This window comes from Malus sylvestris, chromosome 10 (assembly GCF_916048215.2).
Source record: "Malus sylvestris chromosome 10, drMalSylv7.2, whole genome shotgun sequence".
In the NCBI taxonomy this organism is placed as follows: domain Eukaryota; kingdom Viridiplantae; phylum Streptophyta; class Magnoliopsida; order Rosales; family Rosaceae; genus Malus; species Malus sylvestris.
In genome coordinates, this window is record NC_062269.1 from 9,265,449 (window position 1) to 9,409,627 (window position 144,179).

Sequence of the window (144,179 nt, forward strand, 5' to 3'; positions counted from 1 at the left end):
GATGATGCATATCACCCATGGAAGAGTGATCCAAGCCACTAGAAGTCATTTAAGAATCTTTTAGGAACATAGGAAATGTTTACTTGTGCAAGTACTCTAAGCAACCAATACGCTATAGCCCCAAGGCAAGGGATGAGATGATGGAGATGGAAATATTATGGACCTCGTTCTCAATTTTTGAAACGAGATATTCACCATCGAGATGCTAGAAGAATATGCTGCAAGAACCTTACTTGGACAACAAGCTTGCCAGGAGATGGCAACCGTAACTTTGCCTGACCTTCCTAACGTTGAGACCAATGCAGTTGAGTACTACCTTGCCCAAAACCAAGGACCAACCACATCGCAAGTCCTTTAAAGAAACCTGAAGTTCAAATCCCCCTTTGATTAACTCAAATATGGTCCAAGAGAAAAAACAGCCGATGTTGAAGCCATGATGTACGTATTCGAGAATTATGACCCTCAATGCTTCGCCGTCCAGCCACATAGGCCATTGTCTTCACATACGAGGATATGGAAGTTACTTTCCTAGACCATTAGAGACCATTGTATTTGGAAGGCTAAATCAACAACGTTTTCATTCAGTGAGCCCTGGTTGACATAGGCTCTTATGTCATAATACTGCTCTTGGTAGTACTCACACCTACAAGTTTTACATAATTGATATCAACGTAGCCTACCATGCTTTCATTGGAAGGACATGGATCAACAAGCATAAGCTTGTAGTTTCCACTTATAACTAGTGCGTTAAGGGAAAAAGTGGTTTAAAGTCAATATGCATGCTGGAAACCAAATACCGTTCAACCAGAATGAAGCCTACCACTCTGATGTTGAGTTTTATAATGCCTTTACATGCATCAGGAGCGATATATCATAGGCTTTAGGGACACCTCTACCCTTGTGGGAAGAAGAATGGAGTATCATCAACTCTTAGCTGACGTTTTCCTTGGAAAGAGGAATGAGAGTGCATTAAGAAACCAATGCCCTTACCTATGCTCCACCACATGCTCCAAGGTTACATTGCTTGATGAATGCATTGTCTACCGCTTATGATGGGTTTGGGGGCCCAACCATATCATGTGAGAAAGCACCGAGTATAGAGGAACTACAAGCCAAGTAAGCAAAGTCGTGAAGAAAACTGAGAGTATACCTACACCCACTGTTGACACTGAATCCCTCTAGAAGATCATGCCAGCACTAAGATACATGCAAGATGGATCCAATGTAATAATGGAAAAGCTTGAAGAAGTAAATTTGAGTGATGACCTATCCCTGCAAAAAATGGTATCCATCATCATTTATCTAATTGTGGAAGAAAATAAGAAACTAGTTAACTTGCTGAAGCAGTTCAAGGACTTCTTTGCTTGGAGCTACGAAGAAATGTTTGGCCTTAGCCCAAGTCTAATGTGCCACACACTGAATATCCAACCTGGGACCAAGCTCGTTGTACAATAAAGAAGGAATTTCCACTTGGAAATTGAGGCTAAAATCAAAGTAGAGGTGGAAAAACTCCTGGCTTCTAGATTCATCAAGCCCATCAAGCATCCCCTTTGGTTAGCAAACATAGTCCTTGTGAAGAAGAAAAATACCGGCCAAATATGGATTTGTAGATTTGTGTTGATTATCGAGATCTTAACAGAACATACCGAAGAGATGAGTTCCCATTTTCCAACATGGACATTATGGTCGATTTCACTTCTGGGCAAGGATTGATGTCATTCATGGATGACTTCAGTGGCTATAACCAAATCAAAATGTTTGCCAGGGATGCGAAGAAGACAACTTTCCGCACACCATTTGGAAACTTCTACTACATAGTCATGCCATTTAAACTCAAGGATGACGGTGTCAACTAACAACAGGCGATGACGACACTGTTTCATGACATGATGGGAAAGGAAGTGGAAGCTTATGTTGATGGCCTTGTCGTGAAATTCAAAACAAGGGGAGGGCTATAGGAAGTTGTAAGGAAGGTGCTGGCTTTACGAATTGAAGATGAATCACAAGAAGTGCGCCTTCGGTTTTTCCTCCGGCAAGTTCCTGAGTTTCCTAGTGCACTAGAGTGACATTGATGTTAATCCAAACAAGATTCACAGCGCAAGAGCTCTCAACCAACTAACCTAAAAGAGTTAAAAAAGGTTGATGAGAAATTGTCTACGTACGACGCTTCATTCCATTTTTTGAAATGATTTTAATTATGCTTTTATGTGTATAACATAATTTGAGAGGCAAAAGAATGAGAAAAAATGTTACTGGTAGAAAACAAAAGAAGAAATCAGTAGAGAAAGTACACATCTTTACATTTAGAAAGCCAAAATTCCATTATTTTTAAGGGTAATGCTACAGAGACCAAATTCTTAAACCAAATTTTGTAAACCAAATAACATGGTTGTAGATGATTGGATTATTACTTAAGTTTTGATTAACATCTCATTTCCTATTGGTGACACATCATTTGGTTTCGACATTGATTTAATATTTTGGTCTTCTTAACATTATCCCTTTTTCAATTATATTTAACGAGTCAGGGTTTTTGTTCAATTTCCGTGCTCTTTCATCCTTCACCCCTTTTCAACTTTGTTTGTCAATTGCGTAGGAATTGTTTGATTTCACTTGGGTTTCGTGCGGTTCGTCAAAGAAACTACAAACCGAGGAAAAGGAAACCCGATATCAAAGTCAGAACATGCATACAGTTCACTTGTGTCTGGGAGCTCAATGAAGGTTTAAGCAGCTATATTTCTCCTCAACATTAATGGAGGGATTTTCTAAGGTACTTTGAGTATGGGGTATTTCAAGTATTTTAACTATTAGATTTTTGCATAAAAATAAAAAACTAACTTTTAAAACACCTGCAGTATGCTCTGGAACATCCTAAACTTTTGCATTAGTGGATAACGAATATGAACAACTTTTTAAGTATGAGTCTTTTTGGTTTGAGGAACTCCCATATGTCATTGGTAACATTCTCTTAGAAGATTGTAATGTGTTTTTTTTAATAAAAAAACCTACCTACTATCATTTCCACTAAAAAAAAAAAAATTAAATAAATGCAGAAATTTGCATATGTGAAGTTTATTTCTATACATGGCCTTTGTACCCGTCAATAATTAGTGATGTGGTTTGCTTTCTTATTTTGCGTTAAGAGTTGAAATCTAACACGTGCTATATATATAGTACTCGATTCACAGTATATAATAAACTCATCACCGTTCACATGGCCAAAAGCTACCAAATATTGACTTGGACTTGTAACAACAATTCACAAATTTCACATTTTTTTATTAATTGTTCAAGCATAAACGACTTTCATGAATTGAATGCGCTCAAAATATGTTTTATGAGATATTTAAGTAACGCAGGGACTGGAGAAGGTTTGTTGTAAAAACATGACATCTCCACAAACCACATGATATATGGATCATGGACGTGTTGAAAAACAAACTAAAATCAAATCATATTTTTACTTCTTATAAACAAATAGTACTGAATCCAACGATGCCCCAAAATGTACAATGTTGATGCAAATTTTCGCCATCTTCAGTCTTGACAAAAATGCACCTTCAAAACAATCAACACCTTTGATCAAAGACCTAAGCCTCATGCGCCCACGAGGTGGGGTGGGGGGGGGGGGGTTAGGTCAACAGATCTCCGATGCCTAAGTTAGTTTCTCTGAGAGTGTAAAATGTTTAGGCTTTTCTAGGGTTGCAAAAAGCTCTGAAAAATTGGTTGAATATGGGGTATTTATAGGGATAAGGCTGGCCATATAGTGTTTAAGGGAGAGATATTCTCTAAATATTCCCAAGATATTAAATAGGAAATAATATCTTGAGATAATGGTGTAATTATCCCTAATTGATTTAAATTAGGATTACTTACTTGATTGGAGTCAATATTCAATTAGGAATGTATTACAGATAGGATTTGGGTAATTAATCCTTATCTTTAATTCCTTGCCAAGGGCAGGTGAGCTATGGGCAGTCGTGTTCTGCTGCTGAGCCCTCCAAGGATGTGAGCTGTGAGTGGGAGCATCTGAGAAACCTGCCTATTTATTGAGGGCAATTTTTTCCTTTTTGAATAAAAGTCCACGTGTCACCTCTAGAATATTTGGGATTATTTTAGGCTCCACAAATGCCCCCACACCTACTGTGTTGCACGCAGGAAAAAGGATTGTAGATGTAGGAATCCTAAGTTACTTAGGCTTGTGAAGTTGTTTCCCAATTTGAACTTGATCTTCTTTCTTGATTTGGAGATAGACTTCTTCTAAGAAAAGGAAAATAATTTCCTCAAATACCTATTTAATTTTGCCTTAAGCAGGGGATTAAATAAATTTGGAGAATAATCATTATCCCAACAAAGAAGAGAAGCCATAGGATATTTTTTCTTCCCCCTCCCCTAGCATTCTTCTTTAGTTGTCCTTGCAAAGAGTCGTCTCTCATTGTAGTTCTTCTTCTCCATGCCGCACCAAGGTAAGAAAAATTTGAATTTTCTTATTCTTGAATTTTTTGAGAGTCTTGGGACTTGAAAAATTGGCTTGGCAGGGCCCGTGGGTGTGGGTAACACACTATATGGGAGCCTCGAGGCTGCTTGGTGGCGTGGCACGGGTCGGTTGGCGTGGGCCAGGTGGACGACTTGGCTCGGGCCTAGGGGACTGGTGCACTGAGGGGTGGGGATACTAGCTTGGGTCGGGTCTTCAAGGCTGCTGGGCACGGGCTCGTGCAGGTGAAAAGAGAGGGAGAAAGACCGGTGTGGGCCGACTCTCTTGAGTGCGCGACATAAGTCGAGAGGCCTGGGCCTGCCTTGGGGCGCGCTAAGCGCGGAATAAAGAAGGGAAGAAAGCACGGCCATTCCCCACGCCGCGTCTTTTCCAGGAGGTGATCTGTTCCATGAAATGTGCGCCTACTCAGTGTGCCCCAAATGCAGTTCGTGCGATGGTGGGGTTCTCGAACTTGAGCAGGTTCTTTGATCTTGGCTTGACCATAAATGAGTTATGGTACTTCTTTGAGATTGGCCACAAGGAAGGTGTGGGGCAGCCGAGGTCTCGCCATAGGCTGTTCGATGCTTCTAGCAAAGGTGATCATGATGGGGCAAGAGACACCTTGGAGGTGAGCGGAGAGTAGGAGTCTGACTTTTCTCCTAAACTGCGTGTCCCGACTACTTTTATCAGTGGTAAGTGAACTGTTTCATTCTTGTCCTGCTTGAATTTTTGTTGAGTTGCTCCATGACTTTAATTTATTGATCGTCTTTCTTACTTTGCGTAGATTTGGAGTTTGGCTCAACTCCAAGGACCTTGGCAGATATGAAGAATGTGCACGTCTCCTTGGGCATTCCTGCTGAGTACCATGAATAATGCTGACTGCTTAGCCCTCTTCGTCGGGAGAAAGGTGGTATGCCTTCGAAGGAAGAGATAAAGCGGATAAAGGACGAGGCATTGGCTTGCCCGATCGCTGCTGTAGAGCCTACTGCCAACGAGGGTGGAAAGAAAAGATCTTCCTCATCTGTTTGTGAGCCTTCGGCTGAGAACAAGCCAAGGACTTCTTCTGCTGTTCGTGGGAGCTCGTCTGCTGCCGAGAAGCTTGTTATTGATCTAACTTCCCCTAGGAGGGCAAAGAAAACCGTTGAGATTGAGCCTGTGAAACTTGCTGCTCCGAAGTTGACCACATCCATTGTTGAAAGATTTGCCCAGCGAAAGAGTTTGGTGGTGTCTCCGGTGTCTGGGTTTTTATCGAAGCGTCCATCGGGAGCTAAGTCTAGTTCCGCTTCTGAGAGGCTCACCACTATGAAGAGCGGCAAGGTGGATTTTGCTGCTAAAATGGCCCATGGGCTTGCTTCTACTTCTGTCATGACTGACTCGTCTGCTGAGAAAAGGAAATTTGCTGGTTTGGGCAATTATGAGAGATCCACCGAGTCTGAGGCTGGAGAGTTTCCTGAAGTTTGTGCGTTGTTAAAGGCTGACCTGCTTGAGGAAGTTGATGCATGCTCCAAGTTTGTTGACAGTGTTGGGAAAGTTGTCGTTCACTCATACTCTTTTGCGAAGCATCCTGCCTATTTGAGGAGGTCTTCCTTGATTGTTACAATGCATAAGACTTTGATCCTGGCAGCGGAGTCTATAAGTGTTGATCAGGATGCTATCAAGTGTGCTAAGGAATTCGAAGTGGCATTGGTGGCTTAGCTTCGCTCGGGTGCGAAAAAGATTGAGAAACACGAATTTAAACTCGTCATTTTGAAGGGTCTGATGTCTCTGCCCCTACATCTTTACAGTTAGAGATCGCTCGTGAGGAGGCCGTCCATTTGAATGCTAGGCTTAGTATGACTCAGGCGATGTTGAAAGCTGGAGAGAAGGAAGTCAGTCGTGTTTCTATGTTGGTCAAGGGCCTTGAGCGTGTCCATTCGGATCTACAATCTGCTTGTTTTGCCAAAGACGAGGAGCTTATCTTCATGCATGCTGAAGTGTCTCATCTTAAAGAGGTTGCCAGTAAGCTTGAGTCTAAGAAGATAGATCTGCTAGGTGTGTTGTCTACTAGCGAGAACCTAAAAAAGGAGCTGGATGAGTTGCAGGGTGCTTACACTGGGCTTGTTGAGGAGAATGTGTATCTGAAGAATTAGAAAGCAGGTCACGAAGTGGCGCTTGCTTCTTGTCAGGCTGATTTCTACAAGCTTGGCTATGTAGACCATCTTCAGGGTAGACCATTGGATTATGAGTTTTTAAAGAAGGTATTCGAGACTTTTTCCATTTCTCCAATTGATTTGCTTGATTTCTCGTTTGAGGCTGCCTTTGGTAGAGCAGCTGAGGGTCAGGCAGTTCAAGCAGGGGCAGCTGAGGATGAGCTGATAGAAGCTTTGGCTGCTGGGAATGGCACAACTATTAAAGGCATGGCAGTCGAGGAACTAGTGGTTGTGCAAGCTGCTATGGAGTAGTATTTTTGCTCAGACGTAGGAGTTTTCTTCTTTTCCTTTTTGTTCTGCTTTGCTTGAACATTGTTGGGCTATAAGCAGGTTTATCAATTTATTAAAGGACGGGCAGATGGGTGAGCTGTTTCAACGAAGCAGTTGATCCCACGTCGTCACTAGGTTTTAGTTTTGGCTTCAGGGCTTTGGGTGTCTTGCCTGCTTAAGGCATCTTGCAAAACTTTGCTGTAAGATAGGTAGTTGAGTTTGCTATTTTGATGGAGCAGTTGGCTTTGGGTAGCTTCATGAGCTTTAGCCCTCCCGAGGCGTACTGCGAGATTTTTGACTTATAAAGCTGTCAGCCGAACTCGTGCTTCTCGTAGAAAGCAGAAGAGATCCGCGTAGCTGCTATAGTTGTGACACTTGACTTTGTGGCTTCTTGAGCTTTGGCCCTCCTAGGGCCCGTTGCAAGATTTTTGACTTATAGAGCTGTTAGCTTGACTCGTGCTTTTCATAGGAAGTAGAGGAGGTCCGCATAGCAGCTATAGTTGTGACACTCGACTTTGTCCTAGCAAAACTTAAACCATAAATCATCAGCAGGAAGTGCTGGTTGTAAGTAAGTATGCAAGTTCGCGTAGTCATAACAGGTGTAAGTCTTGGCTTACAGGCTACCTTGGGCTTGTAGTCGTAGGGTTATCGGCTAGGCGTCTTACTTATAGAAGTAGACGACCCGCGTGACCACTTCAGGCGTCATCCCTAGCTCTCAGAGTGAGGTGTAGGTGAAGTCACTCCTCCGAGACCATATCCTTCCGAGTTGCAGCTTTGATCCCCCAGGTCGCTTAACTAGTATTGCGACACTTTGAAATCAAGCCACTCATGAAAATTTGCACGTCGAAGGCAGACCATCTTGTCACACGAATTCTTTCATGGGTAGGGGTCCTGCACTTAGTGTCTCTTCTGGTTAGAGACCCGGGATCCTGCGGAATTGAAATTTTTAGTTGGCTAAGTCTATTCCAAGGGAAGGACTATCGTGGCCAATTTTGGAAGTCGTCCGGCGCAGGTAGTCGCTGCATTTAAGGGAAACTGGCAATCTTACCACCCATCCACGTTTGGATATTTCGGAGTAGCTTATCTTCTCGCGTTAGAGAACTTACCCTGAAGGTTGTCAGGGAATTAGTTTACCCTTTCGCGCTGAAGAGCTTACCCTGATGGGTGTCGGGGAATTAGTTTACCCTCTCGCGTTGGATAGCTAACCCTGATAGGTGTCGGGGAATTAGTTTACCCTCTCGTGCTGAGATCTTACACCATGTCTACTGGGAAGCGGGCGTCTTCTGCTTGTCACAGGGTTGGTTAGTTTGTTCATGAATTTAGCCTAGGCTTGTGAATAAATCCTTCAATCTTCATTGAAAATAGAAGCTTTTATTAACTTTGCTCGTATGCAGTAATGGCATAACAACTGACATTTCTCGGCATGCGAGGTCTTGTTCGTCGAACTGCTTGAGACTTCAAACTTATGAGGATGGATATAAATAGTGTTAAGGAGGTGATGGACCAAGAGTGCTTTGACCTGGCAAAAATGCCATTAATTCACATCGTCTTTCATGGGGATTCAATGTCAACTTCTGCTGCTTGCTTAGGCCATGCAGCTGGCTTGTCGAGGTACTCGTTGTACTAGCCTTCCTTAGTCAGCTCCTCGAGGTACTGTTTCCATTTCAAGCAGCCATTGGTAGTGTGACCCGGCCCTCGGTGGAATGCGCAGTACTTTGTCTGATTTAGTTTGGTAAGATCACCCTTCATGGGTGGTGGTAATTCGAACCATGGTTCATTCTTGAGCTGATGGAGAATCTGGCAATCGGAACTGTGAACTTGGTGAATGCCTTAGGCTCTGAGTCATCTTTGTTTGGAGAATGGTTCATTCGCTTATTTTTTTGCTCATTCTCTGTTTGGAGAGTGCTTTTCTGCCAAAACGTAAGAGTTTGTTAGGGTCAGGTTCTCGTCCATGATCAATTTTTCGAAAAGTGAGTGATCTGTTGGGAGCCTTTTCGAAATGCTGAGCATGCGATGCTGTCATTGCATCCAACAATCTTCGCCTTCTCCGCCTTGAATCTTTTGACGTATGTGCGAAGTGACTCATTCGGGTCCTTCTTCATGTTGAAGAGGCGGTCAGACTTCTTTTTGATCGAGCGGTAAGACGAATATTCCTTAGTGAAAACCAAGGAAAGTTCGCTAAGTTCCTGATCGAACGTGGCGGCAGGGTGTGGAACCAATCTTGTGCCTCACCTTGGAGTGTCGCATCAAAGATTTTGCACATGAGCCTGTCGTTGTTGGCGTAGAGGGTCATGGCACTTCGATAGTGCATCAAGTGTTTATCCGGATCTTCATCTTCTTTGAACAAGGTGAAATATGGCGGGTTGAACTTCCGCGGTGGCTCTGCTGCTTGATCTCGTATGTAAATGGTGACCTACTCAGGTTGGCCACGCCTTTACCGAGGGCATCGTCGGTAGTGTTAATACGCTGGAATCCGTACAGCTGCTCTGCTACGAGCCTTTGTACTTCCTCTTAGATTTGAACCTGGTGGGGGTAACGGAGCTTCCAGCAGCCCCAAGTGTTGACCTGCTGGTCCATGTTGCTCTTCAGCTCGTCCTGCTCATCTGTGCCGTGGTTGCGATGCACATGGTTCACCTTGTGCTGCTCATCGTTACTCTGGTTGGGGGCTGCCAGTGGAACTTGAGCTAGATGGCACACGTGCTCTTATCTAGGCGTCATGCAGCTGCCTACTCTGTTGCCTCATAGGAGGACCTCCTTGTAGGCCTAGCCTCGTGTGGACGTTTAGCCTGGAATGGCTTAAGTGCTCATCAGAATGTGGACCCAACCTCGAATGCATAATGACTCGTGAGCTGAGTCGGGAATGTTGCTTCTCTGTGCATTTAGGTAGGAGAAGACGTTTCCCCGAGGGCCCAAATGAGAGTGCACACTACCCGAACGCATGGTTCGTGGTGGGCTAAGCGGCTCTTTACTGGGACGCCGCTGGAATGAGTCACGTTCTTCCGCCCTTGTCATTTTTCAAGACACCTCATCTGGAGTGCGCTGCATCTCGATGCGCTCGAGGGGTTAGGCCCGTCGAGCTGCCTGCCTGGCAGCAGTTGCCAAATTCTAGGCTCGGGTTCGGGCTTGCTATGTAACAAGGCCTACTGCTGCATTGGGCTAGGCCTCTTGCCCAGGGCGTGCTGCGGTAGTTGCAAAGTTCTAAGCCTCCTACCCATGGGCTTGGAAGTGGACCTGGGCCTCTTGCCTAGGGTTTGGTTGCTTAGGGTTTGGTGGGAATGGTGTTGTGGCTTGAGGGCCTTGTCGTGGCTGCTGGGTCATGGTGGTGATGGTGGTGGCGCGGCTCCGCGGCGGTGGGGCCCATCCTGCCATCACGTTGAGCCTTGAGGATCTCCGTCGTGGGGCTATGTCCTCATCTCCACTCTCCGGTCCAAATCTTTCCATGTATGGGGTTCCGTTCGTTGTAGTTTCTGAATTTCCTACCATTGTATCCTTTCTCCAAGGATTGATCAAGAAACTTTTATAGGAAAATTAATTGATACGACGTGTGAGAAATTCAACGTAACAGAAAATTCAATAAACTAATGTGAGATGCTTCTTTGAGTATTTTGAATTAGCTCTCAAATGAAAACACCAATTTGTCGATGAAAATTTTCGCCGTCTTCAGTCTTGACGAAAATGCATCTTCAAAACAATCAACACCTTTGATCAAAGACCTAAGCCTCAAGCGCCCACGAGGTAGGGGGTGTTAGGTCAACGGATCTCCGATGCCTAAGTTAGTTTCTCTTAGAGAGTAAAGTGTTAAGGGCTTTAGGGTTGCAAAAGGCTTTGAAAAATTGGTAGAATATGGGGTATTTATAGGGTTAGGGCTGGCCATATAGTGTTTAAGGGAAAGTTATTCTCTAAATATTCCCAAGATATTAAATAGAAAATAATATCTTGAGATAATTGTGTAATTATCCCTAATTGATTTAAATTAGGATTACTTACTTGATTGGAGTCAATCTTCAATTAGGAATGTATTAAAGATAGGATTTGGGTAATTAATCCTTATCTTTAATTCCTTGCCAATGGTAGGTGAGCTGTGGGCAGTCGTGTTTTGCTGCTGAGCCATCCAGGGATGTGAGCTGCGCATGGGAGTAACCCATTTATTGAGGGCAATCTTGTCTTTCTTGAATAAAAGTCCATGTGTCGCCTCTAGAATATTTGGGATTATTTTAGGCTCCACATACAACGTTCTCTTCTTAAAGTTTTATATCAATGTCAGTGAGAGGCTAAATAGAAGATTCAAGTTAAATGATAGTATGATAAGCGTGTCATTGTTAGATTCTACTAGTGACAGTCTTGTGAGTAAGTTTTCGACTTCTAAGAGATTGTGCATGTCTTGATTCTTTTCTGTGTCTAGTAACTTAGACCATCTCCAATCGAACTGGCCATAGGGCCATAAGCCAAATGATATCTCCTTTCAATACAAAATCCATCTCCAATAGAGGTCTGGGCCAAAATATCTTGGGACCCACCGGGCCAAAATCCAGCTATATGGCCAGGGGGCTGGCCATCTTTAGTCAGCTAACCCTTTCAGTTGTGCCCAACTGCAATTTTTTTTTGGACGAAATTAAAAAATAGAAAACTTCATTTTAACCATTGGCAAAGATGATTTGATTAAAACCATGAGTAAGATTAAAATCTAATTTTAGTCCCTTGATACATTAATAACCTCATTTATTAATTATATTTTGATTTTTTAATTATTTCTCTTTTTCTTCCTAATTTTTAATGTATTAATTTTATTTCATTATAATTATAATTTTCATTTCATTTATCGTAATATATTTTGTTGTAAACATTTAGATAAACTAATTTTTGTTATACAATATATTTCGATGTGTTTTGTCTTCTTCATTTAGGTACATTAAATTCATTATAATGCATTCCGGTGCATAGATTTAGGTGCACACTTTTCGGTATATACATTTTGATACAAACATTTAAGTACATTAATTCAATATAATACATTTCGGTACAGACATTTATGTACATTAATTAAATATAATACATTTCGGTACTAACATTTAGGTACATTAATTTAATATAATACATTTCGGTGCATATATTTCTGTACATACATTTCGGTACTAACATTTAAATACATTAGTTTAATATAATACATTTTTGTACACACATTTAGGTACATTAATTGAGTCTTTCAAGTTTGTTATAATTAATAAATTCAAAAATTCTTTTTTGGTAAAAAAATAAATTAAAATTTGTATATTAATAAATTTAAATATTTAATGGGAGAAAAATTAAATAAAATGTACATTAATTATTTTGAATTAAGGACACATCAAGGGATTATAATCAATATGTAATCTAACACCAGGTTTATTTTAAATTTTAATCTTCTTGAAGGATTAAAGTTAAAAAACCCCAAATCTACAGAGCTTAAGTAAAATAGGAAAGAAACAGAGAAATAGATGGTAACTAACTTTGATGTCGAGAGTTTGTTGCATAGCTTGTCTTCCCAACTCCTCCATTCATGTGAAGCACTTGCTCTACCTCCATTTTAGTTTGTGTTCTCAAATAATGCCTCTCTATACTCTTTGCTCTTGGCGCCTATTCTGCTATAAGAGTTGCATATTTATAGCGAAATACTTACCTCATGCAGCTGACTTGTTATTACCTAGAGAGTAATTTTTGGTGTACTTGAAGCACCGCCACACGATATTGTTGGTATAATCAAATTATTATACGTGTATTTTTTTTTTACCAATATATTCTAAAGATGAAACATTTAATCATGTCGCCACACATTATATATACATAAAATGGTAACACTAAGGATGGTGTTTCTGCTCCGTCGGTAAGTTGTAGCATGTCATAGCCTAAACGAATATGATATGATAATAGATAAATAACTTAAACCTAATTTTTAGTGAATTTAGTTAAATAGTACGGAGCTATTGGAGCCGTCATAAACGTATATAAAACATAGGTATAATCAAAATTCGTCTAACAAACGTATGTTTGGCATCATTAGAGAGTCTACACCAATCAAACTAGGTACGTGATGCTAATTAAATTTGTCGTGTACTCTTGGAAGAACCTAAAACTTGATTCCATGGTGTTCGTCTTGTCGCCTATGAATATGGTTGACTAATTATGGCACAATTCCGAAGAGTTCACTATTTAGTTAACGGCACTAATTATGGCACAATTCCGAAGAGTTCACTATTTAATTAACGGCATGCCATGCAGCATGAAGATAATTCCGAAGAAGGGAATTGCTATTAGCACTCCAAAAATCTCATTCTACACTCTTCACAAGTGTATTTTTCTTTCTAATTATAGAAAGTTTGGAGTTCCAAATGAGATTTTTGAAGTGCTAATAACAATTCCCCCGAAGAATCCACTATTTATGGTGTTGGTCTTCTGGACGATATTGGTCCAACTTAGGGCTTCGCCCTTGTCTGGGAGCTCAATGAAGGGTTAAGTAGTGGCTATATTCTCCCTCAACTTTAAAGGAGGGATTTTTAGCAGTATTCTGGAGTATAGAGTGTTTTAACCATCAAATTTTTATTAAAAAAAAAAAACTAAAATCTAACTGTTAAAAACTAGGAGTATACTCCGGAACATCCTAGAATTTTGCTTTAGTAATAAAAGAATATGTACAACTTCGTTTAAGTATAAGTCTTTCTAATTTGAGGAGCTCCCATATGTCATTGGTAACATTCTCTTAGAAGATTGTAATGTGTTAAAAAAAAAAAAAAAACTAGCTACTATCATTTCCACTAAAAAGAGGTAAAGAAATGGAAAACTAACCAAAATCCCCCCAAAACTTTCCTTTTAATTATCAGGACAATTTTTTTTAATAATACCCAAAATGGGCATGGAAAAGAAGACAATGAAAAAGGCATCTCAGAGATAGCATATGAAAAAGTAAAAATTGCATTTATCAAGACAAGCAAGTTCACATGCAAAGCAGAAAAATAAGTCAGACCATGTTTCAGAAACAATGCTGACAATTTCAGCAACAATAAAAGATGACAAGTACCAAGGAGATGTCCATACCATACCTTTGTAAAGATTTTAATTTTTTAGAGTACTCTCACTTAGTCTATATAAGAGGAGTTCCATTCATTGTAAAAACAGACCTCAACATCTCAATACCTGAATACCCTACTTTCACCATATACTCACACCGTCTTCATACTCTCAAGCATCCGTAGTCTTCTTAGCAGTCTTGTAAACACTTCCTTGTAAACAATTATCTTTGTAAACATTTCTTTGTAAACACTTCTCTTTGTAAACATTCTATATATCAATAAAAGTTCAGGTGTACATATTCAAGCAATCTCCAAGTCTTAAGTAAGTTTTCTTTCCTTTTAGGGTGTTTGTTTAATTAGACTTCTAGTCCAAAACAAGGAAACACTGTTGTAGTTATATTATTAAACTGACGATCATACTTTGTTCGAGCACTCTATTATAGATGAATGCTTGCCATACAAATAACTGGACATTAACCAGGGTACTTTTGAGTTCTTCGTACCTCTGAGTTCAGTCGTTAAGGCCTTATACCTGCATTGTGAGTGGTCGTCATGCTGAAACATGTCGAGTTCCATGTGCAAGGTTTTAAGTCTAGTTGTTATAATGGCCATCCGACTATTTAACTAGGCCTGCTTTGCGAATCTAGTATCAGAGCCAAGTTTAGCAGTTTAATAGTATAATTATAATAGTAAAGTACCTTGAGGATGGAAGTCATTGATACAACTGATATCACACTTGTTATTGTCCTTGTAGACCTTGTCAACCACAACCTCCAGGCATTTATTGTCCTAGACACCCAACTATAATTAGCATATATATCCGAAAGAATTAACAGGATGTTGAAGAAGCAGAAGTTTTATCTTAGTTATCTTGAACATCCTTCATTTATTTGTAAATATAACAACACATAAGTGCAGCATAAAGTTTTAAAAGCAAAAAGAGCAACATATCAAGTTTTAGAGACCTTAAGAGAAGAAAGAGAGTTTCTAAGAAATCAGTTAGTAGTAACTTTAGAGAAAGGTAGACTGTAATTTATGATAGATTATCTTAATTTAGAAATTAGTGAACCACAAAAAAGAAAAATAACCTTAGACCAAAATAGTTTAGTTTGTTATTTTCCATTGAGAAAGCATAATCATATTTTACATAGTGAAAAAAATCCACAAGCCAATAATATTGTAGATCTTATTATTAGTCAAGCATAAAATATAAAATTAGAAAATAATAAATATAATCATTTGTTAAACCAGTTGTTATAGCATTTTCAGAAAAAATCCATAAAAACAATTAGACAAAATTTAGACTATATTACATCTCAGTTAGAAGGTAATAATAAAAATATTAAAAGGTTTCCTAGCAAAAAGGAGATAAAAGAGCTTGTTGACCTCTTAGATAGTAAGCCGAAGCAAGTAGAACTTAGATCATTAGAAGTAGTTGAACATTTAAAATTAGAAGTTCAAAAAATTCAATTAGTGCAAAAAGAGTTGAGTGAACAAGTAGATAAGTTGCATAATAAAATAGATAAATTATTAGTTTAATGACCGATTCTAGAACTCGCAAAAAATATATCCAAGCTTTGAAAGAAATTAGTAAGTTAGATAAAAAACTAGTAGGTTTAACATATTTTTCAACACAAGTAGCCAGTAGTAATATTCCCATTAGGCAGAATAATTTAATTATTCAATTGGTTTTAAGTTTGGCTGAAAAATTAGATCAAGTTGAAGAACAAATAGTAGAAATAAACAAAATTTTACATTATGCATCTTCATCACTTCCATCATCTTTGCTAGATAAATTAGAAAATTTAACTTTAAGTGCAAATAATAATATTAGAAGACCTAAAATAAATCCTTTTGATAATAGAAAAGGGAACTCTTTAGGAAAAAAAGGAAAAGAAGTAGTTAGAGCTGCAGATATTCATCCAAATGAAGAAGAAACACAAGAATTTATTCGAAGAGGTTTTGAAAAAACACAGAAAAATAAATATAACTTGTATCAATTAGGTTTATTTGAAAACAAAAGTAGAATTGTAAGTAGCATTAGTCAACATGAAGTTAGCTATATCGATAAAGAAGTTACACTTAATTTAATTAGTAAGGAAGCAATTACTCATTTGAGAAAATCACATTTTAGTCAGATTCATATAGGAACAATATTAATTGGAATAACAGGATTAACTAGATCACAAGTAGGCACAAAAGCTTTAATATATATATATACGATGATAGATGAGATAATCACCAACAAGCAGCAATAGCAACAGCTGAAGTAGATTTAAATTCAAACTTAACAGTCATAGGATGTATTCCAAATTATGTTATGACAATTAATGAATTTAGTAAATATATTAAAGTAAGCATAAGAACAAAAAATTATAATATGAAAGGAGAGTATAAAAATTTGTGTATTAGCTTAATGTATATTGGTAAAGTGTCTGATAGATATCATATGATCATAAGTTTAATTTAGAATTTCAAAATTTAGTTCAAATATTTGGTAGTAAACATGTAAACGTGATAGAAGGAAAACCGGTAGATAATAGCTTTTTAGAAGGAACTCAGTGGACATTACCTAATTTACAAGTTGCAAGAAATCGACAACCAGATAGAGTACAAATATATAAAACTAGTACAGGTCAAGCAACAATTAGATTTAGTAATTACAAACAATTAGAAAAAAATAGAAGAGGATGACAGTGAGATCGAAAATGAGAGTATACATATGGCTTTTGATAATTTAGATATTAATTTAGTTGAGAAATTTTTTGATCATATTTTAGATAAGCTTATAGAAAATATTGATCATTTAGATGAAGAAGAGTACTTAGAAAAATATAGGACATATGATTTAGAATTACATAGAATTTCAGATGAAGAGATGAAAAAATTAATTTTAGAAATAGGAGTAGAACATATTTTAGGATCAAAAGAATATAATAATTTATTAGAATTGAAAGAAGAATGTAATCCAGCAGAAATATAATGAAAAAGCAAAAGTAGATTACATAGAAGAAAGTATGACAAAACCACCTATAAAAAATAGGATTCCATACTTGAGAGGGTTAGAACAAATTAATATAACCGATAAAATATTAAATTTAGATAATGTAGATCCACAAGATGATTGAGAGATGAGAAAAAGGTTGCATACATGTAGCATTAATGTTAGATTTTAGTAATTCACAAAATATGTTAGATTATTTTGAGCATACTTTGGATGATTTAGTTTTTTATTATTTCCAGTCATGGAAAGTCCAAAATCCAGAACAACATCAGGCAGCTAAAACACATTTTAATATTGATGGTTTCGTTACTTTGATTAAACAAGAATTTTTAGATCATAATAGGTTAGATGGCAGAAGTGAACAAGAACAAATAAGATCAATTACAAATTTAGAACAATTACAAATTTGTGATTTGAAATATATAGCTGAGTATACTACAATTTTCTTTAAATATTTAGGAAGAACATGTAGAATTAGTGATATTAATTTATTAGATACTTATATGACAAAAATAAAGGGACCGATAAGAGAAAAGATTTGGAATGAATGAAAAAAGCATCCAAAGAAAAATGGTATTGCAATAGGACCTAGAATTCAATATGTATATGATATACTTAGACAAGAGTGTAGTCAAATAAAAATTAAGAGACAAATTAGGAAGCAATTTTATATGAGCTGTAAAAATATAGATTCACTACAACAGTATGGTTGTCATAAGAAAAATAAGTATAAGAAAATATACAAAAAGAAATATAAGTCATATAAACCATACAAACAATATAAGAATTTCAGCATAAGACCTTCAAGAACATATAGGAAGAGAAAATATATTCCAAAACAATTTAGGAAAAGAAATAGTAAACCTTGGATTAGAAAATATAAAGCATTAAAAGATAAGAGTAGTTGTAAATGTTATTCATGTGGAGAGACTGGACATATTAGACCCAAGTGTCTAAAATTAGGAAAACAGTCGAGAGAAAAAGCACATTTGATGGAGTTGTTTAAGTTAGAAGAAGATGAAGATATTCAGTCAATATACAGTTTAGATGATTTAAGTGATAATGAGAGTATTTATAGTATAGAAAATATAAATATAATAGATTCAGACTCGGAAGATTCAAGTAGTACAAATAGTGATTTAGAAGAGTATATGTGTGCATTCATAGAAGAACAACATGAAGAAGAATATAAATACATTAATTTAGGTTGGCGAGAAAAATGTCATAAGTGTAGTAAATTAGTTGCAAATAAATATTATAATACATATTCAATAATGTGCGAAAAGTGTTATAATAATAAGTTATTAGAAGTTAATTCAGCAGAATCACAAGCCAATACTGAAATATTAGGAAGTACTGCTTATAGTATAGAAAAGCCAAAAAATAGTTCTTTAATTGTAACATCCCACATCGTCCAGGAGAGTGGATCTTGTAAGGCTTATATGTATATTCTCATCTCTACCTAACACGAGGCATTTTGGGAGCTCACTACTTCGGGTTCCGTAGGAACTCCGAAGTTAAGCGAGAATGAGCTAAAGCATTCCTAGGATGGGTGACCCATTTGGAAGTTCTGCTCGTGTGAGTTCCCAGAAACAAAACCGTGAGGGCATGGTTGGGACCCAAAGCGGACAATATCATGCTACGGTGGAGTTGAGCCCGAGATGTGACATTAATTACCATAAATTGTGAAATAGAATTAGCAAAAGAACATAAGATACAAACAATAGCTATGATAGATACAGGGAGTACAAAGAGTGTCAAAGAGAAGATTTAGTAGCAGAAAAATATAGACAAAAACTAGCAAAACCAGTCAGAATAAAACAATTTGATGAGAGACCACTTAACACATTGCATTAACAATGAGTCTATAAAAGTAGAAAAACAACAATTTAATTTACTATTAACATTTATTTCACTAGTAGGATCATACCCATTCATTTTAGGTTTAAATTTTTTGAAAAGTTTGCAAGGTTTTTTATTTATGAACCCTAACATAACATTTTTCAAAAGAGGTATCACAATAACTGACTAAAGTAATACTGTAGAAGCATACAAAAACATAAGTATAGAAGAATATAGTAGTCAAGATAGTTATTATTTGAAAAACTCAAAAGAAAATGATAAGCACAATAACGTAGAAGAGTTTGATAAAGAAATATTTGAACATGAATATCCGATTTTAGAAGAAGGAACCCGTATAGAAATATTATAGTTAAATAAACCAAAGAGTTTAGAAGAATTATTGCAATTAGCAGAACAAACTAGGATTATAGGAGAAGACCGACAGTTACATAGGAATAAAAATAAAATATTAGCAAAATTAGATATAATTAATCTAGATTTAACCATTAAGACAACTGATATGCCTTGTAATTTAATAGATAAACAAGAGTTTGAATAGCAAATTAAAGAGTTGTTAAATTTAAAAGTAATTAGACCATCTAAGTCTAGACATAGATCAACATCATTTAGTGTGAGAAAACATTCAGTGCTTAAGAGAGGTAAGGCTACAATAGTTTATAATTACAAGAGATTAAATGATAATACATATGAAGACATTTATAAGTTACCAAATAACGATGAGCTCATGAATAAAATTCAAGAGAGTAAATATTTTAGTAAATTTGATTGTAAATTAGGATTTCGGCAAATACGATTAGCAGAAGAATCAATTGAATGGACAACTTTTATTTGTCCAGAAGAACATTTTGAGTGGCTTGTTATGCCATTTGGACTTAAAAATGCTCCATCGATTTTTCAAAGAAAGATGAACCAAATTTTTAAGAAATATGATAATTTTTGTAGTGTTTATGTAGATGATATTTTAGTACATAGTAAAAAATAGAAATGAACATAGAGATAGTTTTACAAGAATTTATCAATAATATAATTGTGATTAGCAAAAGTAAAATAGCATTAGAAAAGTAAGATATAGAATTTTTATGAATGTATATCAAGTCAGGTACAATACAACTACAAGATCATATAGCTAAAAAGGTCTTAGAATATCCAGATAAGTTAGAATATAAAAAAAAGTTACAATCATTTTTAGGATTATTAAATTATGCAAGAAATTTTATCCATGATTTAGGAAGAAAAATAGCAGTATTACACAGTAAAACTAGCAAAACAGGACAAAAATATTTTAATAGTGAAGATATTAAATTAGTTCAAAATATAAAGGAAGAAATTACTAAACTTAAGCCATTAACATTACCATTAGATGATAGTTACAAAATAGTTGAAACAAATGCTTCATCATTAGGATGGGCAGGTATACTATACCAGAAAAACCATAAGGAGTCAGTAAAGTCTGACGAACAAGTTTGTAGGTTTTCATCAGGAATATTTAGTGATGTATAGTCAAGATTACCATCAACAGATTTAGAAATTTTAGGAATAATTAACTCACTTGAGGCATTTTCTTTATTTTTACATAATGAAGTATTTACGATTAGAATAGATTATCAAAATATAGTTTCTCATTACAAAAAAAATACATGCTAATAAACAGGTAGGCCGAAGATGGGTTAATTTTGTTGATTCAATTACAGGAAATGGTTTTAAACCTGTTTTTGAACATATAAAAAGTAATGACTATACATTAGTTGATATCTTATCAAGATTAATTTGTTGAACAAGAATGTAATATCGTGGACCATTATCCTCAAATGGCATAAGACCACAAGGCAGAAGAGCACACTTCAATGGCATAATGATATACTATGGACCTCCACCATTCAATGGATTCCAAATTAGCATAGCTGACCAGCATCACCACCAGTACCCACTTTCAACTTTAATGGCAATATTGTTGAAGGAATCAGAAATCCAACTTTGAGATATAGGCCAAGAGTATAAGGACTTTCTAATAAGCAGCAGATTCTTCTAGATAATTTTTGGAATATCCAAATCAAACAGCCAAGCATGAGGTTAGGTCATGAAAAACTAATTAGAGCCTTAGAACAAGAGTTTGATAGTTATAATTTTAATTTCCATCAAAGCCAGCAACATATTCATTCTCTTGAGCACAACCTTCAAGTCATCTCTAGGGTTCATGAGTCATTACTTAGTAAGTTTACCAAAATGAACCAAGAACTCAAATCTCTTAGAATGCAGCAGAAGACAAGTGACATTCTGAAAAGAGAATTGAAAATAGGTTTGGAAACTGATCAACATAAGAATAAAGGAAAAGAGGTTATTGAACCCATAGAACAAAAGGCTAATGAGCCCATAGAAGAGATTAAGATTGAGCTCTTAGAAGAAGACATTGAAATGGAGCAGCATCAAAATAATGAGCAGCATCAGCATCTGAATGACAAAGAAAAACAAGAAAGATATGAAAGTTTTCTTATGAATATATCTTTAGACTTAATAATAGATGATATCCTATTAGAAGAAATTTCAAAAGCAAAATTAAGGATAATGCCACCATATATGCAAAATGAGATCCTGAGCAGAGCATCACAGTCCATGAAAGAGTTAAAATTACAATTACAATGTGCTTTATATCAGTCTATCTTTGATCCAAAACCAGGGATGGATATGATTACAAACATGTATCCACCATGTCTTTGTAATAGTACAGAGAATTGTATTTGTAAACCAGAGGTTAGCATAGCTGTGGCCATGATTAACATGAGAGATTTTAGACCATGACATTTTAGTTATGAGCATCGGGAAAAACATAATGTGGTAGAAGTTACCCCTACTTTACTATTAGAGTTTGGCTATCTTGATAAAATATTTATTAGCCATATTTCCCAACTAGAATCATTTCCTGAAAAATTTATAAAAGTAGCATAAGATTATCTAGAAATGTGAAAAGAAATTTGCATAAGTTTTATTAGTAGTCATCCAGATTAGTATGTACATATGCATAAGGAGAAAGCTAGACATATAACCATAATTAATGAAGAGTTATTTAGACTATCCCCTATTTCCTCACATAGGTGGACTCCTTCACACAAAAATATTCTAAAATTTTGAGGGATCCAAATGCTAGCCTTAGATGAGTTTGAAGATTTTAGGTATGATATAATATTAGTAGCAGAAGAAGAAGAAATGTATATTTACAGTAAGACAAGGATCAGTCATCAGCCCTATTGGAAGCCTCAAAATTTCAAAGAAGAAATAGCAAAAATGTACTACAAGGTGAAAGAAGATAGAGAAAGAGATGCAGAGCTAGTAGAAAGCGATGAACAGTATTGGAACAATCTGACAGAAGAAGAGATGCATAACATCGACAACATGATGGAAGCATGAAGAGCTGGCAGCAAATTAGCATAAGTTGAATAGTATAATGTAAAATAATGTATTTCCAGGCAGAAATGTCAATATCATTGTGGATCCCGCTACAATAATAAAATAATGGAATAAGAGTAAATAAAGAAAAGAGCTTGATCCATCATGGACTTTTCATACATAAAATGTCCTTTTGACTAAGAATGAATACTGCTAGGCCATTTTCGATAAAACTTCCTTGAAGAAATGCAGAAATTTGCATACGTGAAGTTAATGTATCTCTATAATCGATGATTTTCCCTGCAAGTGTTGGTACTCTTTGTCGTTTAAAAAGGCCTTTGGAAGCCTTGAGTAGGCATCAGATCATGATCAAAGAAGCTTCCCTAGTACCATAAATAGAAACAGATACCTCTAAGATCAGGACTTTTGGCAAGGACGAATGTTTCCTACCTAGCCTAGCCCAGTATCATACATCGCTAGTCCAATACAACATTATCATGCCTCTCATGATTAAAATCTTACCTATGTCACGGTTTTCCTTAAAAATTCAATCAATCATATAATAGACTCCTAGTCTTTGCATTCTCATTCAAGTATTGCACGCTTCTTTCAGTTATGGATTAGTTAAAACAAAGTTCTTCAAAACTGAAACCTTGATGCATAAAGAGACTTTGAAAATGCATCTACAATTTGAAATTTTGAGCCAACAAACCAAACTAGAATGAGAGAAGCAATAACACCTCACGGATGAAGTAATAATATACATGCTTAGTCCTAGCATGAGACACAATATTTGAGGCTAATCGTTGTGCAAACTAGCGGTTATCACACAACAAAATAAGAGAATGGCTAAGAAGTAACCCATGCCTTGAAATAGCTTGCAGATGTAGATTATTAAAGCATCAATGGATGCAAGACTTCTATACTCAACTTCTGTATAGCTCCTAGCAATTGTGTTTTATATGTTAACACACTTGGTTGACATTAAAGTTAATGTCAGTCCTACTCCATGTTGGATGTTGTAGAGCACCAATAGTTGATCTATAAAAGGATGGATAGGCAAGGGAAGTGTCATCGGCTAGCAGTTGGTTTTCTTGAGAAGCTTATGAGCATATTTTGTTTGAGAAAGAAAATGCCCCGAGAAGTCCTATAAACTTCGCGAGCAAGAAAGAAATGCAAGGGTACAAGAATTTTGACTGAAAACAGCTTCATAACTGATATGTAAACTACCGGTGAATTTCCAGTGACTAGTATATCATCCACATGTACTAGTATCCATGTAAGATAAATGTCTGCTTTAATAAACAGAGAGGTGTCAGTAGTAGAAGAAGGAAATCCAAGAGAGATTAGAGTTTGAAACAATTCTTCAAACCAAGCGTTTGGTGCTTTCTTTAAGCCATACAAGGAACTATTCAATTTGCAAACAAAATGAATATGGAAGGATCCACAAAACCTTATGGTTGAACCATATACATATCTTTTTTCAACTTGACATAGAGGAATGCATTGCGTACATCCAATTGATTGAGGAACTAATCATATTGGGTAGCTAAAGCCGGAAGGCTAAAGGTTTCATAATAATCTATTCCTTTTTATTAAAGCAACCTTTTAGCAATTAATCGAGATACAGGGCCATGAATTTTTACTGGCCAGAGTAAAGTGGATCGGAATAAGTGCACCTCCATAATGAGGCCATGGACTAACATTTTGTTAGGCTCGGAAAAGCCGTAAAGGTAGGCAAGGCTCGTAAGCCTTGTTGAGAATGACCTACTTGGGCATTGACTCAATACCATTAAGCTTGTGTCGGTGGGGATTGGAATGGGATAGGAGAGGTGTTGGTGGTCATGGATTAAATGGTGGTGGTAGGAGTGGTGACTGGTGAGTAGGGTTATGAAGTGGCTGGGGTGGTGGGTAACGGCGATTGTAAGACTGTAAGAGAGGATGAGGGGCGGAAAATCTGGGGTTTTTTTTTTTGTTTGGTTCTTTTATTGTCAAGTTTTCCCCTTTAGTTATAAAAAATAAGAAATTCATGTCTACGTGTTGCTTTATAATTGGTTGAGGCAGTTAACAGGTACAAAATGACATTTTCATTTAAACTTAACAGAAGGATAACAAAAATTGCAAAAGTTTTTAATGGCATGCTGGGGCCTAGTGCTTAGGCAGCAAGACGGGGCCTAGGCGGATTAGCTGTATTTAAGTCAATCTATTATATTTCGTGTATATAAGTGTTTGTTTATAATTAAAATATATATAATTTCATCGTAAACTACAAAGTAGAATGTGTTGCAGTCATATTTAGAATAGAAATGTGATTGTGTAAATCCTACTGAATCTGGGAATGTATCTTATATTCCTATTAGGATTAGATTACCTATTAAATGTTGTAATCCTAAAGGGAAAGGTTTTACCCTTCCTACTACTATAAATAAAGGCACAATGGGGGTGAATCAAACACACCTCACAATTAAATCAATCTCTCTTCTCCCTAAAGCTTGCCGCACCCGTCTCTCTCTCTAACCCTTGATCGCTCAATCAAATAGGCATACAACACGTTACAACACACTCTTGCTAGAAGCTAAGGAATTAACGCATCGTTGTAGGAGGCTATCGTCCACCACATTCAAAGGCTTATTCGTTTTCTGCTAATCAGGTACGCTTAAAATAAAAGAAAATATTTGAAACGTCCACGAAGCATGAAAACATTCCCCATGATGCATGAACCCCTCTATGTTTATATTTTCCTTTCGATATATATATATATTGTATATGTTCATATATTTGTCAATATATATATATATATATTTGTTTCATGCATCGCACAATTAAATTGTTATGTGGAATTTGTGAGTCAATGTATCAAAATTAAATTAGAAGCAAATTAGGGTTTTCCTAAACCCTATGGGATTTTTGAAAAAGAAAGGGAACTTGGACATTGACTGGCACCCCCTGTAGCACAACCTTGGCAGCAGCCCTATGGGCTCTTGCTGCACCTAATTGAATCCCCAAGCCTTCGGCCTGCTAGAGTAGAATGGGCCTGTAGCCCTAGTTCTTTCTCTGTGGAAAGCCTGCAGCTTTCCTGGACCCAAACCAAACCCACGAGAAGCTTTGCTTGCTGGGTTCTTGTCCCGCACACACCCAGGCACGCAACCCTGCTCCTTCTTATGCCAGCCCACTTGATTGGGCCTTGGTTCCTTGAGGCTCGCAACAAAGGAAGCCAGCCCATGCGGCTGGGCTTCCATTCGAACCCTCACACCAGCCCACGGTGCCGGACTTTGTCCTCCTGTGCATCACCTAAAAGGCTAGCTTTTGCTGGGCCTTATTTTGTGCACCCCTGCACCCAAATCGAAACCCAGCTGCGACTGGGGTTTCTATCCCCTACCAGTGTGACTTGAAGTCCACTCCGTGACCCTCCTTGGGCCGTGTCTTATGCTTAAGACACCCACCCATGCCCACATATTTTTGGGGCATATTTTTCAATCCAAATGCTATTATTTTAGCATTCTAAAATAATTTAACCCGTATGTTAATATTATTTTGCTTCTACAATCGACCCTGTATGGCCCGATTTATTGAATTAATTAAAAGTGACCTGCAGTCCATTAATCTGATAATAAATCCAAAATTATTGATCTGAAGATTACTTTTGGACATTAATGATTCAATAATTTATTTCTATACTTTGAACCGTCACATACTTTCGTAGTAATGAAGCTCTCACACTTGAGTTCCCGAAGACAACTCAAATCCACTACACTTAGTTAGTATATTGCATTCTGTGTTTCTTGCAGGAACTTCTCATTATGAACTAATTGTTCATAAAACTAAATTGAACCTGTAGTTTCAAATTTAGTGCCTTTGAAACCCGAAGTTTTCATTCAAAACATACCACATAAAACCCGTAGTTTTCATGCATAAATTAAACCAATACATGTCTAAAGAACCTGTATGTTCTACGATATATGTCTATGGCTTACCATATGACTAATCACGTTTTCTCCCTCCGTTTTAGGGACATGTCAAACTTGAACAAGCTCGATTTCTTCGCTCTAGAAGTCTCTGGAAGAAACTATCTAAAGTGGGTTCAAGGCGTGAAGCTCTATCTCACTGCAAAGGGTATTAGATTTACCATCGAGACACCTATCGCCAACAAACCTGTTGACGAAGCTCAGAAGGCTACTACAATGATCTTCATCCGAAGACACATTTATAAGGCACTGCAGACTGAGTATCTCGTTGAGGAGGACCCACGCATTCTCTGGCTTGCTCTGGCCAACCATTTCGATCATTAGAAATACATATACTTGCCTGAAGCAACACACGACTGGCAACATCTTCGCTTCTAGGACTTTAAGTCCGTGAATGAATACAACTCTGAAGTTTGTAGAATCCGTTCTTTGTTGAAATTCTGCAAAGTGGAACTAACCGAATCAAATCTTCTAGAGAATACCTATTCGACCTTCCATGCCACCAATATTGTCCTGCAGCAACAATATAGGGCATATAAATTCACCAAGTTTTCGGATTTGATCTCTGTTTTACTTCTCGCTGAAAAGCAGAACCAGCTTTTGATGAAGAATCTTCAAGCTTGACCTACTGGCTCGAACGCCGCGCCTGAAGCGCATGCGACCTATTCTAGCAGCCATAAACGACGAAAGAACCATCGTGGCCGTGGCAATGGGCGGCAAGCCTAACCACGGGCCCAAGGTCAATAGAGTGCCGCACCTAAGGGAAGAATTGCGACCCAGCAGCGTCCACCACTTGCCCCTAAGGTCCCAAACTTCAAGAACAAGGGTAAAGCTCCTGTTTAGGCTGCTTCTACTGCACTAGACATGTGCTATCACTGTGGATCAAGGGATCATTGGTCACATGTATGCCGAACTTCCCCTGAGGCTATTGCCAAGTATCATTCCCGTCGTGTGTCTAACTTTGTACATGTGGATCATCTGGAAGATGTAACTACATCAATGGAGATATCGGACTTCCAAGAGGTGTCAGCACCTATGGATGAATAAAATAGACATATATTTAGGGTATTTACCCCTAGTAGTGGCCAAACCCACTAGGAGTGGCCGACCCTACCCCCCTATTTTGCTAGGTTTATGGTTTAGTTTTGAACAATTTTTCTAAATATTTGGAATAATTTGTTTGGTTTTGGTTTGTTTTGAATTATGGATTGTTATTTGAATGGATATTATTTTCTCGAATTGCTTAATTGAATGAATTGACTTATATTTATACATGTGACCAATTCAATGAATTTATTTCTAGGTATGTCTAGTGGGGAAGTTAGTTGTCTGACAGATAATGCAACCATGCACACCATCTTGCGTGAACGCCACTATTTTACTAACTGCATACCCAAGAAAGCTTATTTGACAACTTTCTCAGGCTCATCCAACCTGATTGAAGGATACGGAAAGGCACATATCATGTTGTCTAATGGTACAATTCTGACCATTAAGGAGGCACTCTATTCTCCACGTTTCGGAAGAACGTGTTGAGTTTTAGAGACATTCGAGATAATCAATATCATCTTGAAACCACTGAAGATCATGGTTTTGAATTTCTTTGTATCACTTCGTATGAATATGGCTAGAAGCATATTCACTAGAAGTTGGAACGCTTGTCGAGTGGGTTGTACATCACAACCATTCGCGGCATAGAAGCCCACAGTGTGGCCGGCCCTATGCCTGAGTTCTCTTACACTTTGTTGCTTTGGCATGATCGTTTGGGACATCCTGGACATGACATGATGCGTCGTATCCTCAAATCTTCACACGGGCATAAGTTACATCCCTATGTTGGACTCCCACCATGCAAAACGTGTTCTGTAGGGAAGTTGAATACTTAACCCTCATATACAAAGATTCTTCATGATCCCCCTAAATTTCTTCAGAGGATTCAAGGGGACATTTGTGGACTAATCCAACCAACCTGTGGACCATTTAGATACTTTATGGTGTTGGTTGATGCATTGACAAGATGGTCACATGTTTGCTTGTTGTCCACATGCAACGCTGCGTTTGCTAAACTCCTAGCTTAAATCATTAAGCTAAGGGCTCACCACCCTGATTATCCGATCAAGTCGATTCGACTGGGTAATGCTGGAAAGTTTACGTCACAAACTTTTGACAATTATTGCATGTCAGTAGGGATAAATGTGGAACATCATGTACCCCATGTTCACACCAAAAACGGTCTAGCAGAAGCTTTCATAAAGCGCCTTCAATTGATAGCTCGGACTTTGGTTATGCGAACCAAACTGCTGGTACCTGCTTGGGGCTATGCAATATTGCACGCAACTATATTGGTTCGCCTGAGGCCCACCGCTATCCAACCACATTCACCGTTACAGTTGGTCACTGGATACGAGCCTGACGTCTAGCATTTACAAGTGTTTGGGTGCGCCATTTATATGCCAATAACGCCGCCGCTATATACCAAAATGGGTCCTCAAAGAAAAATGGGAATCTATGTCGGTTATGATTCGCCATTAATTGTTCACTACTTAGAACCCTTGACAGGAGATCTCTTTACTGCACGTTTTACGGATTGTCACTTTGATGAGACAGTCTTCCCGTCGTTAGGGGGAGATAAGCATGCTAACGTTCCCGTAGAATGCTGTGAATTGTCGTGGTATGCTCTCACTATGTCTCATTTAGATCCCCGCATTACCTAGTCTGAAACTGAGGTGCGTCAAATTATAGATCTTCAAAGCATTGCTCAAAGCATGTCGGATGCTTTTAATGATCTAGCAAAGGTGACAAGATCACATATACCCGCTGCAAACACACTTGCAAGGATAGATGTACCCCGTGTACGTCAACAACCCGCCTGGGAAGGCTGGTCCGTCCCCAAAGGTGGGGAGGTTGCACCCTCCACACGGCAAGGTACATTGACGGCTAGCCAATCATCTGCTCTGACCCTGAAGCGTGGCAAACCCCTTGGTTCAAAGGATTCACAACCCCGGAAGAGGAAAATGGCACCAACTAGTGACCCTAGTTTGAATCTGATCATCGCTCACTCATCTGTTCCAACGCATGAGGTTATTCTAGATTACGGTGATGCTTCAGATGAAACATGCCAGCCTCCCAAGAATCGTGAGATTTCGGTCCCCTACACAGTATTGGATGAGGTTTGGAATAGGAATGAGATAATCGTCGACGATGCATTCTTGTACTCAGTAGCTACTGACATCATGCTTAGCGATGACATTGAACCACGTTCCGTCGATGAATGCCGGCGTAAAACCGATTGGTCAAACTGGAAACAAGCAATCCAGGTCGAACTCAATTTACTCGCGAAACGTAAGGTATTTGGACCTATCATTCCTACACCACCACGTGTGAAGCCCATTGGCTACAAGTGGGTTTTTGTGAGGAAGTGTAATGAGAATAATGAAATAGTGCGATACAAAGCATGCCTCGTAGCGTAAGGCTTCTCTTAGCGTCAAAGGATTGATTACGAGGAGACATATTCCCCCGTCATGGACGTTATAACATTCTGCTACCTAATCAGTTTGGTAGTTTCCGAAAAACTGAATATGCAGCTTATGGACGTGGTAACCGCGTATCTCTATAGGGATCTAGATACAGAAATTTATATCAAAGTTCTAAAAGGACTTCCATTAACTGGCTCAAATAGTTCTAGACCACAGAACACTCTTTCAATTAGGTTGAGGAGGTCACTCTACGGATTAAAACAATCCAGCGGATGTGGTATAACCGTCTGAGTGAATATTTGACAAGTCAGGGTTATGTGAACAATGAACTATGCCGATGCATGTTCGTAAAGAAGTCACATTTCAGATTTGCAATCGTTGCAGTTTATGTCGATGACATGAACCTCATTGGGACTCCTTCAGAGCTTGAAGAAATTGCTACACACTTGAAATCGGAATTTGAGATGAATGATCTTGGGAAAACTCGATAATGTCTAGGCCTAGAGATCGAGCATTGTTCGGATGGAATCCTAGTACATCAATCGAACTACACCCATGGTCATTCGGACTCTAGATGCTAAACGAGATCCCTTCCGTCCAAAGGAGGATGAGGAAGAGATTTTGGAACCCGAAGTTCCTTACTTATGTGCAATTGGGGCTTTATTGTACTTGGCTCAGTGCACTAGACCCGACATCTCCTTCGTTGTGAATCTATTGGCTAGATACAGCAATGCGCCCACACGCAGGCACTGTAATGATGTTAAAGACATTTTCCGCTACCTCAAAGGTACTACGGATTGATTCTCGCCTTGTTGGTTATGCAGATGCTGGATATCTGTCTGACCCACATAAAGCATGTTCTCAAACGAGTTATGCCTTTACCGTTGGAGACACTGCTATATCTTGGAGGTCTACCAAGCAAACACTAGTTGCGACTTCATCTAACCATGCTGAGATTCTTGCTCTACATGAAGCATCGCGTGAGTGCTCTTGGCTAAGAGAAGTTATGGAACATATTCGAAGCACTAGTTGTCTTACATCAGTCGTTGACCTTCCTACAACGATCTTTGAAGACAATGCAGCATGTATCAAGCAACTGAAGAAGGGAAATATCAAGGGAGACAACACTAAGCACATAGCGCCAAAGTTCTTTTACTCACACCAGCAGCAGCAGCATCAAAACATTAAAGTCAAGCAAATCCGTTCCCAGGACAACCTTGCCGATCTCTTTACCAAGTTATTGCCCAAGTCTACATTGCAGAAGCTCGTCCAAGGAATCGGTATGCGTAAATTATCTGAGTTGAATCGCTTGTAGTTGTCTTATTTAAAAGTTATGTCTAACTTAGGGGGAGTATCTAGAAGCATACTCACATGATCTTAATGTACTCTTTTTCCTACGATTAGGGGCATTTTTCCCACTGAGTTTTTGCTACCTAACGAGGTTTTAATGAGGCACCCATCCTGGGATGATCATACTCCGATGAGTTCACTACCTTCGTCCCGTTTGATGAGTGTTTAGACATTATGCATATTTTCTTACTTTTCTCCTTAGTTTATGGGGTTTACCATAGCAAGGTTTTTGTGAGTTTTTACAAATGCATACTTCACTTAAATTTGAGACTCGCAATCACCCGTTGTGCCGATGACTTCATCAACTATTCTATCATATCTGCTGAAGATCTGATGCGATGGTTTGTTGAGTATTTGCACACTCAAGGGGGAGTGTTGCAGTCATATTTAGAATAGGAATGTGATTGTCTAAATCCTAATCTGGGATTGTATCTTATATTCCTATTAGGATTAGATTACCTATTAAATGTTGTAATCCTAAAGGGAAAAGTTTTACCCTTCCTACTACTATAAATAAAGGCACAATGGGGTGAATCAAACACACCTCACAATTAAATCAGTCTCTCTTCTCCCTAAAGCTTGCCGCACCCGTCTCTCTCTCTAACCCTAGATCGCTCAATCAAATAGGCCTACAACAGAAGGATATATATATATTATGAAGTATTGAAACATAATGAAAATATGGGGAACAATCGCATAACGTGTGTTCATTTAAGTATACAACAAGTCCCTAGTAATTTATTGTAAAAAATAAAATGCAAAATGAAAGTTATCTATTTTCTCTAAGTGAGTCGCAACCTAGACGAGTGCCTAATCGGGTCTAGGATAGGGAGGCAGGTGCCTAGGCTGGCGTCTCAGTAGGTCTAGGTGTCATTTCTTAATTTTCAAACGCTTAAGTATTAATTGGGACAGTGACCAACCGCCTAACGCGAAGACGAAAATTTTTAGAACAGTGAGTTTGATGAATTGCTAATGATCTTCACCGCAGGATCGTGAGTAACAGGTTTTTCAGCCCAGGGGTCAATTCGTATTAGACTTTCGCCACAGTGACTACACACAAAATTTGGCCTTTAATAATCTTAGAATAATATCTCGGAAACTTCAAAAAGTCTCCAATAATTCCAAGCAATCATCCAAACTTATAATAATTTTTCAAAGCAGAAAATGTTGGGTCTCACACTAAAAGTGAAACAAATAATAAAACACTAATAAGGGGCTATTTGGTACCATTTCATTTTCAATTTAATTTTTTTTGAAAAACTAAAAACTAATATTTTGTTTGGTAATTACTTTAAAGAAAATTGAAAACCAAAAAGTGAAAACTCAAGGCAAGATTTTGAAATCTCAAAAAAGTAGTTTTTAGTTTTCATTTTTCTTAAAATAGAAAGTTGTAAGTAGTTATTAAACAAGATTTCAGTTTTTATATTTATAAAAAATAAAAATAAAAATTAAAAACTGAAACGAAATAGTTATCAAATGGCACCTAAGTTGCATGAATAAAGATTGGAGGTCTAGCAGCAACTACAATGATATCCTGAATAGCTGAAACACAAGCTTTAATTTCAATAAGAGGCGGTAGAGGACAAGCAAACAAAGATTGGCCTATTATTTGAGTACTTTCAATGCGTAAAGGCTCCCATTGGCAATAGACAATTAAATCCCCTCCAGTGAATAGTAATTGCCTTTGATGAACATTTTATTTTTAATTTCGGATAGGATTTTTAACTGATCTTGTCACGTCCGTGTGTCATTATCCGAAAGTACATTTTTTGTGGATGGATTTCGATAAGATTTTTAATCAATTCTGTCGCACGACGTGTCCTTCCATGTTTAGAATTGTTGAAATGTAGTGTAAGATGGGAGAAATGGTAAGGTATTTATAGAAAAAAATTATAATTTTTTAAATTTTTTTTGAATTTTTTTTGGATTTTTAATTATTTTTATTAACTTTATTAAGTTGAATAGTCGGATTACAAAAAAATTTGAAATCCAACTGTCCAGATTGTGACACGTGTCCCCCCCCCCAAAACAATTATGTTTTTTTTCTTATTTTTTAATTTTTAAAACAAAAAAAATATGAACCGTTGATTTGGAAATCAAACGGTTTAGATTCAACTGCTACTTAGTGGGCTGCAACGTGGGCCCCACCGCCTGAAACTTGTTTGTAATTCGCCCCCCACGCGCATGTGTTATGCACGTGCCTGATGCAAAAATTATTATAACGTGGCTCACGTCATGTTGATGTCAGCTTTGCATCACTCCCCCTCATGCGCTCGGGCCTTTGACTTGTGCTTGAGCTCTCCCACAGGCTCCCCCTCTGCCCAATTTCCCGAATGGGCTGGCGCCACCTTGGGAGGGGATTGGATTGCAAATGGGGCCTGTACACAGGGCAAAAGAACACGGTGGAAGTGCTCTTAAAAGGTAATCTCTTTGCATAAATGGTTATTTTTGTAGACATTGAAATTTCGGTGGCATAAATGTTAGCCATTGCATTAAGATTACATTTGTAAACATTGAAATTTTGGTGAAATAAATGTTGACCATTGTATTAAAATTACAACCTTCATTCACTTCACCTACATCATACACTAAGTTCACCTACAACATCCACCAAGTTTCACCTACAAACATCCACCAAGTTTCACCTACAACATCCACCAAAACAAATGGATGGTGGTGATTCATTCCCAAAGCCTATAAATAGGCTCCTCCATCAAAGAATCAAGAAACCAATTCACAAATACATTTCTCTACTCCCAAATTGGAAGAGAATTCTCCAAATCTTTGAAGCTTCGAAACTCTAAAGCTCTCAAGGTTCCCGAAGAATCAAGAAAGCTCTCTTCGTTCTTCGTTCTTCGTTCATCGTTCTTCCAAGATCAAGCCCCGACGGCCCTTGGATCAACCATCCACCAATTCAAGATCAAGCCCCAAAGGCCCTTGAAGAACTTCCACCAATTCAAGATCAAGCCCCGACGGCCCTTGAAGAAAGCACCATCGTTCATCATCCATTCATCCAAGATCAAGCCCCTACGGCCCTTAGATCAACAAACATCAACAAATCCACACATCCAACCGTTCTTTAAGATCAAGCCCAAAAGCCCTTGAAGATCCGTTCATCACCGTTATTCAAGATCAAACCTTAACGGCCCTTGAAGAAACGCTCATCCTCAAGATCAAGCCCCAACAGCTCCTTGAAGATCCGCTCAAATCCACCTTCAAGATCAAGCCCACGGCCCTTGAAGAACGTTATTCAAGATCAAACCTTAACGACCCTTAAAGATCCGTTCAAATCCACCTTCAAAGATCAAGCCCACGGCCCCTTGAAGAAACTTCCAACAGTTCATCCAAGATCAAGCCTCGACGGCCCTTGGATCAACGAAACATCCACAAATCAACACCTTACGGAGATCGAATCAGAGGATCAAATTTGAGAGAGATTGTAACCCAAAATCATCAAACACAATATTTTGTGCACGTTGTTCTTGTCTCTTTCGTTTCAGGAATTTTCCGTGTTCACAAATTGGCACACCTAGTGGGACCATCTCTACCTCTCATCTCTTTCTCCATTCAAGAAATTCGAGCACACTTCCAAAATCAATGGCATCAAGGAAGGCTCAAGCTGTTCCCACAACCAACACGAAGAACAAGAGCATCCTTGCCGCAGGCGGTGCCATTTCAGGCATCGTAACTCGAAGCAAGGCAAGAGCTCTTGTTGCCTCATCTTCCACCCCTACATCAACCCTGCCAAAGGAACAAGAGTACCCGAGGTACGAACCTATGATCACCCTGGCCTCGTTAAAGGCACCAAGGGAGGAAAGCCCGAAGAAGTACTCCGAATCTTTGTTTTCCGATGCTGACTCAAGCGACAGCACATCCATGCAAGTTATGGCTACCGGAGCAACTTCAATCGATGAGCAGCTGGCTTAGATGAATGAAGCAATTGCAAGGTTAACCCGAACTGTGGAAGAAAAAGGCTTACAAATTGCAGCACTCGTCAACCGACTGGAGGCGCAGGATGACGAGAAACCCAACCCGAAGATTGATCATCTGAAGAAGGAAGACGACGAAGAAGACGAGCCCCCGACGAAGAAAATCGATGTGAAACCGGAGCCAGACCAAGCAGCGGCACTCATGGGATCTCTTTCTATCCAGCAGCTGCAAGAGATGATCACCAACACCATCAAGGCACAATATGAAGGAAGCTCTCATGCCTCCACGTTGTACTCGAAGCCTTACTCCAGGAAGATTGACGCCTTAAGGATGCCGAAGGGCTATCAACCGCCGAAGTTTATGCAATTTGACGGAAAGGGAAACCCAAAGCAACATGTCGCACATTTCATCGAAACCTGCAACAATGTAGGGACGAAGGGAGATTACCTCGCCAAGCAGTTTGTGCGCTCGTTAAAAGGAAACGCCTTTGAGTGGTACACAGACTTGGAGCCCGATTCCATCAACAGCTGGGAACAGTTGGAAAGGGAATTCCTCAACCGTTTCTACAGTACCCGCCGCACTGTGAGCATGCTGGAGCTGACGAACACGAAACAATGGAGGGAAGAACCAGTCATGGACTACATCAACCGATGGCGTAATCTAAGCCTCGACTGTAAGGACAGGCTCTCCGAGATTTTTTCAATCGAGATGTGCATCCAGGGCATGCAATGGGGTTTACAATACATCCTTCAAGGTATCAAGCCACGGACTTTTGAAGAATTAGCCACCCGTGCCCACGACATGGAACTGAGCATCGTCCACCATGGAAAGAAGGAGCCAATCACCGATTTCAAAAGGGATAAGGTGTTTACTTCAAGAGCAAACAATAATGGGAAAAAGCTCGCCAAGGAAGCTTTTACCACAAAAACCATCCCTATCAAGACCTCGTCCGCACCCGTCAAAATCTCCTTCAATAACAAAGCAAAGGATATAAAAAGAAGTGAGCCTTCCCACACCTAAGATAGGTACAAAAACACTTTGAGGGAACTGGAGCAGAAGGTATACCCTTTTCCGGACTCCGACATGGATGCAATGCTGGACGACTTGCTGGAGAAGAAGGTGATTGAGTTGCCTGAATGCAAACGCCCTGAAGATATGAATCGTACCAACGATCCCAAGTACTGCAAGTACCATCGTATCGTGGGTCATCATGTGGGCAAATGTTTCATCCTAAAAGAACTCATCATGAAGTTGGCACAGCAAGGGCGGATTGAGCTCGACCTAGAAGACACAGCTGCAACGCATACCACTACGATCGTGTTCGGGTCCTTTGATCCCGTGCCTCTTCAAGAAATACCTGACCATTCCTATCAATGTACAAGCTACATGACACCTTCTGCACAACCATCATTGGGGGCAAACGATCAGGATGCACCTATCGACGATGAAGAAGGGTGGACATTGGTGACCTATAAGAAGACGAGGAAGCCAAGACCACAAGCTATAAAGCCAAAAGGGGAGCAAGCGAGAAAGCATCGTCGCCGCAATAATAGGAAGCCTAAAAGAAGTATAAGAGCTGCTAAGTCAACATATGCTGGGGAACCTATGGAGCAAGAGCCACGTATTCCCGTCTCCTTGCACGAATACTTCCCGGAGGACTTCTTCCAACAGTGCACTATCAGTGCATGTCACATGGTCGAAGTAGAAATGGAAGAACCCTCAAAATATCAAAGCTATCACCACTGAGGGGGAAAATACTCTTACAATTGAAGAAGGTCTGCCAACACACCTTAGCATCGAATGAGCGCTCTGGTTGCCAAATGAGATGCGAAGAGAACTGGCAGCGGTCTTGGCAAGTCCCGACAACCAAGAAGTGCAAGAAAGCAAGAACGACAGCTTGAAGCTTCGGCCATATGAATGTGCCACATGCTGTGCCGCCGAGGACTTAATCCACTTCACCGATGAAGACTTGCTGCTAGGATCCAAGCCTCACAACCGACCTCTTTTCGTCTCTGGGTACGTAAAGGAGCATAAAGTCAGCCGCATGCTTGTGGATGGCGGATCAACCATAAATATCATGCCAAAGTCAACAATGACCACAATCGGCATCAAGGTGGATGAATTATCCCTAAACCGTCTACTAATCCAAGGTTTTAACCAAGGAGGACAAAGAGCGATGGGCATGGTCCGAGTGGAGATGACCATTGGTGAACTCAAGTCAAGTACAATATTCCACGTGATTGATGCAAAAACTTCCTACGGTTTGCTCTTAGGAAGGCCTTGGATCCATGCAAATGGAGTAGTACCGTCCACCCTTCACCAATGCTTAAAATTTTACCAAGAAGTAGTGAAGGTGATCTATGGCGACACCAAGCCATTCACTGAAGCCGAATCACATTTCGCAGACGCCAAGTTCTACATGGATGAAGACATGGTGCCTGAAACTCTTCGAAAAAAGATCAAATCCATGGGAAAAGCAACACCTAAAAAGCAGGAGTGGCAAGCCGTGCCAAAAAAGCAAGAAGAAGAAGTTATGCCATCTTCAAGCAAAAACAACGATGAGCTTGCTGAACCTGCAACAACCAAAGGGAGTAGAACGCCCTCAAATGGACCAAACATACCCATTTTTCGATACATCCCGACGTCTAGAAGAAAGAATGGTCAATCCCCGTTTGAAACTGCAGCAAGCAAAGCCGATGCACAGCGGCACATGGATAATGTAAAGTTGCTTAAAACAAATGCAATTCTGCCTTTAACACAGCTAGGCGACACTAAGGTTGCAGGACCATCACAACGCTTCATAAAAGGCCTGCCAAAAGGGGTAGAACCAAGCTTTCTCCCAACCAAGAGGACCGAAGAAGGTTTTGATCCAAATGCCTACAAACTCATGTCTAAAGCTGGGTACAACTTTACCTCCTCTGCAAATTTGGGAAAGAAAGGTTTGAACACCGTCAATGACAACAAACGTGATCTCACTAAAACTCAGAAAAAGTTGGAGGAACATGGTTACGGGGTCAACAACAACAAAGCTGGACTTGGCTTCACACCAAATGCACCGGTGAAGATCTCTAGCAAGACAAAAATGCTAGCGCTCAACACATCAGCGTGAGCATTATACAAAATAAAGAAGAGCCTCAACCTGCCCCCCAGACGTCAGTATTAGATAAAATGAATCGTTCAAGACCCAGAGTTTTGGCAACTAAACTCATTGGCGGTCAAAACAGAACTTCCGTCTTCAAAAGGCTTAACACGTCAGCATCTCGAAGCTCTGTTTTCAAAAGGTTGTTGAAACCTAAGAAGCAAAGCAATACGACTAGCTTTCCTCCATGACAGTCAGTTATGGAAAGACTTAAAGAAGCCAAAAAGCCTTCCAGAAGGAGAAAGACGACACCAGAAGTAGAAAAGATCGATCGTCTGGCAGAAAAAGATAACATTTGAAGTTTCATTCCTTCAAGAATGAAGCGCCAAACAATTTTGGAGGTTAACACAGTTGGATCACTGAAAGTAAAAAGGCGTACCATCATACATACTGGACAATCTTCATGCCAACAAACTCAAGGGGTCAACATCGAAGAAGAGGCCCAAGACGTCTTTCACATCACAATCCAAGAAGGTGAAGAAGATGAAATCCTCGAGGAAGATGTCATTACACAGTCGTCACAACTCGAAGATGGGGGGCAAGCCACAGTTGACGATCTCAAAGAACTCAACTTAGGCATAAGTGAGGAACCAAAGCCTATCTTCGTGAGTGCATTACTAAGTGCAGACGAGATAGAGAAGTATTACCAGCTGCTATTAGAGTACAAGGATGTCTTTGCTTGGACCTACAAGGAAATGCCCCGCCTCGACCCCATCATTGTTGTGCATCATCTTGCAGTCAAGCCTGGAACGCGACCAATAAAGCAAACTCAAAGACGCTATCGATCCGAGCTCATCCCGCAAATCGAGGCTGAGATTGACAAGTTGATCGAAGCAGGCTTCATTCGAGAGATGCAATACCTCAAGTGGATCTCCAATATCGTCATAGTCCTTAAGAAATCTGGACAAATACATGTTTGCGTAGACTTCCGAGACCTCAATGATGCTTGCCCAAAGGATGACTTCCCCTTGCCAATCATTGAAATCATGGTGGACGCAACCACTGGCCATGAGGCACTATCATTCATGGACGGCTCTTCTGGATACAATCAAATTCGTATGGCTCTTGAAGATGAGGAACTAACAGCATTCCGCACTCCAAAAGGTATCTACTGCTACAAGGTGATGCCCTTTGGTCTGAAGAATGCTGGAGCTACATATCAACGCGCAATGCAGAAGATCTTCAATGACATGCTACACAAGAACGTAGAATGCTATGTAGACGATGTGGTGGTCAAGACAAAGAAAAGATTAGATCACTTGAAGGATTTACGAGTAGTGTTCGAAAGGTTGCGAAAATACAACCTCAAGATGAACCCGTTAAAATGTGCATTTGGCGTCACATCTGGAAAGTTCCTTGGCTTCATTGTCAAGCATCGTGGCATTGAAGTGGACCAATCAAAGATCAAGGCCATTCAAAGCATGCCCGAGTCAAGAAACCTGCACGAGTTGAAAAGTCTACAAGGACGGCTAGCCTTCATCAGACGCTTCATCTCCAACCTTGCAGGGCGTTGTCAACCGTTCAGTCGACTCATGAAGAAAGATGTTCTGTTCGTATGGGACAAAGCATGCAACAATGCTTTTGAAAGCATAAAAAAGTATTTATCAAGTCCACCTTTCCTGGGGGCACCTGTACCAGGGAAACCGCTCATATTGTACATCGCTGCTCAGGAAAGTTCAGTCGGAGCACTCTTGGCACAGGAAAATGAATCCCAGAAAGAATGAGCGCTCTACTACCTCAGTCAAACGCTCACCGGCGCTGAGTTGAGCTACTCCCCAATAGAAAAAATGTGCCTTGCCTTGATATTTGCCATCCAGAAGCTCAGACATTACATGCATGCTTACACCATCCACTTGGTTGCTAAAGCTGACCCGGTCAAATACGTCATGTCTAAGCCAGTTTTGACAGGACGACTAGCTAAATGGGCATTGCTTCTCAATCAATACGAGATCATCTACGTCCCAACTAAAGCCGTCAAGGGACAAGCACTAGCAGACTTCCTTGCCGACCATCCAATCCCAGCCGATTGGAAAATCTCAGACGACTTGCCTGACGAGGAGGTGTTCTACATCGACATATTCCCGACATGGACGATGTTCTTCGATGGATCTGCACGAGCAGACGGAGCGGCGGCAGGAGTAGTATTCATGTCGCCACAAAGGCAAATACTACCTTATTCATTCCAACTAAGCGAATTATGCTCCAACAACGTCGCTGAGTACCAAACACTGATCATCGGGCTCCAAATGGCGATCAACATGGAAATTACAGCCCTTGAGATATATGGCGACTCAAAGCTCATAATCAATCAACTCCTGACTGAATATGAGGTGAGGAAAGATGATCTCGTCCCATACTTCCGGCTGGCAACGCAATTGCTGCAAAAGATCGAGGCCGTAACACTAGAACACGTGCCAAGAAAAGAGAATCAAATGGCAGACGCTCTCGCCAACCTAGCCTCGAGCATAACGTTAGGAGAAGACGAAGCCATAAACATGCCAGTCTGCCAAAGATGGGTAATCCCGCCTGTCACTGAAATGGTACTAAGATACAAATGTTATTTCCATACTTTCGGTCAACGTTGAAGAATGGAGACAGCCGCTGATCAACTACTTGGAGCATGGAATACTCCCAGATGATCCAAAACACCGTTCTGAAGTACGTCAACGAGCGCATCGCTTCCTCTATTACAAAGGGACACTCTACCGGCGATCTTTTAAAGGAGTACTTCTGAGATGCTTAGGCGAGGAAGAAGCCAATCAAGCCATGGAAGAAGCACACTTAGGAATATGTGGAGCGCATCAGTCTGGACCAAAGCTTCATTTCCAACTCAAAAGAATGGGTTACTACTGGCCAAGCATGGTAAAAGACTGCCTAGAACACGCCAAAAGGTGCCAAGCCTGCCAATTTCACACCAACTTCATACATCAACCGCCTGAACCATTACACCCTACAGCTATTTCATGGCCATTCGATGCATGGGGATTAGACGTAGTAAGACCAATTGCGCCAAAGTCATCTGCAGGAGAAGCTTACATCCTGGCTGCAACAGATTACTTCTCCAAGTGGGCTGAAGCCATACCCCTGAAGGAAGTCAAGAAGGAAACTGTCGTCCGTTTCATCAAGGAACATATCATCCACCGATATGGCGTGCCTCGCTACATTGTCACTGACAACGGAAAACAGTTCTCCAACCGACTCGTGGACGAGCTCTGCGAGAAATACAAGTTCAAGCAGCACAAATCCTCCATGTATCATGCTCCGGCCAACGGTCTTGCAGAAGCATTTAACAAGACATTGTGCAACCTTCTGAAGAAGGTAATCGGCAGAACAAAGAAAGACTGGCATGAAAGAATAGGCGAAGCACTTTGGGCATACAGGACGACATATAGAACGCCTACCCAAGCTACACCTTATTCTCTCGTATATGGCGTGGAAGCTGTTCTACCGCTCGAAAGTCAAATCCCCTCGCTAAGGATGGCTTTACAAGAAGGCTTGACTGATGAAGAGAATACAAAGTTGCGCCTTCAAGAGCTGGAAGCCCTGGATGAAAAAGACTCGAAGCCCAGCAACACTTAGAGTGTTATCAAGCACGACTCTCCAAAGCCTTCAACAAGAAAGTTTTCCCTCGTTCTTTTCAAATGGGAGATCTCGTCCTTTCATTGCGTAGGCCTATCATCACAACTCACAAGACAAAGAGCAAGTTCACGTCAAAATGGGATGGACCATACGTAATACAAGAAGTCTACACCAATGGCGCCTACTTAATCATGGCGGAAGACGGCTTGAAGATCGGCCCTATCAATGGCAGATTCTTGAAACGCTACTACCCCTGAAATGCGACAACTCATGCTCTTTGTTCGCACGAGCCTAAACTGCATGAACCAAAGCTCTTGGCCCGCAAGAGCATAAACTGTGTACGGTAAAATCATCATCAAAATTACTGTTAAATTCATCACTCATTTGAACTACGTTATGACTTGATCTCTTCTTTGGAAGGGTACGTAAGCGGCTCGAACATTCAATTTCGAGTTCAGTCATATCAAAATAAAAAAAAATATATATGAAAGTTTTATTAAAGAAAGTCAATTTTATTACAAAAGAATAAATAAATAAATAAATACATATGTTATTATGTATGTACAAAAAAAAAAAAAAAAAAAAAAACAAAACAAATGCATTGAGAGAAATAAAGTCCGTTTTTATTTATTTTTTCTGGAAATTTTACATAAATTTGCATTATACATACTTAAAAAAAAAATCAAATCAAATTTACAAGAGGGGATCTTCAAGGACGATCAGGTGCCGCCTTACCACTCGGCAGAGCTCCAGAAATGAGAGGCGCCGGAGGTTGACTGTTTGAAGCCACACCACTCGGCGGAACTCCAGGAAGAAGAGGAGCCAAAGGTTGATCATTTGGAGCTTCATTACGCGGTACAGCCCCAGAAGACGAAGGCAAATGCTGCTGGAACAAACCCACAAACCTCTGATGATCAAGTAAAATCTGACCATCAGATTCCTGCATCAGGTCAATCTTCCTCTTCATGTTTGTCGCATAGCTATGTGCGAGCTTATGCAATTGTTTATTCTCCTGCTTGAGCCCTCTAATCTCCTGTTTGAGACTCGTCACTTCAGCCGCCAATGATTCAACTTGACGGGTTCGAGCAAATAGGCGTTGGGCCATATTAAACACAAAACCTACACACTGCACACTGAGAGCCAGATAATCCTTAACAGCCAACTCATCAGACCGTTTGGAAAGTAGTCTGTTATCTCTGGGAGTGACAAGGTTTCGGGCCACCACCGCAGCGGTCATATCATTCTTCACCACCGAATCCCCAACGGTAAGAGGACCAGTAGGGGATATGAAGGATGGACGCCATATGTTATCTGGAGAAGACGGGATTACCTCTTCACCAAGGTTCAAATCAAAACGACGGTCGGAGGGTCCAGACATTTTCAAAGGTGTTGAAGAAAGAAGAGGTCGGACAAATCAAGATCTTAGAAGTGCAAGAAGGGAGTTTCTACAAGCGAAAATTCAAGTGTGCTTTGAAACGAACTGCGTGCCTCTATAAAGATCAACACTCGACGGGATTTCAAAGATCGAAGAGGCGAGCTCAGAATTCGAAGAGGCCAATTCAAAAATCAAAGAGGCAAGCTCAGAAATCAGAGAAGCATCTTGCTTTTCCAGACGCGTTAGCACCCGTCACGCGCAAACTCAGCTTTGCGGAAATCATGGGCAATTTGTTAAAGCGCCAATCCCAGATATCGAAGAGGCGCCAGTCTTTTTCAGCCTCGTCAGCACCCGTCACGCGCAAACTCAGCTTTGCAGAAATCACGGGCAATTTGTCGAAGCGCCGATCCCAGATATCGAAGAGGCGCCAGTCTTTTTCAGCCTCGTCAACACATGTCACATGCACACTCAGCTTGACGAAAATTACGGACAATTTGTCGAAGATTTCTGATAAAGAAGAAAGCACGTGAAGCCATACTGATCAATCACGCATTGGTTGCCGACACGAGTAAAAGAATAGTACCTCTACAGGTACTAAAGAATTTCCTATAACTGTCCACCTTCACCCTCCATAGCAGGGCAGACATACATAACCTTTCTTCATCTCCGAGAACCTTTCTTCATCTCCGAGAATGCCTTCCCAACGAAGCCTCTCGAGTCACTCAGTGTTTCTTATTCCTTGGGGTACCTCTGCAAACAAATGACACCAAAGCAAAAGTATCTCATATCACCAGGGTAGAAAGCAAGAGTATCTCATATCATGCGTTCTCCCTGTCCTTTCCTTTTTCCTTGTTCTTACCTACAAAGACAAGGATAAAGAAAACAATATGCCGGAACCTCCACTTAAACTCGGATGCCACATTTGCCTGGAGAACAGATAAGGCAAGTGAAAATGATACCTTGCAGCATATGGAGACAATGTGCAGAAGAAACAAGCAGATAAGAATGCAGTCTTCACAGTCAGCTCAGCAGAAGGAGTCCGAGCTGAGGAACTCAAGAAGCTACCACATCTGCCTGAAGAAACAAGCAGAGAAGAATGCAGCCTGCACAGTCAGCTCAGCAGAAGGAGTCTGAGCTGAAGAACTCGAGAAGATGCTACATTCTACCAGAAGAATAGATAAGACAAGGGAAAATGATACATTGAAGCATGTGGAGACAAGCACAACAAAGCACGTGTCGATTCATCCGCTACTTCTTTAAAATCAAAAGTATCTCATATCATCAGGTTTGCAATCACTCTGGGTGGAGGACTCATTTTGACCTTCAAATTCTTGGGTCGACTTGCTAGGCGTTGTAGGCTGCATGTGCCGTTTCACCACCCTTGAATCAAGTCCTTAAAGATCAAGTCACCAACTGGAAGAAGAGCCCATCAATCTTGAAGATCATACCGTTGACCAAACTGCTCAGGTGTGAATTAGAAAGATTGAACAAAGCAACAAGTCGTCACCTTCACCTCATGCCTGCTTGCCATGTGTTCGAGTCAACCTTCAAGAATCAAGCATCAACGGCCCTTGAAGAAGTTTCCGGCCAAATTCAAGATCAAGCCTCGACGGCCCTTGAGGAAATCACAAGTCCGATTCAAGATCAAGCGTCCACCATATTTGAATCAAATCCAGTTCAAGAATAAGCTGTGGAAAATCAACAATTGGAGGAATCCAAAAAAATCCTCCAACCCAGTTCAAGATCAAAGCTGTGGAAAGTCAACAAAGCGCAAAAACAAATACGTGCCGATTCATCCACTACCAAAGCCAAAGATCATCTACCACATAAAGCTCCTTGTGGTCCAATTTCAACCTTCAAGATCAAGCCTCGACGGCCCTTGAAGAAATTTCAAACAAAGTCCAAGAACAAGCCTCAACGGCCCTTGAAGAAATCTCCAACCCAATTCAAGATCAAGCCTCGATGGCCCTTGGATTGACAACTACATTAAGGGACTTTAAAACGCATCTCCTACATGTAACAAGCACATGTATACAACGCGCCTTGAAGTGGGGGCATTTGTAGACATTGAAATTTCGGTGGCATAAATGTTAGCCATTGCATTAAGATTACATTTGTAAACATTGAAATTTTGGTGAAATAAATGTTGACCATTGTATTAAAATTACAACCTTCATTCACTTCACCTACATCATACACTAAGTTCACCTACAACATCCACCAAGTTCACCTACAACATCCACCAAGTTTCACCTACAAACATCCACCAAGTTTCACCTACAACATCCACCAAAACAAATGGATGGTGGTGATTCGTTCCCAAAGCCTATAAATAGGCTCCTCCATCAAAGAATCAAGAAACCAATTCACAAATACATTTTTCTACTCCCAAATTGGAAGAGAATTCTCCAAATCTTTGAAGCTTTGAAACTCTAAAGCTCTCAAGGTTCCCGAAGAATCAAGAAAGCTCTCTTCGTTCTTCGTTCTTCGTTCATCGTTCTTCCAAGATCAAGTCCCGACGGCCCTTGGATCAACCATCCACCAATTCAAGATCAAGCCCCGACGGCCCTTGAAGAAAGCACCATCGTTCATCATCCATTCATCCAAGATCAAGCCCCTACGGCCCTTGGATCAACAAACATCAACAAATCCACACATCCAACCGTTCTTCAAGATCAAGCCCAAAAGCCCTTGAAGATCCGTTCATCACCGTTATTCAAGATCAAACCTTAACGGCCCTTGAAGAAACGCTCATCCTCAAGATCAAGCCCCAACAGCTCCTTGAAGATCCGCTCAAATCCACCTTCAAGATCAAGCCCACGACCCTTGAAGAACGTTATTCAAGATCAAACCTTAACGGCCCTTGAAGATCCGCTCAAATCCACCTTCAAAGATCAAGCCCACGGCCCCTTGAAGAAACTTCCAACAGTTCATCCAAGATCAAGCCTCGACGGCCCTTGGATCAACGAAACATCCACAAATCAACACCTTACGGAGATCGAATCAGATGATCAAATTTGAGAGAGATTGTAACCCAAAATCATCAAACACAAATATTATTTTGTGCACGTTGTTCTTGTCTCTTTCGTTTCAGGAATTTTTCGTGTTCACAATTTTATTATCCAAAAGTATGTTCACACTTTCGATTAGCTAATTAATGTAGTTGCTCGCAGATTGCATGTAGCTCGTCTGGTTAAAAGTATTTGTTTTTGTATTTAAAGTTCCGTGCTTGAATTATTTTCCTTGTAATTAAATGTAGATTATCTTATCGTTTGTTATAAAAAAAATAATTTAGTTGCTCCTTTTATCGCACGCAGAGGGCCTTACACATTTGTTCTGGTTAAAAGAATTATTAGACATTTTTAGGGCATGATTAAATAGGGGCTGTTGTACCTTTCCCAATTTGGTTCAGCATCTGTGAAACTTGTGGAACATATGATAGTATGATGTTACTATTGCAGGACAGGCTCCGGCTAATTAGGAGCCCTAGGCAAAAACTTTGGCCCTTGTCAATATAAAATCTTAGGAAAACTAACGAAAAATCCTCAAAACCTTTAGTTTTAATGAAAAATGACAAATAAAGGTGTAAGTGAATAGCACCAAGAAAGGTAAAAATGTGGTTTTTCGTTAAAAGTAAACAGTAGCAGGAGTGTGTCGTTAATGTAGCGGTTACCATTTTTCATTTGTCTTTTCTTGTTGTATTTTCCCTCACATCCACACCCGAAGATAATTACTTTCCGACCACTAGGCTGGTGCGCAGTCATGAAATAGGAGAAAAAAACAAAGGAGACTATTTTTTATCTAATAAAATTGGATCATTGATCACTCATATTTCTGTATGCACACTTTTCCCCCATTATTTCTAGTACTGATATGGATATGGTGAGATTATTTAGTTTGGGTTGAGACATGAATGTAAGGAAGATGTATACAGCATATTCCAAGGATCACAGTCATGCTACTAAGCCACGAAGCTCATGAACAAAATCCGAAGTACAAAGATAAAGACAAGAGTCATACCTGCAGCACCTAATGAAGATGATCAAGCCATGACAGACTATCAAACAGTTAACCTTCTCCTCTTCGCAATAAAACAAGCGCTCTCAAACAATAGGTCTTTGATACAGAATAAGCAGGGGAATTGCAAGAGCAGTGATCAACGTTTATATACTGAATGCTTTCCTAACTGATCTCCTATTAGAATTAGCTTAGGACAAACAATTCAATCTTATTAAACACGTGAATAAATATAGTCCTAATACTTTCTTAAGTCCTCAAAACTTGGACTGTTATTAGAACTAGTAATCCTCAAAACTTGGACTGCTATTAGAACAGAGCTGGACAAGGCTTCGAAATGGCATCTGTATACATACTCTCAATCATGTTGCTCACCCATATTATAACACATGATATATCAAGTGACAAGTATTCTGGTTACATTAAAAATTTCTCAAGGTGTGTTAACAGTATAGAGACACATGGTTTCCTAAATCAGCTTCAGTTAAGAGTTTGTTAAGTGTTATTGGGATATATACTCAACACTCCTCATAATTATTTATGTTTTCCAAGATACATACAAAGACAGAAGCGCTCTTTCTGTTCAGTTCATCTTCCTCATTTTACTGAAAGATTGTTGATCTTCTGCAATACTTAAAGCGTAATAAGCACATTTATTTCTTATAATGCAGTACAAAACATGAAATGCAGAATGATAAAAAGAACAATATAGCCTAAACCACGTTGTCATTTCTTGCATATTCACCTTGTTCAACGCTTCTTTGTCAACGAGATAACCAGGTTAATGTACTGGCAATTCTCCATTTCCATGTGATCAAGGACATCTTCTTTGAACCGGTGAAACAAATCGTCCATAGCTGCTTCTCCGAATTGGGTTGCCAGAATAGGCTCTCCCACAGCCCTTATATCAGTGGCAAGTACGGCAGCCCTTGCCTTTTTATCAAGGCCACTGTCAGCATGCTTTATATAAGAGTCCCAATCATTTTTGAAAACTTCAAGGCTTTGCAAAGTAAAAGATCCTTCAGCCTCGATTACATCTTCAACCTCCTTTGTTGTTGGTGCAATATGGCAGATTGAAGATCTCCAGTTTTTCTTTCTCAATCAAACCCTGAAATTAATGTAACTAAATAATGTTAGTAATTAGTAAAGTAGTTATTGAAGGAAACAAGTACATTTTAAGACTTTGTTGGGAAATTAGGGTTCCTTGTCGTTAAGATTAGGGTATGCTTTGGGCTGCTTTTTAGTTTTCGTTATATATAGAATGTGTTTTGTAATTTTTTAGAATAACAAGTCAGTTAAAATGTCTCCCTTAGTTTGTAACTCTATCGGCAATTTTGTTTATTTGTATTTGTAAGGTTTAATTTGTGAGTGATCAAACACCAAGTCATACAATAACAAAAGTAATATGAGCTATATATAAAGTAAGACTTAATTAGGGTTGTAACTGGATAACAACCATTTGGAGGGAAATATAAGGAACAAATTTGAATTTAAATGTTGCAGTTAGAGTTCCTTTGATAACTGATTGCGACTGCTCACTTAATGGGAGGAAGCAGTTGCAAGGTATATATAGAAATGCTTGGTCCCTTTTCTCGGTGGTCTGTCCTTGTTCCATATAGTTTGATTTGTCCCATTGAAAACCAGATAACTCTAACGTGATTACAAGAGAAGAGAAGACTAACCATTGCCCTAAGAACTGATTCATCCACTGCAGAACATGGCTGCAAATTCAGGTTAGTGCTTCTGCCACTCAAGCAATGATATAACTGAGTTCTGCTGCGCAAGCGGAGGATTCTATAACTGTGCTATGCCGCTCAAGCGGTAATATAACTGTGTTCTGCCGCTCAAGCGGAATGCGAACCTTTTTAGTAAATTATTAGGGTTTGTGCATGTTCATTTAATGCCCATGCATAGCCTAAATTTGTTGGTAAGGTTTGATGGTTTCGATCTCTAAAAGGACCTACATGTGGTATCAGAGCCGATCCATTCAAACCTAAATTTGTTATATATATATATATATGTATGTATGTATGTATGTTTCTTTAAATATATGATGATGATGAATTTTCCGCTGCTATTCAAGTCTGCACTAATGTGCATTGCAGAGATTGATACACCAGTATTACAAAATGTATGTGTTGAATTTTGAGTACTGATATCATGTAATACACTTAATTCTTACACCAAAGTGTTCGAACAAGTATAAAGGTTACATGCATTCATAAAGGATACTTCAAATAGCAATTCATAATATTAACAAGTTAAGAAATTTCCAAAGAAATTTGTTTACTGGGATTGTTATGAATTGATGTATAGTGAGTGATGAATTCAAGTACTTATGTGATCCTTCTTGCCCAAAGGTGTAGTGTTACATAAGATTATGTCCTTTATACTTGGCTATGCAATGAAGTTGAAATTCATATATTTTATGGATAGTTTCTTGCCCAAAGGTGTAACTGGTTTCATAGTTTAAGTGTGACAAGACGATTAAGACTAGTTCTTCTTTACAACACTTATGAATTTTCAAACCAATTGTCTCATGATTCAGGGTTTAATATGCTTAACCTTGTTAACATTGAAAAGTTGAACGGTAACAACTTCAACACTTGGAAGCAACAGATTGAAATGAATTTGGGAATGCTCGAGTTCAACATTGCTTTCAAGACTCCTCAACCAACAGCATTAGTTGCTGGAAGCACTGCTCAAGAAAGGGAACACTTTGCCAAATGGGAAAAAGCCAATCAGATGTCTCTTCTCATTATGCAGAATGCAATGGAAGCACACATCAAAGGTGGCATATCCAGTTGTGACTTAGCCAAGGATTATGTGGCTAGGATTGAGGAGAAGTTTAAAAGGTCTGACAAGGCTGAAGTGGGTGCATCACTTTCTGCGTTCATCAACAGCAAGCATTATGGGTTAAGTAGTGTACGTGAGCATTATTGAAGATGGTGAATATTTCTAACAAACTGAATGCAATGGAGATTGGTATCACTAATCAATTTCTGGTGCATATGGCCTTGTATTCTTTGTCTGGAGAGTATGACCAGATCAAGGTCAACTATAACACTCGGAAGGAGACATGGAGCATCAACGAACTCATTGCCATCTGTTGTCAAGAGGAAGAGATGTTAAAGAAGTCAAAAGCAGATAGTTTGGAACTGGCTAATCTTGTCAACACTAGCAAAGGCAAAGGGAAAATAATTGTGGGGAACAAAAATGATAATTATAAAGGCAACAAACCCTCTGGATCTCGAACCACTCCAAATGCTGCAATAGGTCCTAAGAAACAAGTCAAAGGTTCTGGTGTGTCTCTCAAAACTCGTGGAGCCTCTACCTCACTTGGTTTACAAGTTCAAAAACCTCATTTTAAAAAGTGTTATCACTGTCAATCCACTGAACATTTAAGGAAGAACTATCTAGCCTTTAAGGCATGGCTAATCAGGAAATGTATGACTGTCTTTGATGTTTTTGTAACTGTGGAATCAAATATGGTTTTTGTACCTCAAAACTCTTAGTGGTTTGACACTGGATGTTCCATCCATATAACAAATTCTTTGCAGGGATTTCAAAGCTGGAATGAGACAAGTAGAGAGTCCTATAATGTTTATGTTGGGAATGGAAATAAAGTGTTGGTTGAAGTAGTTGGTACTGTCATGTTGAAACTGTCATCTAGTTATGTTTTAACTTTGAACAATGTACTTTATGTACCTTCACTTAGAAGGAATTTATTTTCTGTAACTCAGTTTGTTAAAAATGGTTTCTCTTATATTGGAGATGCCAATCAAATAAAGTTTTATCTTAAGAACCAATTTGACAGTGTTATTGGCTATGCTTTTCCAAATGGTGACCTTTGGCAAATTGAATGTTCATATTATCATGATTGTTTCAATATAGTGCATTCTGTACCAAAGAGAATGCTCACTAATGATACATCTTCCATGCTTTGGCATCGAAGATTGGGGCATATCTCCAAGGATAGAATGTTGAGACTTAAAAAGGATGGTATGTTGTCAAATGTCAACCTTGATGACTTATGGGATTGCATAGATTGCTTTAAGGGCAAGACCACTAATTTAACCAACAAGAATAAAGCTAAAAGAAGCAATGATCTCTTAGAGATCATTCACACAGATGTGTGTGGTCCATTTCCAACAAAAACAATATGTGGACACTCTTACTTCCTTCTCTTTATAGAAGATTTTTCAAGATATACTTACTTGTATTTGATTTCTGAAAAATCTCAAACTTTAAATTGTTTTAAAATCTTCAAAGTTGAGGTTGAAAAACAATTGAATAAGCAAATCAAAATAGTGAGATCTGATCGTGGAGGTGAATTCTTTGGAAGGTACACAAAACAAGGGCAACTCAAGGGACCATTTGCTTTGTATCTGCAGCAATAGGGGATAGTGGCTCAATATACTACACCAGATACACCATCACAGAATGGAGTAGCTGAGAGAAGAAATAGAACTCTTAAATACATGGTGAGGAGCATGTTTTCATATGCACATCTTCCAGAATTTCTATGGGGTGAAGCCATTAAGATAGCCAATTATATACTCAATAGAGTGCCAACCAAAGCTGTCAATATTACACCTTTTGAAGCTTGGACAGGGATGAAACCTAGTTTTTCACATTTCCATACATGGGGATGCAAGTGTGAAGCTAGGCTTTACAATCCAAATGAAAGAAAATTGGATATGAAAACAACAACTTGTTATTTTGTTGGTTATGCAGAAAAATCTAAGGGATATCGATTTTATTGCCCATAGTCTCACACTAGACTTGCAGAGACTCACAATGCAAAGTTCATTGAAGATGACAATTGTGATAAGGTTAGCTCCAATTATTCGATTGACTTTGAAGAAAGAAATGAATCTGCATGTATTAATCAACCTTCAGATAATCGTAATTCAACTTTGACATTGCCAGTTCCTATGTTAACCCCATCTGTTGACACTTTGACTACTCACAATCCTTCTCCTTCACCTGTCATATCAGTGAGTACTATTCAGCCCTTTGCACCCTTGTTACAAGCATCTCTTGATACTCATGATATTAATAATGCAGGACCTAGTACTAGTACTACATTGGTTTCATTGCAGCCTTCTCAATCGGCAACTAGTGCTCAGATCTTGCAACCCACAAGAAAGTCTTCTCGACAAAGAAAGTCAGCAATATCAGATGATTACATGGTGTATTTGCAGGAAATTGAATATGATATTGGTGAATCAGATGATCCTCTCACTTCTAAGGAGGCAATGGCAAGTCCTCATGCTTCACTTTGGCATCCAGCAATGGTTGATGAATTGAATTGTTTGTCTAGTAATAATGCATGGAATTTAGTGGAATCAACACTAGAGATTAAGGCTATAGGCTGCAAATGGGTGTTTAAAACCAAAAGGAATTCACAAGGCAATGTAGAGAGACATAAGGCAAGGCTTGTGGCTAAAGGTTTTACTCAAAAGGAAGGTGTGGATTTAACTGAAACATTTTCCCCAGTTTCTACCAAAGATTGATTTCGTGTGATTATGGCATTGACTGCACAATTTAACTTAGAACTTCATCAAATGGATGTTAAAACAGTTTTTTTAAATGGTGGATTGGATGAGAACATTTACATGAAACTGCCACTTGGATTCGTTGAAAGGGGGAAAGAGAATTGGGTCTGCAAGCTCAACAAGTCTATTTATGGACTTAAACAGGCTTCAAGACAATGGTATGAGAAATTTGACCAAGTTGTGACAGGTTTTGGTTTCACTAAGAACAAGATAGATAATTGCATTTATTTGAAAATGGTAAAGTCTCAATTCATTTTCATGGTTCTTTATGTGGATGACATCTTGCTTGCTAATTCAAACACTAAATTGCTTACTGAAACCAAGAACATGTTGTCAATTCATTTTGATATGAAGGATTTGGGAGAGGCTCATTATGTCTTAGGGTTTGAAATCTGTCGAAATAGGCAGCAAAGGATTTTGGGGCTGGCATAAAAGAATTATATCAGTAAAGTATTGAAGAGATTTAATATGGAGAATTGTAGTAATGGAGATGTACCAATTGGTAAGGGAGACAAACTCTCTACCAAGCAATCTCCCATAACTGAATTTGAGATTCAACAGATGAAGGACAAACCTTATGCTTCCTTGGTTGGCAGTGTGATGTATGCTCAAGTTTGTACCGGACCAGATCTTGCATTTGCATTAAGTGTTTTGGGAAGGTTTCAATCAAATCCAGGGCTTTCTCATTGGAATGCTGGAAAGAAAGTACTCAAGTACTTAAAGAAGACACAATCTTATGTACTGTGTTACCACTATGTTGAAGATCTAGAATTAACATATTACACTGATGCTGATCTTGGAGGATGTGTTGATGTAGAATGTCAACTAGTGGTTATGTTTTTATGTTAGCTGGAGGTGCAGTTTCATGGAGAAGTAAGAAACAACAAACGAGGGCTGTTTTAACAATGGAGTCTGAGTACATTGGGTGCTTTGAGACAATGAGACAAGCAAACTGGTTGAAGAATTTGATTTATCATTTGAAAGTGGTTAGAAGTATTGAAAGGCCAGTGAAGATTTTCTGTGATAATACATCTGCAGTGTTCTTTGCCAAGAACAATAAGACGTCTGAAGCATCGAGGTTGATGGATATTAAGTATCTAAAGGTGTAGGATAAAGTGAAGGAAGGTATTATAGACATCCAGCATATCAGCACTCATGATATGATAGCTGATCCTCTAACAAAAGCCATACATGTTACAAGTTTCAATAAGCATGTTACAAGTATGGGTTTACAAAACTCATTTGATTGAGTTTGAATGTGGGAGTGAGACAATTGTGATTGATGTCTTACTATTTGTGATGTATTATGAATGTACTCGATTAACTTAATGATTTAATGAATTGGTACAACATCAAACTGTGTTAAGTGCATGTGTTAATTCTTGCAAGTTTCACATGTATGAGATATTCATTTAATATCTCAGGACCAAAGAAATGTGGGAGCACGATTAGTATACTATAATGATCCCAACTAAAGTTTCCTCATTCACAATGCTTATATTTGATATGATCAGTTGTGATTTCAGAAGAACTTATGCAAACTTTGATATCAGCTTCTCTAAAGTTCGACTGATGTATTGAATGAGAAGTAGTGGTAAGTCATTTTGTTTAATAGCTCAGTCATCACATATTGCTTGTTTACAGTAATGTTAGAGTGTTTAATCTTGCTCATGTGGAAGAATGTAAGGTTTAATTTGTGAGTAAGATCAAACACAAGGTCATGCAATAACACAAGTAATATGAGCTATATATAAAGTAAGACTTAATTAGGGTTGTAACCGGATAACAACCATTTGGAGGGAAATATAAGGAACAAATTTGAATTTAAATGTTGCAGTTAGAGTTCCTTTGATAACTGATTGCAACTGCTCACTTAATGGGATGAAGCAGTTGCAAGGCATATATAGAAATGCTTGGTCCCTCTTCTTGGTGGTCTGTCCTTGTTCCATATAGTTTGGTTTGTCCCATTGAAAACCAAAGAACTCTAACTTGATTATAAGAGAAGAGAAGACTAACCATTGCCCTAAGAACTGATTCATCCACTGCAGAACATGGCTGCAAATTCAGGTTAGTGCTTCTGCCGCTCAAGCGGAGGATTCTATAATTGTGCTATGCCGCTCAAGCGGTAATATAACTGTGTTCTGCCGCTCCAGCGGAATGCAAACCTTTTCAGTAAATTATTAGGGTTTGTGTACGTTCATTTAATGCCCATGCATAGCATAAATTTGTTAGTAAGGTTTGATGGTTTCGATCTCTAAAGGGACCTATAGTATTTTCATTGGTTCCATCTCGATAGAGATGTACTTAAAAAGTGGCCATAAACTTGTGATAGTGGTCATAAACTAATGTGGTTCATATTTAGTTGCTTTTATTTTGTTCCTATTTGGTACATAGACATTTAGGTTTAATTATCTAGGCCACACATTACCTCTATCATTGAGTTTGAGTCCGACAACTTCCCAAATGCAAAGTGGGTCATGGCTCTTTATGCTGCCCATTGTGGTGAGGACCATACTTCCTCCCTTACATCCACACCCCAAGATAATTACTTTCCGACCAGTAGGCTGGTGCGCAGTCATGAAATAGGAGAAAAAAAACAAAGGAGACTATTTTTTATCTAATAAAATTGGATCATTGATCACTCATATTTCTGTATGCAGACTTTTTCCACCATTATTTCTAGTACTGATATGGATATGGTGAGATGATTTAGTTTGGGTTGAGACATGAATGTAAGGAAGATGCATACACCATAATCCAAGGATCACAGTCATGCTACTAAGCCACGAAACTCATGAACAAAATCTGATGTACTAAGATAAGGACAAGAGTCTTACCTGCAGCACCTAATGAAGATGATCAAGCCATGACAGACTATCAAACAGTTAACCTTCTCCTCTTTTTTCATTTATTTATTTTGTAACACGTTAACCTTCTCCTCTTTGCAATAAAACAAGCACTCACAAACAATAGGTCTTTGAAACAGAATGAGCAGGGGAATTGCAAGAGCAGTGATCAACGTTTATATACTAAATGTTCTCCTAACTGGTCTCCTATTAGAATCAGCTTAGGACAAACAATTCAATCTTATTAAACACGTGAATAAATATAGTACTAATACATTCTTAAGTCCTCAAAACTTGGACTGCTATTAGAACTAGTACTCCTCAAAACTTGGACTACTATTAGAACATAGCTGGACAAGGCTTGGAAATGGTATTTGTATACATACTCTCAATCATGTCGCTCACCTGTATTATAACACATGATATATCAAGTGACAAGTATTCTGGTTACATATAAAAATTTGTCATGGGGTGTTAACAGTATAGAGACACATTACTTATTCTAAAGTAGGGGGGAGGGCAGGCGCTGTTCATGTTTCTTTTGATTTTGCTTTATTTACAACAAAGCCATGCAACAATACCAGCCGAATGGGAGGGTAATTCTCAAAATTTCAGAGGGTAATTTTGTCCATATGGCTTATCAGGAAGCCACTCGATTTCATGCTATTTACAACAAAGCCGTCAGGTTTGTGATGATATTGGGGCTGGGTTGGAAGGGCAATTTTGTCCTTTGCGTTTGAGACGGATTGGGGTGGGTTTAGGTTTGCTGTCATTCAGTGAGGGTTTCAGGGATGGGAGCCATGCCTTCGATAGAGAGAGAGAGGGCAGAAAGCATGGTTTCGACTGAGTGGGAGAGAGATTTAGGGATTTTGTCCACTTTTTGAGAAAACGGGATTGGTAAGGAGAGAATGGCTGAGGGAGGTATGGGAGAGAGTGGGTTTCACGTTATTCACAAAATTCATTTCCGTTCAGATTGTAATTTTGGTTTTACGACAGAGAGCTTCGACTTGCAGAGAGGGAGAGAGAGCCTGCGGCTTGCAGAATCTCGATGATGGAAGAAGAAGAAGCTCAGAAGTCTGATACGCCAAGTCGGAGGAACCCTAAAAGCCAGAGAAGAAGAAGAAGCTCAGAAATCGAAGCATTCGGAAGATGAGGCGGATGCGATCGCCGTTGTGCAGCTCAGACCATCACGATTCACCATTGTCACCCCATCACCGCCGTCGAAAACACTACCATACCATCATTCTGCAAAAGATTTGGTAATTTCTGAATTAGGGTTTTTTTTTTTTTATGTGAATTTCTGGTTTAGGGATTTAGGGTTTTTTTTTTATTATTATTTTTATGTGAATTTCTGGTTTAGGGATTTAGGGTTTTTTTTTAGAATCAGATACCTCATTGACCATGGGATTCCATTTCAGTCTATGTTTTTTTTTATTGGTTTGTTATGTTTTAACTTTGATTGGCCAAAACAATGTTGAACGATATTTCAGTCTTCTTTGATGGAGTTCTCGATTCAAGAGCATATATATTTTTTTTTCAATTTCTACTATTTGGTTTATGTTGAGTTTACGTCTGAGTTGTGGTGGTGTTTATGTGTTTCTAAATTTCTTCCAATAGCTTACTTTTAGTTGGTTTTGATTGTATATTTCTCTTCAGAACAATTCTTCGAGTTGCATTCTTACCGGCTATACAAAAGGGAAGTTATTGAGAAAATTTGGATTAGAGTTGCATTCTTACCAGCTATACAAAAACGAAAGTTATTGAGAAAATTTGGAGACAAGAGCCTCCTAAATTATTAGTACAATATCTACTATTGCAAAGCAAGCTGACATATTTGAGCTTTCTGTTTTTTCCTACCATAGGTTGCATAATGAAAGGGACTGACTGCCTTTGAATATTGCTAATATTTATGGTTTCAATGTTGTGGTGTAAACAGAAAAATTATTTTATTTTCCTCTACCAAATACTATGATGAATTATATGTAAAAATTGTCTTAATTGTACCAATATATGCTATTTTAAAATGGAAAATATTCTATGTAAAGGTTGTTTTAAACATTTGTAGTGTTGACAACCTATGCATATGATTAGCGTCACTTTGACCATATTCGTGAGGCAGTTTCTCAACTAGACCTGTATCTTGAAGTAAATTTGGCTTCTTTATCCCATATCTCCTTCTTTGCTTTTTCAACGCTTGATTCGATTGCACATGATTTTAATTCTAACACTGGAAGGCCGAGGTGCTGCATTCACTGTAACAGTAATTCTAACATAGGGGAAATGGGACTGATTTCTGTTTTTCTTTACTTCTTGCCGCAAGGGAGAAATGGGATTTACATGAGGCTGGGTTTTCAAAGTTGTCTGCTTTGGCTGGTCCCATTCTCCCTTCCCTAGATGTTCTTCTGTCAGCTTTGCTGGGTTTATATTATCTCCCACTTTTACCATTTTAATTAGTGGTAGAATGTCACAGTCAAATGGGTACGCATATTCATTAGCTAAATTATGAGTGAATGACAGTTGATATACATTAATTAGATATGTATTATTTATATGAAATATAAACATAATATCACATGGTGGTGCGACAATCATACTGAAATTTTTTTGTATTTTACATGCTAAAAACAACGAACTCTAATTTTGGAGAGATTTTTTTTTCAATGTGTCTGTGTTCTAGGAAAAGGTATTTTTCCATCTTATATGTGAAGAATCAGCTTAAGTTCGAAGTAAGCATCTTTAATGGTTCTGTTTGACAGTCTGAGTTTGCCTACTAACTGTTTGTAGGCATTGACTTTTTTGTCTAGCAGATGCAGACATCCTTAGCTTGAGCCTGCATTGCTTTATGACTTACGATTAAAGAATAATTTTAACTATTTTCATATGATGTAATTTCTGTTCTTTTAGTTTGTTAGGAGCAAGGTCGGTCGTCGAAACATCATTTGTGAGAGTTTGTGCGTCACCTAACATGAAACAAAGAAAGTCTTCACACCAAATGGATGAGGATCAGTAAACCATTCAGAACCTAAAACTTATTTCCTTGGTAATCTCCATTACTTTTTAAATTAGTATTGTTATTATTATTATAATTTTTGCCCACAAAGAGAGCTTGCTACTAAGAAAATGAGAAGTTTATGAAATCACAACAGGGTATAAAAGTGATAATGGTGGTTGGGGTGTTAAAAATTGCATATACCTTTCTGTTTTGATTGAAATGGTTCTTCAACCATTTCAAGAAATTGTGCTATACATGCATAGGTACTCATTTCTCTACACTTTTCGAAGATCTTATATATCTTTTCCTATATTTATGCTTATATCTAATATAAATATAGGTTACAATTCCTTATCTCACTGTTGGATTTGCCATTCAATTCCTTATTTGACCGTTGTATTTTCCATAGAGTTTGGGTGTGCAATTACAGGGGGAGAGAGAGAGAGAGGGTGGGTGCAGTCATTTTCTCTTTCTATATCCTTCATTTCCCAATTTGCGTCTCTGGTTGTTGGCATTCATCTTCCTCCTCAAGGTAAGGACTTTTCAATCAATTTTTGAATATTTAATTTGGGTTTTATTGTTTGAGTTCGAACATTCACGGATCTATGAGCAATAGTTTCAGATCCAATAGTTTTGTTTTCAAATTTTCCTAGCTATGTAGTTCTCCATTTTTTTTGCTTCTGAATCTAAAAAAGGGATTTAAAACTTTCTTTTAATTGCTGTAGACATAACCCAGAATTTATTTTTTCATTTGGTGAATTGGGTTTGGTTGTTGTACATTTTTCTCTCAGCATCTACACAATGTTGTTCTACCATGCCTGGGTTTCGAAGTTCCAAATCCAATTTAACGCGTCATCAACTCCACCTAAAGGTTCCTGCATCTCTTTCTCTCCCCAAATTCTTGGCCACATAATTTTATAAGCTTCAGCGAAATGATGCTAGAAGTGCTTAAGCTTATCTATCTGTTTATTTATTTTAACTTTTGTTTTAGTTGTTTTTAGAATGAGTACAACTCAATTGCTTGCCTGATTATTTGGTAAAAGTGCTTTTCTGTGAATAATCATTAGTTAAATATGCTTTTGCGTTTGAAGATTGACATTCATGTTGCAAGAATTAAGTTCTGCTAGATTATTCTGTAGTCCAACTGCAAATGTGTTGATGAAGAGCTGGACCATGTATATACCTGCTTTTAACAACACTGATTGTTAGGGTTTTCTGGTTTGTTAATTTGGTATTTCCTAAATCTTCACTGTTAGGTTGAGGAGAAAATTGCAAGTTTTTTAGGTGTCAATTGTATAGATTTTTTGTAAATTTTAATCTTCATTCTGAAATTTGTGTAATTGTTTGGTTCAAATCTTTATATGGATTGCTATGTGTAATTGGTTGGCTCAAAATTTTCATATTCCTTTGTATGGATTAATTTGTAATTGGTTGGCTCAAATCTTTGTTTGATCTAACTATTCCAATTTGGCTAATTTGGTTTTGTTTAGGTTTGATTATATTGGGGTTGAATTCTAAAGTGAGGGTGCAGGACGTGTGCGTAGGGTGTAGGGGTTTCAGGGGCGGTAGGGGGTGGGGTGCGCCCATGAATTGCAGAGCTGCTCAGCTCTTCGTCTGTAAGATGAGTTTCATCCCTGCCTCATGTCTTTTTTTGTTCTGATTCTGAGAGCATGTTTCGGATGGATTGTGGTTTAAATTTTTGCTTTGTTCTGCCTCTAGACAGCCGCCACCACCACCACTTTGTCCAAATCTGACGGCTCGCGCTGTAGCATCTGCGTGAATCTCCCCGAAAAACTGGACTCCACAATGTTTTCCAAATAAACTCCAAACTTCGAAGGGTGCGGCTGAAAAGTTAGAATCTGAGGCAATCAAATCCAATCCAGGGAAGAGATTGGATAGCTTCTGAGGTGTGGCTATGATCTGCGCCAACAATTCCGAATGGAGATGATACTGAAGAAGATTGTAAATCAAGCCTAATCACTAAATACATTAGCGAGTTTAGTGCCTGGTCTGAGCTCACCCTATATATAAGAAAACATATTCAAATAATGATAAGAATATGGTTATTCACAAATGATTAGGATTGTGTGAATGTTAATTTAAAATGAAGGTTCTGTGTTAGAATTAAAAGAGCTATGCACGGTCGATTTTCATAGGTGTTAATGAAATTTTTATACCAGTTTTATTTTATGGGAATTAAGTATGGGTGGTTTTTGTGTTTTTGAAATTTGAAAGGGGAAATAAATTACAAGAAGAACAGGAAGACTGAGCGCCAATCATGCGCTTCTCTTCCTGCCTCATCCAAATCCAGACATGGTAATTACTCGATTACTCGATTTCTCATTTCTCCTTTATCTCCTTTTGTTTTGTTTTTTTTGTTTTTTTGTTTTTTTTGGCTTTTGAGAAAGTGTTTGAGAAAATTAGGACATTTCAGATTATGGTATTCATTTTAAATTTTCTTAAAATTTATCGATTATCAGATGGCATAGTTTGTGATATACCGTAATATGATTTGAGTGCTCAAAATTAGTATTGCAAATTTTAAGTGGTGGAACAGACCCTTTTGGGATTAGCATCTAATATCTTTGTTAACACAATTTCTTATAGAAAATTATATTATCAAAATCTGTAATATCTCCATTTTATCGTTGTTCTTAACTGTCCCATAGTTCGGTAGATATTGGAGTTTGTAATATTATTTGAGATTTGGTGTTCTAATTTTGTACTGATTGGTTTTCTTCGTTTTTGTGATGTTTTAACAGCCTGTCAGACTGGAAATCAAGGTAATTTGGATTATATTTGCTTTTTCTGTATTGTATTTGGTTTCTTAAACTGAGAGTTATTATAATCTAAATAGAGCTGACTTGAATGGATTCCTTTTTGTTGATAAATGTAATTTGCTTTTGTAGGTCAAGGTTTTTCAGCAAGAAAATTAAGCTGTAAATTCATTTGCGGTACAAATGCTTCCACTTATTTAGAGTGCTGAATTCACCCTTGGTTTTAAGTACTCTTTTGCTTATTCTCAATGTAGTCAAATTTTTCAAGACGATTTGAGTGGGGAAAAAGAATGTCAAAACATGTCCTATATATAAACGTTTCTTTTGGGTTCTGAAGATACACTATGAAGTGTGTGCATATTTAAATTTTCAGTTTCCTCGAGTGTATTCAATCTCCCATTTCATTATAGAGACCTCACGTAGTACTTAATTTAAGATGCATGCTTCAGTACAATCAAATGGAAAAAAAAAAACCATTGCAATGTTGGTATTTCATATATCTTATTTATAACTACGTTTTCTATTGCAAATTATCTCTACAACAATTTATATGCGCGATGTCCATGTGGCTATTATGCATGAATCACTCTGGATCGTCCGTTCCCTTATGCATGTCGGATGAATGGCTGGATTTGGAAAGCTAAGTTCCATTTTTTATTCCATTCTTTACTATTAGCATAGATTGTTATCATTTCAGCCTTTTTGCTGTGAATTATTTTCGGATTTTGTTGCACTGTTAGGTCAGGTTTTGGGGATGCATCTCTCTGTTCTGTGTATTGTTCTTTGTTTCAAAGTCAGTTTTTTTTTTTTTTTGGGGGGGGGGGGGGTTTCAGTTCGTTGCTCTATGACTCTGTATTTAGATTTTTCATTCGTGTATGATTAAATGGGTATTGGTGGTTCAAAATATTGCTTATTTTCCTGGAATTTTTTGTTTTCAGTTGTAAGGGTAAAGAGAACACTGAAATCTCAGGTTAAATGGGTATTTTTCTACTTAAGCTTCTTGCTCATTTTTTTTGGGATTTTTGGTTTTCAGTTGCAAGGGTAAAGAGAATACTAAAATCTTAGAAATCGGTATTGGCATTTGTATTAATGCATTTGCATTTTTGTTGGTTTGCAGGATAGGTGCATTGAGACCTAAAAATATGTGCGTGAACTTCATAAATTTTTCTGAGGCTCCAAACCTTGAAGGGTAAGTGTTTTTTAGCTAAGTTCAATTTTTAATTCAATTCTCTACTGTTAGCGTAGATTGTCATCATTTCTTCCCTTTTGCTGTGAATTATTTCCAGAATTTGTTGTGCTGCTAGGTCGGGTTTTAGGGGTTCCTTTTTGTTGTCTACATGAAAAATGATTGATTTACATTCAGCATCATGATTTTCCTTGATGTTAAGAGAAACCCATGCATACATAGCCAACTGCACTGAAGCATGAATTGAAAAAAAATAATGTACATGATTGTTATTCCACTGCTTAATTTGTTCCAAGTCACCACAAATTTCTCTACATTTGGAAATTTTTATACTTTTGTTGAATTGTTATTTTAGTTGTGAATTAAGAGAAAAAAGTTGAATTTGTTTTGGATGTGGAATTGTTGTATTTACTATTTTGCTGAGAAAATTTGGAGGAGGAGGAAAAAGAAGCAACATTTGTAAATTGGGTTTCGGATTTCGATTAATTAGGATAACAAAGATAAGATTTTTGTGATGAATGATAGTGCTTTACAATGTTGTTTACTTCTATGATTTGAATGCAAATTTATGTGTGACTTAAGTGCAACGGGTTCCTGTAATCTGAGATGTGGACTGACACTGTTGCAGGTTTCATGCGCTTGATAAACAAGGCTTGCTTAAGGCAAAAGCACAAAAGGTATTGAATGTGTTGTGAATATATTACATCTGTGAGTTACAGTAAAATATAGCATTCAGTTGAAATATATTACATTTGTGTAGTTAGTTTGGACGGTTTTTAGATTCTTAAATAGTGCTGCTTAATATTGTTTGTGTGGTTATTTTTACGGCTGGGGGAGCAGAGATACTGTAGCAAATGAGCTTAGAGTTGTGGAAAAAAAAAAACTTTCAAAAAAACTCTCTCAAATGACTAACCACAATCTATTTATAGCACAATAAATACATGCCTTTGTCTCTGTTAAACATTTTTATCGGTTTCAGGTAATTAAATCCATGTAGAAAGCAAATTTATAGGAAGCATCTCCATTGACTAGATTGAAATAAAATCATTTGCACCTCCCTCAATCAAATGATGCTTATAAAAGACCATGTTTAGGAAAGAAATGAGCCAAATTTATATCCATATACAATGGGAGACCAAAACTTAGAAGCAACTGGTTTTTATTTTATCTAATTATAGAAGGCAGATAGTAATTCTTCATTTTTTAAAATAATATTAAGATAGTAGGACTTACAAGATCGCATCCTATGTTTATGTGTTCTATGATGAAATTTTACTTTTGTCCACGACTACATCATTTTAGGATCATCTTAGATTATTATATGGTTAACTGGTAAGTTTCTAATACTATTACATACTTTGTCTCATGGAACCACAATGCATTTTAGGTTCAGGGTGGAGTTATGACAAAATAAAGCACTACTACAAACATCTAAGGGGAAATATAAAATATCATAGGAAAAATTGTTAGCAGTTTTTTAAAACAAACTTGAACCTGCAGTGCTGTACTACACTGAAACCAAAACAAATCTGCAGAAGTGTCTCACATTCTGCATTGGTAATGGGGTTTAGTTTGAATATCTCTTTCTTGAGTTGCTTTGCACAAGCCTCACAGTGCATGTTAACCTCGAGTTCTGCAGTTAACACTCTATTAACCTGAAGCAAAAATAAACCACCTTTATAAGTCCACTGTTTTAACAAATGTAATTTTCTTTTCCGGTGCTTTCCGTTTCAAACAATGCGACTTTATGAGTTTTTTATTTATTGCTCAGTTTGATCGCCTTATATTATTCATTTGGTTTCTGCTTTGTTTCTTTTTTTTTTCTTCTCTCTGTGATCCTCTGATTATCCAGATGTTGGATGGTTTTTTTTTTTCTTTCAATTATGTCTTTGTGATTCTGTTTTTTAAACAGGTTTTAAAATATCCTGGTCATTCCATTTAATTAAAGTTTTAAGATATCCTCATTCCTTTAACACATAAAAATTAAGCATTTTCATACCTAAAGTTTTAAATTATCATCGTTCTGTTCAAATGCACCATTTCCTTTTTGTTTCCCTTCTCTCATCTTGCAAGCACTCATGGTGTTCATTTCCTTTGAATTTTGGTTAAAGCAGGTTTTCAAATTTGTGATGATCGTTTTCATATTTCTATAAATTTTGACAGAAAAAACCATGTGAAAAAACACATTAGTCTCTAAGTATAAATCACATTAGTCTAATTATGGCTACAATAAAAAACCGTGTGATCAACTATGGCTTGCTTACACTGCAATTTCAATTTGGGAATTGAATTTATTTACAAAATTACGATCCTTTTTAAAATTTAGAAAAGAATGTTAAAAGACCAATTTTCTTTACAAGAACTTTAATAAAAAGTAGACCATGAGTGAAAACCGACCAACAACGATTATGGTGATTCGGTAATTTAAACATAAACCAGCTTTGAGAGTCATACTCACCCATTGTTGGTTTTCCTTGCGAGCATATTTCCTACCCAAGGTTTCCCAAGCTGTGTTCTCAAACCACTACATCGACATATCTTTTTAAATCTTTGATTGATTGATCAATTTTACCGTATAGATGATGTAAGAATTGGTCGCCAAGGGTTTGAGAGAAGGGTGGTTTCACCGGAATTGAAGCTCTGGCTCTCGGTTGTGAGTTCCATAAATATTTGATTGTGCAAATATATAATGATTTGTATTTTATGTCTATGATCAAAATGTGATCATAATCAATATTTATATATAGATAAATAACTAAAAGTTTTAGTTCTAGAGATGGAATAGGTATGAGTGGTTATTGAAATCTGTTCTGTTGTGTTTTTTCTGCAGGAGAAGCAAGAAATTATAATTGAAAAGGCCATGCGTAATAAGCGGAAATGTATCACTGCTGGGAAAGGACTGCAGCTTTTTGGTGAGCTATCTGTTGTATTATATCCTTTGTCTTTCTATTTGGAAACTCTTATTTAAATCCTACCATAATAGGTAACTACAATTTACTTTTGGATTTGATTCTTCACTGATGGGATGTTGTGAGGGTGTGATTTGGGGGAGATAGGGGAGGGGGTTGGGTGCAGAGAGGGTGAGGGCAGATGCACGATTAGGGGGACAGAAGGAGAGTTGCTTGGGTCCACCATGAAGTTTGAAAGCCCGATCCGAGATGCAATTTCCATAATCTGGTTCGCCTGAAATCCGACAACGTCCTCATCTCCTTTCGCGACCTGTAAGTGTTACTCCACTTTGGTTCTTATTTAAGGTCCTGTAAGGCTTCGCCTCACGCCTCACTCTTAGGTTGGGCTATCCCTCGAACGCCTCACCCACGCCTCACGCTTTTAATACATTGGTGTGCAGCAAGCAAAATCCTTTCATTCATATCAGCTTCTTGGGCCTCTTTTACCTTCACAGCAGCTTACCTACCTGGGTCAGTAATCTTAAATTGATTTCTTGATTTCTGTTGTTGAATGTTTATCTTAAATTGATTCTTTCTAACTTATTTCCGTCTGCAGCTTTTCTTTTGGCTCCAGAATACCATATGGAGATATCATCTTTCTCTTCTCTCTCTCTCTCTCTCTCTCTCTCTCTCTCTCTCTCTCTCTCTCTCTCTCTCTCTCTCTCTCTCTCTCTCTCTCTCTCTCTTTATGAGTGCTATCTTTCTTTCTATAGTTGCGCAGCACTAGGGAGGTAATTTTTGCTCTAAGTTGGAATAGTTTCTAAGATTTGTATTGTGCAATTGTCCAGTGTTAACTACTAAATCGATTAAAAAACATTCTGTAGGGGCTGCACTACCATTCAATTACCTATGGAATTTATAACATGCAATTAGTTTCTGTTTAGTTGAGTTCAAATAATGTTGATTGCATTGTTATAAAGCTCTTTTTTATAGTTAGGTTGAAAATCTTATCGATATATTCTTTATTTAGTTGGTCCAATTTGTAACAGATGAGATTGTTTTGTTTAATGTTTCAATCAAAATTTGATCCTTTTTTTTTTGTGTGAAATTATAATGGAATTGCAAGTCAAGTATATCTTAAGATTCTTGGTTGCATACCCACCTTCCGACAACTATTAGTCTCTTGATTGGATGAATTTTTATAATTTCTTGATTCTACGGTTACAATGCTTTTATAATTTCCTAGATCTATCATTTTTGTTCGTTCACGATTATGTTGAATGTTTTTCAGGTTAAATGTGTCTTATTCATGTAGTTAAGGCTGGTGAATTCAAGTCCCGCGGCATCGCGCGGGCTTATTACTAGTGGTTTCCTAAATCAGCTTCAGTTAACAGTTTGTTAGAGAATTGTTTAAGTGTTATTGGGATATATATATACTCAACACTCCTCATAATTATTTATGTTTTCCAAGATACATACAAAGGCAGAAGCGCTCTTTCTCTTCGGTTCATCTTCCTCAATTTTACTGAAAGATTGCTGGTCTTCTACAACACTTAACAGTAATAAGCACATTTATTTCTTAAAATGAAGTACAAAACATGAAATGCAGAATGATAAAAAGAACAATATAGCCTAAACCACGTTGTCATTTCTTGCATATTCATCTTGTTCAACGCTTCTTTGTCAACGAGATAACCAGGTTAATGTACTGGCAATTCTCCATTTCCATGTGATCAAGGACATCTTCTTTGAAGCGGTGAAACAAATCGTCCATAGCTGCTTCCCCGAATTGGGTTGCCAGAATAGGCTCTCCCACAGCCCTTATATCAGTGGCAAGTACGGCAGCCCTTGCCTTTTTATCAAGGCCACTGTCAGCATGCTTTATATAAGAGTCCCAATCATTTTTGAAAACTTCAAGGCTTTGCAAAGTAAAAGATCCTTCAGCCTCGATTACATCTTCAACCTCCTTTGTTGTTGGTGCATAATATGGCAGATTGAAGATCTCCAGTTTTTCCTTCTCAATCAAACCCTGAAATTCATCTAACTAAATAATGTTAGTAATTAATAAAGTAGTTATTGAAGGAAACACCTACGTTTTAAGACTTTGTTGGGGAATTAGGGTTTGCTTTAGGCTGTTATTGTTTATTTATAGGACGTGTTTTGTAACTTTGTGGAAAAAAAAGTCAGTTAAAATGTAGCCCTCAGTTTGTAACTCTATCAACAATTTTGTTTATTTATTTTTTTCATTGGTTCTATCTCGATTAGAGATGTACTTAAAAAGTGGCCATAAACTTGCGATAGTGGTCATAAACTATTGTGGTTCATATTTAGTTGCTTTTATTTTGTTCCTATTTGGTACATAGACATTTAGGTTTAATTATCTAGGCCACACATTACCTCTAAAACCATATCATTGAGTTTGAGTCCGACAACTTCCCAAATGCAAAGTGGGTCATGGCTCTTTATGCTGCCCATTGTGGTGAGGACCATACTTCCTCCGGGGACCAGCTCTTCTGCTCGTGACCTCAAAAACACTGTGAAGTCCTTTTTGAATTGCTCCACATACAACTTATACACAGCATATGGGCTTGTTTTTGCTATACATATGTTCTTCTTGTTTAGTCCCTCTCCTTCCCTGGTAATCAAACCTTTTGGAGCCTACACAGTACGTTTTATCATACTAAATACCATGATTAATTAAACCACCTCGAAAAATATTAGTAAGTGTATGAGGGGTTAAAAAAAAAACAATTCACACCTCAGAGATCCACATAAGGGCATAATTAGAGTGAACAAAGTGTAGAGAATTGTTTGGAAAGAGCCTGCCATAGAAAGAACCAGGCATTGCAGTAATGAAACATGGCCCCAACTTCTGTTCTTCCTCAAGTTTCTTGTAGAACCCTGGCAATGACCTGAACACAGTGTTGAAATCGTTCCCGGGAAGATCATTCAAGAAGGCTTGGAGTGAAGGAGATGGACGGTTCAGTTTTTGGAAGGTGGCATGGATGTTGTGTATGATATCTGATACCGCCAAAAGGGTGTTGGGTCCGGAAGAGCATCCCAAGTCTGCTATTTTCAAACAGTCAGAGAAGAGTTTGCTGCAAAGCTGCTCTATGCTTGCCTTAACTATGGGCTTCACCATCGAAATCACAGCTCTCTGAAATAAATTCAGACAGCTGAATATTATTAAAAAGTTCTTAATTTTATGAAAACAAGTTCCCGTCATATTAAAAAAGATCATTAAAATCGAATATGATCAACAGAGACAAAAAAAGAAATAGAGAAACAGATGCTGACTAACTTGAAGTAGAGAGTTGGTTGCATAGCTTGTTTTCCCAATTCCTCCATTCATGTGAAGCACTTGCTCTACCTCCATTTTAGTTTGTGTTCTCAAATAATGCTTCTCTACACTCTTAATTCTGGTGCCTATTCTGCTATAAGAGCTGCATATTTATAGCAAAATACTTACCTCATGCAGCTTACGTGTTATTAGGTATATAGTAATTTTTTGTGTACTTGGAACCCCGTCGCACGATATTATTAGTACAGTAAAATTATCGTACGTGTATTTGTTTTTTATCAATATATTCTAGAAGTAAAACATATCAATTATGTCGTCGCACATATTATACATATAATGGTTACACTAAATGATGATGTTCCCGCTTTCTGTAAGTTTTAGTACATCACAACCTAAAAGAATATGATATGTTAGTAGACAAATAACTTAATATTTTCTGTGAGTTTAGTTAAGAGAATTGCTAGGTAAACTAAATTTGTAGACTAATTTTCAAATTAAATGATGTCTCACTAATAAAAAATAAGCGCGTTAATTAACATTAAAGTAATAATCCTATCATCAATTTCCATGTTATTTACTTACAAAATTTAGTCTACAAATTTAGTCTCCCTAACATTACCCTTTAGTTAAAGAGTAGGTGACTAGTTTACATACGGCTCCATGTGTCATAAACGTGACATCATCTATAAATCACCCAGCTTCTCTGCCCGCCCACTTCCCATACACTCTCATCCCCTCTTATTTTGTGCGGTCACGGTTAAGCCACGTCAACATTTTATATTGATTTTTTCATAGAGATGATAAGACAAAAAATAATAGTAATATAAAATGTTGACGTGGCTTAACCGTGACCGCACAAATAGAAGGGGATAAAAGTATATGGAAAGTGGGAGGGCTAAGAAGCCAGGTCCATAATTAAATTAGTCTAACAAACACTTGTTTGGCGTCATTAGAGTCTACATCAATCAAGCTTTGGTACATTACATGATGTACATTAAAAAATGTCGTTTACTCTTGAAAGAATCTAAAATTGATTCCGTGGTGTTGGTCTTGTCGCCTATGAATATGATTTACTAAGAGCTCATTTGGATATACTTTTAAAATAACTGAAAGTATTTTTTGTTAAAATATTTTTGAAATCAATCCTTAGTAAAAATGCAAGTAAATCCTGGAAAAGCACTTAAAGTGCTTCCTGGAAGAAGCACATAATTGGTGCTTTTTACAGAAAGCACTTAAAGTGCTTTTAGTACCCAAAAACATTTTCTTTAATAGCACTTTCAGCCATTTTAAAAGTACATCCAAATGAGTCCTAATTATGGCACAATTCCGAAGTATTCACTATTGAATTAACGGCATGCCATGTAGCATGAAGATAATTCCGAAGAATCCACTATTTATGGTGTTGGTCAATTTTTCAAGTGTTTTAATCGTTATATCTTTATTTAAAAATACAAAAATTATATTTAACTATTAAAACACCCGGACCATACTCTTAAACTTCCTAAAAATTTTCTTTAATGGATAAGGAATAGGAACAACTTCTTTTAAGTAATAGTTTTTCTGGTTTGAAGAACTCCCATACATCATTAGTAGCGTTCTCTTAGAAGATTGTAATGTTATTTAATTTAAAAAAAAAAAAAACCTAGCTACTATCATTTTCACTAAAAATAAATTAAAGAAATGCAGTAATTTGTGTATGTTAAGTTTAATAGTATACGTGGTCTATGTATCAGTAAATAATCAGTAATGTGGTTTGCTTTCTTATTTTCCGTTAAGAATTGAAATCTTTTAACATGATGCGATGTATATAGGATAACGTTATTCACACTTTTTTTTTTTTTACTTCTTACACACTCCTTTCAATTTTCAGCTATCGGATTGAATAAATTAAAGAAGATCAATGGTAAAAAATTAGCAATGATGTGTGAAAGATAAAAATGAATGTCTGAATAGCACTATTCTATGTCTATAGTACTCCAATTAAGCTACCAAACATTGACTTGGTCTTGTAATAACAATTCACATTTCATATATAACAGTACGCGCATAAAGGAGTTTTATGAATTGAATGTGCCAAAATTATGTTTTATGAGAGATTTAAGTAACGAGACGAAAGAAGTTTGTTGTAAGAACATGACATCTCCACACCACATAACACACCCCGACCCGGAATGTCCACTAGGACTCCGAATCGAGCTGTGTTGGCCGACACCTGAAAGGTGACGTAGCCATAAAGTGTGCTGATGTGAAAAAGTGCCTAAATACCAGATTGCACCAGTGAGCGAGAATGAACCCCCTTGACACATGACGTTAGAGCATAAGCAAGTACAAAAGAGTGAATTAAGAATCGTACCCTCGAAATAATCTTCAATACTAAGAATCTCCACGAATCTTTGACGATAAGAAAGCTCAGCTAATAAAACTTGGAGGGTGAAGACAAGATAAGGGTGAGTGGCCCTGTAAGTATAATTTTAATAGAAACCATGCAAAACATTATAATCCCTCACTATAACACCTGTATAGTTACCAAAAAATTCATAATATACCACAACACAGCATTTCATCAATAATATCAAATAATCATGCAATTAATAACTTATACTAGTACGCAAGTCGGAGTCACCTAGGGTGACCTGTACAACTTACCCATATCTCGTCATATATGCTAATTCATAACATATTCATTACATATGCTAGCTCGTCACGTATTCATTACATATGCTAGCTCATCACATACTCATCACATATGTTAGCTTGTCTCTTATTCATTACATATGCTAGCTCATCACATACTCATCATATATGCTAGCTCATCTTTTATTCGTTACATATGCTAACTCATCACATATGCTAGCTCGTCTCTTGTTCATTACATATGCTAGATCATCACATACTCATCACATATCTCATCAATCGTGGCTAGCATATAAGTCGAAGTCACCTCTAGTGACCTGTACAACTGTACTAATATTTCATTAATCATTGCTAGCACATAAACCGGAGTCACCTCTAGTGGCCTATACGGCACTACGTCTGCACACGAGTCGGAATCACAGAAGTGGTCGGTATGACATGACTGGTGTAAATGAGTACGCTCAAGTGCTACGATCACGTGAAGAACCATTTACGAGTCGGAACCACCTATAGTGGTATGTATGACAGGCCTATGCACCTATCTTGAATTCAAGGTGAGTGTATGGTGCGGGAGGTGAACATTATGTGAAGAACTGTGCCCTGGCCACAGGCGGGAGCACTAACACCGGGGTGCAGGTTTACGAGCTTTGAATGCATCTAATACAACATGTACGACTCATAAGAAACTCGTACGACAATGTCAGAGTTGCCTACTATTGCAACCTGTACGACAATGTCGAAGTTGTTTTAAACATAAATGTAGTCATATCATAACCCCATCAATTCAACTAATAATGTATACTTACTTAAACTTACCTAAACTTACCTGAACTTACCTGTGTGTCCTGCGTTCACCTTTGCACTTCAGAGCGTTCACAATAATTATGTGCAAGGAATATAAGTAAGGATATGCCATGATGAAATCTAAAATAAAAACATTTCATAGTATTTCCAATTATATAATATGGTGTACTAACTATTAATCACCAAAACATAAAGTTATAACGCACATTTTTCACCAATATCCCTCACCTTGCTCAATTCCTTAAATAAGGCTATTGTCTCGATTATATAATCTCATTTCTTATATGGCTGCATCTAACGTTTCATTAGACTGTCTACGTACCCTAAGCAGGGATCAAGCCATTCATAGTTCACAATAATCATTTATAGTAATACGCATATGGATATATCACGATGAAATCTAAACTCAACCATCTTATAGTATTTTATAACATATAAATATATATATGTCATGGCATAAATTTCTTAGTTTTATTTAAAAGCATTTATAGGATTATCAATCATGAAAAATATGATAAGCAAGGAAAGATCCACTCACCTGGAGTCCGCGCTACAACTTCCTGGCACAAACATCAAGGCATCCTAAACGATCGGCGCTTGTGACCAATTATCAAACCATATCTCATAATTCTCGTTGATACAATACATAACTTACATCGCACATGAGTCTACGTAATTCAGTCCAGAAGATATACAAATCAGATCTCTGATCTGTAACTTTCAAGGATCCACATTATGCTTCTAAAATAACATACTAAAGTTTCGGAACGATCCAACGGTTGGATCTCCACCAATTGCCAAAACCAAGTGGCCGTTAACATTTTATTTTACGAACTTACAAATCCAATTCGAGAAGATCTGTACGTCGGATTCCCAATCCATAAGTTCCTATATTCCTCAAATATTATGAATAATAACCTATTAAAGTTTGATGACGATCCAACTGTCGGATCGTCGATTCATATAATGGTATATTAACGTATCTTAGAGAATTTTGGTTCTAACAATCAATCTACGTCATTCAATTCTCCAAACTGAATTCAAGGCATCAAATATAGCCTAAAAATAGCATTGGCGGCCCTCTGGCCACGCGCCGCCGTGGGTGGCGGTTGGCCACCCCGACTCGTCGGAAAAATCAACTATCTCTAAAAATTACCAAAATTTTCAGATTTGAAGATCTCAATAACTAGAACAACTTTCATACCTGTGACCAATGCCAATTTAGCCGAGAAAAGCTTCAATTTCGATAAAACCTGTCGGAACCCTAGAATTTGGGTGGCCTCGATCCTCCACCTCTGGTGTTCTACCGCCTCAACCAATGTTCGGGAATTGTTCCTGGCCCCTAGAGAAGTGTTTTGGTGGTGTTAATTGCAAGAACTAGCTTCAAGATTTGAGGATTTCTCACACGAACCTGTCACACCCCACAAACGGTTATTCACAAAATTTCAACCAAATTTCTTCTAAATTTGGTTGGAAATGGAAGAGGGAAGGGTTAGATGATGATTTTAGGTGTGGAAGAGTTATGATTTGCTAGGAATAATGGCGAATATCGTCAAAAATGACTTGGGGATGTCCGAGTTCTTCTCAGGTCGAACAGGTCACAGGGATGAAGGGCATGGTTTGGTGCTTCTCACTTCCGTCCTTTCCCTCCCCGGTCTCCCTTCTTGATTGGTTTCCTCACCTCCCTCTCTCCTTTCCGATTAGGCAGTGCCCACCTTCTTTCTCTCATTTCCTCACCTCCCCCTCTCATCTGCTGCCATCAGGCAACCTCCCCCCTTCATTTTCTTCCCTTATTTCTTTTTCCCTCCTCCTATTTTTCTAACAATCAGCCTTATAATAATAATAATAATAATAGTAATAGTAATAATATGAAATGAAAAAAATAATAAATAACAATTCTTACCAACATACATTTGGAATACAGTAAGGTAATAGTTCATATGCATCATGAACTAGCGGTCAATGAAAATCAATACCCTCGCCACTAGGGTATTCTCGTAAATCCACATTTTAAAATTTATAAAATAATAAAATTTGGGACGAGTTGTCACACCACATGATATTGGATGTGTGGAAAAAAACTGAAAAGAAAATTGGTACAAGTTAAAAAAGAATTACAAATTAAAAATGGGTATAAACTAAAACTAAAAATATATGATAAAAAATTTAATCATGTTGTAGGCCTATTTGATTGAACGATCTAGGGTTTAGAGAGAGAGAGGGGGCCGGCCACTATTAGAGAGAATAGAGATTGATTTAATTGTGAGGTGTGTTTGATTCACCCCATTGTGCCTTTATTTATAGTAGTAGCAAGGGTAAAACCTTTCCCTTTAGGATTACAACATTTAATAGGTAATCTAATCCTAATAGGAATATAAGATACATTCTCATATTCCCTAGGATTTACACAATTACATTCCTATTCTAAATATGACTGCAACAAGTCATAAATATAAATATACTAATTGTAACATTTTTAACATTAAATGAATATATTTAGAAATAAAAAATATTTTATTATTGAAATAATTAATGATGTTATTAATACTTAAGGATCTTGATCAAAAATTGAAAAGGAATAGGATTTTAATCAATAAAGTAGCAAAAAGAAGGATAAAAATGTTGTAAACATTCCTAGTTTAAGTATGATTGTGTAAATCCTAGATAAGATTTGATTCTAGTTATCCTTTCCTATTACAACTTGTATTACTTGGAGGAGAAGGAATATCTTCTCTCCCTTTACTACTATAAATAAAGGCACAATGTAGGAGGGATAACAACACACACATTCCCCTACAATTCTACAAACACACATCTCTCTCCTCTCTCTCTCTGCCGCCGGCCCTAGTCCATCTGTCAGATAAAATAGACCACAACACGTTATCAGCACGCTTCTACCGCTGCGCTTAGGAATCTGACGTTGGAGATTTTTTCTGCATCAAACCAGTTCATCCATATCATCACGCAATCAGGTTCTTTCCAAACAACGGCTTTTAACTCGATATTTTGCAAGCCCTGATAGCATGAACATTCACCATGATGCATGACCCAACTTTACGTTTAACGTATTTTAGATTCTACATAAATTGTGTATGCTTCATCATCAAAATTGCTACAATTATGTGAATTTGATATTTGCCATGAATTGAATCTTACATATGTACATGCATTGAAACTATTATTTGCATATGCATCAAAGTAAATATGTGATTCATTGAATTATATATGCATCTAATTAAAAAAAAAAAAAAAAAAAAAAAGGTTTCTGGGCTCGCCTGGAGCGGCCTGCATAAAAAAAAAAAAAAAAAGTTTCTGGGCTCGCCTGGAACGGCCCAAATAATAATAAAAAAAATAATAATAATTTTTAGGGCTGCACACAGCAGCCCATTCCCCTCTTCTCACCCCGTGGGCCTGTAATCCCACCCGAGGGTTCTTGGCCTATATTTTTAGGCCCCGAGATTTTATTATTTAATTTTTTTTTTAAATAATATGGGTTTTTATATTTTCACCCACATTTTAATTTGGCCCCGAAGACCAAAAATAAATTAATTCACTTATCATTATACAATATCTCTGCATATATTCTTTGCATATTTTTTTGCATATATATTTGTGTTTGCCTGCAGGAATATATGAACCTGAAGTTCATAATTACTTTGAAACCCGAAGTTTCTTATACACATGCCTTGTTTGAAAACCCGAAGTTTTCACTTAAATATATCACCCATGAAAACCCGAAGTTTTTCATGCAAAATTAAACCAATACATGTCTATTAGAACCTGTATGTTCTACTCCTATGTGAATGGATTGATTTTTCTCCATTACACTAACCATATCTTGTCCATCTATTTTGTGATAGGAACATGTCGAACTTGAACAAACTCGACTTCACCGCTTTGGAGGTTTTTGGAAGGAACTACCTCAAGTGGGTTCAAGATGTGAAGCTCCACCTCACTGCAAAGAACTTGCGTCCTGCTATTGAAGAAGCAACAGATAAACCTGTTGGCGAGGCTGAAAAAGCCACTGCTATGATCTTCATCCGAAGACATATCCATGACGCTCTACAAACTGAGTACCTTGCTGAGGAGGATCCACGTGCATTATGGGTCGCTTTGGCTGATCGTTTCGATCACCAAAAGGACATATTCTTGCCTGAAGCAAGACATGACTGGCAGCACTTGCGCTTCCAAGACTTTAAGTCTGTGAATGAATATAATTCTGAAGTTTGTCTAATCCGATCACTTCTCAAGTTTTGCAATGAAACTTTGACTGAAGAGGATCTCTTGGAGAAGACCTACTCAACCTTCTCTGCTTCTAATATTGTCCTGCAGCAACAATATAGAGCTCAGAAGTTCACTAAGTTCTCGGATTTGATCTCTGTTTTACTTCTTGCTGAAAAGCAGAACCAGCTGTTGATGAAGAATCATCAAGCTCGACCTACTGGGGCTACTGCTGTGCTTCCTGAAGCACATTATAGCACTAATCAGCACCCAAAACGCCAAAAGAGGCGTGGTAAGGGCGGCCAGAAGCCATCCCACCAAGGTCAACAGAGCCAAGGCCCATCCAAGGCAGGAAACAAAGCCCAGAAGCGCCCAAACCTCGCTCCCAAGGCCCCGAACTTCAAGAATAAGGGCAAAGCACCTGCCACAATGAATGACGATATGTGCTATCGTTGTGGTTCCAAGGACCATTGGTCCCGTATTTGCCGTGCTCCCAAGAAGGTTGTGGATGCATATCATTCTCGTCGTACGAAGTTTGAATCAAACTTCCTGCAAGTGGACGAACCGGAGACTACAAAGATGGAGGTTTCTGATTTTCAGGAGGATACCACTCCTATGGAAGATTAGAATCTTAGACATAGACTTATTTTTCAGTTAAAATAAGACAATTGGGGCCGAATTCCACCTTGTGGCCGAACCCCACCTTGTTTTTTGGTTGATTTTGAACAATTTTCCTTTATGTTTTGGATTATTAGTTGGCGATTTATTTTGGATATTAAGTTTTTTCCTTGAATAAATGAAATTATTTTGAATTGATACTTGTTTTTATAAACTTTTATGCATGTGACCGATTCAAATTAATTTTTCATTCTAGGTATGACTAGTGGGAAAGTTAGTTGTCTGGCAGATAGTGCAACCACGCATACTGTTTTGCGTGAACGCATCTATTTCACTAACTTCGTACCTAAGAATGCACCTCTGACAACCCTCTCAGGCCCATCCAACCTGATCGAAGGATACGGTAAGGCACGTATAATGTTGTCCAATGGTACAATCTTGACCATTGCTGAGGCACTCTATTCTCCACGTTCCGGAAGAACGTTACTAAGTTTCAAGGACATTAGAGATAACAATTACCATGCTGAAACCCACGTAGAAAACGGAGTTGAATTTCTATGCGTAACTTCCTACGAATATGGCCAGAAGCGTATTCTAGAGAAGATGGAGCGTAACCCGAGTGGTCTGTATACTACGACCATACGCCCCATAGAATGCCACTATGTGGCCGGCCCTACCACAGGGACCGCGCACGAAATTACACTTTGGCATGATCGTTTGGGACATCCTGGACGAATAGCGATGCGCCGTATCCTCAAAACTTCACACGGGCATCCACTAACCCGAAGCTTAGGTTCGATCCATGAAATTGCATGCCAAACATGTTCTATGGGAAAGCTTATTACTAAGCCTTCTTATGACAAGATTCGTTCGAATCCTCCCATTTTTCTACAACGGATTCAGGGGGACATTTGTGGACCGATTCAACCTCCCTGCGGACCATTTAGATATTTTATGGTTTTGGTTGACGCTTCTACACGTTGGTCACACGTGTGCTTGTTGTCCACAAGGAACGCTGCATTCTCCAAACTGTTGGCTCAGGTTATCAAGCTCAGGGCTCACCACCCTGATTATCCGATCAAATCTATTCGATTGGATAATGCTGGAGAATTCACATCTAAAACTTTTGATGACTATTGCATGTCGGTTGGGGTTGAAGTTGAACATCCTGTACCTCATGTTCACACCCAGAACGGCCTGGCAGAGGCTTTCATTAAGCGTTTACAAATGATTGCTCGATCGTTGGTCATACGTACCAAGCTCCCGATCGCTGCTTGGGGCCATGCAATATTGCACGCAGCAAAGTTGGTCCGCCTGAGGCCTGTTGCGACACAACCATTTAGTGCCCTTAGTTGGTCACCGGATGCGAACCCGACATATCGCATCTGCGCGTTTTTGGTTATGCGGTCTATGTGCCGATCTTGCCGCCCTTACGTACAAAAATGGGGCCTCAGCGAAGGATGGGAATCTATGTCGGATATGATTCTCCTTCGATTATTCGTTACTTAGAACCTTTGACAGGCGATCTGTTTACCGCTCGTTTCGCGGATTGTCACTTCTATGAGACAGTCTTCCCGTCGTTAGGGGGAGATAAGAACGTCAACGTTCCTAATGAACGACGCGAATTATCGTGGACGACTCCCACTTTGTCTCATTTAGATCCCCGCACCGCTCAGTCTGAAGCTGAAATGCAGCGCATATTAGATCTCCAGAGCATAGCTCAGAGCATGCCAGATGCTTTCACCGATCTAGCGCGCGTGACAAGATCACATATTCCAGCTGCGAATACGCCTGCAAAGATGGATGTACCAAATGTACGACGGACTACCCTCCTGGAAGCCCGGGACGCCAATTCTGGTGATCCACGTACATTAGCGGCTAGCCAATCATCTGCCCCTACACAAAAGCGTGGCAGACCCCTTGGTTCAAAGGATTCACACCCCCGGAAGAGGAAAACCACGGCACAAGGTCCTGAAGAGCCTACCATGAATCCGACTATCGCTTACTCATTTTACCCAACTCATGAGGAAATTCTAGATTATGGAAGCGTCCTTGAAGAGACGAATCCTCCTCCCGAGAATCGTGAGATTTCGGTCTATTATGCTAGCTTAGATGACGTGTGGCGTAGAAATGAGATGATTGTCGACGATGCATTAGCATTTGCAGTAGCTACTGAGATCATGTTGAGCGATGACATTGAACCGCGTTCCGTTGATGAATGTCGACGTAGAGCTGATTGGTCAAACTGGAAACAAGCAATCCAAGTCGAACTTGATTCACTTGCGAAATGTAAGGTGTTTGGACCTGTAGTTCCTACTCCTCCACATGTAAAGCCCGTTGGCTACAAGTGGGTTTTCGTTCGGAAGCGTAATGAGAAGAACGAAATTGTGCGTTACAAAGCTCGTCTTGTAGCACAAGGTTTCTCACAACGCCCCGGGATTGACTATGACGAAACTTACTCACCCGTTATGGATGTGATTACTTTTCGATACCTTATCAGTTTGGTAGTTTCCGAAAAACTAGATATGCAGCTGATAGACGTAGTAACCGCGTATCTCTATGGGGATCTTGATACGGAAATTTATATGAAAGTTCTCGAAGGACTTACATTGACTGGTTCAAATATTTCCAAACCCCGGAACACGCTCTCAATTCGGCTGAGGCGTTCACTATACGGTTTGAAACAATCCGGAAGAATGTGGTATAACCGTTTAAGTGAGTATTTGACTAGTCAGGGATATGTGAATAACGAACTATGCCCTTGTGTGTTCATTAAGAAGTCACATTCCGGATTTGCGATTGTTGCAGTATATGTCGATGACATGAATCTCATCGGAACTCCTGAAGAGCTCGCGAGAACTGCTTCGCACCTGAAGTCGGAATTTGAGATGAAAGATCTAGGTAAGACTCGATACTGTCTCGGTCTCGAGATAGAGCATTGTTCGGATGGAATCCTAGTACATCAATCGAACTACACCCAGAAGGTGTTGCACCGTTTTAATGAGGATAAAGCGAAGCCTTTGAGTACTCCTATGGTCGTTCGTACGCTAGATGCAAAGCGAGATCCCTTCCGTCCGAAGGAGGATGATGAAGAGATTTTGGAGCCTGAAGTTCCTTATCTAAGTGCGATAGGCGCTTTATTGTACTTAGCTCAATGCACTAGACCCGACATCTCCTTCGCTGTTAATCTTTTGGCAAGGTACAGCAATGCACCAACACGCAGACATTGGACTGGCGTGAAAGACATCTTCCGTTACCTTAAGGGTACTACGGATTTGGGCTTATTCTATCCCTACGAATCCTCGAGTGATGCCGCACCCTATGCGCATCGGGTTGATTCTCGCCTTGTTGGTTATGCCGACGCTGGATACTTATCTGATCCGCACAAGGCGCGTTCTCAAATGGGTTATGTCTTTACCGTTGGAGGCACCGCAATATCTTGGAGGTCAACTAAACAGACCTTAGTTGCCACTTCGTCTAACCATGCTGAAATTCTCGCCTTACATGAAGCAACTCGGGAATGCTTTTGGTTGAGAGCAGTAGTGGGCCATATTCGAAGCTCCTGTGATCTTCATCCCGTCGTTAATGCCCCGAGGACGATTTTTGAAGACAACGCAGCTTGCATCGAACAGCTCAAGAAGGGTTACATCAAAGGAGACAACACCAAGCATATTGCGCCGAAGTTCTTCTTTACACATCAACAACAAGAGCATCAGAAGATTGAAGTCACGCAAATCCGATCACAAGACAATCTGGCCGACCTCTTCACCAAATCACTACCGAAGGCGACGTTTCAGAAGCTTGTTCATGGAATTGGTATGCGTAAACTTTCTGAGTTGTAACTTTGCTATTTCTCTATGGAATTATGTCAAACTCAGGGGGAGTATCTTCTAGATACTTGCTTGATCTTAATGTACTCTTTTTCCCTACGATTAGGAGCATTTTTCCCACTGGGTTTTTGCTACCTAACTAGGTTTTAACGAGGCACCCACCTTGGGCTGGTCATATCCCTGATGACGTCCTGTAGACGTTTCTTTTGACTTTGCATTTCTCACGCATTTTTCCTTAGACTATGGATTTTGTCCCTACTTGGGTTTTTGCCATAGCCTTAGGGTTTTTCAGTGAGACTTACTACTTATGCAAGTTCCTACCTTATTGAGAATAAGCGTTGTTCCTTGGAATCAATGCCAACGAGTCGACTTCCTCAACTTCTGCATGATGCTGAATCTACCTTGAGTATTTACCCACTCAAGGGGGAGTGTTGTAAACATTCCTAGTTTAAGTATGATTGTGTAAATCCTAGATAAGATTTGATTCTAGTTATCCTTTCCTATTACAACTTGTATTACTTGGAGGAGAAGGAATATCTTCTCTCCCTTTACTACTATAAATAAAGGCACAATGTAGGAGGGATAACAACACACACATTCCCCTACAATTCTACAAACACACATCTCTCTCCTCTCTCTCTCTGCCGCCGGCCCTAGTCCATCTGTCAGATAAAATAGACCACAACAAAAAACCTAATATATAAGGAATCCTTCGGATAATTCAAATCGGATTCCATGGTGTTGGTCTTGTCGCCTATGAATATGATTGGCTCATTATGGCACAATTCCAAGGTATTCACCATTGAATTAACGGCATGCCATGCAACATGAAGATAATTCCGAAGAATCCACTATTTATGGTGTTGGTCTTTTTCGAGTGTTTTAATTGATATATCTTTATTAAAAATACAAAAATTATAATCTAACTATTAAAACACCCGGACCATACTCTTAAACATCCTAGAATTTTGCTTTAGTGGAGAAGGAAGAGGAACAACTTCTTTTAAGTATGAGTTTTTCTGATTTGAGGAACTCCCATACATCATTAGTAGCGTTCTCTTAGAAGATTGTAATGTTTTTTAATTAAAAAAAAGAACCTAGCTACTATCATTTTCACTATTATTTTTTAAAAGAAATGCAGCGATTTGCGTATGTTAAGTTTACTTGTATACATGGCCTGTGTACTAGTAAATAATCGGTAATGTGGTTTGCTTTCTTATTTTGCGTTAAGAATTGAAATCTTTTAACATGATGCGATATATATAGGATAACGTTATTCACACACTCTATTTTGCTTCTTACACACCCCTTTCAATTTTCAACTGTTAGATTGAATAAATTGAAGAAGATCAATGGTAAAAAATTAACAAGGGTGTGTGAAAAGTAAAACGAATGTCTAAATAGCACTATTCTATATCTATAGTACTCCAATTAAGCTACCAAACATTGACTTGGTCTTGTAATAACAATTCACATTTCATATATAACAGTACTCGCATAAAGGAGTTTTATGAATTGAATGTGCCAAAATTATGTTTTATGAGAGATTTAAGTAACGCGACAAAAGAAGTTTGTTGTAAGAACATGACATCTCCACACCACATGATATTAGATGTGTGGAAAAAAAACAAAACTAAAAAAAATATCATATTTTTCTTCTTACAAAGAAATAATACGGAATCCAATGCAACTGATGATGCCCCTAATGAACCATAGGTTCTATTTTTACGGTTTTATACCAATGTCAATGAAAGGTTAAGTAGAAAATTCAAGTTAAATAATATATAGTATCATATAAGTGTGCCATTGTTGGATTCTACCAATGATAGTCTTTTGAGCAAGTTAAGTGTTACTTGCACCTTAAGTTATTTGACTTCTAAATAAGAGATTGTGCATGTCTTGATTCTTTTATGTGTCAACTTGGTTTTATATCCTACTACATGCCAAGAATCAAAATATCAATGGAAGAAAAACTAATTTCAGTCAATTCATTTTGGTGGGAAGACAATGAGAATGTGGCTGCAGATCTTCCTAAGTCCAAATACCCGATCGTCCCTATACCAAAATCCACCCTTGCTATCTTGATTCTGGATTAAGGTTCCCTTTATCGCCACTATGGAAGAAGATTCTTGTTCATTTTCCAGTCAGTCTCTGCAATCTCACCCCAACCTCTGTTTGTATTATCTCATGTTTTAACAGTCTGAATGATTGGTTCCATGCTGAGCTGGGTTTATCTGAATTTCTTGTTCTTTATCAACTCCAGAAGAACGCCAGTATCCGTTACATTTTTCAATCTCAATTCACACTTCGATGGCTTGCCTATATCACCGATCTTCCATGTCACGATAAGGACTAGTATAGAGATATTCTCTTTATAGAAGGAAACTGGGAGGGTGACATATCTGAACCGAGAATCCCTTATAAACCTGGAAGTGACATTCCATACAAGACATTGATCAGAATCTCGGCCAGTGCCACCTTGAGCTTATAAATAAAGCGTTTAAACTTATCCTCTCTCCATACCGGAGTTGGAAGTGGCTTAGCGTGCCAGATAAAGAAACTGCATATAAGAGGGAGGGCCTGATAGAAGCATATTTATGCGACTTAGTTAGATGTTTTCTTGCATTTTCATAGTTTGTTTGTGTTTATTATAGTGTTTTAAGCTATTTTCGTGTGTTTGTAGGTCCATATGACAAAGTTGGCAAGAAAGTGCAATTTGGAGCATTTTGAGGTAGTTTTGGGCACCAAATGGATAGCTTATGAATGGAGCAAGATGGATGGATGAATTTGAAGTTCAAGAGGCTAGGAATGTGCTGAAAAGAGTGAAGAAATAAATCCATGTCAAGGAAGATAAGAAATCAGCTCAAAAGAAGGAACATTATCCAAAACCTTATCCAACCTTATCTTATCTTATCCTTGCCTAACCTAACCTTATCTTGTCCTATCTTATCCAAATCAATTTGTGCCTTAATTCCAGCTATTTCTAAGGGATAAGTATGCATTTAAACTATATATTTCAGATTCTACAACCTTTATCCTTCTAGAACCCCTAAATTGGTGCTAAAACATATTTTCTAGAAGCACCTAAAAATCTGGCGCCTAGACCCTTTCTAGAAGCCCTAGAACCTACAATCCTTTTCCCTTAGGATTATGCAATCCTTTTCCCTTCAGATTTTGGTAAACCCTAGTCCCTTTCCTTCATGAATTGTGCCAAATACACATTCCTTTCCTTCAGAAATTCGTGGATTTCCCTAGCCCTATAAATACAAACCTTTGTGCAGCAATTAAACCACCACCCTCTACCATAAATCACCTACATCCATCCACCACACCATCCACCACAATCCTCTTGTGCCGCAGCTAAGGAAGGAGAAGAATGAGCCATCTGGAGTGTTTCTAGGTGTATTCTATCTTTGTTTTCAATGTTTAATTCAAGTTATCTTTGTTTAATTGCGAACATGAGGAACTAATTTCTTTATAGTTAGAGGGGAGTTCGAAACCATGATTATACTTGCAATATGAATTGATTACTTTCAATTGCGATTTGATATATTGTGAATGCAATTTGCTTAACTATTTATTTAAAGCTTATTCTTGTATGTTGATTGAGGGTCGACACTTAGTTTGCATGCATGAATTTGATGCTAGAATATAAGGGATTTTCACCTAATCGTTATGAACTTATATTCACAAGTAGTGAAGGTTGCTAGTCACAATCGCGTTAAGTAAATTCTTGGCATAAGGTTCATGCAATTCATAGTTACAAGTGCCTCGTCAATGCTTATGATTTTCATAGAACTTAATGATCTTTGCTTGTATCTCTATTATGAAATTCATGTAGGGAACTTGTGGGGAATGCTTTGGATTGTTGTATGCAATCATCCAATTCAATGAAATTAGGAAAATCTTAGGGTTAATTAGTGCAATTCACGGTTAATCTGGGGCGTTGAGGTTCATGGTTTATTGAAAAGAAATTGGAGATTGATTTGTATGCAAGTGTGTCATGTGTGGAGAAGGACCTTCTAGCTAGACCATCACCCATCCAATTTCCCAATTTTGTCCAAAATCTGTTTTAGTCTTTAATTTGTTTGTTTTACTTTATTTTCATCCAAAACCCAATCCCCCTTTACTTTGAAGTGTTAGATTAGTTAAAATCTGTTTTGGTTTGTGTTTTTAAGTGTCTTGACTCAAGTTAAAACCAATTTTCGTCCAAATAACTCCCTAGAGTCAATTTTGAGTCTATTTGGTTGTTTTGTGCTGTTTTGAGTCTTTTAAGTTTGTTTTGAGTCTTGTGAGTCTTGTTAAGTGTTTTTAAGTTTATTTTTGTGTTTTTAAGTCAGTTTCAATTAGATTAGCAATCCCTCCTAATCCCCGGTCCAGAACAATCCCTACTTATACATATACTACAATTGTCAAAAGAGGGTTTCATTTGTGTATTAAGTTTATTTTCACATCAGGGCCTCATTGACCTCTGTTCTAAGTTCCTATTCCTAACCTTGCGTGGGTCAAGTCCGAAGACTCACTAAAGTCTTCAAAGCCTTCTAAAGATGCCCTTGAAGTAGAGAAAAAGAAAAGGAAAAGGGGAACTGAATATTCACCTTCGAATGCGGCTCCGGGCAAAGCATCTAAGAGAAAAACCAAGTCAGCAAATGGCCTTATGATCTATTTAGATAAGGTTTTAGAGACTATGAGCCTTGCCTCCGTGATTTAAGACAATTTGCAGCAAATTTCTGTGAACCTAGGTGAAGGAAAAGGTAAATCCGTCATTCTGAAGATGCCAAAGCCAGCACGATGGCTGTTGAAAAAGCAATCACAACCATTCGCATTCTCAACTCCTGATTCTATAACTGTCGTTATTGATAATCAAACTCCAAGGTGGACCGAATACCCTGGCACCTGACACATCATCCATTTTACTTGATACTAGTAAAAGAATATCTATTAAGGTGCCTCACTTTGTGATCAAGCCCGTTGCCAGTTCGGAGCTGCTTTCCCTATATTCAAGTGGTCTTCAAGATGCGGGATATGTTCAGGCTTTGATTTTCTCAGTTATCGCTTATGTCGATTCCAGGGAAATCCAAACTGCGAAGGATCTTAGGGAGATGTGTTATCAAAGAAAATACACAGTTAGTCTCCTCAATCTTTCATGTCCTTTGTTATTTATGTGCTCCGTTTTTCTTATTCCTACCTTAGTTTATCTCTTCCAGGAAAACGCCTAAACTGAAGCTCATATCTGGGCCCAAGCAAATGAGAACTCCCAACTTGAGCCCGCTTCTAAGAGTGAGTTAGGATGCAAGATCAAGGCTGTGTAAGACTTGCAAGAGAGAAGTACTAGGATCAAGATGTTACTAGTCACATAATAAGCTTGGAATGTTGAAAGGGAGGCCTTGAGTACGCGTTTGGAAGAAGCAGAGAGGGCGTTGGCATTGAAGTAGAGTTTGTGCGATGCAAAAAGGTCTATGCATCTCAAGATGAAGTGTGCCGTATAGAGAAAATCCAAATAGAATCTTCTTAGCAGAATAAAGTGGAGGTCGCAGAGCCACGACAACAATACTAAGAGGACATTATCCTTGAGTACAATCAGGGTTATCTTGATGGCTATACTAGTCAGGACCATCGTAATCAGTGGGAGGCTACTCGTTTGCTGAATGAAATACAGGTTATTGATTTCCCTGTTCCTTTCTCACTTGCGGTCGATGCATCGATGCTCACCTTATCGGAGCAGAGTGAATATTCTTTAGAGTCTGAGAAACAGACAAAGAAGAAAGGTCTTGTTGCTATTGATACTCCCCTTCTTGGTTACTCTTCAGTTAATCTTAAGGACGTAAGGGACTCCAATGCTGTGGAGTAGTTATTTTTCTTTATGTTTTGCCAGGCTAGAATGGGAGCATGTCCCACTCATTGAACACTTTCCCCTGTCTGGGTTTTGAATCTTTTTAACTTTGTCTGAAGGTATTCCTTTCTTGTTCCTCATATTTTTCTAGGCATGTCCCTAATTTAGCTAACTTTCCAGCGTAAGCTAACTTTGGAATAATAAGAAGCAAGGCGAAGCATGGGTGAGTTTATAGGCTAAGGATAAAGTATAACTGCCCTCATTAAACATGTTGATAAACATCATCTCCCAAACTCAGCGCTTGTAAAGGTACCTATCGTAATCTTCAAAGTACCATCTTACTCCGATACCAGGTGTTGAGACCCATGAAGAACCCCTTGCTTTGTTTCTGCTCTTCACGCTAGATTGGAGAGGACGATATTTCTTTTATCAGGAATGTCCTTCCATGCTTTTTCCATTCTTATTCTCTTTTTGGGGGTTCTTCGAATCTTGTTACAACATGATGCTCGACAGGTGTGTACCTTTTAGCTCGTGTTGCCCGTTTGTCTCTAGTGAATCTTTAGACGAAAGTTCGTTTGAGATGCGGTCGTCTGCCTGTGGGTCATAAACATTTTTTGAATCATTTTGTCAGACCTTAAGTGTCAGATTTGAGCATTTCCTATAGGACTACTTTGATTGGTTTGACTAAAAAATTTATGTGTATCGGAACTCCGTTGGAATAAATTCCTTTTGTTGATTACTTAGTCTAGATGCCACATCAGAACCTGCTAACACTTGGTGTTGCAAAGCTTACTTAACTTAGTAATTTGGTCTTTGATAAGAGTAGTTGTACTCAGGGTCAGATTTTAGAGCCACATTTGGATGAGTTCCAGATCACCCTTCGACTATTCCCTCAAATGGCGTAGAGCCTGGTTTGAATGTTATAACCAACAACCTTGTTGGTTGCATAAACTTTCCAAAAGTCGAAGTGTGCATTCGACTTCTTGGTCAAGGCCCATGTTCCCATTAGTCTACCAATTGTTGTCGCACTTATTACCGTTCGAGTTTCCCAAGCTGTTAACCATTCCAGACAGATTGGGCTAAATGAAGCTCATCTGACAGTGTAACTTTAAACATTTTTAGACTTGCACTGTTGTGAAGTTTTCAAAGTTAGGGCCCTGTTCTGAATGAGTAAGGTCCCTGCAACACTAAAAAATAAAGAAAAAACACACATTTAAGACGAACATACACTCTTTATTGATGATCCAAATAAAGTTGGTTTACAAAAGGGTGTGATTGACTTCGAGAATAATTGCCTACATATCCCTAGGATAGAGAATCAAATCACTAGTGTAGTTGTAAGGAAACAATGATATGACATAAAAATTACACCAGGGATCACTTTTGACGATAAGCCTATGGTGGGGCATTAGGAGATGAGTTCTCCGTGTACTTGTCTTCGTGCAAATAGCGGCGTTGTGATTGGGTTCAGAGATATCTGGGAAGAAAATCAAACCATGTGTAGTTTGTGTTACCTTTTACTTTTATTAAATCTTGACGTGACGACGAGGCATCCATTTTGGAGTGATTGGTACTGGATTTCTCACAACCCCTTCTACTGCCTATATCCATCTTTAACGAATGAAGTTTATGTTAAGGGTCAGTTTCTTTGCAGGCCGTTAGTTTTCATTATCAGTATGTTTATCCGACCGATCTATTTGCTTAGGTTTGACTAAATATTCTTTATTTCCCTTATCCCCAAAGAATTCCCAGTAGTGCCCTTGATCCAACAGTTCCTTGATATGATCCCTATACGCTCAACAATCTCTGGTGGTGTGGCCAGTACTTATGGAAAGATCAATATTCATTTGGGATTTTCTTAACTAGATGTTTCGGGAGTAATTTTGGGTGTTAGAGGAAGGGTTTATCATTTATGCTATAGAGAATGTTATTAATGGCGGTATTCAGGGCTATATATTGTTTAGGTTTTGATGGGACTTGCTTGTCTCGGTGTCCTTCTCTCATGACATGTCGCAAAGAAAGTAGGGGAGTGCCTCTGTCCATCATTCTGTCAGATTTCCTAAAGTTGTCCGGCTCAATGGTTGTCTTTCAACTTTTGTCGTCCCAATCATTCAAATCGTCCGAGATATTGAAACACTCAGCTAGAGTAGCGTAGTCCTACTTCTTCTTGTTCAACTTCTGGGAGATAGGTGAGTGGACATTGAGGCCTCGCTTGAATGCCCATATTTACGAGTTTGTCGTCTGGTTGTTCCACCTCAGTGAACTCTTCTCAGAAACGCTTCAAATAGGCTCTAAGACTTTCATCCTTAATCATTTTTACGACCCTTTCTGCTGCCTACATCCGTCTTTCACAGTTGAAGTTTATATTAAGGGTTAGTTTCTTTACAGGCCGTCAGTCATCATCATCAGTGTGTTTATTCGACCGATCTTTTTCCCTGGGTACTGATTATTCTTTCTTTTCCTTATCCCTAATGAATTCCCAGCAGTGCCCCTGATCCAGCAGTTCCTCGATATGATCCATTCACGCTTAGCAACCTAGTGGCGTGGCCAGTACTCTTGTGGAAAGAGCAATATTTGCTCTGGTTTTTCTTAGCCAGATGTTCTGAGAGTAGTTTTGGGCGTCAAAAGAAGGGTTTATCCTTTATGTTGTGGAAGATGTTATTACTAGCAGTATTCAGGGTTGTATATTGTTTAGGTTTTGGTGGGACTTTCTCGTATCAGCGCCTTCCTCTCAAGACCTATCGAGGAGAAGGTCGGGGAGTGTCTTTGTTCATCATTCTTATGTCGATTTTTCTAGAGTAGTCCGACTCAATGGTTGTTATTCGACTCTTGTCGTCCCAATCAGTCATATCGCCTGCTTTATTGAAGCACTCTGCTAGAGTAACATAGTCCTACTTTTTCCTATACAAATTCTGGGAAAGAGGTGAATAGACATAGATGTCTCACTTGAATGCTATAGTTACGAGTTTATCGTCTGGTTTTTCCACCTTAACCAACTTTGCTCGGAAGCGTTTCAAATAGGCTCTAAGACTTTCATCTCTAGTCTGAGGGAGTATCCTGAACATAGTTTCATGGCGTTTCTGAACATCGCGGTATACATAATAAGTGTTTGTAAATAAGTCAGCCAAAGTTTCAAAGCAGTCTATGGACCTGGCCGGTAATTTTGAATACCATCTTATAGTAAGGCCCTCCAAGGTAAACGAGAACATCTTCACATCCAGGTGTCATTGTTGCTATATAACGCCATGTCGTTTCTATAATATATGATATGGTAGTTGGGGTCAGAGTCACCGCAAATTGACTTGAACCTTGGTGGAGAGAATTTTTCTGGCGGAGGAACTCTTTTGATCGTTCCTAAAAAATGTGTCCTAATTCAGACCATCAGCTTGCTCGGTGTGCGGAGATAGATGAGATTTGCTTGGTTATCTTCGTTTAGAGAATATCGTTGTTCTTAATTCCCAAGAACCTCGGGTTCATTGAACCTTAAACGGCGAGGTTTTGCTCTCAGTACTCCCGAGGTGCTTTAAGGAGGTTTTTCCGGATTCTGGGTTCCTTCCCCTGTATGTGCGTCTGGGATCCGTTTATTGTCAAAAGGACTTCTCTTGGGGCTTACGGTGTTTGCTGATGCCTGAATGATTGAAGATGTTATAAGGTCGCCTTATGGGGTTATGGTGTTTATGCTTCCAAACAAGGTTCTAAAAAACGCTAGGCGCTAGTCGGGCAGCAGGCTAGCGCCTAGCACCTAGGCGGCTAGGCAGGGTCTAGGCGGCCTAGGCGGATTTAGATAAATTTTTTGTATATCTTATAAATAATACATATTGACACTTATACACAATTATACTTGTATGAAATCTATGGATAAAATGCAAAAAAAAGTATCTAATAAGTCCAAAATTTAAAAACACATTAAGCATATATGCCATATAACTTAATACATTTTGAATGATTATATCTAATTTAAAAAAAAAATAAAAGTAAAAATCCCACGTGAGTTAGGTGGTCTGATGTGAATATGGGTGGGTGGTTCATAGTAATTTAAAAAAAATATTTTTTTATGTTTAATTTAAAGAGAAATAAAGGTGTTTGGATGTAGGGACTCACACCCCATCATTTTTTACAAGAAAAATCAATATGCAAGACTGACAGTCTATGGCTTTTGACAAAAAGCAAGCAACTTGATGCATGCTGTCAAAATTTGATTGGAGGGAAACTAAGAAAAAAAATTAAATAAGAATGTCCCGTGTACGTGGTGTGAAACAAAGAGAGAGAGAGAGAGAAAGAAAGTCATCTTTCATCGTCTTCATCCTTTTGCCAAACCGTGAACCAAAAACCAGAAAGACAAGATTGCAGCTGATCTGCATTCTTGAAATAAAAGAACAAAACTGAAATTCCTGGACCCCGTAGGCCACTCAGTCGCCCGCCTAGGCCGCCCAGGCTGTTTCGGAGGCCGCCTAATTCATGTCCCGATTTTTCTCCCGATTTTGAGTTAATCCCCATGGCCAGCCACCGCCCAGCGTCTAGGCACCACCTAGGCCGATTTTTAGAACACTGCTTCTAAATCCAAAGACGAGGATTTGGGTATGAGACGTTGTCCCACTCAAGTTCTCTAAGTTTTTCATTCATTTTTCCATGTCCACAAAGTTGGAATGGCCTTCAACATGAGCGTTGGTCTGGCTCTTCTACATATTTTCGACAGAAGTGCTAATTTTGGTTAGAGTTTCCCAAATCTGATCCATAGAAGGGGGATGTCCTTTTACTAGATATCTTTCTTCCTTATATGTGGCTGTCATCCCTTAAGGATTGTCGTTGGCTCCAGGCGTTGTCGTTGGCTCCAGGCGTTGCTGTAGTAGTTGGAGGCAACGAACTTCTTACCCCAAGGATAGCTAATGCATCAAAGGGCAAGCCTTCTTCGCCAAACAGGTTGACGAGGGAGTTAATTGAGTTTTCTTTAGTTGAAATGTTTATTAGGGAATGGTCTGGTCAAGAAGAATATGGGTTCTTTCTCAATGAAAGCACCATTTGTTGGAACCAAATCTGCACACCTCCATGAGCGAAGGTTAAGCATAAATCTATGTAGTCTAGAACAACCTTTGTAAATGGCGGTTGAGCACAAATCCATGTAGTCTGGAACAACTTGCAAAATAGAAATAACTGTAAGCAAACCTTTGGGGGGTGATCCGGCTAAAGGCTATCTGACGGTCAAGTTATTGAATGATTTTGGACTCAAGCAGTGGGCAAGAGAATTCTAGTGTATCGATTGTGTTACCATAGATGAACCCTAGGTGGGTGTATTTATACTGTGGGAAAGAGACATTTTTAGGATATAATCCTTGTTCTAAGCCAGGAGAATCCGAGAGGATATCTAGTAAGTAGGTATTGCGTCCTCTTATGAGTGTGATTACTTGCAGCGCATACCTATTCCTAAATCGTAGAGACTCTAAGACTTATATGATTTGATTGAGTCCATAACTAGATCAAATTGCGTATCTTGCAGAAAAAGCATGGTCACCCAACAATGTCGCTTGGAGTGCCTCAGAGTAAAGTCATGATGGCTGATAGGATTTTTACCACCTGCAAAAGTAGGGATAAAAACACTTAAAAATACTTGCAAGAGAACAAGGTAGTTGTAGTATAAACGACTTAGGTAAGGTTGTTTCCACATGGATTATATAAAACAATTTATGCAAAATCAAAATCTTAGTTAATTATTTGAAAACAAAGATTGCAAAGGGTTGTTTTTGAATTTAAATGTAATAAAAATGAATTTAATAAAAGTAATCTAGGAAAAACAACTAGTAATCAATTAAGAAGAAATCAGATCAAAAGGAAAAGGTTTTGATAAATAAATTTGGAAAAGCACTAATAGAATCCACCGCTTGAGTGGCAGAGGCGCTAACCTGCATGCGACTACAACCTTCTTCTCTCTTGTGAAATCAATAGCATTACCAAACTCTCAATGGGACGAGTTCATGTCAAAATCTGAAGTGGTAATATATTTTCACTGAGAGAATGGACCATATCGCTATATATATATATACTTGTAGTAGTTCCTTCCTCCCATCAAGAAAGGAGTTACCACCAGTTACATCTTCAATGTAACTGTTTGATGCAAATCAATTTGAATCTCCTTAGGTTTCCCTCCAAGTCTTAACTCTGGAAACTGCATTAGTGCATTAGTTAGGCTAAATTCAATATATATAACTCACTTAACTTATAATATTACACTTGTCAAATGTTTTATGAAACTCACATTAAGTTTCTTACATGCAATCCTTAAGACATGGCATTCGCCCTAAGTGAAATTACAACTATCAATCACAAGAAGCAATACTCAATCCTCCAATGGCATTCCGACCGAATTGCATCTGATTACTTATCTAATCCTAATGGTAGCTAAGCATTAAGATATAGAGATAGTTTAAACACAGTGATTAATAATTCAAAGTATGCATGCATAATATCATAAGCAATTAAATAAAAACTACGTATTCATGCTAAGGCTCAAGGCATTGCCCAAGTAAACGGAAATTAGTTACGAACAACCATAAAACAAAATATTATTAAGAACATGGATAGAAAACACCTTGTAGGTAAAAAGTATGAAATTATCCAAATTAGTGCGTGCGTTCTCTTATGGCTAAATAGCCTTATTTATACTACTAGAAAATAAAATCCTTCATAGAAAAGGTATTCTAAAAACTAGGAAACATAATAGAATAAGATAACTAGAAAATAAAAGGTTTCCTATTTAAACTGAAATTCAGACTTCTCATAAAATCAAACTTTGACCGACCAAATCAACTCCAATTTTGTCCTAAAACGTCTCTTTTTAAAGCTTAAGTCGTCCCTAACAAATCCTCAGAATGAATCTTCCTCAAAATATGCCATCTTCACCTCCAAAATGATCAAAACGTCTATAAACGTCTATAAACGTCAATCTAGGAAAGCTACGCGTTGGGCCTTCTTTTCTTGGCCATGGTCAAATGGCTTGGTAGAAAAATCTGAAACTTTGCTACAATCATCTTGAAAGACTCATGAACATCCTCCAATTGGAATCACTCTATAATTCATCCGTTTGATCACTTTTCGCTCAAGAGGAATTCAAATATCCTACATTGGAAAAATAATTCAAAGCATCAAAATCTCAAAAAATAACCAATAAATTAATACTAAGATTAGGGTAAAATATGTAGTATAATATGAACTCATCAGTGGCATCCTACTTCGTTTGATACAGTTTCGTCCGAAAATCGTGAGTCCATGAACGAACTTCTAAGGTAGCATTATTTGGATCAACCTTACTCCGGCCCTGGAAAATCATAGTCCCACATTTACCCTAAAAAAGCCAACCTCACGACCAACTTCATGGTTTTAGATTGCCTCTCATCCTACAACGTGAAACTGGGACAACCAGAAATGGTCTGCTTTCTAAGAGTGCATACAAATGTCTCTGCATGGTCCTACGTAAACATAACTAGCATTAATTTAAGAGTTATATCCCACCGCCTTAGCCTTGACTCGTACTGTAAACCAGTATGACATAAGAGATGATACCAAGCGCCATGAAGCCATGAAGGTGGAAGTGACAAGTTGCTAGACATAAGATTCATTAGGAAAGTGGATTACCTAAGGCAGGTAGCCAACGTGATCATGGTAAAGAAGATCGAGGCAGCTGAACGTCCTATCAAATGGCTCATGTGCATAGATTATACCGACCTGAATGGAGCATGCCCTAAGGAGAGCTTCCCTTTACCTCGTATCAACCACCCGATAGATGCAACTGCCGACCAAGAGCTTTTGAGCCTTCTCAATGCATAATCAAGGTACAACTAGTTATGTATGCACTCGGCCGACCAAAATGACACGACATTCATTACCGATGGAGGCCTCTATTGTTGGGACGTGATGCCCCTTGTGCTCAAGAATACATGGGCTACATACCAATGGTTGGTAAATCAAATGTTTGCCAAACACGTTGGCAAGATTCTAGAAGTATATGTTGATGACCATGCTCGTTAAGAGCGGGAAGAGAACCAACACTTAGCCAAGTTGGCCAAAGTATTAAAGATTCTATATGCTTACTAAATGAAGATGAACTCCACCAAGTATGCCTTCGCGGTTAACTCGAGTAAAATTTTAGGGTTCATGGTAAGTTAGAAAGGGATTGACGATAACCCAGAAAAATCATGGCGCTCATAAATCTAACACTTTCACGCACGAAAAAGGAGATACATAGCTTATCGGTTGAGTCGATGCTCTTAACCATTTTGTCTAATGATCAACTGATTGCTTCTTACCTTTCTTTAAAGCACTTAGAGGAGTTGTACGGATTATATAGCGGATATCTGAATGTCAGCAAGCTTTTGATAATTTGAAGGCTCATATAGGCCGATCATCTTGTGTCTAAACCGTTACAAGGCAAACCCCTGTACATATATTTGTATGTGTCACCATCAGCCATGAGTTCAGTGCTCATAAGAGAGGAAGAGCAAGTGCAACAACTAGTATACTGCGTAAGTCAAGCACTGATAGAAGCAAAGGTTGTCATCCAAAGGTAGAGAAGCTTGTGCTCGCTCTCATTATGTCTGCTTAAAAGCTCTGGGCAAACTTCCAAGCACACTCAATAGTGATTCTTACCAGCTACCCATTATGACAAGTATTGAACAATCGAAGGTCTCGAGACGAGTGATTAAATAAACGATTAAGCTAGGAGGTTTTGTTATACAATTTAAAGCAACGCATGCTCAAAATGAGTAGGAAATGGTAGACTTTACAGTTGAGTTCACTCCGTCACACGTAGGTAAGGCCATTATGATAGACTCGAGGACCATTACCCGGAAGCAACATTCGGGCAATGGAGCCTATTTATGAATGGGCTATCCAACAGAAGCAGAGCTAAATTGCTTATCATTACCTGTGACTGCATGGAATTTGAATATGCTCTACGTTTCAAATTCAAAGTGTCGAACAACTAGGAAAAATACGAGACTGTTAGCAAGTATGCATCTCGCTTTGGAACTTAGGGTTGAGTATATAGTGGTCGAGTAATGCTATTCATACCATGTTTTTGTATCAAATTTTCATACCACCTTAGGTGGCATTTGATGTGGACAACTACATCATTTGAATTAATCAGATTTTTAAATTTAGTTAATTATTTAATAAACTAATAATTAAGAAAAACTAGTTAATTAAATGATGATTGTGGTATACGAGGAGTCTTTCTCCTTTCTTTCCTTGGGTTTTGCAAATTTTTCAAATGATGTGGCTGTCCACATCAAATGCCACCTAAGGTGGTATAGAAATGTGGTATAAAAATATAGGGAGCATTTTTGCTCACCGCCATTTAATGTGGTGTATGCTCACCACCCTATTTATCACAGTTAGATAAGTTTGAATTTTGAGATTCATGTAGTAGATAGGCACAAATCTCAAAATTCAAACTCATCTAACGGTGATAAAAAAGGCGGTGAGCATACACTGCTAAATGGTGGTGAGCAAAAATGCACTCTAAAAATATGGTATGAATAACATTACTCATGGTGGTCGCATTGACTTTGATTTACCAAGGTTAGAGTTCCCTATGATTAGCAAAGTAGTAGGAAAGTATAGGGATTTAAGTTTTACTTTGCACTTAAATAGACAATGGGCCTTGTTGGCGTAGTGGTGAGTAGGTATGGAAGGAAGGATTAAGTTAAGGATCAATACCCCTTTACAATAGTTTTTGAATGTTATTGTTTTTTTCCTAATTTATTGTCAGGCATGTCACTGTTGGCTAAGACCAACATAAATTTTGATTAATATTATTGTTAGATTGTAAACTTGCGTCACAAGTAAACCGAGCTTCTAATCAAGAGATTGTACGATAAAAGGGTTAAAATATATGTTAAGTTATTTTCTATGCTATGTTATGCAAAGGACTTCAAATATTTTTTTTGTTCATGCCAAGTGATAACCACAAATTGATTAGAATTTGCTTCAACTTAGTTTGCAATTCTCATATAAGTAGGGATGGGCAAAATACCCGCGGTTATGGGTAACCATGATTACCCGTCCATTTAAACTTCACGGTTACAGTTATGGGTATAACTATTTACCTGTGAAATTTAAATGGGTGGTTATGGGTATTAACTACGGTTATAAACGGGTAACCATTTACCCATTGATTTTATATATGTAATGTTGAATATTTTAAAAATAAAATTATATATATGTGGCTGTTTGGCAGGAGATGGGAAGTTGTGTTATTAACCCAACAATCACATCTCTTCAATTTGAATGTTGCATCTTTTGATTGTTGCCGAAAAGACATGATTCATGGTCAACAAGTGTAATCATTCTCCTAACCATGTTCTCTATCGGACAAAACTTATATCAATGCTATTGACTATAGTGCATGGTTTATATAGCTAATTATAATATAATGTAGCTCATGATATATGTTATGTTAATACTTTACATTATGGGTTAAATAATCCAAGAATACTATCTTCTAAACAGTTTTCGTAACCCAAGAATACTTAGCAAATATTATATTACCTTCATTGGTAACAGTTAAAAATATCATCCGTAAACTATTATTTCAATTATTGGAATGGTATAAGGACTTAAAAAATTAAAATACAGAAATGTATGATGAATGTACGTATAATGGTGTTTAATTGTCAAAAAAAAAGAAAATTATGACAATTTTTTTTTAATTTTCAAGTTGTTAAAAAACATATAGACGGGTGAAAAAGGGGTAATGGTAAAAAAAAAGATAAACGGGTTAAAAAGGGTAAATGGGTAAACGGATATTAAATGGTTACGATTAAATGGGTATGCGGTTATGGGTATGGTTAACCGTTTATAAACGGTTATGGGTATGGGTATAACCGTTTAGGCAATTACCCAACGGGTAAACGATTATGCAGGTATGAGCATAAACGGTTATGGGTAAATAACCGCGGTTACCCGTCCGCCATAACTGTTGCCCATCCCTACATATAAGTATAACAATAGAATGTATGACAAACTATATGAAAATGAAAAGACATGAAGGAAATAAAATTGAACACTTATCAAATATTCACCAACAAAGAGATAACTTGAAAGGAAATGAGAAATACAATCAATCAGGCAAAGTTAAAACCTATTTGAGCAAGTTCTATTGTTGTCGGGTAAGTTCTTGCTAGTAACTTAAGTGCTTTCAAATGAAGTTTTAATACAGGAAATTGATACTACAAGCAATGTAGCAGAGCTTTTAAACTAAACGCAATTGCAAATGTGTCGAATTATAAAAGCAATTTGGTAAAGGTAGGTTGCAGAGCTTTAAAGTTTTTTTTTGTGTTGTGAGTTGAGTATCCTTGTCTTCTACCTTTCTTTTACCTTATATAGAACAAGTTTTCCCTTTAGTTCAAGCATCTTCCCTTCGAAGTAATTCTCTCTCATCCTAGTTGTTAATGTGACTACTGATAGGAGATAAGAATTTACACTGCAACTTGAGCTTTCATCCCATCAAAATTATCGAAATGCCATTAGAAAGTTGCTTTTCCTCTATAAAAACCGACTGAGGTAACAACCCAATGTGAAAGAGGGTTTTGCCGCCCACAATTTTACATACAAAGTGCTTTCAAATTCTTAAGCTTGCACATTGTTCACTTCTATCAAAATAAAGACTCATATGTGCGTTGTGTTAAATAACAAGATTAGGCCTCAAACATGGCCAATGTTAAATTTTAAGTCCAAACAACTTTTATTCTGCTTCAAGTGCTTGCACATATACAACAAAATGCTTACCTCATGCAGCTTGATTACTTATTTTCTTTTCTTTTTTTGAAACTTAATTACGTGTTATCCCTACACTAATTATTTAAAGTTCTGAAACATGTTATAGAATTATTTAATGTTATGAAACATGTTATATTTTTATTACCATAAAAGCTTACGTAGTTTCAGCACGTCATGATAAATGCAATAAAAATATTATAACTAACACGTGGCATGATTAAAAAGGATTTTTAGACTTTTATACACATAGTAGCATGTATACAAAGGCTAGTTTAAATTAAGGAAAAGACCAAAAATAGTGAAATATCTAAGGATTCTAACGATTAAAACACTCGTATGATACAAAACATTGAAGCCACACCTTAAAATAATGTCCGAATAATTATCCATCCCTCTCATGTCTTTTCTTTTTTTCAATTTGGTTTATTTTATTCTTTTAATATTAAAAAAATGTATAAACTTAAAACTTTTTCTAAGATCCTCTAACTAACACATGTTTGGCATCATTTAGAGTCCACAAATTTTATTTCTTTTTTTGTCATTTCATTGTTAGAGTATACACCCCACATTAATCAAGCTACCACGGTATGGTTTATTTAATTAATTTTTTTTATAGAAGTTAACATGGCAATTAAACATAAAGGTTTATCATTTACTTTTTGGAGAGTTTAAAAATTGATCATTGTTGTAAGTATTTTATGTGGTTTTTTTTTGTTGGTTTAAAAATAGATTTTGTTAGATTAGTCACCGATCGGTTTCAAACTCACGCGTCATGCAAAGGTTCAACATTTTTCCATTACTTAGGTAAAGGAACGCTTATTTATGTGGTTGTTGGATTAATATGGTATCTTCTGTGGTAATATCTTCTCGTTTTAGTTCTTTACTGATGTAAATTGGTAAGCTTCCATTCACCAAATGTTGGCCCCATCTAAAGAAGTTTTGGGAAATGAAAAACATTGATTTCATCCATTTTCTCTATTGTTTTATCTCTTAATATTTTATTTCCAACATGTTACTAGTAGGCGCTAACTGTAATTTATTTTTTTTATGTTTATTTTATTTGAGCTAGAGATTTTATATGTTCAACCATTAGATTTGATGATGCTCTCAAATTTTCTTATACGAATATAATACATAACATTGAATTGATTTCTTTTTCATAAGTGATAAGGTCAGAAACATAAAATAGCATTTATTATAAGACAACTATCTACAAAAACAAATACCCACTACTAGAAAGCCATTGTCAACTGTAACATTCGTAGTTGATGTGCAGGTTAGCTCAAATGGGCACGCATCATTTGGAGCTGACATCGAGTAATTCTTGTTGTGGATGTCAATCGAACAATCATCGTGTGAAATGTTCGCAGGTGAGTGCCTTGCAGACGTGTTGGAAGGAGTGATCGTGAGTGGTGGTGGCGAGTTCGATGATGCCTCCACTACGGGATAAGAACCGGCATAACATAGTGGTAATACTATTGTGGCATGTCGTGCATCTCCTGGATAGGTGGTGTGCGTATCCAAAATGTGTTCCAATTGTTACTTTCAACCCACCACCAAAATAGAAACGGGTTGGGATTTTGCTGTAAAGGCACGATTGGTTGTCGGGCCACCATCACTACCTTCAGAGCGCAATCAAACATGAACTATATGGTCAAATCAAATGAAAAAAAAGAAGAGAGAAATTAGAACGAAATCGAAACAAAAGCTCAGCCTTCTTGCAGTCTTGCGCTTTCATACAGAGAAGGACGGGCAATTTGGTCACTTACATACAAATGGAGAAAACGCCCACGATGCCATCTTAGGCGTGTATTAAAATTTTTCCAGCGTGAGAAGTTTTTTATAGAGTAAAAAGATTTTAAGCAAAATTTTGAGTGCCATATTAAAAGAGTAAACTTGGTGAAACACTTTCAACCTTTATAGATCTTCCACTCATCTGTGTTATCAAGTTGTGCAAAGCTTCAGGCCCTGATGTGATTACGTCCGCAACCAGAGAGGTTTGCGATCAAGAGGAGACAAAAAGAAACAAGTACCAGAACAAGAGGGCAAGGCAATCTTTAAGGCTTAGTTTCAGCTATGTCCCTTAAAACTCGACTTTGACCTTAATTTCCTCCCGAAGCTCTAATTTCGCCAATTAACCCCGTGAAACTCTATTTTTACTTCATTTTCCTAGTTTTCATCTATTCCATTAAATAGCCGTTAAATTGTTGCAAAAATCGAGTTTCAGGAAGTTAAGTAGCAAAATTTGAGTTTCATAGAGCAACGTGAGATCAAAGTCGAGTTTCAAAATGCATGACTAAAAATAAACCTTTGTTTAGACTTCGTGAATTCTTTCCCCGGCTTTATGTCCATGAATTTTCCTTTTTGTTCCTGCATTATACCACGTAAAATAAATCTTGTTATTCTTGTACTGCATTTTAGTTAATTATTTACTGCTGTGTTGCAGGATTGAAATTGTGCTTCATTTGCGTTGGGTCTGGATAAATTTGATCGTGGCTGGTTATCTTTCGTATTTGATTTCCTCTATCCATTCGCATTTTCACACTAGCTCAAGACTCACAACCAATGGTAGCTTACTGCAGGTTGTCTTAAACTACGGGTTAGAAAACATGAATAATGAAACATAGGTTGAAACAAGAAACTTAGTATTATAGTCTAGTGGTATTTCTCTTAATATGTAAGTGAGAGATCTTAGGTTCGATTCTCACCAAAAGGCAAAGGCGAATTTGAACCAAATTATGCTAGCTCATTGTGAGACTAAACTCACTCTCTCCCTTTTAGTGTAGATAATATTGTTTGTTAGAAAACATAAAATAAAAAAATGAAGTAAAATATCTATAGAAAAATAAAGAAATTTGGAAATTTGCATACATGAAGTTAATGTATTTCTATATATGCCTGTGTACCAGTCAATAATTCAGTGATGTGGTTTGCTTTCTTTTGCGTTAAGAGTTGAAATCTTTGAAAACGACGAAATAGTCCCTGAACTCATCAGTATTCACATGGCCATGCTACCAAACATTGACTTGGACTTGTCATAACAAATCACATTTCATATTTAAGCACGCGCATAAACAAGTTTCATGTTGAATGTGCCTTAAAATATGTTTTATGAGATATTTAAGTAATGCGATTGAAAGAAGTTTGTTGTAAGAATATGACACGAAATATCCATATTTGGATTGTAGACATGTAAATTTCGTTGCATGCAAATGATGTATCACAAAACTTCACATGACATATGACCCATCACAAATGGACAAGTCATCGATGACATGTAGCACAAATCAAGCAATGAAAGTGTAAGATATTCCCAAAATTCGGCAAAAGGGAGAAAATCCACCTTAAAATCGGCAAGGGACCCAAAATCTCTCAAAACCGGAAAGAAAGCCAAAGCATCGTCACAAAATAAGTAAGAATTGAAGATTGTTCACAAATAGGCAACAAGGCCTATAAATTTCGGCTAATATGAGGAAGGTGGCTAAAATTAAGACATAAAATATGCCTAAATTCTCTCAGGGACAAATCAAGCACAAATCAAGGCCAAATCCATCCAAAGGCATGGCTTTGGAAGTCTATAAATATAAGGATCCAAGACACACAAAGGGGTCGAAAAATTACACATTGAAAAGAACCTCTTCACAAATCTTTAAAGACTAATACACTGTCAAATCTTTCTTCGAAGAACCCGCAACCAAAGCCGAAGCACTCCCTTGAAGAATCAACAAGAACTCGTACCGATTCCTTCAAGACTTTGTTGCAAGATCAAAACTTGTAATGACGTTCAATTCAAAATCAAGTTGCCAAGACTCTTGAATCAATGAAATCTTGGATCAACATCACCCTTTGCCGCAACTTTGAGGTGAAGACCATCCAAGCATTGTTTCAAGCTCAAAACTTGAAGCAATCATTCAATCGTTCGTCCAAGATCAAGTCATTGCGACCCTTGAATCAACAACCTACTCATCTACATCAAATTTGAAAACTGAATCAGAGGAAAATTATAAACATAGACTGTAACCTACAAATTCAAATCAAAACAAATCTACTTTGTACACGTGTTCTAGTTTTATTCGTTACAAAATTTTCGTGTTTACATGGATATGTGGAAAAACAAAACTAAAAACATTTAAATCATATTTTTCTTCTTATAAATAAACAGCACTGAATCCAATGCAACTGATGATGCCCCAAAATGAACTAGGTTCTCTTAGAGTTTTATACCAGTGTCAATGAGAGGCTAAATAGAAAATTCAAGTTAAAAGATAGTAATATAAGCGTGTCATTGTTGGATTCTACCAATGACAGTCTAAGAGATTGTGCATGTCTTGATTCTTTTCTGCGTCTAGTAACTTAAGGACTTGGTTGCTCATGAACAAAATCTGAAGTACAAAGATAAGGACAAGAGTCTTACCTGCAGAACCTAATGAAGATGATGAAGCCATGACAGACTATCAAACAGTTAACCTTCTCCTCTTTGCAATAAAACAAGCGCTCTTAAACAATAGGTCTTTGATGCAGAATGAGCAGGGGAATTGCAAGAGCAGTGATCAATGTTTATATACTAAATGTTCTCCTAACTGATCTCCTATTAGAATCAGCTTAGGACAAACAATTCAATCTTATTAAACAGGTGAACAAATATAGTCCTAATACATTCTCAAGTCCTCAAAACTTGGACTGCTATTAGAATTAGTAATCCTCAAAACTTGGACTGCTATTACAACAGAGCTGGACAAGGCTTGGAAATGGTATTTGTACATACCCTCAATCATGTTGCTCACCCGTAGTATAACACATGATATATCAAGTGACAAGTATTTTGGTTACATTTAAAAATTTCTCAAGGGGTGTTAACAGTATAGCGACACATGGTTTCCTAAATCAGTTTCAGTTAAGAGTTTGTTAGAGAATTGTTTAAGTGTTATTGGGATATATACTCAACACTCCTCATAATTATTTATGTTTTCCAAGATACATAAAAAGACAGAAGCGCTCTTTCTCTTCAGTTCATCTTCCTCATTTTACTGAAAGATTGCTGATCTTCTACAATACTTAAAGAGTAATAAGCACATTTATTTCTTATCATGAGGTACAAAACATGAAATGCAGAATGATAAAAAGAACAATATAGCCTAAACCACGTTGTCATTTCTTGCATATTCATCTTGTTCAACGCTTCTTTGTCAACGAGATAACCAGGTTAATGTACTGGCAATTCTCCATTTCCATGTGATCAAGGACATCTTCTTCGAACCGGTGAAACAAATCGTCCATAGCTGCTTCTCCGAATTGGGTTGCCAGAATAGGCTCTCCCACAGCCCTTATATCAGTGGCAAGTACGGCAGCCCTTGCCTTTCTATCAAGGCCACTGTCAGCATGCTTTATATAAGAGTCCCAATCATTTTTGAAAACTTCAAGGCTTTGCAAAGTAAAAGATCCTTCAGCCTCGATTACATCTTCAACCTCCTTTGTTGTTGGTGCATAATATGGCAGATTGAAGATCTCCAGTTTTTCCTTCTCAATCAAACCCTGAAATTCATCTAACTGAATAATGTTAGTAATTAGCAAAGTAGTTATTGAAGGAAACAAGTACATTTTAAGACTTTGTTGGGAAATTCGGGTTCCTTGTCGTTAAGATTAGGGTTCGCTTTAGGCTGCTTTTTAGTTTTCGTTATATATAGGATGTGTTTTGTAATTTTTTAGAATAACAAGTCAGTTAAAATGTATCCCTTAGTTTGTAACTCTATCAGCAATTTTGTTTATTTGTTTTTTCATTGGTTTCATCTCGATTAGAGAAGTAGTTAAAAAGTGGCCATAAACTTGCGATAGTGGTCGTAAACTAATGTGGTTCATATTTAGTTGCTTTTATTTTGTTCCTATTTGGTACATAGATATTTAGGTTTAATTATCTAGGCCACACATTACCTCTAAAACCATATCATTGAGTTTGACTCCGACAACTTCCCAAATGCAAAGTGGGTCATGGCTCTTTATGCTGCCCATTGTGGTTAGGACCATACTTCCTCCGGGGACCAGCTCTTCTGCTCGTGACCTCAAAAACACCGTAAAGTCCTTTTTGAATTGCTCCAAATACAACTTATACACAGCATATGGGCTTGTTTTTGCTATACATATGTTCTTCTTGTTTAGTCCCTCTCCTTCCTTGGTCATCAAACCTTTCGGAGCCTACACAGTACGTTTTATCATAATAAATACCATGATTAATTAAACCACCACGAAAAATATTAGTAAGTGTATGAGGGGTTAAAAAATAAAATAAAATAAAACAATTCACACCTCAGAGATCCACATAAGGGCATAATTAGAGTGAACAAAGTGGAGAGAATTGTTTGGAAAGAGCCTGCCATAGAAAGAACCAGGCATTGCAGTAATGAAACATGGCCCCAACTTCTGTTCTTCCTCAAGTTTCTTGTAGAACCCTGGCAATGACCTGAACACAGTGTTGAAATCGTTCCCAGGAAGATCATTCAAGAAGGCTTGGAGTGAAGGAGATGGACGGTTCAGTTTTTGGAAGGTGGCATGGATGTTGTGTATGATATCTGATACCGCCAAAAGGGTGTTGGGTCCGGAAGAGCATCCCAAGTCTGCTATTTTCAAACAGTCAGAGAAGAGTGTGCTGCAAAGCTGCTCTATGCTTGCCTTAACTATGGGCTTCACCGTCGAAATCACAGCTCTCTGAAAGAAATTCAGACAGCTGAATATTATTAAAAAGTTTTTAATTTTATGAAAACAAGTTCCCGTCATATTAAAAAAGATCATTAAAATCGAATATGATCAACTAGGAAAGTTCACACAGAGACAAAAAAAAGAAATAGAGAAACAGATGCTGACTAACTTGAAGTAGAGAGTTGGTTGCATAGCTTGTTTTCCCAATTCCTCCATTCATGTGAAGCACTTGCTCTACCTCCATTTTAGTTTGTGTTCTCGAATAATGCTTCTCTACACTCTTAATTCTGGTGCCTATTCTGCTATAAGAGCTGCATATTTATAGCAAAATACTTACCTCATGCAGCTTACGTGTTATTAGGTATATAGTAATTTTTTGTGTATTTGGAACCCCGTCACGCGATATTATTAGTACAGTAAAATTATCGTACGTGTATTTGTTTTTTATCAATATATTCTAGAAGTAAAACATATCAATTATGTCATCACACATATTATACATATAATGGTAACACTAAATGATGATATTCCCGCTTTCTGTAAGTTTTAGTACTTCACAACCTAAAAGAATATGAGATGTTAGTAGACAAATAACTTAATATTTTCTGTGAGTTTAGTAAAGAGAATTGCTAAGTAGACTAAATTTGTAGACTAATTTGCAAATTAAATGATGTGTCACTAATAAAAAATAAGCGCTTTAATCAACACTAAAGTAATAATCATATCTTCAATTTCCATGTTATTTACTTACAAAATTTAGTCTACAAATTTAGTTCCCCTAACATTACCCTTTAGTTAAAGAGTAGGTGACTAGTTTACATACGGCTCCATGCGTCATAAATGTGACATCATCTATAAATCATAGGTATAATTAAAGGATCCGGCTTCTCTGCCCTCCCACTTCTCATACACTCTCATTCCCTCATATTTTGTATTGTCACGGTTAAGCCACGTCAACATTTTATATTGATTTTTTTTATTAAGATAATAAAACAAAAAACAATAGTAATATAAAATGTTGACGTGGCTTAATCGTGACCGCACAAATAGGAGGGGATGAGAGTATATGGGAAGTGGGAGGGCAAAGAAGTCAGGTCCATAATTAAATTAGTCTAACAAACACTTGTTTGGCGTCATTAGAATCTACATCAATCAAGCTTTGGTACATTACATGATGTCCATTAACAAATGTCGTTTACTTTGAAAGAATCTAAAACTTGAATCCATGGTGTTGGTCTTGTCGCCTATGAATATGATTGACTAAGAACTCGTTTGGATATACTCTTAAAATAACTGAAAACGTTTTTTGTTCAAATATTTTTTAAACCAATCCTTAGTAAAAATGCAAGTAAATCTTGAAAAAAGCACTTTAAGTGCTTTTGGTACCCAAAAACATTTTTTTTAATAGCATTTTCAGCCATTTTAAAAGCACATCCAAATGAGCCATAATTATGGCACAATTCCGAAGTATTCACTATTGAATTAACGGCATGCCATGCAGCATGAAGATAATTCCGAAGAATCCACTATTTATGGTGTTGGTCAATTTTTCAAGTGTTTTAATCGTTATATCTTTATTTAAAAATACAAAAATTGTAATTTAACTTTTAAAACACCCGGACCATACTGTTAAACTTCCTAAAAAATTCTTTAATGGATAAGGAATAGGAACAACTTCTTTTAAGTACTAGTTTTTCTGGTTTGAAGAACTCCCATACATCATTAATAGTGTTCTCTTAGAAGATTGTAATGTTTTTTAATTTATAAAAAAATAAAAAATAAAAAATAAAAAAAAACCTAGCTACTATCATTTTCACTAAAAATAAATTAAAGAAATGCAGTAATTTGTGTATGTTAAGTTTATCTGTATACGTGGTCTGTGTATCAGTAAATAATCAGTAATGTGGTTTGCTTTCTTATTTTGCGTTAAGAATTGAAATCTTTTAACATGATGCAATGTATATAGGATAACGTTATTCACACACTTTTTTTTTACTTCTTACACACTCCTTTCAACTTTCAGCTGTCAAATTGAATAAATTGAAGAAGATCAATGGTAAAAAATTAACAATGATGTGTGAAAGATAAAAACGAATGTCTAAATAGCACTATTCTATGTCTATAGTACTCCAATTAAGCTACCAAACATTGACTTGGTCTTGTAATAACAATTCACATTTCATATATAACAGTACGCGCATAAAGGAGTTTTATGAATTGAATGTGCCAAAATTATGTTTTATGAGAGATTTAAGTAACGCGACGAAAGATGTTTGTTGTAAGAACATTACATCTTCACACCGCATGATATTGGATGTGTGGAAAAAAAAGAAAAAACTTAAAAAAAAAATACGAAATCCAATGCAACTGATGATGCCACTAATGAACTATAGGTTCTATTTTTACAATTTTATACCAATGTCAATCAAAGGCTAAGTAGAAAATTCAAGTCAAATGATATATATATATATATATATATATATATATATATATAGTATAATATAAGTGTGCCATTGTTGGATTCTACCAATGATAGTCTTTTGAGCAAGTGTTACTTACACCTTAAGTTATTTGACTTCTAACTAAGAGATTGTGCATGTCTTGATTCTTTTATGCGTCAACTTGGTTTTATATCCTACTACATGCCAAGAATCCAAATATCAATGGAAGAAAAACTAATTTCAGTCAATTCATATTGAATTACCTTGTTTACAAACTAAATTGTACATTTAAATGCAAAACAAGGCCAAATGAGTCACCTCCTGAGTGATCGGGCTAGAACAAAGAGCGTGGGGCTGAAAACTAAGCTTTGTCGCATTTCTTGCATAGAGCTACAAGAACAGTTCTACCCAAATATCAACTTCAGGGCACGAAAAACGAGAAACCTCTTTTGATATCAGTCGAGTCCGTTGATCTTAAGGCAAACCGGTTTGTATTCAATGGTAGGACGATTCAAAATATCCTATTTTAAATATCTTCTGCATCATCCCTTCCATTCTTCTTCAAATCCCCAAATCTTGTTTAGAAAGCACTCCAACTCTTCATCTGCCATCGTTAACCATCTCGTACTTGATCGAATTTAATGGTTGCTAGTTTCTCTAATCCAAATATCCAATATGTCGTTCTCGATACCCCTGAACCTCCCATGGTTATGGTTCGTAACAAAGGTGAAGAATAAGCTATTCTAATGGGTCATAGTCATCTTATATTCCGAGTTTGGTAGGAAGACAATGAGAATGTGTCTGCAGATCTTCCTAAGTCCAAGTACCGAATCATGTGTGCCAGAATCCACCCTTGCTATCTTGATCTCGATTATGATGTGAAAATTATGTTGACACTCAAATTAAACCCTCTTTTTATCAATTGTAGCAATGTATGTAAGTAGGGATCGTTGTAGACCGGGGATTAGGAGGGATTGCAAAATCACTTGGAATTGACTCAAAAACGTAAAAACAAGTTTAAAACACTAAACTAGACTCAAAGAATGCAAAACTAAACTTTAAAACACCAAAACAAACCAAAAGACTCAAAACAGCACCAAAACACTCAAAACTGCCTTAAAAACACAATCTAGGCAGTTTTGGACACTAAGCACCAAATTGGACGAATTTGGGTTTTAACTTGAATCAAAACACTTAAAAACACAAAGTAAAACACTTACTAACTAATTTGACACCTTAAAACAAAGGGGGATTGGTTTTGGACGAATTTAAAAACAAAACAAACTTTGTAAATTAGAACAGATTGTAAAAACGAATTTGATTTAAATGGGTGAATGGAAGGCTAGCTAAGGGGTTCATCTCCACACATGTTATACTTGCATACAAAACGGTTTCCAATTGCTTTTCAATAAACCATGAATTCTCAATGCCCCAAGTTAATTAGTTCCGCTTAAATTAACCCTCAGATTTTCCTAACGTCATTGAATTGGATGATTGCATACGACAACCCAAAACATTCCCCACAAGTCCCCTACATGATTGCATAATAGAGATACAAGCAAGAATCATTAAGTTCTATGAAAACCATAAGCATTGACGAAGCACTTGTTACTATGATTGCATGAAACTTATGCCAAGAATTTACTTAACGTGATTGAGATCATCAACCTTTACTACTTGTGAATATAATTCCATAACGATTAGGTGAAATTTCCTTATATCCTAGCATTCAATTTATGCATGATAATTAAGCGTGCACTCTCAACCAACACACACAAATCAATGTAATCCACATAGATAAGTAAATTGAATTCACAACTTATGAAACGCAATTAGAAGTAATCAAATCATAACGCAAGCATAAACATGTATTTCGAATCCCCCCCTAGCCAAGGGGAGGTTTAGTTCCTCATACGCACAAAACAAAGAGAATTGAATTTAAACATTGAAATCAAAGGAAAAGAAACACCTAGAAATTCCAGCGACGCGAACTTGAATTGCATGAACTTCCGAGCTTCCTTCTCCTCCTCCTTGGTGCGGCAAAGGTTCTAGGGACTAGTTTAGGACCTTAGGTGTATGGATGCATGGTTATGGAGGGATGTAGTAGTGTTTAGGGGAAGGGAATGGTGCGGCAAAGGTGTGGAGAGAGTTTGGACGAATTTCTGGAGTGAATTGTGAATTGTGGTGAGTGGTGATCTGATTTAGGGGTTAATAGGAGTATATATAGGCACTTAAAACCCTAGGGTAATCAGATATGGACTTGGATAACCCAAATCCACAAGGAAATAGGTCTAAACAATCAGATTTTGCAAGGGAAAAGGGGTCCTAGGTGCGGCAGGGATAGGATAAGGTGGATAAGGCTTCTAGAAAGCCTTGCAAGGCAAGGAAATCAGATTTCTAGAAGCTAGGGTGCGGCACCAATGTAGGGATTAGGGATAGGGCTTCTAGAAAGCCCCAAAACTGATAGGAAATGTAGGAAACTCACGGCAAGGAGGGGAACACTCTAGAAACTTCTCATTTGTGTCCTACAACACTTAGGAGTCCTTCTAGAATTAGGAAAACATGTCTCAATCCTCCCTTGACTTGGAATTCTTCTCCTTCTTCATCTTGGACTTGGAAAACTTCTTTGTTGCTGAAACTTGATGCCATTTGGATTTAACTTTCCTACTTCAAGTAGGAAACCTTGTTTGAGTAGGAATCTTCATCTTCAAGGAATCCTAATTCAACTAGGAAACCCATTTTGACTAGGAATCCTAATTCAACTAGGATTCCATCTTCACTTAGGCGTTTTCCTACTTCGACTAGGAAACCTTGTTCAAGTAGGAAACATCATCTTCAAATCTTCAATTTCGTCCATCCTCTTGGTTCCAAGCATATGACATTCATTCCAAGCTCAACTTTGCTCCAAAAGGCTCCAAAATGCATCCTTTTTCATACTTTGCCCTTAGAACCTGAAAACACATAAAACTAGCTTAAAAGACTACTTTACTAAGCAAAAACACTATAAATGTACAAGAACAAGCTAAACTAAGGCGCATAAATATGCTCCTATCAGATTACGGTTCCCTTTATCGCCACTATGGAAGGAGATTCTTGTTCATTTTCAGGTCAATCTCTACCTCGACCTCCATTCGTATTATCTCTTATTTTGACCATCTGAATGACTAGTTCCATGCTGAGTTGGGTTTATCTGAATTTGTCATTCTTTATCAATTCCAGAAAAGCACCAGTATCCTTTACATTTTTCAATCTCAATCCACACTTCGATGGCCTGCCTATATCACTGATCTTCCATGTCACGATAAGGATTGGTACAAAGATATTCTCTTTGTAGAAGGAAACTGGGAGGGTGACATATCTAAACTAAGAGTCTCTTATAACCTGGAAGTGACATTCCATACAAGACATTGATCAGAATCTCGGCCAGTGCCATTCTGAGCTTATAAATAAGGCGTTCAAACTTATCCTCTCTCCATTCCAGGCCTGAAAATGGCTTAGTGTGCTAGATAAAGAAACCGCACACGGGAGGGATGGCCTTACTGACCTCTATTCTAAGTGCCTATTCCTAACCCTGCGTGGGTCAACTCTGAAGACTCACTCAAGTCTTCAAAGCCTTCCAAAGATGCCCCTGAAGTAGAGAAAAAGAAAAGGAAGAAGGGAACTGAAGATGCGGTGTCAAATGCGGCCTTGATTAAAGCATCCAAGAGAAAAACCAAGTCAGCAAATGGTTTTGGGATCTATTTAGATAAGGTTTTGAAGACTGTGAGGCTTGCCTCCATGATATGAGACAATTTGTAGCAAATTTCTGTGAAGCAAGGTGAAGGAAAAGGTAAATCTATCATTCTAGAGACATCAAAGTCGTTGTTGAAAAAGCAATCACAACCTTCCACATTCTTGGCTCCTGGTTCTATAACTGCCCTATTAATAATTAAACTCTAGTTGGTGGTCCGAATACCCTAGCGCCTAACACATCATCCATTTTGCCTGGCTGCCAGTTCGGAGTTGTTTTGCTTTGATTTTCTCAGCTATCGCTTATGCCGATTCCAGGGAAATCCAAACTACAGATGACCTCAAGGAGATGTGTTATCAAAGCAAATACACGGTTATTCTCCTCAATCTTTCATGTATCTTATTATTTATGTGCTCCGTTTTCTTATTCCTACCTTGTTATATCTTTCCTAGGCAAACGCCTAGATTGAAGCTCTGATCTGGGCCTGATGCGAAGAAAATTAAGCACTCAAATTAAACCCTCTTTTGACAATTGTAGCAAAGTATGTAAGTAGGGATCGTTCTAAACCGGGGATTAGGAGGGCTTGCTAAAACCTCTAAACTGACTCAAAAACAAAAAGAAACAAAGTTAAAAATGTAAACCAAAGACTTTAAAACAAGAAAGTAAAAGGGGGATTTGGGTTTGGTGAAGTTGAAAGTAAAACAAATAAACTAAAACTTAAATAGATTTTTAAATAGGAAGATTATAAAACGAATTTGAGAAATAAGATGATGGATGGATTAGTTAGAGGTCCATTCTTCACACATGACACACTTGTACATGAATCGATTTCCAATTGCTTTTCAATAAACTATGATGCTCAACACCCCAGATTGACCATGATGCACAAATTAACCCTCAGATTTTCCTTTACTTATTGAATTGGAAGAATGCATGCGACAATCCAAATTATTCTCTAAAAAGTCCCCTATATGAATGCATAATAGAGATACAATCAGAGATCATTACGTTCAATGAAAATCATAAGTGTTGACGAGGCAATTGTAACTATGAATGCATGATACGTTTGCCAAGAACTCAATTAACGCGATTGTGACAAGCAACCTTCACTACTCATGAATATAAATTTGTAACAATTAGGTGAAACTCATTTATATTCTAGCATCTAATTCATGTATGAAAACTAAGTATGCATCCTTAATAAACATACAAGAATCAGTTATGAAGAAAATAGATAATTGAATTGCAATCATAACTTATCAAATCACAATTGGAAGAAATCAATTCATATCACAAGCATGTTCATGGCTTCAAACTTCCCCCTAACTAAATAGGGGTTTAGTTCCTCATGTTCACAAAACAAAGATAAATAGAATTATACATTGAAAACAAAAGAAAGAAAACACCTAAACGTTCCAACGATCCATGTTGGATAGCAAGCACGTACAAGAACTTTCCTTTTCTTCTTTGCTGCAACACAAGGTTGGAGTGATGTTTTGAAGGGTTGGTTATGTGGAGGAATGGATGGGTAGGAGTTTAGATATGTAGGGAGAGGCAAGGAAAGGCTTAGAGAATGATTAATTTCTGGATGATTTTAATGAGGCTGCTGCCATGGGTATTTATAGGGAGAGGATGGACTTGTTTAATTCAATTTTCTGGTGGAAAACAAGTAGGTGGCTCACGGCAAGAAGGTGGAGGATAATGGTGGGTTAGGTCTTGAATCATCCACTCAATTTCTGTGCACAATCTACTCATTTTCTGTTTAGTTGGGGATGAATCATCCACTCAAATGTCATGGTGAGTTAGGCATTGCATCATCTCAAATGTCATGGTGAGTTAGGCATTGCATCATCACTCAAATTTCTGGTGGAAACCAACAAGGATGCACAGCAAGGATGTGATTTTAGGGATGAATCATCTACTCAATTTCCTAGTGGGTTAGGTATTGAACAATCACTCAAATTTCTGGTGGAAGTGAGTCAATACCCACGGCATTGATGAATTTCTGGGGTAGGCATGGTTTTGAGTGAAATTTTGGTCAATCCTTCTAGAAACCTATCCCTTCTTGCAACTTGTATTTGTTTCACCAGATTTTTAGCATGTTCCTAGCCTCGTTTGATCTTTAATTTCGTCCAAACTCCTTGCTCCATGCATATGCACTTCATTCCAAGCCCAATTTTGCTCCTAAAAGCTCCAAAATGCTCATTTTTGCATACTTTGATAATAAAACCTGAAATTGCACGAAAATGACTTTAAACACTAAACTAACTAAGGAAAAACAACATAAATGCATGAGAACAAGCCAATTAAGTCGCATAAACATGCTCCTATCAGGGCCCAAGCAAATGAGAACTCCCAACTTGAGCCTGTTTATAAGAGTGAGTTAAGATGTAAGATCAAGGCTGAGTGAGACTTGCAGGAGAGAAGTACTAGGCTCAAGATGTTATTGGTCGTAAACATGCTCCTATCAAATTCCCCCACACTTAGTTTTTGCTAGTCCTCGAGCAAAACAAAGAAACAAAACAAAACCAACAAACATAACCTAAACCTTCTAACGTTTGCCTCAGGGATTTCCAATGCACATGTCATGTTAAAGATTATGATTCCCACAGATTTGAGTCAATTTAACACTTAAGCACATACTTAATCATAGTCACAACTTACAAGTTCACAATTAACCAATTAAAACAATGTTTTGAATGTAGTAACATGCCTTAGAGAATTCCCTCAATCCTTACAAGATATGCACTCTATTTTCACTCAGATTTTCTAACTACACACCCTATACTAGTTATATGTGAGAGAATTGATGTAGATATAAAAACGAATGCTCACATATATGTATCACAAAGAATGCAATTTCCGGAGTTAACAAGCATGTTTAGATATGATCTCATGAATGGAATGCTACTACTTAGATGCGAGAACCAGTGACACCATATGCTCATACCAAATTCAAACTCCACAAATTGAAACACATAACACTCAAGATAGAAGTTAAGGGTTGCAACGGGGCTTGGGGTTTTGGTTAACAAAGAAAGGATAGGGAAAACAAACATTCTTCAAGCATTAGTACGCAAAGTAATGGAATTAAGACTTAGAATTCACTTAGATTGCAGAAATTAACTTTAAAACACAAAGGGAAGACTTAGACAACTCCTTAGGGTCGAATTCATTGTTTTGGACCCTTACTTCAACAAACAATACTTTGGAACACTTTTTCACATCTTTTCAACTCTTTTTTTTTTTTTTTTTTTATTATTATTATTTTTTTTTTCTTTCTACCCGTGCCTATGGCACACAATTGACAAAAAAAAAACTTCCTCCACACTTGGTTTCTGCCACAAAGAAATTCAATTTGAATCATGCTTACTATACTTTAAGAACGAGGGTATGGATAGTCCTAATCTAGGCTAGGTGAGGGTAATGTGGGTTAACAAAGAAAAGGCTAAACAAGGCTCAATGGGGTTAACACCTACAAAACATAATGACATAGGGATTCATGGCTTTTTGGCTAAGGTGGTGGTCACTACACAACTTTATCTTGAATATGTGTTATGCTAATCAATAACATGCTTTGAATAAAATGGGCATGAGTTCTAGTGTTTGGAACTAAATGATGAAACGCCTTCTAAGTAGCAACCAAGCAAAGAATAATGAGATCATGCAACGACTTTAGAAAACAAAGAATGCACAGATTTTGACTCTCCAAATAAACGTTTTGGCTCAAGTCTCACAAGGTTGTAGCGTTAATTTGAGTTCCTTCCTTCAAGCATGTTACAAAAACTGATTTTTCCTTTAAGATTACATGTGAATTCATAAGTTATAACCACAACCAAGCATAAACCAAAGAGTAAATCAAACTTTTATCCATGTTTATAACTTTCTTTAACCATCATGCAATTACAAACCGAATCCTCATCATTGTGTTGGAAGGTACCCTAAGACACAAACAAACACACAAAAACAACTCTTTTTGGGTTTTTAAAACAAATTTTCAAATTTTTATGGGATTTTCGAATTTTTGACTCAAAACACACTAAAACACAACAAAACAGCTTAAAAAAAGGCTTAAAAACAGTGAAAAACAACATTAGAAATTATGAGTGAGAAAACCCTACGAATTTGCATCAAAACACTTTGGTTACCCCCCCCCCACACTTAAATCAAACATTGTCCTCAATGTTTCAAGCATATACTAACACAAATAACAAACAAACAAACAAAACAGCAACTAAGCAATTTAACATGGCATAAATGAAAACAACAACAAAGGGAAGGGTTTAGGAACGCAAATCTGGAATTTGGAGTGCTCTCTAGGTCTTCCTTTGTTGCATGCATGGGTTGCCTCCCAAGTAGCGATTGCTCTCTAGGTCTTCCTTTGTTGCATGCATGGAGTCCACGGCATGCAAGAGAATGTCATCCACGGTATGCTCCTCAAAGTTCTCGTAGTATGGCTTCAAACGATGCTCGTTCACCTTGAATTCGTGTCCCGTTTTCAAGCTTTGGATTTGGACTGCACCATGAACAAAAACATTAGTAATAACAAAAGGTCCAATCCACTTGGAACGTAACTTACCAGGAAACAAACGTAAATGGGAATTGAACAATAGCACTTTCTGCCCAATTGCGAACGTTTTGCCTCTAATCATCTTATCATGGAACGCCTTGGTCTTTTCCTTGTAAATGCTTGTGTTCTCGTATGCCTCGTGCCGTATCTCATCAAGCTCATTCAATTGGAACTTCCGGTGACTTCCCGCTTCATCGAGGTTCATGTTAAACTTCTTGACGGCCCAATGAGCTTTGTGCTCCAACTCAACGGGGAGATGGCACGGTTTGCCATAGACAAGCCGAAAGGGGGACATTCCAATGGGTGTCTTGTACGCTGTACGATACACCCAAAGTGCATCATCTAACCGTAAACTCCAATCCTTCCTCGTTGGCCCAACGGTCTTCTCTAGGATTTGCTTGATCTCACGGTTGGAAACCTCGGCTTGGCCATTAGTTTGAGGATGATAAGGCGTAGAAACCTTATGATTGACATTGTATTTCCTCAATAACGCCTCAATGGTCCGGTTGCAAAAGTGTGACCCTCCATCACTAATGATCACTCGTGGCATGCCAAACCTTGCAAAAATGTTAGTTCTAATAAAATCTGCAACCACTTTAGAATCATTAGTCCGGGTGGCCTTTGCTTCCACCCACTTTGACACATAATCAACCGCAAGCAAAATATATATAAAACCATACGAAGAAGGAAATGGACCCATAAAATCAATACCCCAAACATCGAAAATTTCAACATTTAGGATAGAAACCTGCGGCATTTGGTCCCTAGCACCAATGTTACCCATTTGTTGGCATTTATCACATGTTAAGCAAAAAGTTCTAGCATCCTTAAAAATACTAGGCCAATAAAATCCACATTGTAATACCTTAAGGGCAGTTCTTTGTGTGCCAAAGTGCCCACCACATGCATATGTGTGACAAAAACTTAAAATTGAACGAGATTCAGAATCATGCACACAACGACGAACAATTTGATCCGGGCAAAATTTCCACAAATATGGATCATCCCACACATAAAACCGTGCATCATGCCTAAGTTTATCACGTTGGTGCCTAGTGTAAGTGCTTGGAATTCGTTTTGTCACCAAAAAGTTCACCAAATCAGCATACCAAGGCTCACTAAACTTTATGGACATCAATTGTTCATCGGGGAATGTCTCCAAAATTGGCAAAGCCTCCTCATTATGCACCATTCGGCTCAGGTGGTCAGCCACTACGTTCTCACTTCCCTTCTTGTCACGAATCTCTATGTCGAACTCTTGAAGTAGCAACATCCACTGAATTAGCCGTGGCTTGGCCTCCTTTTTGGTGAGCAAGTACTTCAATGCTGCATGGTCAGTGAAAACAATTACTTTAGTACCAATTAGATATGATATAAACTTATCTAAAGCAAAAACAACGGCAATAAGTTCTTTTTCTGTAGTGGAATAGTTCAATTGTGCATCATTCAACGTCCGTGAGGCATAGTAGATGACGTGTGGCTTTTTGTCCTTCCTTTGTCCCAAAACAGCCCCTAAAGCGTAGTCGGATGCATCGCACATAAGCTCGAAAGGTAGGCTCCAATCTGGTGGAACAATGATGGGTGCCGTGGTCAACAACTCCTTGAGTTGATTGAATGATGCCATGCACTCCTTGGTGAATTCAAACGCCACTTCTTTTTGTAGGAGACGGCAAAGAGGTTGTGCTATCTTCGAAAAATCTTTGATAAACCTACGATAAAATCCTGCATGACCAAGAAACGAACGAACCTCTCTAACCGAAGTCGGAGTGGGTAAGTGACGTACTAGATCTATTTTGGACTTATCCACCTCAATGCCGTTTTCAGAGATAATATGTCCTAAAACTATGCCTTGTTTAACCATGAAATGACACTTTTCCCAATTAAGAACAAGGTTAGTTTCAACGCAACGTTTTAAGATTAAACTTAGATTATGCAAGCAACCATCAAAAGAATCACCAAAGACGCTAAAATCATCCATAAAAACTTCAATTATTTTCTCTACATAATCGGAAAATATGCTCATCATGCATCTTTGAAATGTAGCAGGTGCATTACATAAACCAAAAGGCATGCGACGGTATGTAAATGTACCAAATGGACATGTAAAAGTGGTTTTTTCTTGGTCCTCGGGTGCAATGACAATTTGATTATAACCAGAATAACCATCAAGAAAACAATAAAAAGCATAACCCGCTAACCTCTCAAGCATTTGGTCAATGAATGGCAATGGGAAGTGGTCCTTCCTCGTGGTGGCGTTTAGCTTCCTATAGTCGATGCACACCCTCCAACCGGTTTGAATGCGTTGAGGAACAAGCTCATTCTCGGCATTAGTTACCACCGTCACTCCGAATTTCTTTGGTACGCATTGCACGGGTGAAACCCACCTACTATCCGAGATTGGATAGATAACTCCACAATCTAGAAGCTTTATGATCTCCTTTTTCACAACTTCCATCATAGGAGGGTTAAGACGGCGTTGAGCCTCTCGAGATGTTTTAGACCCCTCCTCCAAAAGTATGCGATGCATGCACATTGTTGGGCTAATTCCCTTGATGTCGGCCAATGTCCACCCAATGGCCGTCTTGTGCTCTTTCAACACTCGGATCAACTTCTCCTCCTCTATGGCCGTGAGTGATGAGGAGACAATGACGGGCAATGTCTCGTTGTCTCCCAGAAATACGTACTTTAAATGATCGAGCAACGGTTTAAGCTCAAGTACGGGTGCTTGAATCACTGAGGGTAACAACTTATTAGTGGAAACTGAAATTGAAATTGGGTTAGAAGGCTTACCATGGTGTTGAGGTAGTGACTCAAGGGCAGCCACTATCTCGGCCTCCTCCACACTTCTAGGCACGGCAAAACCAGATTTTTGCCCAATTCCTTGTGCAATTGTTGTTTCAAGTGTATCCCTCTCCAAAGAATCGAGAAAATCCTGCGCCAAATCATCAATTATATCAATAGAAAAGCAAGAATGATCATCCTTAGGAAATTTAATACTTTCAGAAAGATTGAAATCAATGACTTCCCCATCAAATTCCATCGTTAAAGTTCCTTTAAACACATCTATCTTGGTGCGGGCTGTTTTCATGAAGGGCCTCCCTAATAGAATCGGCAATGGGGTGGAATGGGGTGAATCTTCCATGTCAAGCACGTAGAAATCCGCTGGAAAAATCAAGTTACCAACCTGCACCAAAACATCTTCCAAAACACCCTTTGGATATGCATTAGAACGATCGGCTAATTGAATTATCACACCATCACTTTTAAGCTGACCTAAGTTCATAGATGCATAAATAGAGTATGGCATAACATTAATCGAAGCCCCTAAGTCTAACATGCATTGTTCAAACTTAGTATTACCAATAACGCACGGAATTGTAAAACTACCCATATCTTTGCATTTAGGGGGTAATTTCCTTTGTAACACAGCATAGACATTTTCACTTACTTGAACCACCTCTTTGTTCGAAATCCTCTTTCTTGTGGTGCAAAGTTCCTTTAAGAACTTGGCGTACCTCGGAACTTGCTTGATGGCGTCCAAAAGGGGAATGTTGACTTGAACTTTCCGGAATGTCTCTAGAATGTCCTTTTCAGCTTCTTCTTTCTTTGTTTGCTTAAACCTATTTGGAAAAGGAGCATTCGAAGGAAAAACATTAGTAGGAACTGAATTTGACACGTTCTTACCTTCCTTGTGTCACGGGATGACTCTTTAAGCCTTCCGCCCGTGCGGCACTTAGACTTGAATACCTCGATGAACAAGCTAAGTAAGCCTTCGAAGCCTCACTTCCCCGGATCGAATCACAAAGAAAGCTAAGATAGCTTGGAGAATGCTAAAATCACTTAGAAGATGGGAGAAAGGAAGCTTTGTATTGAAAGTTAAGAGAACTTTACAATTGCTTACAATTCTTGGATTCTTGGATGGTTTGGCCAAATGGCCTTGCCTCCTATTTATAGGCCTAAGTCACCTCCTCAATGGAGGGTTCTAGAATCCCCTACTTACATCCAAAAATATCTAGCATAGTTCTAGATACAACTTGCCTAATCTAGATTATTCTAGGTGAGGCTTAAATATGTACACTTGTGTGGAATGTTCCGGAATGCTCTAGATTATCTTGAATGCTCCGCCACGTTCTTGATTTCTCCGGGACGTTCCAGAAGCTTCCATGAAGACAAGGCTTCATGGGCTTAGATATATGATGTCTTGGGCATTTTCTTTGTTTTTAACATGCGGCCCGTGACATCCTCCCCCACTTAAGCCGTCGACGTCCTCGTCGACTCTTGCCTCTCAAATGTCTGAATCAAGTCCTTATATTGCCATAAGGACATCTCCTTCTCCCATGTTGCTTCGGAGTATGGTAGCCCCTTCCATTTGACAAAGTACTCCACATGCTTTGGTTGTCTTGGTCGCACCACGACACGCTTGGCTTCAATGCTCTCCACTTCTTTGTCAAATGCCTCCGTCATCAAAGGGGGTGCTCGATGAGACTCACCTCGACTTGGTTCCTCATCGTCCGCATGATAAGGCTTCAAGTTGCTCACATGGAACACCGGGTGAAACTTGAGGCGGGGTGGGAGTTCCACAACATACGCGGCTTTGCCAACCTTCTTGATGATAGGGAATGGTCCCTCATATTTCCGCAACAAGCTCTTGTGCAAGCCACGAGTACTCTTGTGCTGAGACGCATTGAGCTTCACAAAGACTTGGTCGCCAGTTTGGAACTCCACATTCCTTCGCTTGCGATCCGCCCATTTCTTCATCTTCTTTGAAGCCTTCTCCAAATGAGCTCGAGCAAGTTCGTGGGCTAATTGCCACTCCTTAGCGGTTTTGAAAGCGGCTGGACTATTCCCCGTGTAGCCAGTCACGACCGTGTTCGGGGTCAAGGGTTGTTGCCCTATAGCCAACTCGAACGGACTTTTCCCCGTCGACTCCGAACGTTGCAAGTTATAAGAGAATTGGGCAACATCAAGTAACTTAGCCCAATCTCGTTGATTGGCACTAACATAGTGCCGCAAATAAGTCTCCAACAATGCATTAACCCGCTCCGTTTGTCCATCAGTTTGCGGATGAAAAGCTGTGGAGAATTCTAACTTTGAGCCAAGTAGCTTGAATAGCTCCTTCCAAAATCTACCCGTGAAGCGAGCATCTCGATCACTGACTATGCTCCTCGGAACACCCCAATACTTCACCACGTGCTTTAGAAACAAGCGTGCAGCTACTTCGGCTGTGCACTCCACGGGTGCGGGTATGAAAGTGGCATACTTGGTGAATCTATCGACCACGACGAAGATAGATCCACATCCATCAGACTTGGGCAAATGTGTGATGAAATCCATGGTCAAACACTCCCATGGTCTTGATGGGGTGGGAAGTGGTTCCAACAGTCCTCCCGGTTGCCTTTGTTCCACTTTGTCTTGTTGGCACACAAGACAAGTCTTCACGTATGAATCTACATCATCCCGCATTTGTGGCCAATAATAAGCATCGCTCACCAAAGCCAACGTGCGGTGAGTGCCAGGATGTCCTGCCCACATTGAGTCATGGCACTCCTTAAGGATTTCTTTCCTTAAGCTTCCCCACTTTGGGACGTAGATTCGCTTGCCCTTGGTGTATAGCAAGCCGTCCTCAAGCCAAAACCTTCTTGTCTTTCCTTCCTTGACAAACTCCACAATGTTCTTGGCTTGGACGTCATGTGATAAACCTTCTCGGACACGGTCCAAAAGATGGCTTTGCGGCTTGAGTACCGTAGCCATTAACTCTACTCGTCTACTTAGAGCATCGGCCACCACGTTCTCCTTTCCTTGCTTGTACTCTAGCTTGTAATCAAACTCCGCTAAGAACTCTTGCCACCTTGCTTGCTTAGGTGTGAGCTTTTGTTGGGTTTGAAAGTAGCTAGTGGCAACGTTGTCCGTCTTGATGATGAATGGGGTACCAAGCAAGTAATGCCTCCAAACTCTAAGGCAATGGACGATGGCGGTCATCTCCTTTTCATGGGTCGTGTACCTTTTCTCGGCATTGTTTAGCTTGCGACTTTCATAGGCTATTGGATGTCCTTCTTGCATCAACACTCCTCCTATGGCAAAGTCGGAAGCATCAGTGTGCAACTCGAATGGCTTACTAAGGTCTGGCAACCTTAGTACAGGCTCCTCCATTAGGGCCTTCTTCAACCTCTCAAAGGCCTCTTGACACCGGTCCGTCCATTCCCATGCCTTGTTCTTCTTAAGAAGGTCTGTTAAGGGTGCTGCTATGGCTGAATACCCTTTAATGAATCTTCGATAGTAGTTGGCTAGCCCCAGAAAGGATCGTAGTGTTGGTACCTTGGTCGGCGGTTCCCACTCTTGAATGGCCTTGATCTTGCCCTTTTCCATCATAAGTTTCCCCTCCTTTATCTTGTGGCCAAGAAATTCTACTTCTTTTGTGGCAAAGGAGCATTTCTCCTTTTTGACATAGAGTTCATGCTCCCGAAGGGTCTTGAACACTATGCGCAAGTGCTTGACGTGCTCCTCCAATGTCTTGCTATAGACAACGATATCATCAATGTAAACCACGACAAACTTGTCAAGATAAGGATGGAATACCTTGTTCATCAATGTGCAGAATGTTGCGGGGGCATTGGTTAGACCAAATGGCATGACTTTATACTCGAACGCTCCATATCTGGTCACCATCGCCGTCTTCGATTCGTCTCCAGGGGCTATCCTCACTTGGTAGTATCCCGATCGAAGATCTAACTTTGTGAAGTACCTTGCTTCACCAAGTTGATCGAATAAGTCGGCGATCAACGGAAGTGGGTACTTGTTCTTGATGGTAATCTTGTTCAATGCTCTATAGTCGATGCACAACCTTAGGCTACCTTCTTTCTTGCGTTGGAACAAGACGGGTGCACCATATGGGGACTTGGAGGGTTGGATGTAGCCAGCATCAAGTAGCTCGTTGAGTTGCGTCCTCAATTCCTCCAACTCGGGTGGCGACATCCTATAAGGTGATTTGGAGGGAGGCTTAGCACCAGGCTCCAACTCAATCGCATGGTCGACCTCTCTCCTTGGTGGCAACTTCTTTGGCAGTTCCTTAGGCATCACGTCCGCAAACTCCACAAGGACGTCTTCCACTTGTTTCGGCAAAGGCCCGTGCTTCTCCTCCCCTTCATTCAACATTAGGGTTGCAAGAAATGTGGCCTCGCCTTTCTTCCAAGACTTGGCAAATTGAATTGCCGACAAGTGCTGGGTACACTTCTTGGCTTGCCTTTCCAATGGCACCAGGCAAGGTTGTCTTCCGTCGGCTAGGATACAGAAAATATTGTAGAAGGGAATGGGAAAGGCTCGTACCTTGTCCATGAACTCTAACCCAATGACTACGCCATAGTCGTCCATCTTGACTACGGTGAAGTCGATCGTTCCCTTCCATGTGCCAATGTCTACGTGCACATTACGCGCAACTCCAACAATGGGGGTGGCAGCGGAATTTACCGTCTTTACGCTACCAGGCTCCTTTGTGACTCGGAGGCCAAGCCTTGTGGCTTCCTCCGACGTCATGAAGTTGTGTGTTGCTCCCGTGTCCACCAACACACGCGTCGTCTTGTCACCAGTCTTGACGTCGACGAACAATGATCCTCCCCCAACTTGAGCCTTAGGTTGTGGGAGGGTTGTCTGGATGGCATTCAGTAGACGGATGCATCCCATCGTTGCATCGTTACTCTCCTCGGCCTTGTCCTCCTTGAAGGCCATGGCCTTAAGGGCCTTCTTTTGTGGGCAATCTCGCATCATGTGAGGGCCGTCGCATAGGTAACAAGTGGGTTGCCAAGACTTACCCTTGCCTTTGTCATGCTTATCGGCTTTCTTCTCCTTCGATTTGCTTGTCTCGGCCTTGTCCTTCGGCTTATGTTCTCCCCCACTTCTCTCATGGTTACCCCTCTTCCCCGTGGACTTGGAATCACCTTGGTGGCTTGATTTAAACTCAATCAAGGATTCAGCGGCGGCAATGGCATCAGACAATGTTTGCACGTGCCTCCTTTGTAGTTCGAGTTTTGCCCAATTTTGCAGTCCACTCATGAAGTACATGAGCTTGTCTTCCTCTAACATGTTGGGCACCTCGAATAATAAGCTCACGAAGGCGTTGACGTAATCTTTGACGCTCCCCGTTTGCTTGAGCCACCTTAGTTTCTCCTTGGCTTCGTACTTGGCATTTTGGGGATAGAAGTGCAACATAAGATCTTTCTTAAATTCATCCCAAGTGGTGAGAGAGAACGTACCTTGCTCAATCTCCATGCTTCGGCGACGCCACCACATAAGGGCATTGTCAGCTAAGAACATGGTTGCCGTTGAGATTTTGGACTCGTCATCTTCAAGCTTTAGGTACTTGAAGTATCGCTCCACGTTCCACACGAATGTGTCGAGCTCCTTTGCTTCCCTCTTCCCATTATAGGATTTGGGTTTAAAGGAGTCGATTACCTTGGAGTCCAACGCCTTGATTTCCCTCGGCCCTTGCACGAATTGCTTCACAACTGCTTCTTTACAAAACGCCACATCTCCCTTAAGTTCCCTTGTGTCCTTTATCTCTTCTTGAAGCGCCACAAACCTTGCCTCTATGTTGTCAAGGTGAACCTGGACTTCCCTCCGCATCTTGTCTGCCATGGTGTTGAGAGCGCCAAGGAGCTCATCTCGTAGCCCTTCCACCAAGCCACGCAATTCATCCTTACCATTGTCCACCATGGTTTGGATTTCCTCCTTGTCGACAACATCCTCATCAAGTCGAGTATCGAACTCGAGTATGGTTCGTTCCACCTTCTCGAGTCGCTCTTCCATGGTCTCCATCGATGCTTGCAAGTCCTTTAACTTTGGCTTGCTCTTGGCAACGTCTTGGACCTCGGCAGTACGCTCCCTTAGATCGGAGACTCCGGACACCATCTCTCCACTTGCCATATCCTACTTTCCTTCAAGTGATTCACGAGCTTGGCTCTGATACCAGCTGTCACGGGATGACTCTTTAAGCCTTCCGCCCGTGCGGCACTTAGACTTGAATACCTCGATGAACAAGCTAAGTAAGCCTTCGAAGCCTCACTTCCCCGGATCGAATCACAAAGAAAGCTAAGATAGCTTGGAGAATGCTAAAATCACTTAGAAGATGGGAGAAAGGAAGCTTTGTATTGAAAGTTAAGAGAACTTTACAATTGCTTACAATTCTTGGATTCTTGGATGGTTTGGCCAAATGGCCTTGCCTCCTATTTATAGGCCTAAGTCACCTCCTCAATGGAGGGTTCTAGAATCCCCTACTTACATCCAAAAATATCTAGCATAGTTCTAGATACAACTTGCCTAATCTAGATTATTCTAGGTGAGGCTTAAATATGTACACTTGTGTGGAATGTTCCGGAATGCTCTAGATTATCTTGAATGCTCCGCCACGTTCTTGATTTCTCCGGGACGTTCCAGAAGCTTCCATGAAGACAAGGCTTCATGGGCTTAGATATATGATGTCTTGGGCATTTTCTTTGTTTTTAACATGCGGCCCGTGACACTTGGACGAATTGGATAGTTTAGGCCCACTTAAAGCTTGCGGCATTGGTGTGTCCACCCTTGCCGTGGCTTTCCCTTGTTCCTCCTCTTCAATTATCAACTCCTCCACCTCGTTAGAACGTGATTTGGAAGGTTGGGGGTCAGATCCTACTTGCTTCCCACTCCGTAAAGTTATGGCTTTTGCAGATTCGAAACCACCCTTTGGATTCACTACAGTTGAGCTAGGCAACTTGCCTTGCTCACGAAACTGCCCCATAAACTCGGCAATTTGTCCGACTTGCTTCTCCAACTCATCCACCTTCTTGTCCCTAGTTTGCATGCTCTGCGCCATAGAAGTTAGTAAATTCAAAATCTGATCATTATCAATAGAAGTACCTGACTTTTGGGCAGGTTGTGCTTGGGGTTGAGTTGGTGCAAACGGGTTTTGATAGAAACCCGGGGGTTGTTGCCTAAATCCGCTTTGTTGTTGGCCTTGTTGGGGTTCTCGCCATTTGAAATTTGGATGATCACGCCAACCGGGATTGTAAGTATTGGAAAAGGGGTCATTCCTTGGTTGGTATTGGTTGCCAAATCCCACGGCATTGAGGGTCTCCCACCCTCCATTTTCTATCAACTGTGGGCACTTGTCCGTAAGGTGGCCTTGCATGGAACACACGCCACAAGCTGCCACGTTTTGCACTTTTGGACCTTCCACCACCTGAGAAAGCAAAGTAGTAAGGTTAGCCATTTGATTTTGAAGTTCGGTTATGGCACTTACCTCATTGACTTGATGTGGTCGTGGGTTACTCCTTTGTCCAACGCCTTCGTATTGTTGAGCATTCAACGCACGGTTGGAAATTAAAGTCTTTGCTGCCGTGGGGGTCTTGTCCACCAAGGCTCCTCCCGCCGAGGCATCTAGCATTTGACGTTCGATAGGTAGTAGCCCCTCGTAGAAGTAATGCAAAAGAAGTTCCTCCTTCATCTGATGCTGTGGACAAGAAGCAACAAGAGATTTAAAACGTTCATAATAAGTAGGAAAAGATTCACCTTCCTCTTGTTGAATTCCACTTATCCTTTTCCGTAGGAGGATGACTCGAGAAGTTGGGAAAAACTTCTCCAAGAAGGCCCGTTTCATGCTTTCCCATGATGTGACGGTTCCGGGCGCCAATTCATACAACCAATCCTTCGCCTTTTCCAAGAGAGAAAAAGGGAAGGCTTTCATCTTCAAAATACTCCCATCGACATTGACGGGGGTCATGCTCGAACACACCACCTCGAATTCTTTCAAGTGTTTGTTAGGATCTTCCATGGACAACCCATGGTATTTCCGAATGTGGTGTAACAAGCTTGACTTCAATTCAAATTCTTCTGTCTTTCCTCGGGCTGCTGCGGGGTATTGGATACATAGAGGTGCGGCATTGTCCAATCCCGAAGCTGAAAGTTCTTTGATTGTTCGATTGTCCACCTCCATGTCTTTTTCTGCCTCCTCCTTTTCTTCAAATTCGAATTCAGAACTAGAACTAGGTGGACTAGGTTCTGGTACTTTCCTTTTCCTTCTCAAAGTTCGTTCAAAATTGTCGTCAAACTCCGATATATGTGCACGAACTGGTTGAGAACTACGAGTCATAAACTAGTACCTGAAATAAACAAAATCAAATAAAATTAAAACTAAAATTAAAACACACAAAAAAGAAATAAAAAGAAACAATGGGGATTTAGCAAAGTTGCTAATCCCCGGCAAAGGCGCCAAAATTTTGATGCGAAGAAAGTTAAGCACTCAAATTAAACCCTCTTTCGACAATTGTAGCAAAGTATGTAAGTAGGGATCGTTCTAAACCGGGGATTAGGAGGGCTTGCTAAAACCTCTAAACTGACTCAAAAACAAAAAGAAACAAAGTTAAAAATGTAAACCAAAGACTTTAAAACAAGAAAGTAAAAGGGGGATTTGGGTTTGGTGAAGTTGAAAGTAAAACAAATAAACTAAAACTTAAATAGATTTTTAAGTAGGCAGATTATAAAACGAATTTGAGAAATAAGATGATGGATGGATTAGTTAGAGGTCCATTCTTCACACATGACACACTTGTACATGAATCGATTTCCAATTGCTTTTCAATAAACTATGATGCTCAACACCCCAGATTGACCGTGATGCACAAATTAACCCTCAGATTTTCCTTTACTTATTGAATTGGACGAATGCATGCGACAATCCAAATTATTCTCTAAAAAGTCCCCTATATGAATGCATAATAGAGATACAATCAGAGATCATTACGTTCAATGAAAATCATAAGTGTTGACGAGGCAATTGTAACTATGAATGCATGATACGTTTGCCAAGAACTCAATTAACGCGATTGTGACAAGCAACCTTCACTACTCATGAATATAAATTTGTAACAATTAGGTGAAACTCATTTATATTCTAGCATCTAATTCATGTATGAAAACTAAGTATGCATCCTTAATAAACATACAAGAATCAGTTATGAAGAAAATAGATAATTGAATTGCAATCATAACTTATCAAATCACAATTGGAAGAAATCAATTCATATCACAAGCATGTTCATGGCTTCAAACTTCCCCCTAACTAAATAGGGGTTTAGTTCCTCATGTTCACAAAACAAAGATAAATAGAATTATACATTGAAAACAAAAGAAAGAAAACACCTAAACGTTCCAACGATCCATGTTGGATAGCAAGCACGTACAAGAACTTTCCTTTTCTTCTTTGCTGCAACACAAGGTTGGAGTGATGTTTTGAAGGGTTGGTTATGTGGAGGAATGGATGGGTAGGAGTTTAGATATGTAGGGAGATGCAAGGAAAGGCTTAGAGAATGATTAATTTCTGGATGATTTTAATGAGGCTGCTGCCATGGGTATTTATAGGGAGAGGATGAACTTGTTTAATTCAATTTTCTAGTGGAAAACAAGTGGGTGGCTCACGGCAAGAAGGTGGAGGATAATGGTGGGTTAGGTCTTGAATCATCCACTCAATTTCTGTGCACAATCTACTCATTTTCTGTTTAGTTGGGGATGAATCATCCACTCAAATGTCATGGTGAGTTAGGCATTGCATCATCTCAAATGTCATGGTGAGTTAGGCATTGCATCATCACTCAAATTTCTGGTGGAAACCAACAAGGATGTGATTTTAGGGATGAATCATCTACTCAATTTCCTAGTGGGTTAGGTATTGAACAATCACTCAAATTTCTGGTGGAAGTGAGTCAATACCCACGACATTGATGAATTTCTGGGGTAGGCATGGTTTTGAGTGAAATTTTGGTCAATCCTTCTAGAAACCTATCCCTTCTTGCAACTTGTATTTGTTTCACCAGATTTTTAGCATGTTCCTAGTCTCATTTGATCTTTAATTTCGTCCAAACTCCTTGCTCCATGTATATGCACTTCATTCCAAGCCCAATTTTGCTCCTAAAAGCTCCAAAATGCTCATTTTTGCATACTTTGATAATAAAACCTGAAATTGCACGAAAATGACTTTAAACACTAAACTAACTAAGGAAAAACAACATAAATGCATGAGAACAAGCCAATTAAGTCGCATAAACATGCTCCTATCAGGGCCCAAACAAATGAGAACTCCCAACTTGAGCCCGTTTATAAGAGTGAGTTAAGATGTAAGATCAAGGCTGAGTGAGACTTGCAGGAGAGAAGTACTAGGCTCAAGATGTTATTGGTCGTAAACCAAGCTTAGAATGTTGAAAGGGAGGCCTTGAGGACGGGTTTGGAAGAAGCAGAGAGGGCGTTGGCTTTATGCGATGCAGACAAGTCTATCCGCCAAGCGAATTTGGGTGCAACTCAAGAGGAAGTGTGTCGTATAAAGAAAATCCAAATAGAATCTTCTCAGTAGAATGAAGCGGAGGTTGCAGAGCCACGATAACAATACCAGGAGAACTTCATCCTTGAGTACAATCAGGGTTATCTTGATGGCTATATTGGTCAAGACCATCTTGATTAGTGGGACACTACTCATTTGCTGAAGGAAATATAGGTTGCTGATTTGCCTGTGCCTTCCTCGCTTGCAGTCGATGCATCGATGTTCACCTTATCAGAGCAAAGTGAATCTTTCTTCGGAGTCTGAGGAACAGACAAAGAAGAAAGGTTTTGTTGTTGTTGATACTTCTCTTGTTGGTTACTCTTTAGTTGATCCTAGGGGTGCAGGGGACTCCGACGATGCAGAGTAGTTATTTTTCTTTATGTTCTGTCAGGCTAGAATGGGAGCATGTTCTATTCATTGAACACTTTGCCCCTGTCTATGTTTTAAATCATTTTAACTTTTTTCTAAAGGTATTATTTCTTGTTCTTCATATTTTTCCAGCAATGTGTCTGATTTAACTAACTTTCCAAAGTAAGCTAACTTTGAAATAATAAGGAGCAAAGCGAAGCACAGTTGAGTTTGTGGACTCGGGATAAAGCACGACACCCCCCCATGAATATGTTGATAAACATCATCTCCCAAACTCAGCCCTTGTAGGGGTACCTATCGCGATATTCAAATTACCACTTTACTCTGATACCAGGTGTTGACACCCATAGAGAACCCCTTGCCTTGTTTTTTCTCTTCGCATTAGATATGAGATAACGATATTTATTTTATCAGGAATGTCCTTCCATGCTCTTTCCATTCTTATTCCCTTTTTGGGGGCTCCTTTGACAGTGTAACTTTGAACGTTTTTAGACTTGCACTGCTGCAAGGTTTTCAAAGTTAGGGCCCTGTATACATTTAAGATGAATATGCACTCTTTATTCATGATCCAAGTAAAGTTGGTTTACAAGGGGGTGTAATTGAATTTGAGAATAATTGCCTACTATCCCTACGATGGAGAATCAAATCACTGGTGTATTTCTAAGGAAAATGATATGACATAAAATTTACATCAGGGATCACTTTTGACGATAAGATTATGGTGGGGCATTAGGAGATGAGTTCTCCATGGAATTGTCTTCGCGCAAACAGCGGCGTTGCAATTGGGTCCGGAGATATCTGGGAAGAGAATCAAACGGCATGTAGTTTGTGTTACCTTTTACTTTTATTCAATCTTGACATGACAACAGGGCATCCATTTCAGAGTGATTGGTACTGGATTTATCACGACCCCTTCTATTGCCTACATTCGTCTTTCACAGATGAAGTTTATGTTGAGGGTCAGTTTCTTTGTAGGTCGTTGGTCTTCATTATTAGTGTGTTTATCCGACTAATCATTTTCCCTGAGTTTGACTGAATATTCTTTCTTTGCCTTATCCTTAATGAATTCCCAGCAGTGCCCTTGCTCCAGTAGTTTCTCGATATGATCCTTCTATGCTCAACAATCTCTAGTGGCATGGCAAGTACTTGTGGAAAGAGCAATATTCGCTTAGGATTTCCTTAACCATATGTTCTAAGAGCAGTTTTGGGCATCAGGGGAAGGGTTTATCCTTTATGCTGTGAAGGATGTTATTAATGGTAATATTCAAAGTTGTATATTGTTTAGGTTTTGATGGGACTTGCTTGTCTCTACACCCTCCTCTCATGACATGTCACGGAGAAAGTGGGGAAGTGTATATGTCCATCATTCTATCAGATTTCCTAAAGTAGTCCGGCTAAATAGCTGTCCTTTAACTCTTGTCATCCCAGTGATCAGATCATCTGCGACATTGAAGCACTCAGCTTGAGTAGTGTAGTCCTATTTCTTATTGTTAAGCTTCTAGGAGAGAGGTGAGTAGACATTGAAGCCTCACTTGAATGCCATATTTGCGAGTTTGTTGTGTGGTTTTTCCACCTCAACCAACTCTGCTCATAAGCGCTTTAAATAGGCTCTTGATCTGAAGGAGTAGCCTGTACATAGCTTCATGGTGTTTCTGAATATCGCGGTATACATAATAAGTGTTCGTAAATAAGTCGGCCGAGTTTCAAAGCAGTCTATGGACCTGGCAAGTAATTCTGAAAAACATCTCATAACAGGGTCACTCCAAGGTGGACAGGAACATCTTGAACATCCAGGCATCATTGTTGATGTATAACGCCATGGCGTTTCTATAATGTATGATATGGTAGTTAGGATCAGAATCCCCACATAATGACTTGAAAATGGTCTCCTAATTCGGACCATCGACTTGCTCAGTGTGTGGAGCTGGATGAGACTTGCATGCTTATCTTCGTTTAGAGAATATCATTGTTCTTAGTTCCCAGGAACCTCGAGTTTGTCAAACATTAAATGGCGGGGTTTTGCTCTCTGTACTCTCGAGGTGCTTTGAGGAGGTTTTTGCGGATTCTGGGTTATTTCCCCTGTATCTGGGCCTAGGATCCATTTATTGTCAGAGGGATTTCTTTTGGAGCCTGCAGCGTTTGCTGATGCCTAAATGATTGGAAATGTTATAGGGTCGCCCTTCTTCTTCCAAATCCAAAGACAGTAATATGGGTAGAAGGTGTTGTCCCTCTTGAGTTCTCTAGGTTCTTCATCTATTTTTCCATGTCCTTAAAGTTAGAATGGCATTCAGCATGAGCATTGGTCTAGTTCTTCTGCAACTTTTCGACAAAAGTGCTAATTTTTGTTAGAATTTCCCAAATTTGATCCATAGAATGGGTATGTTCTCTTACTGGGTCTCCTCCTTCTATAAGGGTGGCCGTCATTCCTTAGGGATTGTTGCTAGCTCCAGGCGTTGCTGTAGTAGTTAGAGGCAACGAACTTCTTGCCCCAAGGATAACTGATGCATTATAGGGTAGTCTTTTTTCGCTAGACGGGTTGATGTAGGCGTTGACTGAGCTTTCTTCAGCTGATATGTTTGTTGGGGAGTGGTGGTTGTTGGGGAATGGTCTGGTCGAAGAGAGCATTTTTGCTCACCATCATAAACTATGGTGTATACTCACCATACACCTAATCAATTGACACATGTCATTTCAGTTAACTCTAGTTAACTTTCACATTAAATTTTAGTTTTTCAATTTTGAAAAAAATTAACCAAGATTGAGTGAAATAACACGTGTCAATTAATTAGGTGTATGGTGAGCATACACCATAGTTTATGGTGGTGAGCAAAAATGCTCCCCTGGTCGAAAGGAAAAATACGAGACTATGTTAGCAAGTATGCCTCTCGCTTTGGAACTTAGGCCCGAGTATATAGTGGCTTGCATTGACTCAAAATGAATGGTGAACCAAATAAATAAGGAGTTCCAGTATCGATGTAACACCCAAAATGGGCAAAATGGTAAATTCCATTTCCCTCTCTAAACAAATTTGACTTAGCAAGGTTAGAGTTCCTTATGATTAGCAAAGTAGTACGAAAGTATAGGGATTTAAGTTTTACTTTGTACTTAAATAGAAAATAGGCCTTGTTGGTGTAGTGGTGAGTAGGCGTGGAAAGAAGAATTATGTCAAGGATCAACCCTTTTCAATAGTTTTTGAATGTTCTTGTTTTTTTCTAGTTTATTGTCAGGTATGTCATTGTTGGCTAAGACCAATAGAAAGTTTGATTAATGTTATTGTTAGATTGTAAACTTGCCTCACAAGTAAACTGAGCTTCTAATTAAGAGATTGTGCCATAAAAGGGTTAAAATATATTTTAAGTTCCTTTCTATGCTATGTTATGCAAAGGACTTCAATTTTTTTTTTTTTTTTTGTGTGTTTTTGCATGTCAAGTGATAACCTCAAACTGATTAGATTTTGCTTCAACTCAGTTTGCAATTCTCATATAAGTATAACAACAGAATGTATGACAAACTATATGAAAATGAAAAGACATGAAGGAAATAAAGTTAAACACTTATCAAATATTCACCAACAAAGAGATAACTTGAAAGGAAATGAGAAATACAATCAATCAGGCAAAGTTTAAACCTTTTCGGGCAAGTTCTATTGCAGTCAGGTAAGTTCTTGCTAGTAACTAAAGTGCTTTCAAATTAAGTTTTAATACAAGGAAATCGATACTACAGGTAATGTAGCAGAGCTTTTAAGCGTAAATGCAATTGCAAATGCGTCGAATTACAAAAGCAATTTGTTTAAGGTAGGCTGCAGAACTTGAAAGTTTTTTTTGGTGTCGTGAGTTGAGTATCATTGCCTTCTGTCTTTCTACTACCTTATATAGAACAGGTTTTCCCTTTAGTTCAAGAATCTTCCCTTCGAAGTAATTCTATCTCCTCCTAGTTGTTAATGTGACTACTGATAGGAGATAAAAATTTACATTGCAATTTGAGTTTTCATTCCATCAAAATTATCGAAATGCCATCAGAAAGTTGCCTTTCCTCTGTAAAAACCGACTGAGGTAACAGCCCAATGTGAAAGAGGGTTTTACCGCCTACTATGTTGCATGTAAAGCGCTTTCAAATTCTTAAGCTTTCGCATTGTTCACTTCCATCAAAATAAAGACTCATATGTGCTTTGATTTAAACAACGAGATTATGCCTTGAACATGGCCAGTGTTAATTTTAAGTCCAAACAACTCCTATTCTGCTTCAAGGGCTTGCATATATACAGCAAAATGCTTACCTCATGCAGCCTTGATTAATTATTTTCTTTTTTTTTTTAACTTAATTACGTGTTAGCCTTATACTAATTATTTAAAGTTTTGAAACATGTTATAGAATTGTCATTTAAACTATAGTCTAGTGGTATTCCTCTTCACTTGTAAGTGAGAGGTCTTAGGTTTGATTCTCGCGAAAGGTGAAACTGAACCACATTATTGTTAGCCTATTGTGAGACTAATCTCACCCGCCCCCTTTAGTGTACATAATATTATTTGTTCAAAAACAAAACAAAAAACATGTTATAGAATTATTTAATTCAGTCTTTCAGCACATAATGATAAATGCAATAAAAACTTGTAACAACCATGTGGCATGATTAAAAAGGATTGTTAAACTTTTATACACACATTAACACGTACATAAATACTAGTTTAAATTAAGAGAAAGACCAAAAATAATAAAACATTCAAAGACTAACGACTAAAACACTCGTATGATACAAAACATTGAAGCCACACCATAAAATAATGTCCAAGTAATTATCCATCCTTCTCATGTCTTCTTTTTTTAAATTTGGTTTATTTTATTCTTCTAATATTAAAAAATGCATAGACTTAAACTTTTTCTAAGATCCTCTAACTGACACATGTTTGGCATCATTTAGAGTCCACAATTTTTATTTTATTTTTTTTGTCATTTCATTGTTACACATTAATCAAGCTACCACTGTATGGTTTATTTTATTTTGTTGATAAAGTTAACATGGCAATTAAACATTAAGGTTTATCATTTACTTTTTGGAGAGTTTAAAAATTGATCATTGTTGTAAATAAATATTATTATTTATGTGGTTGTTGGATTAATATGTTATCTTCTTTGGTAATATCTTCTCGTTTTGGTTCTTTACTGATGTAAATAGGTAAGCTTCACTTCACCGAACGTTGGCCCCATCCAAAGAAGTTTAATGGGAAATGAAAAACACTGATTTCACCCAATTTCTCTATTGTTTTACCTCTTATTATTTTATTGCCAATTTCTCTATTGTTTTATCTCTTATTATTTTATTGGATCAAGTATCTAAAACCCCTAAATTTTTAGTGGCATTTCAAATTGGTCTCAATACTTTTACATAGTTCAAACAAGTACTCAATCTATAGAAAATGTCACATCCATTAAGCCCAATAAAATTTTCAAAACATAGATTATATTCAAGACCCACCAACTTGGTATCGTATGGTCAACATTAATACTAGTTACCTCAAAATCTAAATTTTAAACATAGATTATTCACTAAGGAACTGTTAACCGTAAAAACTACTAAGCCTACATAGGTTGTAGGTAGAGTAACTAATGAGCTAACTACGTCCTTCAGTTGAATGTGGGACGTGCCAACTCGATGACCAAGCTTGTTTGGTGAGTAAATGAATGTGGTGGTGGTGTTAAACAAGCTGCTAACTTCTCCGCCTTGTGATTGCGGCTGAGGAAGGAACTTGTCTCGGCCTTAGGTTCTAGACCATGAAGACAAGGTTGCTAGTTTCTTCGAAGTTCACGAATCATCGGCGCCGGACTTGGTTTCTATAATTATATTTGTGCAAATATATGTATGTCAAACCAGTACTAGACTGTACAGACACAAATACTCAAAAGAAATGAGTATCTTGATTGTAAATGTGGTTTGGTTGTTTGAATTCCAAACTCTGAAATGTACCTGCAAATATCCAATCATAAAATACATCTTTCGATGTGCCAAACAATGTAACATAGTAACACCTCACTTCTCCAAGAAGGCGAATGAAGTGACCTATTCCAATAACCACTCAAAGACTTCTTACTGGTCGAGACTTAGATAATCAGCCGATCTCGAAACAGTACTATTAAGACTAACTAAAGGTGTTTCTCGATCGAATAATTATACGGCTCCAGTATTCTACTACTAGGGTAGAATCCAATTTCGATTCAAACTGTGAATTGGTCCGTGCAGATGACCAAAATATTATGCAGCTTTATCCAAAGACTTTTCAAGATAATGCCATGAGTAATCCTTATTGCATCATTATCTGACTCTGAAATGCAAGAGTATAATATAGAATGGTCTTAAAAAGAAAAAATAATAAAATATTCTATTATAAGAATATAATATAGTTTTGTATTAAAACAGAACAAATAATAAAATATTATCTGAATAATTTGTATAATATATTTATTAGTAGACAATGGGTAATTATTGTGTATGTTTTTTTATTATGAGGTTGGTGGACTTTCACACAAAACAAAGCATTTTTTCCACTTTCCCAATTTTCCCTGCTGCCTAATCTCTATCTGTTACCTCAACTTCTCCATCTCTAACTTTATAACCCTCTATCTTCTTCTCTTCTAAAAATCAACAAATCAAAACAACTCCCTCTAACCCTCCATCTCTCCTCCGCACATCTCCCTCAATCACTCCCTCTAAGCCACCACAACAATTCTCCGTTTTATTGAACGTTTTGCTCAAAATCGCCACGGAAGCCCAGCGCTAAATGCCTAGGCCGATTTTTAGAACACTAGTTGCAATATCATCACCATCATTCAAAAAGCCCATGTGTTCCTTTTGTAGCAACCTGATACAGTCCCATTTTAGCTCCACATCTTGTAGGCAATCCATATGTTTCGTAGATGTTATAATGCATGCAATAGCTTTATCCCATTTAAGTAAGAATAAAACTTAGCTACTTAAAAATGAGCAGGAGTTCCTGCTCTCACCTAATTACAATTTGACAAGTGTTCAAAAAATTTGAAAAGTTTCCAAGACATTTGCGACACCTACTGAACATGATGTCGGATTTAATGTCACTTATAAGCGTCATAAACTATCTATGTCACTTTTAACCGACGTAAACATTTAATGTTGCATATAGCCAACACACATTTTATAAATTTTTAAATAATGGTGTCACTTTAGAAAAAAAAGTGCCACTTTTAAGCGACATAAAGTATTGGTGTCGCTTCTAACCAACACTAATTATTGTTTTTAAATATTTTAAAGCCTGCGTCGATTCTGAGTGACATAGATTTTAGTTTTTTTTAATATTTTGAAACCCGGTGTCGGTTGTAAGCGATAGATTGATGGTCTTTATATACTATCCCCTGTGTTTTCTTCTTCCTCTCTTGCATCTTTCTTAAGGAAGAGTTTATGAGGTGGCACGCAACTAGGCCTGGCAAACGGGTCATGTCTGTCGTTTTCGTGTAACACCTGTTATCTTAACGGGTCGTGTCGTGTCTCATCCATTATCTTAACGAGTCCTTAACAGGCAACCCGTTATGACCCGTTAAGAAAAATATTTTTTTTTCTTAAATTTGCACATACCACACATTACCACATAAATATTACTCCCAAACATTAAAACACATTTGTCGTTTAAGTACTACATCTACACTCGAAAATAAGAGACAAATAAACAAGCATCCATACACTACTACTCTATTACAAAATGTTAAATGTGCAAGGATATGCAAAATGAAAGAGTTTTTGTTTTCAAGGTTGTGAAGCGTTTCTCAAAAGTTTAAACCTTGCCAATAGAACTCAAAGCTTGCATGTTATTCCTTCTACGAAATCCTCAATTTTCATCGATCATCATGACATAAGATTTTGTGGTATCCACTTCTGTAAATACTTTAAATTGACAATCGAATCAGTTCATCGTATTCATATAGGATCCAGGAGTGTAGCTGTAAAAAAAATCATCAAAATCGGAGTTAAAATAACCGTTAAATCGTAATTTTTCGCTTATAACCGTCGAAAAGTTTTGTCCCGTTACTTGATCTCTGAATGTTTGTTTTTTGTGATTTTTGGCATATGCGATCTCGAAGCATATATAAACAAGTTTGATGGTTGGATCGTTCAAATTAGTTTCGTATGATGCGTATCCCATCAAAACGATAGATTCACTAACACTTAGAGTTTAATTATACTTACATTAAGTATATTATACGATTTTGTGGTATCCACTAATGTAAATATTCTAAATTGAAGATCAAATTCATTCATTGTATTCATATAGAGTCAAGGACTATAGCTGTAAAAAATCATCAAAATCGGAGTTAAAATAACCGTTAAATCGTGATTTTTCGTTTATAACCGTTGAAAAGTTTTGTCCCTTTACTTGATCTATGAATGTTTATTTTTTGCGATTTTTGGGGTATGTGATCTCGAAGCATATATAAACAAGTTTGACAGTTGCATTGTTAAAATTAATTTCGTAGAATGCATATCCTATCAAAACTTTAGATTCACTAACACTTAAAGTTTATTTCTACTTTCATTAAGCATACCATAAGATTTTGTGGTATCCACTAGTGTAAATATTTTAAATTAAAGATTGAATTCATTCATCGTATTCATATAGGATCAAGGAGTGTAACTGTAAAAAATCATCAAAATCGGAGTTAAAATAACCGTTAAATCGTAATTTTTCGTTTATAACAGTTGAAAAATTTTGTCCCGTTACTTGATCTCTGGATGTTTGTTTTTTCCGATTTTCGGTGTATGCGATCTCAAAGCATATATAAACAAGTATGACGGTTGGATCGTCAAAATTAGTTTCGTAGAATGCGTATCATATCAAAACGATAGATTTACTAACACATAGAGCTTATTTATACTTTCATTAAGTCTAACATAAGATTTTGTGGTATCTACTAGTGTAAATATTTTAAATTGAAGATCGAATTCATTAATTGTATTCATATAGGGTCAAGGAGTGTAGCTGTAAAAAATCATCAACATCGGAGTTAAAATAACCATTAAATCATAATTTTTCGCTTATAACCGTTAAAAAGTTTTGTCCCGTTACTTGATCTCTGAATGTTTATTTTTTTGCAATTTTTGGCATATGCAATCTCGAAGCATATATAAACAAGTTTGACGGTTGGATCGTTGAAATTACTTTCGTAGAATGCGTATCCCATAAAAACGATAGATTCACAAACACTTATAATTTATTTATACTTTCATTAGGTAAAACATAAGATTTTGTGGTATCCACTAGTGTAAATATTTTAAATTGAAGATCGAATTCATTAATTGTATTCATATAGGGTCAAGGAGTGTAGCTATAAAAAATCACAACATCGGAGTTAAAATAACCATTAAATCATGAGTTTTCGTTAATAACCATTTGAAAAGTTTTGTATCGTTACTTGAGTTTTTGACATATGCAATCTCGAAGCATTTATAAACAAGTTTGACAGTTGCATCGTTAAAATTAGTTTCGTAGAATGCATATCCCATAAAAACGTTAGATTTACAAACACTTAAAGTTTCTTACTACTTTCGTTAAGCATACTATAAGATTTTGTGGTATCTACTATTGTAAATATTTTAAATTGAAGATTGAATTCATTCATTGTATTCATATAGGGTCAAGGGGTGTAACTGTAAAAAATCAATAAAATCGGAGTTAAAAAAACCGTTAAATCATGAGTTTTCGTTAATGAAAAGTTTTGTATTGTTACTTGATCTCTGAATGTTTGTTTTTTCTGATTTTTTGGCATATGAGATCTTGTAGCATATATAAATAAGTTTGAAGGTTGGATCGTTCAAATTAGTTTCATATGATACGTATCCTATCAAAACGATAGATTCAGTAACATTTAGAGTTTAATTATACTTTCATTAAGTATATCATAAGATTTTGTGGTATCCAGTAGTGTAAATATTTTAAATTAAAGATCGCATTCATTCATTGTATTCATATAGGGTCAATGAGTGTAGCTGTAAAAAATCATCATAATCGGTGTTAAAATAGCCATTAAATCGTGATTTTTCGTTTATAACCGTCGAAAAGTTTTGTCCCTTTACTTGATCAATGAATGTTTGTTTTTTGCGATTTTTGGGGTACATGATCTCGAAACATATATAAACAAGTTTGATGGTTGCATCGTTAAAATTAGTTTCATAGAATGCATATCCCATCAAAACGTTAGATTCACTAACACTTAAAGTTTATTTCTACTTTCATTAAGCATACCATAAGATTTTGTGGTATCCACTTGTGTAAATATTTTAAATTGAATATTTAATTCATTCATTGTATTCATATAGGGTCAAGGGGTGTAACTGTAAAAAATCATCAAAATCGGAGTTAAAATAACCGTTAAATTGTAATTTTACGTTTATAACCGTCGATTTTTTTTGTCTCGTTACTTGATCTCTGAATGTTTGTTTTTTGCGATTTTTAGCATATGCGATCTCGAAGCATATATAAACAAGTTTGATGGTTGGATCGTTCCAATTAGTTTCGTAGAATGTGTATCCCATCAAAACGATAAATTCATTAACACTTAGAGTTTATTTATACTTTCATTAAGTATACCATAAGATTTTGTTGTATCCACTAGTGTAAATATTTTAAATTGAATATCGAATTCATTAATTGTATTCATATAGGGTCAAGGAGTGTAGCTGTAAAAAATCATCAACATCGAAGTTAAAATAACCGTTAAATCGTAATTTTTCACTTATAACCGTTGAAAAGTTTTGTCCCGTTACTTGATCTCTGAATGTTTGTTTTTTGAGATTTTTGTCATGTGCAATATCGAAGCATAGATAAACAAGTTTGACGGTTGGATTGTTGAAATTAGTTTCGTAGAATGCGTATCCTATCAAAACGATAGATTCACTAACATTTAGAATTTATTTATACTTTCATTAAATAAAACATAAGATTTTGTGGTATCCACTAGTGTAAATATTTTAAATTGAAGATCAAATTCATTAATTGTATTCATATAGGGTCAAGTTGTGTAGCTGTAAAAAATCATCAACATCGGAGTTAAAATAACAGTCAAATCGTGAGTTTTCGTTAATAACCGTCGAAAAGTTTTGTATTGTTACTTGATCTCTGAATGTTTGTTTTTTGTGTGAGATCGTGTAGCATATATAAACAAGTCTGAAGGTTGGATCGTTCAAATTAGCTTCGTATGATGCGTATCCCATCAAAACGATAGATTCACTAACACTTAGAGTTTAATTATACTTTCATTAAGTATATCATAAGATTTTGTGGTATCCACTAGTGTAAATATTTTAAATTGAAGATCGCATTCATTCATTGTATTCATATAGGGTCAAGGAGTGTAGATGTAAAAAATCATCAAAATCGGAGTTAAAATAGCCGTTAAATCGTGATTTTTCGTTTATAACCGTATAAAAGTTTTGTCCCTTTACTTGATCTATGAATGTTTGATTTTTGCGATTTTTGGGGTATGTGATCTCGAAGCATATATAAACAAGTTTGACAGTTGCATCGTTAAAATTAGTTTCGTAGAATGCATATCCCATAAAAACGTTAGATTTACTAACACTTAAAGTTTCTTACTACTTTCGTTAAGCATACTATAAGATTTTGTGGTATCTACTAGTGTAAATATTTTAAATTGAAGATTGAATTCATTCATTATATTCATATAGGGTCAAGGGGTGTAACTGTAAAAAATCAATAAAATCGGAGTTAAAAAAAACCGTTAAATCATGAGTTTTCGTTAATGAAAAGTTTTGTATTGTTACTTGATCTCTGAATGTTTTTTTTTTCTGATTTTTTGGCGTATGAGATCTTGTAGCATATATAAATAAGTTTGAAGGTTGGATCGTTCAAATTAGTTTCGTATGATACGTATCCTATCAAAACGATAGATTCAGTAACATTTAGAGTTTAATTATACTTTCATTAAGTATATCATAAGATTTTGTGGTATCCAGTAGTGTAAATATTTTAAATTAAAGATCTCATTCATTCATTGTATTCATATAGGGTCAATGAGTGTAGTTGTAAAAAATCATCATAATCGGTGTTAAAATAGCCGTTAAATCGTGATTTTTCGTTTATAACCGTCGAAAAGTTTTGTCCCTTTACTTGATCAATGAATATTTGATTTTTGCGATTTTCGGGGTATGTGATCACGAAGCATATATAAACAAGTTTGATGGTTGCATCGTTAAAATTAATTTCATAGAATGCATATCCCATCAAAACGTTAGATTCATTAACACTTAAAGTTTATTTCTACTTTCATTAAGCATACTATAAGATTTTGTGGTATCCACTAGTGTAAATATTTTAAATTGAAGATTGAATTCATTCATTGTATTCATATAGAGTCAAGGGGTGTTACTGTAAAAAATCATTAAAATCGGAGTTGAAATAACTGTTAAATCGTAATTTTTTGTTTATAACCGTTGAACAATTTTGTCTCGTTACTTGATCTCTGAATGTTTGTTTCTTGCGATTTTTGGCATATGCGATCTCGAAGCATATATAAACAAGTTTGACGATGGATCGTTAAAATTAGTTTCGTAGATTGCGTATCCTATCAAAACGATAGATTCACTAACACTCGGAGTTTATTTATACTTTAATTAAGTATAACATAAGATTTTGTTGTATCCATTAAAGTAAATATTTTAAATTGAAGATCGAATTCATTAATTGTATTCATATAGGGTCAAGGAGTGTAGCTGTAAAATATCACAACATCGGAGTTAAAATAACCATTAAATCATGAGTTTTCGTTCATAACCATTTGAAAAGTTTTGTATCGTTACTTGAGTTTTTGACATATGCAATCTCAAAGCATATATAAACAAGTTTGACAGTTGCATCGTTAAAATTAGTTTCGTAGAATGCATATCCCATAAAAACGTTAGATTTACAAACACTTAAAGTTTCTTACTACTTTCGTTAAGCATACTATAAGATTTTGTGGTATCTACTATTGTAAATATTTTAAATTGAAGATTGAATTCATTCATTGTATTCATATAGGGTCAAGGGGTGTAACTGTAAAAAATCAATAAAATCGGAGTTAAAAAAACCGTTAAATCATGAGTTTTCGTTAATGAAAAGTTTTGTATTGTTACTTGATCTTTGAATGTTTGTTTTTTCTGATTTTTTGGCATATGAGATCTTGTAGCATATATAAATAAGTTTGAAGGTTGGATCGTTCAAATTAGTTTCATATGATACGTATCCTATCAAAACGATAGATTCAGTAACATTTAGAGTTTAATTATACTTTCATTAAGTATATCATAAGATTTTGTGGTATCCAGTAGTGTAAATATTTTAAATTAAAGATCTCATTCATTCATTGTATTCATATAGGGTCAATGAGTGTAGTTGTAAAAAATCATCATAATCGGTGTTAAAATAGCCGTTAAATCGTGATTTTTCGTTTATAACCGTCGAAAAGTTTTGTCCCTTTACTTGATCAATGAATATTTGATTTTTGCGATTTTCGGGGTATGTGATCTCGAAGCATATATAAACAAGTTTGATGGTTGCATCGTTAAAATTAATTTCATAGAATGCATATCCCATCAAAACGTTAGATTCATTAACACTTAAAGTTTATTTCTACTTTCATTAAGCATACTATAAGATTTTGTGGTATCCACTAGTGTAAATATTTTAAATTGAAGATTGAATTCATTCATTGTATTCATATAGAGTCAAGGGGTGTTACTGTAAAAAATCATTAAAATCGGAGTTGAAATAACTGTTAAATCGTAATTTTTTGTTTATAACCGTTGAACAATTTTGTCTCGTTACTTGATCTCTGAATGTTTGTTTCTTGCGATTTTTGGCATATGCGATCTCGAAGCATATATAAACAAGTTTGACGTTTGGATCGTTAAAATTAGTTTCGTAGATTGCGTATCCTATCAAAACGATAGATTCACTAACACTCGGAGTTTATTTATACTTTAATTAAGTATAACATAAGATTTTGTTGTATCCATTAAAGTAAATATTTTAAATTTAAGATCGAATTCATTAATTGTTTTCATATAGGGTCAAGGAGTGTAGCTGTAAAAAATCATCAACATCGGAGTTAAAATAGCCGTTAAATCGTAATTTTTCGCTTATAACCGTTGAAAAGTTTTGTCCCGTTACTTGATCTTTGAGTGTTTGTTTTTTGAGATTTTTGGCATATGCGATCTCGAAGCATATATAAATAAGTTTGACGGTTGGATCGTTGAATGCATATCCTATCAAAACGATAGATTCACTATCACTTAGAATTTATTTATACTTTCATTAAATAAAACATAAGATTTTGTGGTATCCTCTAGTGTAAATATTTTAAATTGAAGATCGAATTCATTAATTGTTTTCATATAGGGTCAAGGAGTGTAGCTGTAAAAAATCATCAACATCAGAATTAAAATAACCGTTAAATCGTAATTTTTCGCTTATAACCGTTGAAAAGTTTTGTCCCGTTACTTGATCTTTGAGTGTTTGTTTTTTGAGATTTTTGGCATATGCGATCTCGAAGCATATATAAACAAGTTTGACGGTTGGATCGTTGAATGCGTATCCTATCAAAACGATAGATTCACTATCACTTAGAATTTATTTATACTTTCATTAAATAAAACATAAGATTTTGTGGTATCCTCTAGTGTAAATATTTTAAATTGAAGATCGAATTCATT

At 37.9% G+C, this 144,179-nt stretch overlaps 2 protein-coding genes and 6 long non-coding RNA genes across 29 annotated transcripts; 5 read left to right on the top strand and 3 right to left on the bottom strand.

Moving 5' to 3' along the window:
* Positions 1-54,920: 54,920 nt before the first annotated feature.
* Positions 54,921-104,362, top strand: LOC126585295 (uncharacterized). The gene is made up of 2 exons (XR_007610424.1): positions 54,921-55,018; positions 104,218-104,362. It is a non-coding gene; the product is annotated as an uncharacterized LOC126585295 (long non-coding RNA).
* Positions 55,999-66,815, top strand: LOC126585291 (uncharacterized). Of its 22 annotated transcripts, none has more exons than XR_007610412.1 (15): positions 55,999-56,721; positions 58,367-58,502; positions 58,864-58,986; positions 59,246-59,325; positions 59,945-60,416; positions 60,690-60,770; positions 61,217-61,237; positions 61,364-62,210; positions 62,349-62,420; positions 63,046-63,094; positions 64,997-65,070; positions 65,248-65,329; positions 65,474-65,638; positions 65,707-65,836; positions 65,922-66,405. It is a non-coding gene; the product is annotated as an uncharacterized LOC126585291 (long non-coding RNA). The 22 variants fall into 22 exon arrangements; XR_007610410.1 differs by having other exon boundaries at positions 56,001-56,721; positions 65,401-65,638; positions 65,767-65,836; XR_007610413.1 differs by having other exon boundaries at positions 56,003-56,721; positions 65,470-65,638; positions 65,767-65,836.
* Positions 56,740-57,506, top strand: LOC126585297 (uncharacterized). The gene is made up of 2 exons (XR_007610426.1): positions 56,740-56,780; positions 56,831-57,506. It is a non-coding gene; the product is annotated as an uncharacterized LOC126585297 (long non-coding RNA).
* Positions 66,859-68,770, bottom strand: LOC126585290 (salicylate carboxymethyltransferase-like). Its single transcript, XM_050249687.1, has 4 exons — positions 68,607-68,770; positions 68,064-68,462; positions 67,703-67,963; positions 66,859-67,334 (listed from the first exon to the last, which is right to left on the bottom strand). The coding sequence occupies exons 1-4, from the start codon at positions 68,679-68,681 to the stop codon at positions 66,975-66,977; spliced, it is 1,095 nt and encodes a 364-aa protein (XP_050105644.1). The 5' UTR covers positions 68,682-68,770; the 3' UTR covers positions 66,859-66,974.
* On the bottom strand, positions 99,444-100,325 carry LOC126585294 (uncharacterized). The gene is made up of 2 exons (XR_007610423.1): positions 100,231-100,325; positions 99,444-99,937 (listed from the first exon to the last, which is right to left on the bottom strand). It is a non-coding gene; the product is annotated as an uncharacterized LOC126585294 (long non-coding RNA).
* Positions 103,251-105,337, bottom strand: LOC126585289 (salicylate carboxymethyltransferase-like). Its single transcript, XM_050249686.1, has 4 exons — positions 105,175-105,337; positions 104,616-105,014; positions 104,244-104,504; positions 103,251-103,847 (listed from the first exon to the last, which is right to left on the bottom strand). Exons 1-4 carry the CDS (start codon positions 105,247-105,249, stop codon positions 103,488-103,490), a joined length of 1,095 nt encoding a protein of 364 aa, XP_050105643.1. The 5' UTR covers positions 105,250-105,337; the 3' UTR covers positions 103,251-103,487.
* Positions 105,338-110,500: 5,163 nt separating this feature from the next.
* On the top strand, positions 110,501-111,767 carry LOC126585296 (uncharacterized). The gene is made up of 3 exons (XR_007610425.1): positions 110,501-110,553; positions 110,666-111,548; positions 111,629-111,767. It is a non-coding gene; the product is annotated as an uncharacterized LOC126585296 (long non-coding RNA).
* A 7,654-nt stretch (positions 111,768-119,421) lies between these two features.
* On the top strand, positions 119,422-125,060 carry LOC126585293 (uncharacterized). Its single transcript, XR_007610422.1, has 2 exons — positions 119,422-119,612; positions 124,894-125,060. It is a non-coding gene; the product is annotated as an uncharacterized LOC126585293 (long non-coding RNA).
* The last annotated feature ends 19,119 nt before the right edge of the window (positions 125,061-144,179 follow it).

Excerpts from the sequence above, each read along its gene's own strand:
- LOC126585290 (XM_050249687.1), bottom strand. The coding sequence starts at position 68,681 with ATGGAGGTAGAGCAAGTGCTTCACATGAATGGAGGAATTGGGAAAACA. Across the intron at positions 68,463-68,606 it reads CAACCAACTCTCTACTTCAA|AGAGCTGTGATTTCGATGGT; the intron begins GTTAGTCAGCAT and ends AATTTATTTCAG. Across the intron at positions 67,964-68,063 it reads CCCTTATGTGGATCTCTGAG|GCTCCAAAAGGTTTGATTAC; the intron begins GTGTGAATTGTT and ends CGTACTGTGTAG.
- LOC126585289 (XM_050249686.1), bottom strand. The coding sequence starts at position 105,249 with ATGGAGGTAGAGCAAGTGCTTCACATGAATGGAGGAATTGGGAAAACA. Across the intron at positions 104,505-104,615 it reads CCCTTATGTGGATCTCTGAG|GCTCCGAAAGGTTTGATGAC; the intron begins GTGTGAATTGTT and ends CGTACTGTGTAG. Across the intron at positions 103,848-104,243 it reads TCAATGATATGGTTTTAGAG|GGTTTGATTGAGAAGGAAAA; the intron begins GTAATGTGTGGC and ends GATGAATTTCAG.